General features: G+C 37.3%; 5 protein-coding genes across 5 annotated transcripts; 2 read left to right on the plus strand and 3 right to left on the minus strand.

The window, feature by feature from the left end:
• Positions 1–3,706: 3,706 nt before the first annotated feature.
• Positions 3,707–15,842, minus strand: LOC100891091. Its single transcript, XM_011678628.2, has 5 exons — positions 15,684–15,842; positions 7,520–7,763; positions 7,000–7,184; positions 6,207–6,306; positions 3,707–4,153 (listed from the first exon to the last, which is right to left on the minus strand). The coding sequence occupies exons 1-5, from the start codon at positions 15,783–15,785 to the stop codon at positions 3,855–3,857; spliced, it is 930 nt and encodes a 309-aa protein (XP_011676930.2). The 5' UTR covers positions 15,786–15,842; the 3' UTR covers positions 3,707–3,854.
• Positions 15,843–16,069: 227 nt separating this feature from the next.
• On the plus strand, positions 16,070–29,377 carry LOC584629 (centromere protein N). Its single transcript, XM_030975441.1, has 9 exons — positions 16,070–16,395; positions 17,053–17,098; positions 22,560–22,622; positions 23,855–23,931; positions 25,487–25,663; positions 27,185–27,362; positions 28,244–28,374; positions 28,798–29,003; positions 29,187–29,377. The coding sequence occupies exons 1-9, from the start codon at positions 16,201–16,203 to the stop codon at positions 29,212–29,214; spliced, it is 1,101 nt and encodes a 366-aa protein (XP_030831301.1). The 5' UTR covers positions 16,070–16,200; the 3' UTR covers positions 29,215–29,377.
• A 3,571-nt stretch (positions 29,378–32,948) lies between these two features.
• On the minus strand, positions 32,949–36,027 carry LOC579849. Its single transcript, XM_030975962.1, has 2 exons — positions 35,049–36,027; positions 32,949–34,172 (listed from the first exon to the last, which is right to left on the minus strand). The coding sequence occupies exons 1-2, from the start codon at positions 36,023–36,025 to the stop codon at positions 34,106–34,108; spliced, it is 1,044 nt and encodes a 347-aa protein (XP_030831822.1). The 5' UTR covers positions 36,026–36,027; the 3' UTR covers positions 32,949–34,105.
• Positions 36,028–41,015: 4,988 nt separating this feature from the next.
• On the plus strand, positions 41,016–50,250 carry LOC579965 (RING finger protein 166). Its single transcript, XM_030976021.1, has 5 exons — positions 41,016–41,241; positions 44,917–45,073; positions 46,370–46,482; positions 47,798–48,020; positions 49,493–50,250. Exons 1-5 carry the CDS (start codon positions 41,150–41,152, stop codon positions 49,556–49,558), a joined length of 651 nt encoding a protein of 216 aa, XP_030831881.1. The 5' UTR covers positions 41,016–41,149; the 3' UTR covers positions 49,559–50,250.
• Positions 50,251–59,158: 8,908 nt separating this feature from the next.
• LOC576943 (sphingomyelin phosphodiesterase 3) lies at positions 59,159–97,642 on the minus strand. Its single transcript, XM_030975601.1, has 5 exons — positions 97,537–97,642; positions 92,010–92,156; positions 65,019–65,172; positions 60,946–61,117; positions 59,159–59,845 (listed from the first exon to the last, which is right to left on the minus strand). The coding sequence occupies exons 2-5, from the start codon at positions 92,131–92,133 to the stop codon at positions 59,657–59,659; spliced, it is 639 nt and encodes a 212-aa protein (XP_030831461.1). The 5' UTR covers positions 92,134–92,156; positions 97,537–97,642; the 3' UTR covers positions 59,159–59,656.
• Positions 97,643–144,179: the final 46,537 nt, after the last annotated feature.

A 144,179-nucleotide genomic window follows, 5' to 3' on the forward strand; every position in this document is an offset into this window, starting at 1 on the left:
ACTTTTCTGTTTCCAGTGCATGTAAAAGACTGAGTCAATTTCTTATCATTTTGATGGTCCCAAAACCTCAAAATATACACCAATTCTTATGTGCTACACAATCAACTATTTCCCATTGCTTCCAGACTGTTTCGTTCACAAGGCAATCACATCGAATGAACAGAACTCACCTTTATCTTTAAAGATAAGGTTGTGTTCTGGTCATGCGATTGCATTGTGAAAGGAACGGTGTGGAATTGATCAGAAAAGGTTGATCATGTAGCATATACATGTACCGGTAAGTATTGGTGTGTACTGCACAGTTCTGAAGTCATCAAAATGATAAGAAAATTGGCCCAGTCTTAAGTAACAAGGACTACACACAGAAGATGTATGTTGGTAACACAAACACGTGGCATAAAAATCTGGCCTCATTTTAAAGCTGTTGTCATTTTAGAATATGAAGGCATTTGAAGAGTCATGCTTTTCAGGGAACACTTGCATAATAACAATGATGACGCTCACAAATTATTGTTCGCCTCTCCCCAGAACTCGACCTTCTCTTTAAGCAACCATATTCCCCATTGTCTCCTTTGTCAGGAGAGTGATGATGTATTATTTGTAGCCCGATGTCATGTCAGATATCTTTCATTAGAATTCACTCTACATATCACAAAGTTAGTATCCAGTAGCAGTATATATTACATGTTATGTTTTATTTCCTCACTGAAGTAAATAAAGTGAATATATGATTTGTATATATTTGATCATAATATTTGCAAGTTCATAAACTATGATTGCATCAATACTATTGTAATAAAAACAGATTTCTAAGAAATGTCAACCAGTCTACTTTGTACGAATTCATGCAGCATAAAGAATGATACAAAAATAAATAAATGTATAATAATATTATAAGTACAACAAAGTTACATTGTAGGCAAAGAACTGAGCATGGACTTTTTATTATACATTGCTTCTATGCCTCTATTGCCTCTCTCTCTCTCACACACACACATACACTAAATGCCACAGCTAGCCATTACCTTCAATTATGATCACAGGTTTTTTCTTTTTTGGAACATCAACATGTTGAATAAATATAAGTTACATGAATTGAGATGGAACTACATGTACATAAATATGGAACTTTGTCATATGCCCGTCTATTGCAGACATTACACACTACCGGTACCATCAAGTCATCTTGTCTCACCAGATAATATTTTCGATAAAAAAAAAAAATAACAAAAATGATGGATGTTCCTTTCCATTATTGCACTAAAAATCTGGCCAATACTAGCACTCTCCTACATACACACACACACACAGACACACTTGCAAAAGAATACATCAGCAAATTAGAATTTATGAACTCGTGGAATGAGAACAGCTATACTCAAGTAGAAATGGCATCTGAAAGTAATGGGGCGGTATTCTGATACATTCACTTATCTCGTATAAAATAACCTTAACATTTTAAAAAAAATCAGTATTCTGAGAATCATTTTAGTGACAATCTATCTCCTTAAGACAATTGCCCTTTTGTGATACGATATCAAATTAGAAATATGAAATACATTTCATTCTCATTCTCTAGGATTGCAAATGCATAATTTAAAAATTATCATTATGTGTGCCTCAAAAGTGCAACATGTTTGCTGAGATTTTCTTGAAAAATGACAGAGGTCGTTTCAGATGCTTTAAAGCCCTGTTACATGCATCATTGCAAGTATGATATTAGTCTACAAAAATCTAAAAATACAACTCGATAACCCTTCAAGAATGTTCCTTGAGAAATAGTCGATACAGGGCACTTGGTATTTGTTGTTGTTCTCAATCACACAAGTAGCAGCATACTTTTCCCAAAAAATTTACACTTACTGTGTGTCCGAAAGATAAAATAGCCCAATTTTCACATAAAATAAGAGGGCATTAGTGTTAGAGCGTATCACCCATATAACTGTAATGGGCACGCAAGAATTGAGCAAGAGATTTAGGTTTTAAAAAAGATAAAATCAGAGAAAAAAAGATGCCTCAGAATACCAAGCTTTTTTATCAAGACAAAAATAGAATATTTTGGAATTGTCTTGCCTTAGAATACCAGACCAGGTTTGTAAATATTTGTTTTTTGTCACCGACTAGTGGGTTATAAGTAGTGCCTTGCACAGGTGTGAGAAGAGCATTTGGGCGAGAACATGCAATGTATCTCGGACAAAAGTATTTTATCTATGTATGTCATCAAAACTTTATTTGAATGACTTTGACTAACAATAACTTCTGGTATCAGTACCATCTGTCAATGGTCATATCAAGAAACTTATATTTGGGGGGGGGGGGGGGGGAGTGAAAGGGATGAAAAGAAGACTTGTGTTGTACAGAACACATTGCATAGGGATAGCCAAAGTAAGAAGCAATTGGGAGATCAATCACCATTTTCTTCCTAAACAATCTCAATTTACACTACATCTGCTAATATATCACCTCATGAGCCCTTATTTGACATTAAGCAATTTTTCTTTTGTAGGTTTTCCCAACCTAACGTCAACGTGTTTTTAATGTTTGGTCTTTGATCAAGACTTTGGCACTGATTTATTTTTTCTTTGGTGAATCCAGAACCGCACAAATTTATCAAAACAAAATACTGTAGATGGAGGGAACTTGTATGTGAAACCAGCCTCCAAGCGCTAGCTAGGATATGTATGCAGATATACGTGCAGATAGCTAGACTATCTGGCTGGTAAGCATCAAACCATCATTTGTTTATTCCGTCCATCTCCAATCGGGAGAAAACACTTGTATCTTGAGGAATGGTACAGATGATCCCAAATGAGGGATGATATCGACAGCAGCTTTGATGAAGATGGTACAGAAAAAACTGACGCCACAATGAAATGTGATGATTGCACATCGATGCAGATGATAAAACGATGACTTGCAAGTGTTGATAGGAATAGTGAGGGAGGTGGAAAGACATGATATCGTTTGTACAGGCTCGGATAAAAAAGAAGAAAAGCTAATATAAAGTGAGACGTGGGACGATTTGGTGGTGGAGGGAAGCAATGATGATGATGATGACAGTGGAGATGCTAATAATCAAAACGTAAAAGGCCATGATCATGAACATGATGTTCATGCAGTCCTAGGCTTAGAAAGTAATAACTAAAAGCAAAGAAACTGGTTTCAGCCATCAACTACCTAGTTTGCCAAGCACAAACATTTGTCATCCGTTGTGCGTAACAGTGTCTGCACTTTGAGACTGTAGGTCTACTGCACACCATTGGCTCTGTAGTTTAATTGACACAGCCAGAGATTGACAGAGCTACAGTATAGGCTAGACTCAAGTCTTTAGGAATCGTGGTTGAGAATCGGGTAAAAATAACATTTATACCTTGGAAGTAGGCATTTAAAGTTAAAAACATATTTGCCTCTTGTTGACATCAGGATGAAGAATCCATATTGGGACACATGTTTAGTGGCGCTGTACAGCAGTTGATTTCATTAATGTTTAAACTATCCCTCTAAATCCACACAGTGAATCAATATCGTTGTTGTCGTCTTCTTCATGTGTTACTTCTTCCAATAATTCTGAAGGTCAGTGGTAATACCATGCAGAGCTTAACAAACAAAAGATCAATTAAAATAATCAAATCTGATGGCAAGAAGGGTGTTCGTTCTTATACTTATACATAGAGCTAATATCCTTGTGGCTCTCAGTAGACAAAGGAATTCAATTCAATTATGAAATAAAGTTAGATTTGCGAGGAATCACAAAATTTAATAATTTCTCACTCTTCGGGCAAGACTTGACTACTACTTAAACACACACTCATAATGATAATCATAACAAAGTCATAATAATGATAGAAATTCCACTATGGTATTAAACTAGCAGCGCCTGAAGCTGAATCCTCAGTCCTTTTAGAGGTAATCACCACCTCCACCTCCTCCTCCTCCTCGTTCTTTCTAGACTCTAAGATGGGTAATTGCTTAGCATCTGTCAACCTCTGACATGCCTCGATATTGTCCTGTCTTACACACAACGTGATACCAGACTGATACGCCGCAGGGATCGTCACATGGCTGGTGAAAAGACAATCCCTCAGAACATCATAGGCAGCGGTCTTTGGTAGCGGGATGGCCATGTCCTCATCGATGATCTTGTAAACTTGGTCTGAAAGTAAAAAGTGCAGTTTGAGAGGAAGAGGACTTCCGTTATAAATCACAAAATTCAATTCCATTCAATTCAAATGAACATTTATTTTCTTCCATTCAATTTGACAACATATTTGACATCTGTTCAAACAATACAATTTATATGTAGGAACATAAATATAATTAAAGAACTTGTATTACAAGGAAGAAGGCGCGAATGCCGATAAGCAAAGCTTGTAATGGGTACGCCCGACTACACAAATACATAATATACATTATAAATAGAAGAAAGGTAGAAAAGAAAAAAGAGATCAGGCAAGGAGAAGAGGATAGAGAGCTTGGAGAAAGAGAAAAGAAGAGGGCTGCAACATAGTAGCATTGGAATGTATGCATACCTGCCAACCTGAGACAAGAGAAATTAGGAGTAAATTTTTCTGGATGGACTACGAGGTCGCGAACCACCGAAGGATTGGGGGAGTAGCCCGTAGATTGGGGGGGGGGGGGGGGTACACAGGACTTTAGGGTCTATTTTTTTTTCTCTCCATTTTAATGGTGCAAATGGGCCTTTTCCTTCAACCTTTTCGCCCCACACATAAACAATTTTTGAAATGTGAACACTCACAAAACTACATGCTTCACTACCCACCTCAGTTAGGAGCCCTATTTTGCAAAGGTATATAGTAGTAGTAATCCAAAATAAATCCGAGGAAGTCCGGTAAATAACAAGCTTCCACGATCGCAGTCATCGCACAAGCATTGAAGAAAACACGCCAATGTATACAGTGTTTATGCACGGCGTATCAACTGCACATGTAATATAAATACACGTGGGCTATACGCAGGTATGAATAAACATCCCCAAATTGCTGATGTGAGATGCTTGTAGGATACTTTACAGGACAGAATGGACATTTTTCCATTGAAAATGGCGGACGCACACACAAAATATTAATTTAAAAAAAAATATTAAAAAAAAAAAAAATGAATAAAAAAATCGGAGTTTTGAGGCATGCACTCGGAATTCGGAGTTGGTATGAAAAATGCGGAGAAACTCCGCCTAAATCGGGGTGGTTGGCAGGTATGTGTATGGCATGCATAAAAAACATAAAGGCAAGATATACCTGAAGGGTATACTGGTAATGTGGAAATATTAGACAGCATTTGAATAGGAATCAGCTCTCAAACTACCGGTATTGGTTCATTTTGAAGGATGTTTCGTGGAATGATAAAGAAAAAGAACATGACAAATGCGTGTCTGAAGATTACTTTTGCAAACATGTACCCCGTAGGCAATTTTTTTTTTATAACGATGCTGCTTTGCTGAATATTTTATTAGTACTAAAAACAAACAAAACACTGAAGTACATGCTTAAAGTAGTGATTGAATGAAACTCAAAAAGTAACTAGAACTCTCAAGCAATCAGAAGCTTAATGTACACCAAGGACTTGTTATCATGACAGTTCATGATCATCTGTACAGGTGAATGATGATACGTATCTTTGAGGTAAAAATCTCTGTACCAATATCAGCAGTTTCACTCTCAAACACATCAAGGACTTGTGTTGATTTATATTTTCTAACAGTTTCCTTTGGCAACAACAGTATATATAAGGCCTTAAAAAAAAGATGTTGCATTGCCCTTGAGGTGCCAAATCATGGGTCGGTCAGTCGGAAATCTCTTTTTTTTAAGCCTCGGTCACAAATGCCATTACGAACTGCTACGAATGCCGTACGAACGATTTTCAAATAATGGATATTCGGGAAGACAATGGAAAAACGGAGATTCGTACAAATAATCATTCGTACAAACCTTTGTGACTGTAGCTTTACTCCCTCTTTGTGCTGATATTTCTCAGTTTTGAATGCTTAAATAGATTTTTTTCTCTAAAAAACAGTAAGAAAAAAGATAATCAAAAGCTGAGCGCAGATTTCAAGATTTTTGGGTCGGTCGCAAATGGCAATACAGCATCATTTTTTTTTAGGCCTAAGGCTATTGATTATCTACTTTTCAATAAAAAGTTTAGAAACATGGAATACATGATTCATATTTAAATCAACACTAGTTTATTACCTGATACTTTCATCTCTCTCCATCTCATATCAGGATGAACTTCTATTTTACGTAAGTCTTCCTCAGCTGAGTATCTCTTCATGATATCTGACCGACGTATCTGCAGGTTTACCGTAATACACAATAAGACAAAACAATATTCTTTCAGCATTTTTGAAGGAGATTTTCTTTCAAAAAATGTTGGTCATCAGATGGCACTTTGAAATGAGCATATAATTTTTTTTCAAGGAGTGCCAAATATCTAAAAAAAACAATTTGTGTATAGCCAGAATGTACAAGATCAACTTTGTGATTTTATCTGGCGCTCTATGGGTTCACAGTTCAGGAGCATGAATAACATTTTGAGTGACTCAAGGCCATAGCCTGATATTGTCTTGCCCACATTTTACTAAATTATATAAATGTTGCCCTGATCCAGGTTTGGTTACATTCGGAGCAATGTACGTGTATGCAAAATTACTAGTCATAAGAGAGTCTTGTGGGTAAAAACTAGTGATCTTTGACCTTAGAACATAACTTTCAAAATCACAAGAACATGAAAGAATGACACAGCTCTAAGAAAAAACCAAATGACAATTTTATACTTTCAGGAAACTTATAATTTTACAAGGCCTTTTGGCCTTATTTTAGTTCCCCTTTTCTCATTTTCGACTTGTAAATTTGGTCTCTTTGATACTGTTAACATGTATGATTGCATGTATTTTTTTTAATATGTATAATATTGTAATGATCTATTGTTTTTTATATGAAGATGAAAATAAATGAACAAATGAAATGAAACCTAACAACTTACCAAGAGCACTGATTCACTACATAGTTGCTCCATAACATCTGCATGAGACTCGGCCACCACAGGATTGCACATGTAAATCTTGTTGTCTTCTACACCATAGATCATCTGATGGTGCCATGCATCTGGTACTTGGTACCCTTGGGGTACCGCTCGTTGAAGGTTGAGGGTAGCCAGTCCAACAACTCCTATGCACATAGAGAAGGACAAACGAAAAAAAATTGAAAGTCGGCGTTCATCTTATACACAGAAACAAGATTTTTTTTTTTTTTTTTTTACTCGGCCCCCCAAAATAAGGGTGTGTCTTATATACAGGTGCATCTTAAACACTGAGATTTACGGTAACGTGTTTTATTAATTCTATTCTTACTCATAAAGCGTGACTCAAAATATTACTCAAAAATCATAACTATAACATCAGTATCATGAAATAATGATTGATGTCTGATAAAACAGTGAAAATACAACATCAACATTGCCCTAGCTGTTCTATCGTATTCTATGAGACTTGAGTTAACCTCACCTTGCCTCATCCATCCTTTGAGCCAATCAGAAAGGTTCACATCTCTCCTCGGATGGAAGGGGAAGAATCGAGCGAAGACCTTTGATTGTGAGCTCTTCTCCAACCCTGCAATCAGTTCTTCATGGGTCGTCCCTGCCACACTCCTGGAGTGGAGATACTCGATGACGGGGGCATCCTCGGCCCGTAGTCGGGTGTTGATGTGCGGTGCCACCTCCTCTACTGAGCTGGGAAGGTCTAATACTCTCTGGAGGAGTTGTAAAATAGGCAATAACATAAGAAAATGTCTGTATAGCAATATTCTGAAGAATTTCTATGTCAATATAAATGATATATTGTGTATGTAAACTTATTTTGATTCTCTTTACGTTTGTAAAATGTGAGCAAAACAAATTTTCAATATTGGACAATAAATTGAAATTGAATTAAAATTGAAATTGAAATGCATGACCATACAACGCACACATGTATGACCCTATTCTTGATATATCTCAAAAGTTACTATGCAAGAAGAAAATTAGACCACGAAGAACAGGTTTGGCCAAGTATCTTACCTAATGAATACACATTGTTGAATCTCTCATAGTACATGATTAAAGAATTAAAGCACTTTTAGGAAGTTTGATTGGTGGGAAGCAGGTGAGGGATATGAGGAAATTTGACATGATAATCAACAAATTTGCATGACTCTTGCTCTTGCGAAAATTGATCAGTGGTAATTTCCTACACCAACCAGATTCCTAACTTCTATCGGAAAAAAAACAAATGAGAAAGTTATAACTTCTCTAAATTTGTAATCAATATCACTGTGATGAAGTGCCGGTAACTTAAATGTTAATTTTTCAAAATGTATGCCTCGGACCTTCATAATATTGACATGCTACCCATATAACATATTTAGAGTTGTACTGTCCCAAGGGAGAGGGCACTTAGGAGAAAAAGATTAAATAATAATATATGAAGATAACAAGCAGGAAAGTTGTCCCATGACTTGTCACAATCCACTGAATCCATTGCCCTAAACGTCAATTTGCGATTGGCATACCCATAGACATAGGCATGGATCTCATATTTCAAACACTTGTGAATTTCTTATTATTGGTCTGATGTATTTCAAACTTTCGCCATTCTGCTCCTCTTGCTATTCCGCATTCAATTTCATACAAATGAAACTACAGTCAAACCTGGTTTAGCGACCCCCTGTCTAAAAAGACAACATTATTGATTCCCTTGAAAATGGTTTCTCATTGAAATATGTTCTAAATCCTCTTTAATAGACTGAATATATATATGTGACGTCTATGACCTCGTTCTCACTCACTTCCTAGACTGATTCAGGCTAGATCGATCTAGGCTAGATTGGTCTTACTGTGAGTGTGAACAGACAAGCGGTCCAGGAAGTGATCTTCTGGACCGGTTCTCTTCCTAGATTGCCCCAGACAGATCTAGCGTGCAGTGTAAACATAAACCGTGCCAGAAAGCGATCTTCAACCGGAAGTGAGTGTGTTTTTGGCGGGAATGTTAAAAAAAAGAGGACGAGAGTAGGCCTACAGTACACGAATAAACAGAGAATAATGTAAGGAAAGATAAAGAGAAAATGATAGAATGATAAAAACAAAGTATAACATATAGTCCGGCAGCCAAATCCAGATTATTGGCCTAACCTTGTTTTAGGGTCTATAGTTTTTTTTTCAATGGATTTTGATTGCCTAGACCTTCTATTTCAAGAATCCGATTGCTGACACTCTGTCAGCCTTGAGCAATTTAAGATATATGGCGTCATACAAAATGGCCGCCAAATTACATGATTTTCCTTTAAAAATGAATAATAAATATATAATAAGGATTTTTTTCTACAAATTTTGGCAGCCAAATGTCTGTATCTCTTTAGGACCATCACTAACAAAATATTTTGTGATGTTGCATGGCCATAGATGACCAGCTTATTTGCATATTTTGAAAAAGCGCCCTCTATAAACATATTAATTTGAATAAAATATGTGTGCCAGCCAAATGCCAATTTCTTAAATCTATGTCACGTTGAAATCATATTAAATGCTTTTTGGGGGTAACAATTGCAGTTGTGCTGCATTAATCTTTCATCGTGTTTGGTACAAATTTAGATAGGGTAGGTGTGGGGAATGGAAGACCCTTAAAGCACATTTGCATAATTTACATAAACATGATCAATGTTACACATACAGACATTTTTGTATTCTCTTTAGTATTTTTTCTCTTTATTTAGTAACGAAATTGTGGTCATGATGTAACTGATTAATAAGATAACAATGATTAATGACGTCATCACCAAAGGTCTCTCATTACGTACATGTGTAGGTTATAAGGGACAGTTACAAATCAAGACATTTTAAATACAATTTGAATGAAAATGGGATTGTTATAGTTAGTTCAAACACTTTTTGAAAGAGATACATGGAGCCAATGAACTTACTGTAATTTTGAAACGATTTTAAAACAATGTGGCCCAAAATATTTCTGTAGTTTTTTGTTTACAGTAATAAAGGTGCTCTCAATTATGTTAAAATACTTTCAGAATAATGTTCTGGCAATATGACTTTTACATTGATCAAACTCACAGCATAGAAACAACTTCTTAAAATTAAATGCATTCAAATTAGAATGGTGACCTGTACAACCAAATATGTTTCATGATAGTGCCTTTCAACATGAAATGGACAACTCGGGAGAAGTAGGCCCCAATCTTAGAACTGGTGTCCCCAATTACCTACACACATTTCTGATCAGATACCATTCATAATGTGAATTGCAACACCCATTCACAACACACAATGGCCATAAGCTTTCTGTGATGGTTGGCACATTTCATAAACTTCCTTTTAAAACTAATTTTTAAGAGCCACCCCTAAATATCTGCATACACCACAACATTCAGTGAAAATTGTGTTTTTATATCAGAGCAAAATTTTACGATCAAAATTGCTTATCTTGGTCAATTTTGCCAATTTTCTCGGAGAGAGAACGCATTGTAGTCTTCGAAATGAATTGGATATATGCAGTAGTGTTTTTGAAGACCACAAATGTCGCTATATCAATATTGGAGCCAACACGGACAGACAGTGATGGGTTCAAGCTTGGTAGTCTCCAATTCCCTACACCTACCCTACATATGTCAAGTAAAAAATGGCTATGAAGGAATTAATTTTTCATCAAATCGGTGAGAAGTGGTTTTACGGCACACATTATTATTCAATTGATAGGCTTTATTTAGACCAGCATTGCTCCAACGTCAGTGAATGTGGATAAAGCAGTTGACATCTATACTACACAGATGCATGATTTTCAAAAGAAATTACCTGGTGGATTCTATGACACAATTTCCAAGAAAGTTCAAACCGTGGCAGCCATGAAGAAGTCAATGTTGGGGTACGAAAGTCTATGAAAAGTTGATCTACTCCAGAGTAATAGGACTGCAGACAAGTTCAAGAGAGGTCAATGTCAAGGACATTTTGTCATAAGAGCTTTCAGCAGTCCCAACAGCACTTGTTGATGATTCTGGAAACGAGCACTCCCATGTCAAAGACGGACTTATAGAATTTGACAAAAGTTGAGATGTCAGCCAGGCATGAGACACTGGAACAACCTTGTACAGTCATTGATGGTTGTGCTCTGCTGTAGATGAAAATCTGGTGATGTTTGCTTGGTGTTTGACAGATCCGAGAGTATCTAGAGGTCATAACGGGTCGAGAGTCTTCCAACTGAGTCCCGCGTCACTGCTGCCCTCCAAGAAACTATCTCTTACTGTTCGTCGTCGTCGTTGTCATATAGATCATGGCTCACCCTTGTGACCCGTTTGATGAGACCTTTTGATCGGCATCTGCCTCCTGCAATCCGGTAGAGTGTCTTTAGTATTTAGAGGGTGGCTAGTGATTTCCCGAAGGTCGTCAGTCCATCTGAGCTTGACTCTTCCTTTGTTACGTGTTCCTTCAAAGGTACCTTGAATGATAATTTGTCAAGGTTGTCTCCTGATCTTCTGCTAACGTGACCAAACTATTGTAGCTTGTACCGTCAATCCTGGTAGCAAGTGGCGGTTGATCTCCGATGATGGACATTAATTGTGTCCGTTGGTGTTGTAATCTCTTCATGATATCCCAAGTATCTTCCTCCAACACCACATTTCAAAGGCAGATATTGCCGAACTTCCACCCTCCTTGACAATCATTGACCCAAGAACATTATATAAACTTGTCCACTTGATCAACTTCTTCTCCATCAACCACCATGCTCTGTTGCATATAGTTAATTTCCACCAATCATGATCTTGTTTTTTTTTCACATTGAGGTAGGGTCCAAATTATTCACTTGCATCCTTCACTCTTTTTTAAGGAGTTCTAGTAGTTCTTCTGATGTTCTTGTTATAAGTGTTGTCAGTGGCATATTGAGCAAAAACACTTAGAGGGGCAGAAAAACAATCTGCATCACCACCACTCATATAATTAATACATGCAGGCCCCGCAGAACTTTTTTAAAAGCGGGGTGGGGGGGGGGGGTGAAGTATTTACGATCAGGAAGAGTGGAGCGCAAATTGGCGTGGTGTTCAAGGGGCACAGCCCCCGGAAGCTCAAGGGTTTCAGGCATTTATTAACTGTAAGATGAACATACTTTAATACCTCATTTCACCTCGGGTCACTTTCTTTCTTTCTAGTTCTCTTTAACATACTTTATACAAAAAGTGAGGGGGCTCGAGTCCCCTGACCCCCGCTGTTCTGCGGACCCTGACATGTAGGCTTTTAAATAAGCATATTTTTGCTTGACTGTGAATTTAGGATTTGACATTTTCCAACATACGCTTAACAAATAATAATTTACTAAAAAGTGAGAAAAAAACCAGGAAAATCATGTCATTTCAGCAACATTTTTAAATCACTGGTATCGAATATATAGAAAAAACAGTTTGAATTTTGTTTGGGGGTTTAACTGTCCCCAACCCCCCCCCCCAACCCTTCCCCATCAATACGCCAGAGAGTGTTGTATTGTCGGTGTATCTTAGGTTGGTGATCGTTCGTCCACCAACAGAAACTTGACCATAGGATGCAGCCTTGACGGACAACTTGACCAATAGTGAACCTTTCGGTGTAGCCATTCTCTGTTCTTACTGTTGCTTCTTGGTGTTGGTAGAGCGACTGAATGAGTTGAATTATATGTGCTGGAAAGCCCATCTAGCTAATAATCTTCCATAGGCGTTTATGTTGTACGCAGCCAAAAGCTTTGGAAAGATCAATAAAGCTAGGAGAGAAGTTGTTGAAACGTGTCTCTAGTGTTGCTAACTTCACTATCTTTTCATGACAACAAACTACAGTTGATCGACATCATAATTATCTGCGCGAGTCTGCAGGATGATTGGGTGCTCAGAAATAGGCAAAAGCACAAGCAGGCCTTTACCGTCAAGATGAGGTTCCTGTTGAAGTGATTCCAGGCAGTGATGTCATGCCAAGGAAAGGTCTGTCCACAACATAGTTATGATGAAGCAGGCAACATCAAAATACAGCAAGCGATTTGAATTGATGCTAATGAGAAGATGTATGTTAGGGTCCTAGTGGATGACACAGACGTCTACGTACTAAGCTCCAAATACCCCCAAACCTTGCCTCACTACCTCAAACTACTGAAGCGTTTGTAGAAAATGTTAAGAGAGCTCATTTGCAAACATGTGTGTGGGAGCACGCATTACAGTCACGACCTCACTTTGCAGAATTAAGTGTTAAATGACACCCTCTTCCGCATGGAATATTTTAGGGTTCCCAACAATTTAGAGGGCTTTTAAACAAATTTCAAGATTTTGAAGCAAACTTATAAACGGATATAGTCCTGTATCGTATTGGTAGTTCGTAATTTTTAGGTTAATTTAAAAGAATCTAGAATACAAATCTAGTTTCTTAACGCTGTCACTGGAAATGGGCATTTATCACCATATGCCACCTCATATCTATTGGACAGAGAGCATAAAATTCAACCGTGTTTTCTTCGAGTATCAAATTACAAAATAAAAATAAATGTGCAGCACAATTTTTACTCACTGTATCCAGTGCATCTGACTCATTACATATGATAATCTCATGTTAGAAATTGGTATTTGGCCATCATTTTGAACTATTCAAGTTAATGTGTCTATAGAGGGCGCCATTCCGAATTATGCAAATTTGCATATCATTTGTGATCATACAACATCGCGATTTTTATTTAGTGATGATTCTAGAAAAAAAATCAAGATATTTGATTGCCATTTAAAGTAGTAAAATGCTGTTAAACTTTTTATATCATTAATTTTGGTTAAAAAGGGGATTTTGGCGGCCATTTTGTATGACGTCACATATCTCAAATTGCTCAATGCTGACAGAGTGTCAGCAATCGGATTCTTCAAATTGATGGTCTAAGGAACTATAATCCGAAGAAAAAAAAACTATAGACCCTAAAACAAGGTATATCGAGATGGCTGCCGGACTAATAAGAGAAGGTGCATAGAAGGAAGAAACAAATAATTACATAATGAAAGACAGAAAAAGAAAGTGTGATACTCACATATTAGGACATACAGGGGTGTGCCGCTGTACCATTAAAAATGGGTCTTTCTTTCTTCAAAATTTTCAATATTTGCAACGTTTTTCATTAAAAGTGGAAATACACCCGAAAAATGTGGAAAATGGGTCTTTTTTTCGAGAAAAATGCCCCCTAATAATGGGTAGGGGTTTCGAGGCTTGAGCGGCACACCCCTGTCCAAACCAAATCTGAGTGATAGAAGGAAAAACAAAGAAGATAAGGAATAGTAGGAAGAAAATGATAGAACGTTTGGTAAAAAAAAGAATAACATAATCGAAGGTGATAGTAGGAAGAAACAAAGAATAACATGAGGAATGATAGAAAGAAGAATGATAAATAACAAATAATAATAGTGAACATTTATAATGTGCCATATGTCTGTCAAAAATAGATAATGGAAAGATAGATGAGAAGATGATGTAATACACCAGTTTACGGTTACATCACTGCGCATGCGCAGACATGTAATTGGCTTTGAAACAAAGCCAATGACCTGAGGTCAGCGGTATTTATGCGTAAATTAAGATTGCGCCCATGCAAATTATGATGTAAGCGCACAATGCAGCGCGCAGGCAGTAATATCATCATAATGCATGGGCGCAATCTTAATTTACGCATAAGCCACTGACCTCTAGAGATTATTGGCTTTGTTTAAATGGCGTCCGTAACCGTAAACTGGTGTATTAAGACAAATAGAAAGAGAAAATGATAGAAGGAAAACAAAGAATAACATGACAAAAGAAGTAAAGAAGAAAATAATAGAATAATAAACAAAGAATAACATAAGAAGTGAAAGACAGAAAAACAAAGACTAACATAAGGAAAGTGGGAGAGAGAAAATGATAAATAGTCTATAAATAGAAAGTTTATAGATAGAAAAGAAGATGAATTATGGAAGAACAAAGAATAACATAAGAAAAACAGAAAAAGAAATTGATAAAATGTTTACAAATATAGCAGAAGATGAGGCACTCTATTGACTATTCGTTTTTAAATTCTGTGCGAAACATTTGTCCCGCTGACCTTTACCCCAGCAACAGGAGCGGTCTAGCTTTTTCGCGCTTAGACCAAACTTTCTGTCTCTTTCGTTCGCCTCTGATTTGGGTATATAGGGTCAACTCCTCTAGAGAGGAGACGACCCTACCCAAATCAGAGGGTAACGAACGAAAGAGACAGAAATGTTGGTCTAGTTCGCGCTATATATACTATCCTGGCTGTGTATTAAAACTAAGCTGTGCTATTGATTTTCAACATTTCAAACACCACTGTACAAAACTCAACTGATTTCACTCAAAATCGGTACTTTAGTGACGATTGGTGACACCTAAATAGCAGTAAAATACAATTTTTTAACTTTCCGATGTTAGAAAGAATAATTTAAAAATTTAAATTGTGAGTCCAATGTCAAACTTTCCGATCAGCCGCATCGCTATGATTGTGTGCATCTGTGTGTTATGAGTGTTCTGACTATTCAGGTATTCAAATGCTACATATTAACACGTAAAGCAGCCCTAGTGGTCAATACGCATTGTAATTAGCATTGACTCTCTTTGCTTTGCTGGAGTGCATCAGTTGATGATATAAAACTTACCAAAACATTAATGACACCGGTAGCACCACATGCTGAGGCACCAATCTGCAAGACTTGTTTCTCTGCTGCCTCTTCTGGACTCCAAAAGAAAAATTGTGACATTCTGCCCGTCCAAATAGTAAACACCGGTTCGGTTAACCCGGAAGAAATTAATGGATGGATTAATATTGAGACTATTCCAATTTTATACAGGGATATATGGATTGTCTCTGATATAACAAAATTCACAATAAATCGTACTGATAACCATAAATTTGCTATCATAAATCATTAAATTTTCACTGTTTCTCATATGAGTTCAAAGTTTGTTAATGAATATTTATTATATTTGCCGATATATCAGATTTTGTCGAAAGATTGTCATTGATCATTTGATGTCAATAGATTCCCCCTAGACAGTAATGAAATAGCCCATTCCAGCGGTATTTACAAATTTACGAAATAGTGAACGTGAGCATAATTTTCGAAAATAACATTCCTCAAGTTACTTTTAATCTAGTAATAGTATGTGGCAACAATGGTTTCCTCGGACATCAAAGGCATACTAAGAAAGGTCTTGTGTGTCTTGAAACGCGAAGAACTCGGAGAAGTCGTTAAGAAATGGGGGGTCTTCGGCGAGGAAAGCATCCGAGAAGTTACCCATCTGGCCAACTCTGTCGGGCGGACTGTGCCCCGTAAATCCATCACTGAGAAGATCGTACAGGAGTGCGTGGTAGGTGTACAAATAATGTCCAGCTGTGTAAATTGTCAGTTCACCCTACAATCTCTTATTTATAATTTAGCCATTATTACTGCCACTAGTTTAAACCTAGGGTAGGCCTCTAGTATATCGAGTAAATTTACTGCTAGACTAAGAGACAAGGCCTAGATTTGCTTTACTTTTGACATTAGATCTAAGTTAAGTAAAAATGAGAAAGCTGAATCACACTTCAATATTTAGGCGTGTTTGACGTTTGACCCTAACCCTACGTAACGTACGTGACAACGTCACGGACGGATACAGATACAGACATAATTAAGCTAAGTAAGACTAAAAGTTGCAGTCTCAGATATCAACAGTTGTTCTGCTGAGACTATGTCTGGCTCCAAGTCCAATGACCACCTAGAGGAATTCGGAAAGGTTGACAAATGTCAGTTTTATTGAAGAAAGTTAGGGTAATAGTCAAAGAAAAACAACTTAACAATTTTAGATATTACCGTAATACTCTAAAATTGTTAAGTTGTTTTTCTTTGAGTCTTGTATCGTTTTGCTTCATGTAATATTGCTCTCAATTATGTAGTTATGTTACACATTTTAAAGTGTTTTTTTTTTTTTAGCTGCAACTACAAATTGATATTACAGTATGCTTAAATTCCCTGTCTCTTGCAGAAACAAAAGATCAGCAACAAGCAAATTTCAGAGCTTGATCTCTTATGTAAGTATCTGCTTTCACTTTTTGTCTGATACCATGCCAAAGCTGTGAAACATGATTTCTTTTTCTTCTTCTTTGGGTTACGTCCTTCACAATTAAAGATTCTTGCAGACTGATGGAGTGTGTGTGTGTGTGCTTACAAGAGCCATATGCATGGTGCAAGTAAAAAGTTCCCGGACTTAGTTGCGGCCTCCCGTCAGGCATTGACGGAAAGGTATTCACGGATACCTGATCTGTTTAAAATGAATTGTCCAAATTCATGTAATTTTCCTTATCAAGCATAATCAGTACTCGATTGACCACTTCTCTTCATGTTATTCATGTAAGTTGTTTTGCTCACTTAAACAATGGTATAACCACTTGCGCTACATACTGTACATGTATGTACGGGTATGTAGGTTTAATATTTGGGACTATTAGAATACATACTACACTGCTACACAAAAATCTACATCAAAAGGATATCAAAATATGGAAAGTAGAAACATTTACTGGCAGACAATCTTATCACATTGTCTGGAAAGGTCCCTCTTCTGTGATAACCAGCTATTCCATTAAAGATACAATGTCCCTTTTGCAGCCAACCTCAAATTATGTAGAACTTTGCAGGAATTATGAATATGTCATGTATGTCCTGTGAAATTTGAACGTTAGCAATGTCCTAATATTCAAATTATGCAAGGAAACCTGTTTACTTGCTAGACTTCACTGTCAGACACTATTGAGTGACTGACTGTTTTTTTGTGTTTTTTTCTTCTTTGGTAATGACATACATGAAATGAGCTCTAAAGGGCATTTGTCTACATCAATAACCCACTTCTTGTGATGGCCAAAATTAAACTGATTGAATCTTTGCGCAGCATATTACGTACAATCATTCGGTACAATGGTGTGAAAATCAAGACTATTACTTATTGGCTCTATAGCTCCTAAGTCGATTTGACAACTAATACCCGGTAGTTGTTATTTTCCCACTTGAAGACATTTTCAAGCCCCACCTTTTTTAGGGAAGTTCTAAATTAGTATTATCTTTCAAATGCCGTTGGAATTTAACCTTTTCATTTTTTTGGCCTGCGAATGGGACATAGTACCTTTAATTCATGAAATTTAGCATTTTGACTTTGAGGCATGAAATCACATTTATGTCCCTGTAATGTTTTACTTTGTACTGAGAAATAAGGTTAAAGATGCATATTGCATACCGGTAAGAGTGGGCTCTCATAGGGAATTACATAGACACTGTTCAGGTGTTTACCCAATATCAGGTGTTGTCAATCATCAGTGTTATGACCAACAGGCCTGATGTAATGTTTTGGATTTTCCATCCATTTCCCCATTATATAAATAAGTCATTATCTCACTTTTCCCTCATTGGGAGAATCTCTTAGAGACTAGGGGGTGTTTCTTGATAGGCCTACTGGTCTACTGTGTGTAGGCTACACTTATTAATGGTATTTCCACCAAGTCTGGCGTCAGCGAATTATGACCTTCTGCACATGGAAACTGACAACCCCTCTCCTTTAATACCTGGCACTGAGAGAGCATTTAGAATTGCATTCACCTGAAAGTTATCCTAGTACATGTATGTATGTATGTAGTAGTAGTAGTAGTAGTAGTAGTAGTAGTTGTAGTAGTACTGTAGAGGACAGCATTATTTTTAGTGGTGACTTTATTGATGATATAAGGAGAGTACAAGGTTATATCATAAACTTTTACTTTTGATGAGTGGATATATATATATATATATATATATATATATATATATATATATATTATTATGTTCTGTCAATGTTCAAGGTTGATGTTCAGCCAAATAAAGATGACAAATAAAGACGTATTCGTAACTTTAAAACTACATGGTGGTAGCATGGACTTTATTCGATGAAGGCATCGATGGAAACTGCGCGCGGTACATTGGGCAATGCGTATACATAAAATGACAAGTCAAGACATGAATAGTCTTAATTTCAGACGTCATACATAACATTCCTCCCCCTTTTAGTGAATTACATGGGTACATCAAAATGAAATACATGTATCAAACTGGCATGCAGACTAGGGCAGAACTATATAACAATATGGTCTTATTTTCTCAAAAAATGTTTGTATAGAGATGTGACACTGGCAAGATAGGAATGTACTCACACAACTTGATTCTATTAAAAAAATCCTATTCCATGTATAACATAAACTAGCAACATTGCTTGTATGCATGTAAATACAACAACACAAAATGTTCACTGTTATAACAACCTATTTTTACTGATCTAAGTTTTACTTGAAGGTTGTTTGACACCCAAGGAACAACACTTTTCCTCCGTGAAAATAGTCAACATATGCATTATTTGATGCATTACTCTATGCAGTACTTTATGCATTACTTTATGCATGAAAACTTTACATGGCAAGAAAATAAAACAAAATCCTTGTACTTTGATACAAAACTGATTGGATCCAAACTTTATCAACTAACTTATCTCCTGGCATAATAAAGAACAGACCAAAATAAGTGACATTTTCTCCATGAAAATCGTGTAGTATTTTTGATAAAATGTGGAACAATTTACACTGTTACTTTTAAAACATCAACACTTGTGATGAATGCACCAAATTAGCTTTCATCGCTAAAGAAAATAAATGTTTACCTTTTAATCATTGCCTTATAATTATGTAACACATATAAACAACATCTGTTGAACTTTTGCAGACTTATACAATACAAGATTAAAAATGTTTAACCCCATAACAAATAGAGTTTGATCTACAATAGTTTCACTTGGCATAAATATAATTATCTTGCAAAATAGTTCTTTACTGCTTTGCATTGGCTTTTAGTATGTCCAATTTCCTGGCATTGATAGCATTGCTCTTTCTGAAACGGACAGGATTGATGAACATGTCTTGTCGATCCACAACGCCAACACCTTAACTTCTGGTCAGTCCACTGACCTGTGGGCTTTTCCTTCTCAGTAAGCTTGGAATTCCACTTGCTTGAAGACCTTTCTTTCATCTGCGTGGTTCTTAACTGGTGAACCTCTTTGTCTTCACTACCATTGTCACTGGAGTGCAATTGTTCAACATCTCTATTAGCTATCTCCATGGCCATGGCTACTTTCAACGCTTTATCAAATGTAAGCTCTGATTCACTAAGAAGCTTTCTTTGTGTAGCTTTGTCCTTACAACCAACTACAAGGCGATCTCGAAGCATGCTATTCAATTCTTTAAACTTGCATCCTTCACTCAACTGGCGTAAACGAGCAACAAATTGCGGGATTGTTTCACGTGATTCTTGAACACAAGTATAAAACTTATACCTTTGGACTATTTCAGTTGGTTGGGGGGCAAAATGTTCAGACAGGGTATCCTTACATACTTGGTAAGTTTTATCAATTGGTTTGTTGGGCTGCAACAATGCACGTAATGTGGCATAGGATTTACTTCCTAATCCTGATAAGAATATACCCTTCTTCTTTGCATCTGCTGTAATATCATTAGCTATAAACCATGACTCAAGAACCTCAATCCAATCTTCAAATTTATACCCTGAGTCCAACTGAGGGACATTACCAAACATTTGTGCTGCCATGTTTATGTAAGGCGCATTAAACTTGTAATGAACAACTTTATACCATAACAAATACTTGCATAAATATTTGACTTGAAATACCAATACCAAACAACAACAACATTTGGGCTCTTTCCACTTCCACACATGTATCTAACACATACACATTTCTTTGACAAGCAATTTACAACTGAAGAACAAAATTCTTGACTTAGACCTGGACTAGACTGCAAAGACTAGACGTAATTATTGTCTGATTGTTAATAGGTTCTACTGTTATTTACACTGTAAAAACCCGAGACTAATGTCTAACTCTAAACTTGTAGACCTACTTAGATCCACATCTTCACACTTGAATTAAACTTCAACTTGTAATGGTACTAGTCCTGGTCTGGGACTGGTCCTTACACTCAGTTACAAAACAGATTCATCATAACAATCGACAATATTATCAAATGAGTTCTAAATGTTTATTTGCTTGCATCAACATCACCATCACTTCATGATGAGTGGTCTGGCTTTCACTTGGGTGGGTTGCTACTAGTCCGAAACTATGAACTGAGTCAACTGACACTGTCACTGAACTGGATCCTGGTCCTAAATTGAAGGCAATCACGAAGTAACAACTTCCTGTATTTCAATTTTAAGGCTAAAACAAAACACTTCCTCCTCTAGTCTACGCTGCAGTAGATCTAGACACAGGAACCTGGATTCTGAAACAATGTATGCCGGGCGGGGCTGGCTGGGCGGGGCTGGCTGGGCTGGGCTGGCTGGGCTGGGCTGGCTGGCGGGCTGGGCTGGGCTGGCTGGGCTGGGCTGGCTGGCGGGCTGGGCTGGCTGGCTGGCGGGCTGGCTGGCTGGCCATGGGCTGGGCTGAATTGGCTTGCTGGCTGGCTGGGCAGGGCTGGGCTGGCTGGGCTGGGCTGGCTGGCTGGCTTGGCTGGCTGGCTGGGCGGGGCTGGCTGGGCTGGGCTGGGCTGGGCTGGGCTGGCTGGGCTGGCTGGCGGGCTGGGCTGGCTGGGCTGGCTGGCGGGCTGGGCTGGCTGGCTGGCGGGCTGGCTGGCTGACCATGGGCTGGGCCTTGAACTTGGTTGGAGCTTTCATGGGCTTGGCTACTGCCACTGAGTTGCATGGCCTACTGTAGTACTACTGCAGCACTGCCACTGGTTGATCGTTAAGTTGAAAGTTAGGTTGGGGGCATCCATTCACTATTCATCCAACTGCGGCTAATAAAGTTAAACTGATGAGGCAACATCAGCAAAAACAAATACTCGCTCACCTACGATCAACTGCTGGATCTCCTGGCTAAAGAGTTTTTCATCCAAATTAGGCAAACTCAGCTCCATTAGTTCGGTTCATTTGCTGAATACATGCTGATGCACTATTCTCCATAGCTGTACGTGCTGTACGGCAAAGCGTTCATAAAAAACTGCACGTGTACAGGCATAATTCCAAACCATGTCGGATCTCTGCTGGAGAAACTTTTTCAAGTCTACTTTATTTCAGCAAACTGCGGCAAAACCAAACTAATCATCTCGACCTCGTCGCCAATATTATGTTCTGTCAATGTTCAAGGTTGATGTTCAGCCAAATAAAGATGACAAATAAAGACGTATTCGTAACTTTAAAACTACATGGTGGTAGCATGGACTTTATTCGATGAAGGCATCGATGGAAACTGCGCGCGGTACATTGGGCAATGCGTATACATAAAATGACAAGTCAAGACATGAATAGTCTTAATTTCAGACGTCATACATAACATATATATACCTTGTAAGTAATGAAAGGTTGTCTGGGAAACAAGATTATTTTAGCATGCTGATTAACCTGATGTCTACTTTCTAACCATTCAGAAGAAAGTTTACACTGTCAATGTTTTTGTCTAACTCCATGCAGGTAGCATCAGGCATCCAGAGAAGAAGAAATGGTGTGTGTATGAACTCAAGGGACTTAGTGAAGGTAAGTACCTACAACCAATTTTCTCCCATTGGTCACATCCCGCCACAGTATCAGAAAAAAAGAATAACAAACAGGCAGTCAGGCATAAATAACGACAATTTTCTATGATGATGCTTTGTAACGGGTGCAGGGCGCTTGGGAAGAACAGTATCAATAATAATGAGGCTGTCCAGAGTAATAATGACCATACAGTTATGATTATTATGATGTTAAGTGAAGATTAGTTCACAGAGTTGTACAAGTTGAGGGGCATTCTTTGCATGTTTGCAGTAAAGGAGATAAATAATGGCTCTCGACCTCATCATAATTTTCAACCCCAGAAGCATAAATGTCTATTATTATCATTAGTAGTAGTAGTAGTAATAGTTGTAGTAGAAGAAGTAGTAGATGTACTACTACTAGTAGTAGTAGTAGTAGTAGTAGTAGTAGTAATAGTTGTAGTAGAAGAAGTAGTAGATGTAGTAGTAGTAGTAGTAGTAGTAGTAGTAGTAGTAGTAGTAGTAGTGGTAGTAGTAGTAGTAGTAGTAGTAGTGGTAGTAGATGTAGTAGTAGATGTAGTAGTAGTAGTAGTAGTAGTAGTAGTAGTAGTAGTAATAGTTGTAGTAGAAGAAGTAGTAGATGTAGTAGTAGTAGTAGTAGTAGTAGTAGTAGTGGTAGTGGTAGTAGTAGTAGTAGTAGTAGTAGTGTTATTGTTGTTTTTATTATTATTATTAATACTACTACTACTACTCCTACTATTACTATTAATTATCATTATTAATGCTGTTACTTGCCAATTGAATATGAATTAATGTAAGTGATGATTGATTTGATTTGTAACTACTGGTATACATTATACAATGCTATTGCATACATGCCAACTGTTCAGATTAAAGAGGAACATTTCTCTTTTTGGGAGAAGATAATTATCATTTTAATGCAGGTGTTCCTCTTCCTGTACAAATTTGTCTGTAGTATATTGAATAGGAGAGTTAGGATTGTTCCTCTTTTTTTTTAAATAGCATAATTTGTACAGATTTCTGATTTTCAAATGTTGGCATGTATGCTATTGCCGTTAGAAGTAAACCCTACCTGCATGTATTGAGGATGTTTGATTAATATCTCAAATTCTCAAACAAATTAACAAAGATGTTTGCGTCGTTTTATTTATGCTGTACATTCTGCATTGTTTATAGTTAGTTTTTTGCATTTTGTTTCCTTGTTGACTTTCATCCATTCCTGTTATTTTGCAGATCATAGCAAGAAGGCTTTTGACCCTCAAGTGTATTTTGACAAATTTACAAAGCACATTTCTGTCTACTTTAAGCATGTAAGTAAACGATGAAGAAAAACTGTGAAAGCCCCTCTAAAGTTTTGTGAGCCCCAAACATTTGATGGGAAAATTTCACTGAAATTGTATCATAATGTGAAAGGGGATGTCATTTAAAGACATATTTCTTCAAGGATTTCCAAAACAAATGTGTTTGAAGTCAAATATTGATGAAAGAATATAACATTTAGGTTTTCTGTGTATAACAAGAAACCCAAATTATGTATTCTTTTATCAATATTTGTCTTCAAACATATTTTTTGGAGGGAGATCTTTGCAGAAGTGTGTCTTAAATGTCATCCTTTTTCACATTATGATACAATTTAAGTTAAATTTTGCAATCAAATTTTTGTCGAATTTGTTGGGGCTCCCAACACTTGAGAGAGGCTTTAGAGCAGGCCTTCTCAACTAGTTTATTAGAAGCGCCAAAATAAACATTTATTGAGGTTGAAGTGCCAACCCTGTATGTTTGGTGACTGTGTTGCGAGGGAGCGTAGCGACCGAGCCGATACCGGGTGGGGTCCAGGGGCGACGCCCCCGGAACCTAGTGGATTTTAGGGCTTTTTTAAGGCCCAGATGTGGCATTTTAACACCTTTTTGTTCCATAAAACATCAATCATAATTTCATATTGATGTGAAATAATTAGTACAATTCCTGGCTAAAATCTACACTGGAAGTTAATTTACATGTAGTTATTTTGGTGCAATAAACACGGAAAATGTCAAAATGAAGTGAAAATCAAACAAACAAAATGGCTTGCTTACATTTTGGGCTCAACTTCGACTGCGACTTTTTGATTTTGCTGAGTTTTTTTATTTTAAAATATAATTTTTTGATTTTTTTTCTTTCTTAAATTTTATTTTTAAATTTTTATTTATTTTTTATTATTTTTTTGGAACAGCCGCGCGCCACTCTGACTAACCGCAAGCGCCACGAGTGGCGCGCGCGCCGCCAGTTGAGAAGGCCTGCTTTAGAGGTTGTTTTTGAAATTCAGAAAATGAAAATGTGAAAACAGTTTGTCACAAATCAGGAGAGCATAAGAGTATTGTAAAATGTGACATTAATCATCTTTTTTTTATACACAATCTCTGTCTCTCTCTCTTTCTCTAACTTTTTCTCTCTCTCTTTCTCCCTCCCTCTCTCTCTCTCTCTTTCTCCCTCCCTCTCTCTCTGTATGTGAGATTCAATCTGTTTTCATGTGTGAACCAATGATATCGCATTCTAGGACACTTTACCCTGGAAAATCTCCCCTGGCCAATTAGCAGCTGGATAATTACCTCCTGTAAAATTGACCCCCCCCCCCCCCCCCAACAAGGATCTTATAAATCTTTAAGGTTTCTCAATAAGCGTTCTGTGACACATCCAAATTTAATTACATGTGTGACAGTTTTAGTGTCTACAAGTTCAGAAACTCCCTCACTTGTACTGGCTGAACTTAGATCCTAGTTTTCCGATCACCAACGAACGCCGTTTTGGTGATTGCAAATTAAGGTATCTTTATTTTTAAAGAAATAAACTAATTCATGTATGCTTAAATCTACTATCTCACACCAGGATCTATGCATGGACAAGCGTGGGGAGGCCATTTGGCTTCGCATCGGAATCTACGATAGCGGAAAAGATAGTGCATACTTTTTCAGCAGCAACACCATTTATGTGGTCTACTATCCTCACTCCCGTCATCTTATTGTGTCCGTCAGGAAGAAGGGACTCATGCAGTTTGTGATGCAGGTAACTTTGGCTGAAAGGTTGCAGAATTTTTTGTCAAATAATTGCTGGCCTCTGCAGGTGATATAAGGATGCCACCATGGACTTGGGAATTGTGTCCTGGGCCCTGTTTTATAAAACTTGATATCAATAACAAGTTGCAAGCTACTGTTATAAGCTACTGAATCATGGCATCTGATTGGCTGAGAACAAATTTGTCATTGAAAATTTAGAATTTGTTATAGATAACAAGTTTTATGAAACAGGCCCCTGGTGTTTACATCTGTAGAACAGGCATTTAATGTAGTTGTATGTACTTATCAAGGTGTAATGAATGGGTAAATATTGATATATTTATAGAAAATCATTGCATGATTGAGAGCCCTATAGGGCCTTTAAAAAAGAGATGTTGTATTGCCCTTTGCGACCCACCCAAAAATCTTGAAATGTAGGGTCAGCTTTTTTGATTTATTATTATCTTTTTTTACTGTTTTTTAGAAGCAAAAAAGTATTACCGTACTATAGCATTAGAAGCTGAGAAATATCAGCCCACAGAGAAAATTAAAAAAGAAAAAGAAAAGTAAAACAAACAAAAAAGATTTCCGACAGACCAAACCATGTTTTGGCACCTAAATGGCAATACAACATCTGTTTTTTTTGGCCTAATGGCAGCTGTGCTAAAGCCAATGTACAAGTACCGGTAACAATAATATGTCTTTAAAACACCATTTGCTGATGGGCATGTATCCATTCAGAGGGATGCTCCAAAGGCCTTCAAACTATTTTCATGGCTTATATTACACCTTAGCTGCTAAGCATTCAAGCATTGGTTGAATCAATTTCTTCCTACCAGGTACACCTCAGTGCAGAATGGCAGAGTAAGATTAATAACGGGACATTTGTATCTTAGCTGGGATTTGAACTGGTACACGCACTAGAGCTTCACTCTCCTAAATAAGACTTGGAAGTGTAGTTATCATTATATGGAGTATCAAATGCAGATCACAATTACATATAGACGCTGCTTTGATTTGGGGAATATTAGCAATTTATTGCAAATTTATAAATAAATAGTTTATTGGAAATAACTTTCTGCTTGCACAAGCTTATATCTTATTTACCTTGTGAAAAAGTTGCATTAGCAGGCTTCTTCAGACAATATTAAACAAGCTAATAATTAACGATGGTCGACTTTATATCTAGCTGTAGATGTAATGGTGTTCTAATAGATGGACCAGAAAATTGTAAGAGAGTCTTTGGAGACAAAATGTATTTGACTGCCATTTCCTTAAAGCTTCAATTGGTCAAGTAGTTCAGAAAAATCAATGAAAATTATTTTCATCCAAGATTTCTCCTAATCATACTGTATTCATTCTAACATCCTCGAAGATTTAATTGAAATTGAAATTGAAATTGAAATTTATTTCCATCATCATGACAATATGTACAAAGATAAAATATGCAATTTCATAACATGTAACAATATCAAAATAACATATAAATTTAGGCAGCTTATGTTACACGATCGTCTCCCTGATCTTGCAGGCTTTGATTTTATCACTTGGCTGCACCAGTTGTAAAGAAACCAAGCTGACCGGATACCATCTAGATTCCCTGGCTGACCTCACTCTCAACCCTGCCTCTCAGGGATGGTTCTCAAAGTTTAGACACAACCAAGTCGATACCAACCCTTTGGTCAAGACACAGACAAGGAAGAGAAGAGGTAAGACTGGTAATTCTGTTCAAATTTGATTCATGTTCACATTTCCTATTGACTCATGGTAAATTTAAAAATCTTTTCTCTTTTCTCTTGTTTGTTTTCAAGTTGCAAGATGCTTTGATATTTCATCCATAATTTTTGGTGAATTTTTGTGTAAATATTGAAAAGGAATGTAGATCATCATGGCTATAGACTACCCTACGCTAGGACCCTTTCAACCCAATGGTTCCACCACAATCTCGCTGCTTCATTTAGAGATTGCGTGTTGCATCCAGACAACCCTTGTAGTTTTTACATGTGAATAGTATACGTCCCATCGGAGTGTTTGACAAAGACTAAGATCGGGTTTAAGTTGGACTAAACTATGGCAGGCCGTTCATGCCACTGTTTTCTCTCACCATTTACTTGCATTGGTCTCTCAAGGGATGTGCAAATTGTGGTCACAAATCTACAGAATTTACATTTTTTGATAGTTCATTATTGAAGGAAAAATATTATCTAAAGATCATAATGGTGAGAGCAACCAGTGTCATGAATGGCCTGCCATAGTTAAGTCCAACTTAAAGTCGATCTTATACTTTGTGAAACACTCCCCAGGCAAGTCTTTTGTGCATTGGTTCAAGTGCAAAATTCAGATAGGTATACAGTATGTCAGAACATCGGAGTATTTAAACAATGACCATCCCTTTCCAAGAATTTACTTCAGCAATGTACTTCCGCAAAGCAGATTTTATATTACAAGACGATATGTAGCAAGTAAAGGCTTGAAAAAAGGTAATGGGCCGTTGAGTGGTTAAAATCAGTGATCTACTCGCTTTACTACTGTTGCAGCAAGCCACGACACCTCCACTAGTAAAGCAATTATCTTATCTTTATACTTTCAGGAGATTCTCTTGATTTGGAAGACAAATCCCTCATCTCAGAGAATGTGGAGGATGAAGAAAAGTGCCAGAAAGACCTGGACAGCTCGTTTGGAACAAACAAGCAGCCCAAATTGGAAAGGATTGTCTATGAGGTAGGTACCATAGTGTACTATATTGATTATAGGTTAAAAAGAGCTTTGCCGACATAATTATCAGGAGAATTTCTTCATTCGTTTCTTTATTAATCTTTGAATATATGAATAAAGATGATAATTATAATAGTGAAAATGGTAGTAATAATAATGATGATGATGATGATAATGATAATGATAATAATAATGATAATAATAATGATAATAATAAAAATAATGGTAATAATATGTCTTGTTTACTCAGGGTAGTCTCATCAGGATTAATACTTAATCCCTGTATGCTTGAGCACTATATGGCATTTCGGCTTATCCAGAATGATTAGAATCTGCACACCTTCGCACTATTCGAGAAATCAATAGTAGTGTGTTCTTTTTGTAGTTACTAGCAAGATGGTTGCATCGATTGTTTCCTTTTTCTCGTAGATGGAGAACAAATTCAGAGGTACTCGTGCTGCTCCGAGGATGGCAACCCGTCAGGAGCCGTTCCGCTGCGTCGTCAAGTTTGAAGGACCCAATGTCCTGGAAGGCCTCAGACAGCTCCATCCATCAGGGATCAGTTCTACCGCCCTACCATACCTCTTTGAACAGGTCCTTTCCACGGGCAAGAACCACTTCCGCATCTACGATAAGTCTTCCAGAGACCGGACAGGGTCGTGAGTACTAGCGACTCTAGACGTACGTGGAGCAGTTTTACTCTCATATTGTTTGTCCTAGATTTTTAAAGACACACCATATAGATATGAGCAGATGAATGACATTACAATAGATAACAGTGAAACTTGCTTTAAGATCCACTTCCACACCTACGATAAGTCTTCCAGAGACCGAACAGGGTCGTGAGTACTAGCCAGGGCCTCTAGACGTGGAGCGGTTTTACTCTCATATTGTTTGTCCTAGATTTTTAAAGACACACCATATAGATATGAGCAGATTAATGACATTACAATAGATAACAGTGAAACTTGCTTTGAGACCCACTTCCGCACCTACATGTACGATAAGTCTTCCAGAGACTGAACAGGGTCGCGAGTACTAGCCAGGGCCTCTAGACGTGGAGCGGTTTTACTCTCATATTGTTTGTCCTAGATTTTTAAAGACACACCATAGATATGAGTAGATTAATGACATTACAATAGATAACAGTGAAACTTGCTTTAGCAATCACCCGTTTACAAAGCCTGTAATGTTAAGTACTCTTGAATAGTGTTTAGCATTTTTAAACCTGTACTCCTGTACATAGAATCAGAGACCATTTTGTCATATTATTTTGTTTATTTTGTGAGTATATAGTTCCCACCTCCAACGACTTAGAGGAATCATTTTAACACTCCTCTGCAAACCTTCAAGAGAATCTTCAGCTTCCTTTTGATCCATGAGGTATTAAACCCTGATTTTTAGCCTACCAGGGAGGTGTTTCACAAAGATCCTAAGTCGAACTTAACTCTAAGTTGGACTTAAAAATTATGGAGAGCCATTTGAAGCCTTAAAATAAAATATATTAAAAAACGAAAAATTAAGTATTTTAGACTTTTTATAAATTCCACATCAAGAACATGAAATCTCCTTGATAAATAAAAATATAAATGATTTGAATAAACATTTTATGCCTTTTAAAATAACTTTTACAAAATATTTGCATAGATGCTAACGGCTTTCCATAAATGTTAAGTCCAACTGATAGATAAGTTCAACTTAGGATCTTTGTGAAACACCCCCCAGTACATGTAACAGAAATTGTCATTATTGACTAGTCAAGGGAGATGGTAGTCGATTTTCATATGCAGTAGGTCATATATGTATTTTGTGGACACTGCCAGACTTGGTGGAAATGCCATTAATGGGTGTAAATATCTCACACACAACAAACCTGTGGTCCCATCAAGAAATACTTGGTCTCTTGGAGAGTCTTCGGGCGAGTGAAATGTGAGATAATGACTTTTCTGTCTAGAGTGATTGGTGGAAAAATGCAGAGCATTACATAAGGCCTGTTGGGATCAAGTTATGATCAAACATTGATAATTTTCGGTTTCTTTTTTTCTGAGACGCACTGTATAGCTAAGATGATGAGCATTGTTTAATTAATGCAAAGTCATATTGAATTTGTGTACCGTACTCCACATAAGATGATGTCATCAAGTCGAAAGCAAGTTTTTAGGTTGACAACTTCTGATTTTTCAAAGTTTTAGATTTCAAGTTTTCAGAGAGCTGATACTCCTTTGACAGACACTAAAATAGCATATAATTGATATTATTGTAATCTATGGCTTATAAGCTTCCCATGGATATTTTTGTGATATTTTTCAGTTTGGATGTGGTCTTTAATGACACTATTGGTGAGCCATACCATGTCTAGCTTTATTGTCTTCTAAAAAAAGACAAAAAAGTTGAAATTATTCTTCTCTGAAAAATTAATTCTAATGCCAAAAGAATGGGAATATCTGAACACAGTGAAAGGTTACATGTTGTTTTGTTAGTTCAAACCATATCATGAGTGCAATTTCTGAACAATCCACAAATAAAGATAGACCCTTCTCGTTAAAGCCCATCTGCACATGTTTGGCCCGGAGGGATTAGACCTCCCTGCATGGTCACTGACAGGTGGCTATCTCATCAAATCAGCTCTCAATTAACATAAGAAAAAGGGGACCATGGGGGATCAACGGGTACCGCTTAGGCATTGTTGGCTGTATAGAGGATGCAAGTAGTCACAGGTAGTGCAGTCCTGCTTTAAATACATACATTTATATGTACTGCGTTTTGTTTACCAGGTATTTTTTAGTTTCTATGAATTTTGAATGAAATATAGGTTGTTAGGACTCGAGGGATGTTTATCAGTACGGTATACTTTTTTTTTTATCTATTATTACTCATTTCACTACATGTATACTATTTTAATTAAAGTAATCCTTGGCAGAAGATTTGAAATGTTTATATATGTAAATATTATGTTTGTTTTATAAAAGACTTTGTAAATAAAACCAAACAAGTGACTATTATAAGTGTTTGTTCAATTGTTGTAGTTCATTGAATAATTATATCGTTATACCCTTATTTTTAACTATATAGTGGACATTAGTTTAGCATGTATGACATTTGTTTCATGAAAAGGCAAACTTGTACATGAACTTGTACATGAACTTGTACATGTGCAGATGTACAGATTATACCCACCATCGAGAATTCAAGCTCAATGAAACGCCCTTGAAATTAAAGTTAAAGCTTTGCAACTCTAGTTGCTGTACTCTTTAATGTACAGATATTGTATTCACCATTTGAGCCCAATTGTGAGATAGCTTGATTAGCTTTCTTTGGGTTAACTGTATTAATTACATGAATAGTCAAGCCTCACTCCCGAAGGGTCGGATGAGTATGTTTTCTAAATACACCCTGCCAGGCGCGTACACAGGGGGTTGGGTTCCCCCCTCAAATTTGTTAATTGTAGAAAAAAGAAAAAAAGTGCTCTTACCCCCCCCCCCCCCCCCCCCCCCCCCCCCGCTCTGCAGAAGGGCGTGCCACAAACCGTTGTCAAACTTCTGTTTAGTTTTGATTTATGAAGAATTGACATCACTGTTGAAAGATTAAAATCTTTTGTAGACAAAGTCAAAGAAGGATCGGAACATTGGAATTGTGTTTGCATTATCCATAATTGGCACTCTTCTGCCATTCATACACAATCTGCAGTCACCCGGGTCTCTCTGGTTCGTTTACTTTTACCTATTTCCCGCTCCATCCTAATGTCCTTCCTCTCTATCTCTCTCCCCATTATCAAAACCTTCGTTACTCCTTTTCTTCACCATCTTCACCTTCCCCCATTATGCAAATCTTTCTTTTTATCCCTTTTCCCCACTCTCTCTATTACTGATCAGATGGTTTCACTTGATCATCCTTTTTAATTTTCCCCTTTATTCTTTCTTTGTCCACCTATCTCTTTCTTTCCCATCATACAAACCCTTCACACTTTCAGGTTTGTCTATTTTTCTGTTGTATTTTCTCTTTCTCTCTCCCCTAACATGGAATCTTTCTCCTGCTCTTTCTTGTCCATTCCACTCCCATCATAAATATCTTTTTGTTGAGCTTCTCTAGTATACATCATCTTCCTCTTGTCTCATGTCGCACAAATCCTTTTATTGCTCTTTCTCCTTTATTCGTCCGTCTCGTTCTCTCTCTCTCCTTTATTCGTCCGTCTTGTTTTCTCTCTTTTTCCTTAATTCGTCCATCTCGTTCTCTCTCTCCTTCATTCGTCTGTCTCGTTCTCTCTCTCTCTCTTTCCTTTATTCATCTGTCTCATTCTTTCTCCCTCTCCTTTTTATTTGTCTGTCTCGTTCTCTCTCTCTCTCCTTTATTCGTATGTCTCGTTCTCTCTCTCCCTCTCTCCTTTATTCGTATGTCTCGTTCTCTCTCTCCCTCTCTCCTTTATTCGTCTGTCTCGTTCTTTCTCTCTCTCCTTTATTTGTCTGTCTCGTTCTCTCTCTCAAACCAAGTGAAAATGTTACTTGCACTAGTCTGAAAAATACAAAAGTGGAAAAAAGATAAATTTATAAGACATGTCTAGTCAATGATATATTGCACCTTTGGAATGCTTAGTCCAGATCCTGGCTGTAGCAGAATCATATACAAATAGTTACATGTAAAAAAAAAAAGGGACTTTTAAGAGCATATACCTAGAAATAAAAGTAAATTTTAAGAAAAGGTCACACGACTCTTAAGAAATCAAGCATTTATGTATCGAGTCTTAAAATTCTAAAATCACACATATCCTAGATTAAAATGTGTTTCAAAGCAAATTTGCTAGCTACCATCTTTAAAATATAATATTGAATCGACTAGAGTGGGATACAACTTTTTTGTGCATAAAAAGTTACAAATTTCCCAAGAGATTTTCTTTTCTGGAAGTGGTTTGATCTTTAACTAGGACTACATTTCATGAATGTTTCCATTGCCACAGCAAGACACAGTCATGACATTTAGTTCTGGTAAAATCCAATCACTTTTTGAAATGGGAATTACTGGAATGTTAAATGTGTTTTAAGTTTTCATGCCTACTAAAGTTTGGGGACTTACCACCTTAATGTACCTGGCAAATGGACACTTCAGTCACCTTTCAAGGAAATCCTAGCAAAAGCATGTTTTTGCGCTTTTAAGTGGCATGTGCAGGGAAAATTGTAAAAATAACGCATTCAAGCTCTCTTGTCAAAGAGTCTGACAGAGAGTGATCTTATTGGCTGAACATGATGAGAGTGAAATCTATAAAAATAAAAAAAATGGTTATTGCATATTTGCATAACAAATGGGCATATATTGAATGAGATAAAATCTTGCTAAAAAAATAAAATGATTCTCAGAATGCTGACACATGTATTTTAAAATTTTAAGAATATTTCATCTCCAGGAAATCCCCAGAAAACCATCCCAGTTATTATACACAGTACTGTGAGTGTTCATTTATTCATCTCATGTTTCAAATTGTGTTTCATCATATTAAAATAATTCTGTAATGATATTTGGAATACTTTTCCCTCAATTGTTACACTTTGAGATAAAAATCTTGAGTTGTATTTAAATTGGAATTAAAAGAGTCGTGTAATAGTCTAATACAAGAGGTTTCCTCGCTTATGTCTTGAGCAGTAGCAGCTTGATTTCAAGGCATCTTCAAACACTGGTGTGACCCTTGACCTCCAGTCCTCTCTCACAATGCATTGGTTGTAGATTGCTAGGCTTGGGGCACCAGTCTTTAAATGTTGTAGAGGCAAGGCACACTCAAGGCATCTCTAGACAACAGTGGACCAGTCCAACGGTTCCTGTAAGCGAAAGAAGAAAAAGCTGTAAACTTATAAATGCATACACTGTATATGATGATTACTTCATGATGATGATGTTTATAAGTGTATGATCCAACCCTTTTGAATATGTTAATAGTAATGCACAATGGCTCAGTGGTAAAGCAGTGGTCTCATTGCCTGGAGGTCCCAGATTCAAAACTTATTTGATGCCCTAGTGCCCTTTGGTAAGGCGCTAATCCTCATTATCAAGACCCTCTATCCCCTGGTTGCTTACAAGCAAACACACGCTTTTTCAGCAGTCAGGTAAAACAAACAAAGCAACCAACCCTCAAACATTTCAATTATTTATGATTATGTCTAAATGATTCTTTAAACAGTTCTAAGCTGCTAGTTTTAAATATTACATGTATTTGGATATTCCCAATAATGAGCATCCTTTGTCCTCTTGTAAAGGGATAAGAAACAGTTTCTGGAATGAAATTGATAAAAATGAACATAAATAACACTACATGTACATCTATCTATAAATCTGTTTTTCAAAACGATGGGATTGTGCATGCATAGATGTATATTCTGGACTTTGATTGACAAGATCATACATACCTTTTAATACCTTACCAGTAAAGTTACCACTCACTCATTTTGGGGTGGGGCCAATTAAAATCGAGACCAACATTTTTCTTCAAGACTTTGTGTTTTACGTACAACAATTAAACTCTCTTCTGAAAACTACACCTGATTGCAAAAAAGATCAAGACCTTATTAATCAAGAAATCATTGATCTTAAAAACTTTGTTGTCTTTCTTTGTAATGTACTTGCTATGGTATTAAAACAATACCTGTTGAGAGTCAGAATGGCACTATAACTTAAGTATCAATAGAGGCGAAGCATACCTTGCCGTGGCAATCGAAGTTAGCGCTGGTAGATGCACACTCCTGAGGAAGAAACATGTACTGTTGGAGATGTCCAGCACCTCCAGAGATTCTGAACTCATGATGTACTGTGGGAAGGACAACATTCCGATTAAAGGCACACTCACACTGAGCTTAAACCTCTTCAGGCGTGGCAAGCTCTCCAGCAAATAATTCAAGTTCTCTTCCCGTAGCACAGCAAATACCCAGTACTTATCAAGCTCCAGTGTGTGTAACTGTTTGAATGTTGAGAGTGCTTTGACAGAAGAAAATGACCAGTCAAAAGGAGTGTGGATTTCTTCAATGGCAGGGCACATCTCGCTCAGAGTGGTCAGCAGGCACAGAAATGACTTGACCCTGTCCGACTTCCAGGTCATCTCCTCTGCTTGAAATGGCATGAATTCTGGAGAGGTTGTCCATTCTGCATGAACAACCTTGAGCTCATGCGAGTTGGTCATTTTGAGGAGGTAGATCAAAAATTTGAGCCATATTTCCTCGCCTTCGATGATATCCAGCTCAAAGAAAAGGCAACGAAGCAGGGCTCCCCTTGAAACAAAGTGGTATATATAGCTGGTAGCCCTCTCCTTTATACATCTGATAGCTTCACATTTGTCCTTGGGTAGATCACTTCGTGCCAAAGCATAGGTAAAATCAGCAACTTGCCACAGACGTGGTGTTCTTATTACCCTAGCCCAATCCGAACATACTGTGGCTATCTCACATTTTTCAGTATCACTTAAAAAGGAAAATATTCTTACTTTGCATTCCAAAGGCAATCTAGAGAAGGCTGTTTCCAATTTGTTGTTTGATATATTGCAAGATATTCTACACTGCTCCTCCCGTTTTAAATTAGCTTGCTCAGTTCTTGCTTTTCTGCGTCTGGAACGACTGATGACATAAGGCTGCCCACAGTTCAATTTTCTTCTCTTTCTCCTGGTACAATAACTTGATTCAGACATGTCTGATTGCACTCTGCCATTTGTATCTTTCTTATGATATATCCTTGAGCATTCAATTGAAGCTTGCAGTGCTTGCAGTGCTTGCTGTCATTGATGACTTCATCTGGTTTGGTCACCTATAGACAGAAATAAAAGTAGGAATCTTCAATTTTTATTAATATCACTCACATCACTGTGTAGTCTGGTTTTTCCAAGGCATTTTAAAGCCCCACTGTCCTACTTGTAGCTACTTGCTCCCTCTATATATAGAAAAATTCCCCTATCGGTGCCTGTTGGTCCCCCATGATCCTCTTTTTCTTATGTTAGTTGAGAGTTGAGTTAATGAGACCACTGTGTGGTCTAATCCCTTCTGGCCCATTAGTATTGATGGTCTTTAAATAAATATGTAGGCACCACTCACAATGATGATCTACGGTATAAATAATTATGAATGAATCTATACTGGTAAATAGATCTTTGCACAGAATAATTTTCTACCATGTAAAACTATTGGAAAATCATAAACATAAAAATTTACAGTAAAACTATTAAAACAAAAATCATTAAATAACCCATATAATGTACACAATACACTTAGATTAGGTTTGGACGTGAGTGTGCCGCTCAAGCCTCGAAACCCCTACCGGTACTCATTATTAGGGGTCATTTTTCTAGAAAAAAGACCAATTTTGCACAATTTTCTGTTGTTCTTTGGGTGTTTTTTCTGGCTTTATATAGCCATGCAAACACCCAAAAAATTTGCAAATTTTGAAAAAACAGACCCATTTTTAATGCGATTTTTATTAAAAGTGGGACCCATGCATGTTTAGGGATTTTTTGTGAAAAAGTGACCCATTAGAGTGGCACACCCAGGTAGTCCTAATATGTGAGTACCCCCCCCCCCCCCCCCCCCCCCTTTGCATTGGATTGGCCGGGAAGGCAGGGACTCCATTGTGTTGAGGGTCTACATACAAATTAAAATTATGTAAAAATGCTTTTTTTAAATTTACTTTGCCTCAGCACCTGACGCACAGCATATCACCAACAGTCACAACATTTTTGGAGGTAAATTATTTATATATTCGTGAAATAAACCCATAATCTGACGAATGGTTGGGTCCAATTTAGTCTAGTGTGAAAAACCTACGCCCTACGGCTACGTGAAAATGACGAAAGGCTACGTTGTCTTCTGCTTTTAATTCAAGAAAGGTCGTATAATCGCGACCACTTGGACTTGAACCGGGTAGACTCACACTCACACCAGTAATTTACACATGACATAGGCATAGGCATTGTGCCATTTGTGGTCAATCCTTTCTGTCAACACTCCTCATTGAATTAATTGGGTATGCCGTAGGGTCGGTCCAGGGTAGCCTTAAGGGCTCCCTCGAAATATTTGTTATGATATCATAAAAGACATTTCGAGGGAGCCCCTTAAGGCTAGTCCAGGGTTAGACCGAATTTTCCGTCTCTTTCGTTCGTTAGCCTCTTATTGGGGTAGGGTCGGCTCTCTCTTTAGAGACGGAAGCCGTTTATACACATGTCCTTGCTAACGCCACGGCCAGTCCTGGTCGTAGCGTTTTGCCCCCAAAATCCCCCAAAATGTCATTTTACCTCGAGCATGTTATATTGTAAATTAGGCCTAGGCTATAATAAATCAGTTCCACTTACCAACTTGACTGAAATAATCAGTTTAATAGTCCCTTTTTAGGAAATTATGGGTCAAAATCGGAATCCATGTTGAAAAAGATTTTCAAAATGGATTTCGATTTTGACCCATAATTTCCTAAAAAGGGACTATTAAACTGATTATTTCAGTCAAGATTTTGGGGGCAAAACGCTACGACCAGGACTGGCCGTGGCGTTAGCAAGGACATGTGTATAAACGGCTTCCGTCTCTAAAGAGAGAGCCGACCCTACCCCAATAAGAGGCTAACGAACGAAAGAGACGGAAAATTCGGTCTAGTCCAGGGTTAGACCGAAAGCTTCAGTCTCTACTATAATAGTACTATACCGTCGGTTGTTCCACTGAGACTACGTCTGGCTCCACTAGACCTCCGATTACAGAATGACAACAAATGTCAGTTTTATTAAAGAAATGACCCAAATCAGATGGTTATTGCTGTCTAGTCCAGGGTATGTGAGTTAACACCTCCCTGGTCGGTCGTCGGATCGGCTCTAGTCTACGTCTAGGGCCTCTTTATACACAAAACAGCACTGAGCTAGAATGGTTAATTAATTAGGTAGCAAGCCCAACACTAACGACAAATTCCATGTGATAGGATGTAACACTAACAGTTAGGTTTGCATTTTGGACATTAAAAGTTGGGTTCACTCACCTTAACCCACACAGTGTCAGTTGTCACACAAAGTTGCATTAAATGTCGTAGATCTAGACCGAAAGTTTCAGTCTCTGATGACGGGTGGCAGCGTTGTGTTCCGCCGAGACTACGTGTGGGAAGCTAGCTCTTGCGCCGTTCGTTGAACTGGCGACCATTAAGCCTCCGACCAATAAGAAGGAGGCTAGCCACCAATAATGGGGCCTATAGTGTCTCTAAATCGTACAATCAAAAAGGAAACAAAACAATGACTCACACCATTTGAAAGGCGAGATCTTACTCTTTACTCTGATAATTTGTCACATGCCAAAGCAATTTGTCTGAGTCTTACTGTTTTAGATTTAACCTAGGGCTCAAACCGGCGTATACGGGTTTACAGGGTTTATCCGGGCATTTCGAGTATATAATAATTGGACAAAATGCGCTTTATACTTTGTAGGCTTTTAAAACTATCGTATGACATTTTAACTAACAAAGATAATAACTGACACCATTTGAAAGGTGAGATCCTATTCTTTACTCTCATAATATTGTCTGAGTCTTACTGTTTTAGATTTAAACCGGCATAATATACTGGTTTACAGGGTTTATCCGGGCATTTCAAGTATATTATTGGACAAAATGCGGCTTTTAAAACTATCGTATAACATTTTAACTAAATCCTCTGAAATCTGGTGATTCTAAAAGACCAGCAAATTATGTACCTCGACCAGTAAATCAATATCGAGAAGAAGAACAAGACCAAAGATGTTGCAGGGGCGGATCTAGGCGGGGGTGGGGGTTAACCCTCAGCCTACCCCCCCCCCTCCCCCTTGGGCTGCCAAGTGAAAATGGGATGTGCATAGAAAAATGCAATCATGTGTCCAGACCTATACACAGTATAGATGTCAGTAGATGCCAGGAAAGCATCACTTACGGGGGTTCAAAATAGCAACAACAAAAATCGCCTCGCCGCTACGCGGCTCGTGGACGATAAATGATAATGATAAAAAACAAGGAATCGAGCTTCATGGGTACCAATTCAATGGAAATTTGTATTAAAATAAGAGCCCCCGTCAGCACTAAAAGAGCCCCCGTGTGAAGGCTCACGGGGGCTCTTTTTGGGGGAAGAGCCCCCGTGGACAAAAAGTTAATTTGAGCATACATAAGTACTGGGTAGATAACAAATCAGTACTCTTATTCTAGTCCTCATACTCATTGTTCGATTTGTCAACATTTTGCCTAACTTTAAAAATGCAGATTATAGCAGCGAGAGCTATTATATCCTTCTCTTGATCTCTGTCTAACATCTGGCATCCTCGGAGATCATGCTGCCGAGGTAGTTAAATGAGGAGACTCGTTTAATAATACATTTTGGACTGCTCTTCTTGGACACTTTTTTTTTTTTTGGTCTCGAAATTTGAAAATTTGACATTTTTTTTTCGTTAGGGGGGGGGGGTAAAGTCACTTTACGTTAGCCGTGGGCATAATTTTTTTTTTTTTTTTTTTTTTTTTTTTTTTTAAATTTAAAAAAAAGAAAAGAAAAAAAAAAGGGGGTTTTTAGTTTTTTTAGGGGGGTTTACACACATAAAAATACCAAAGGGGGGGGGTTTGAACCCCCAACCCCCCCCCCCCCCCCCCCCCCCCTGCGTACGCCCATGGTTGTGATATACAATTTCCAAACGGAATAGCTAATCGGTCGATTTTAGTCAAGAAATATTGTTTATAGTGTGTGTGTGTGTATTGGGTTTTAACAGACGTGTATCAATCAGATATGATTATTTACGTCCTGGGACCGACCTTTAAACGTCACCATCCGAAAGACGTGATTCAGCTTCGAACCTGCGTCCTCGGCTGAATACTTCCACTTATAGCTGGATTACAGGCGCACGCCACAACGCCTAGTTGTTATATGTGTGTGTGTGTGTGTATTGGTTTTTACAGACGTGTATCAATCAGATCTGATTATTTACGTCTGGGGACCGACTTTTAACGTCACCATCCGAAAGACGTGACTCAGTTTCGAACCTGTGTCCTCGGCTGAATCAGTTTGTAACTTCCACTTTTAGCTGGATTACAGGCGCACGCCACAACGCCTAGTTATAGCTTTAATTAATGTCTTGACCTTGAGAGGGAGCTATACATTATAAAGAGTTTATTGTTTACAATTTCATAACTTTAGACTCGAGGCAACCGCGACAATGATCACTGAATATTGTAGGACCACATATGCTTCCAATATGTTAATTCGAACCAAAGTCATTACCCCATACCAAAACTTTGTATATTATAATCTCAACTTGAAACAGAAATTATATGTTTGCAACACATGAAATGTGCCAGTTTATAAGGTACCGGGTATTTGCTCTGCTATATAGACTATGCCACGTTTTATTTTAATTCAAGACTCCAGTAAAAAAAGCTTGGATCTAATTCATTGGAATGCTAGAGCGCCATAATGGCAGCACAGCTAAAGCCAGGGTAATAATCTCCAATTTTGGAAGCGCTTAGTGATTGTAATAAGCGCTTTATTAAACTGAGTGTTATTATTATCATTATTATCTTCCATTTATCACCCATGTTACACATTCATTTTTCGTTTTCCTTTTTGAAGACACCACAGCGGGATTTCTATTGTTTAACGGGCTAACTTCGCCCGAATCGTTTAGGTCGCGGTTATTGGTCGCCAAATATAGCCCACTCTCTAGATCTTTGTATTTCAAAACAAAGGACTATTGCGGTAAAGGGCTTCGGCAATGAGACGAGAGAATAGCTGTAAATAAGAAGAAGTCCTTGCTGATGAGTCTACTATAGCAGTGTATCAATCATGGCATCTTCTTCAAGTCCCAATGAAGCATGCAAGTGCTCTATTTGCCTGGAATTGTTCCTGAAACCAACAAAGATACCCTGCAATCATGTGTGAGTAAAATAACAACAACTCGTGAACTGCGAACAGACGAAAGTCAAAACAACACACAGTGACTAGCTAGACTTGACTAGTCTAGGCCTATGCATATCGCATCGACACACACAAAATGACGAATAAAAGTCAGAACAGACCAACGTATGGGGATTTTATTAATAAAACTGGCATTTGTCAACTATAACTTGCTTTAAAATTACGGCTAGGAAATAATTGGGGATAATGGTAATTGATCCAGCCATCTGGTCTGGCCATGGGTGCATCCAGGCGCGGATCCAGGGGGGGGGGGGGGGGGGGGGCACCCGCCAAAAAAGAGAGAGCGAGAGAGAGAGAGAGAGAAGGAAAAGAATGGAAAGGGAAAGAGGAGAGAAAGGGAAGGAAAGAAGAGGAAGCAGAAAAGAAAAGGGGGAAGAATGAGGGGGGGGGGGTAAAAGAGTGTTGCCTCCCCCCCCCCCCCCCAGCAAAAAAAAATAGAGAGAAGGAAGGAAAGGAAACAAAAAAAGGAAAAGAGGAGATAAAGGGAAGGAAATAAAGAGGTAGAAGAAAAGAATAGAAGGGGGATATCAGTTGTGAAAAGAAGGGGAGATCAGTTGCGATTAATTCCGCCACCAACATGTGGATCGGGGGGGGGGGGGGGGGGGGCGGGACCGAAAGGCCCTTACCCTCCCCCTCCCCAGCAAACTTATAAGAGACAGAAGGAAGCTAGGAATGGAAAGGGAAAGGAGTGTCATGGTCGAGTGGTTTAAGGCGCTTGACTGGAGTTGTGAAGGTAGAGGGTTCGAATCCCGACACAGCACTATATCCTTTGGCAAGATATTAACCTGCACTTGCTACTCTCCACCCAGGTGTTAAATGGGTACCCGGTAGGATGCGACCGTCATTGTTGGTCAAACAGTTTTTGAGCGTCATGTAACGCCTGGCTGGAATGCTCCCCAGGGAGTGGAGATTTGTGCACACAGTGTGTGCGGGCAAGCACTGAATCCAATGACAGGGGTAATATGTATTTGTAAAGTGCTTAGAGACATTTGTAATAAGTGCTATATAAATATTAAATATTATTATTATTATTATTATTATTATTAAAAAGAGGAAGAAGAAAGGTGGGGGAGATCAGTTGCGATGGGCCCCCAATCACCCATATATGAATATGTATCCCGGGGCGCCTACCCTACCATCATTCGGCAGGTCCTAATGAAGCCCTGTACCAAAAATGGCGTTTGTACAACAACAAATCAATGTTTTATTACATTACAAATTATTTGTGGACTACGAGGCGACGCACCTGTCCCACACCCTTATATGATATTCTTGCCGGGGGCTCCTACCCTAATATCGTTCAGTAGGTCATAAGGAAGCTCTGTACCAAAAATGGCATTTGTACGACAACATATAAATGTTATATTACCTTCTAAATTATTTGGGGGCTACGAGGCTACGCCCCCGCCCCACGCCCATATATGATATTTTTGTCGGTGGCTCCTACCCTAATATCGTTCAGTAGGTCCTAAGGAAGCCCTGTACCAAAAATGGCATTTGTACAACAACAAATCAATGTTATACAATTATTTGGGGGCTCCAAAAGACGCCCCCGCTCCCACAACCGTAATTTGAAATTTTTGCCGGAGGCTCCTAGCCTAATATCGTTTAGTAGGTCCTAAGGGAGCCTTGTACCAAAAATGGTGCTTTTATCCGGCAAGTAACGAAAATTTCACTAAGCCACCTGACTAATGATGGAATTTCAGGTGCAATTTACTGCAATTGTAACCAAATAGAATTTAAGCATGGTTTATTTCTAATTCGATACTAGTGATTTACAAATTGTGCTGAAAATGACATGATTTTCTTGGATTTTTCCTCACTTTTTAGTGAATTATATTTTTTATGCATTTGTTGGAAAATGACAAATTCCCAAATTAACAGTCAGGCAAGAAATATGTTTATTTAGAGGCCTACATGTCTGGGCACGCGGAACGAAGGGTTCGGGGGGGCTTGAGCTCCCCCCTCCTTTTTTGAAAAAGTATATTAAAGAGAAAAAGAAAGAAAGAGAGAAAAAAAAGAACAGCGACCTGCCAGTGTCACAAAAAAATGAGGTATCAAAATATGCTCATCTGACCTTAATTTAATACCTAAAACCACTGAGCTTGTGGGGGCTCTGCCCCCTGGATTCCACCTAGGGCCCTTGGATGCTTATCTGACGATAATTTAATACATAAAATCCCTGAGCTTCCAGGGCTCCGCCCCCTGGACCCCACGTCAATTAGTGACCTGCCAGTGTCACAAATAAGTTATTGAAATATGCTCATCTGACCGTAATTAAATGACTAAAATCCCTGAGTTTCCGGGGCTCTGCCCACTGGACCCCACCTAGGGCCCTAAGGCGGGCCCCTGGATGCTCATCTGACGGTAATGTGATGCCTAAAACCCCTGAACTTCCGGGAGCTCTGGACCCCACCTAGGGCTCTAAGGCGGGCCACTGGATGCTCATCTGACTGTAATGTGATTCCTAAAACCCAAACCTTCTGAGGGCTCCGCCCCCTGGACCCCACGCCAATTAGTGTCCTGCCAGTGTCACGAATAAGGTATAAAAATATGCTCATCTGACCGTAATTAAATGCCCATACGCCCTGAGCTTTCGACTTGACCCCCGCCGGTGCTTTGCCCCTAGACCCCACACCAATTAATGCTACGCTCTACTTGATTGTAAATACTCTAGCCTCCCCCTCCCCCCACCCACTTTGAAAAACGTTCAGCAGGGCCTCCATGTAAGAGCGGTGGTGATGCAGAATTTGTTCTGCCCCCCCCCAAAAAAAAAAAAAGATTTTGCTCATTATGCCACTGCTTTAGTAGCCACTATTACGTACCAATATTTGGCTAGCAAAATTTCAAATTTGGGCCGCCCCCTAAGAAATCCTGGATCTGCGCCTGCGTGCATCAACTTATCAAGTCTTTCGATTGTCTTCTTTGTGCACGCAGGGGCAAGAGTTCCATAGTGTACCCCCCACTAAAATTGAAAACAAAATATAGATATGTTTCAGAGTTATATACCTAATAATAAAATAATATAATAATATATAATGCATGGGAAACTAGGGTTAGGGTTAGGGTAAGGGTTAGACAATGAGAGATAGAAAGAAAGATAAAAAGAATTTGTTTTCGTTTTTATTTAGCGGGGGTATATATGGAACTCTTTCTGCAGGGAGCCAGTGAAAGCGATTTCGTTTAATCAAATTATAGAAATGCAAGCATCACACTTTAAGCTCACACAACTTTGTTATTCCTGGCTTATTTTTCCTGATTGAGGTGTCATATAAAAAGGCAGAAATTGAACTTTCTAGAAATGTGATTTTTCTCTTTGAAATTCAGATACCACCCGCCACATGACTTTTTGGTTTTCTCTCTTCAAATTGTTTTAATTACTCGTGCATGAAATATGCATCATATGAAAGAGGAGGATCTAAGCTTTACAAATATGTGTAATTTATGAATTATAATTGTGATTAAGTTATGATGAAACATCAATAATTCTCAGTTTTGTTTTTTCTGGGACGCACTGTATAGAGGTGATCAGTGGAACAAGTAGAACACCGCCGATATCAGAGACTGAACTTCTGAAGCTTTTGGTCTAATATACATGCGGCTTTTGCTACTTCAATTTCCTGTCTTTTTTGCAGGTTCTGTGAAGAGTGTCTTGCTCCCTTCATCACCGTGGTTTCACCGAGCTGCCCTCTATGTCGAGTGACCTTTAAACCCAAGGAGAGAAGTAGAGCAAAAGATGTGGAGAAACAGATGACATCCATCAAAGACACTTGTATAGGTTGCAAAAAGAAGGTACACAGAGGGGCAGGTTTCACAACACTGTCAAAGCACAAGTTCATCGACATCCCATTGAAACGCATGTCAATTACAATGCACGCATTTCAATGGGGTGTCAGACTGTCAGTGAACTTGTAGTCGTGACGATTTTATGGAATGATGCCCAGATTTCTAATGACAGTTACATTAATGCTGCCTAATTCATCAATGTTACAGTACATGTCTATAGTCATCTTGTGTCATAATGGGACCAGTTATTAGTATTGAGAAGGGCTAGTTTCACCAAAACAGCCAGCCCCACATTAGTTCTACCGGTAGTCTGCCTGTATTGCATTTTTTATCTACTTAAACCCAATTAAATTTTACTTGAAATACACTGGCGTTAGCGTTAAACTTGCTTGTATGATGCGTAGGCCTATGACTAATGAGTAAGCAAGAAGTAAGAGATTGAAATTTATAAATGAAAGGTGAAATCTGAGATAAAAAGCAGTCTCCTATTATCAATTTTGTTTTAGAGAAACACTGTAAAATAATATGTTTAAGAGATAAAATTGTGCTCAGAATACATGTTTCATTGATGGTTTATTAAAGAGTTGCGTTGGTTCTAATTGGAATACATTTAAAGGAGCTACACAAAGAAAATTCACTAACAACTGATAATTAGAACAAATTACATATGGATGGAAAGATTTTCTCTTGAAAAACACTAATAATTTGCTGAGAAATCATATAGATATCATGGAAAGGCGTAAAGTGCAATTTTTCAAGACCTTCTTAGACCCCCAAGCGCCCCCGAACGTAAGCCAAACACATGAGCGTAGCGAGCTCTGAATAGTGACGTCACACACTGGACAAACAGCTCAGTGCCGTGTAGCAGTCTGCAGCTAGCCAGCCGTGTCCCGTATATGATGTCACAAATATTGACGCTCTGATTAAGGCAAAAATCCTGGATCTCAAAACTAACATTTTTGAGAGTTGATTACTGCGGTCCCCAAACATATTTTGAAGAAAAGAGTTGTAATTTGATCAGCAAGGCTTCCCCTTCGCAATGATATGAGTTTTGCATCAATTCAAAACTCTTTTGATTCTTCGTGTGGCTACTTTAAAGTTTTTTTTTCAAAGGTGAAGTTCTAAAACACTCCTTAATACAGTCAAACCTGCTTTAGTGACCTCCTGTTTACAACATGGTTTCTCATTGAAACATGTACTAAAGGAACCTGTCTACAAAGACCACTTTTTGTGTTTCCCTTGGGGGGTCGCTGTAGACAGGTTTGACTGTATCTTGATTGTCTTTCTTTTGTGTATATTTAGATGACATTGTCCAAGCTGAGACAGCATACCATGTCCTGTAGACTCGTGGATGATGGTAGCCAATCTAAAGCAGCCTTTAAGCCTGTAGGCAATACTTCTCAGAGTCCTTCAAGGTAAATTACCTATTAAAGGCAACCCATATTCTGTAAGGTTGTATATTAGGGTAGTCATTTTAGTCAATGTAAATCAGAGTTGAAGCTTGTAGGTCCTATTGCTCAGAAACCTATAAGGTAAGTCACATAAGACAAGTTAGACAACCCACATTTTGTAAGGTTGTATGTTAGGGTAGTCATTCTAGTCAATCTTAACCAGAGTTTTGGCCAGTAGGCAATACTTTCCAGAATCATTCAAGGTAAGTTGCCTAAGACAACCCATGTTCTTTAAGGTTCTATATTAGGGTATATAGTCATTCTAGTCAATCTAAACCAGAGTTTTGGCCTGTAGGTCCTACTGCTCAGAAACCTCCAAGGTAATTTACTGTAGACATCCCAATCTTTTATTAGTTTCCTGAATGTTCATGATCATGTAGGGTAGCAAGGTGAGGGTAGTCAATTTATACTCGAGTTGAAACCTCATAGTCCCACTTCTTATAAAACTCCTAGGTGAGTTACCTTTAACATAAATATTGTCAGAGCGCTTGTTTTTCATTCAATATGCTTTAGAGTGAGGCAGCTTTCTCAGTGCTTGTCCTTAGGTACTTGTATGATAATTGCCATTCAACTAGCATGGCGTCAAGGTTCTGTAAATGGCTTTAACCACATGTCCTGTAGTCTGATTCTGATTCTGTTCTGATCCTGGTCCTGATCCTCAAGAGGGATATATAGGTGACCAATAAGAACGTTATCGTTCAAGAGAGAGTGTTTGTTGCGACAAGAACATTTTGGAATTTAGACCCATCACATTGCAGTTGTGGGGAGGGACTATACTTATATTACCCCTTTGGATTGATTCCCAGAGTCTGGTTTTGAAGGTATCAACCAAGTTGCAGGCAACGATGCTGGAGGGGGGAGGGGGGGGGGGGTGGGTTAAATTCCAGGCCTGAATGGTTCTTGGAAAGTTAGTGAGCCAATAAATATCCATGTTACATCTTATGTTAGAGAAGGAGAGACTATGGTGTCCCTTGAGTATCTTCTAGGGTTGTGTGATGTATTCAGGTATGGATATGGCGGCTTGGTCTTTGATGGATTTGTAGAAGAGCGAGTATCTAGCCACAAAATGTCGACTCTGTAGTGGTTGCCATTTTAGATCACTGTTCAGGTCTGATACATGGACATCTATTCCATATTTATCTATTCCATGTCTTTTCCCCTTGCTGTAAAGTTCACACAACATCTACCGGTAAGTGAAATATGTTCCAATTGATATTCGATACAGCGTGCTTTGAAATTCAGCAGTTCTGCATGTTCTCAATCTCCTTCTCCTTTTCAGCAACCTTCCAAACCGATCCACCTTCCAGTGCCCAGTCTGTGGAGCCAAGAACCTCGACTGTGACAGCCTGAGAAGACATTGCAACAAGGAACACAAGTCCAACGACACGCCCGTTGTATGCCCCATATGTGCCTCTATGCCCTGGGGAGACCCCACCTATGAGAGCAGTAACTTTCTACATCATATGAACCTGAGGCATCAATTTGAGTACGATACTTATGTGGTAAGTGCCTCTCTTGTTTCGTACATGTAGAGGTGACATGGTCGAGTGGATACCTCACCGGACTGTCGATCACAAGGTCCGCGGTTCGAGTCCCGCCGCGGCACTAATGTCCTTTGGCAAGACATTGCTCTACATTTGCCACACTCAACCCAGGTGATGTAAATGGCTACCTGGCAGGAATTTAATTCCTTGAAATGCTTTCTGCCTTATCATGGCAGCTCAGCTACAGCCGGGGTAATAATATGATACCTTGTATTAAGTGCAGGAGAGTATATTCATATAGTAGCTGCGCTATATAAATTGACCTATTATTATTATTATTACATTGATGCCTGCTATAGCCCTTGCAGGTATTATCTTGATACATGTTAGGTGTCTGCTATCTCTACTGCTGTATTAGGAAGTTTGAGTTGCATAGTTAAAAATTCAAGATGAAATGGTGATATTACAGATTTACTTTTATTCTTTATATTACTTTACCAGGTAAATGTTCTATGTATATATCCTAAATTGTTGCATGTCAAGGGTTAAAAGGGTTAAACAAATTTTCATGACAAAACTAGCTATCTCACTGTTATATTGTGATAATTCAAGGACCAATTTTGTGGTTGACGTCAAACCCCCAAAATGCCAGTATGTATTACTACAAGGACTTAAAATAGGTTGATTTTACATGTTGTTGCCAGAGGTCAATCTTTTTTCCAATCCAATCTTGAACAGTTTTGATTTATCTGTCACTAATACTGACATTTTTCTATTTATCAGGGTGATCATATACCGTAACATGTAATTTATGCTTCTGCCAACCTTAACATTAAGCAGGCAGGCTTTCATCCACTCCTGTGGACTTTCTCAAGCCAAGTCATTCTTCACATACCGTAATTTCTTGCCGTCTGCTGTCTTGAGATGACTGGATGACTCGAGGATCAATATGATCGGGCTATACACTATCACCTGTCTTCCTCACAGTGATCTCAAGGCAGCAGACAGCAAGAAACTGCATGAAGAATCACTTGGCTTAAGAAAGTCCACAGGAGTGGATGAAAACTTTCTACTAAATCCAACATTGGTATGAGCCTTAATTACATGTTATGCTGTCACTGTTTATTTTTTATTATTATTAATAGCAAATTTTTTTTTAATCACTTTCAAATTAATTTTTCATATTTTTTTTTACTCATATAATTTCACTTGACATATATTTACACCGTTCATAGTAATTGTATGATAATAGCATATAGGTTCATATCCTGATTCAATTTTAGGACTGTTGAATTTACAGCCATTAGTATCGTTAAAATTTTGATTAAAAATAGAAGCAGATTGACCAAAAAGATGATATTTTCTCGTGATTTTAATGCTCTCGTAAATAAAGATATGTATTTTTTGCGCATACACGTATCTATGCACCAATAGTATGTATTGCCTTCAAGTCTACATGTTACTATTTTTGTTCTGCTTTTCTCCTGTAGGATTATAATAAAGAAGAAGATGATGTTCTAAAGCAAGTGCTTGCAACATCGATGGAGGACAAATGAAGGAGAGAGAGAGCCAGAGAGAGAGAGATGCACTCATTTGCAGGTCAGATGAGAAGAAGGACAGGATGTCTTTGAGCAGGGTCTTGTTTCATTGTTCAAAGCATCATGGAGTCCATGCGCTGGACTTTACACCTCTGACGTACAGGAGTGACGTGATTGGATGATTCACCAGGCATGTTGTGGCTACCGTTTAAGAGTGATCAGTTATTTAATCCATTGACAAGGAAGTGGAATTCCTCAAATTGAGCCGGTAAAAAGTGCGTAATGGTACATCAAATCTGATCTCCTTGGCAATGTAGAAGGCTTGTAAGTAAGCCCTCTACGGTTTAATTTGAAAATGGGTTTTTAAGGATCATGGATATTTGTGGAAAAGTGGTTTGGCAGTCATCTCGTTAATAACTGAGCTTTTTAGGTGCTCCAAAATGAAAAGAGCACTGCACAGGATATGAGAGTTTAAAAGCTAATGTTTGTTGATCTTTGACACACTGCTATCGAATTAAAAAGTATTTATTTGTTGAGAAACTGAATCATGAACGCCTCCCTAAAATGGATATATTCCTGTATATTGATTAATTGTTGTTAATTTGTATAAGGTGACATTATTAGGAATGTGTGTTATGATACTTGAACATCATTTGTGAGCTAACAAGAGACAGTGGTATGTAACTTCCCCCAGCTCGGCACATGCTCCTAAAATAATTGCATTCTTTCATACAATACCTACACATTACCTTTCTTTTCCTGGCGATGCTACTGCACATGTGACATAGCAACTCCTATGTTGGTATTGCATGGTCTATTGAAAAACAGGTGATCAGCTCTGTCTTTTGTTAGCTCACTAATGATTGACAGATGATGTCATTAGGGAAATGAGATCTGGAGCATTTTTTTTAGGGTGGAGCTTAGCAGGTCTGAGAAAATTATTTAAAACAATATTTAAAAATCTATAAAATATATTTAGATGTTTGAATAACAATATATGAGCTGTATACAGCCCTGCACATTAACTTATATTTGGACCTTTAATGGCATATTCTGCTACTGCTGAATGAGATGGATTGCTCAATCGTATGGCTATTTTGTGTTTTTCAATCAATCCTTCAGTATTCTCCCTGTTTCTCCAACATAGGAATTATTAATTGTCACTATCAGTGCATGTTATTTCATAGACGATGCCTGTCCTTTCTTCTACAGTTGATTTATCTTTAGGATGAATAAGCCTGCTCCTTAGGGTGTTTGGGCTTCTGAACGCAAAACTAGCGCCCATTTTAGACGTGATGATATCGTTCTGACAAAAGGCAGAACTACTTCATCATTCCATCTCTGTTTTCAGTGTTATATTATGACAAATATCAAAATTGGCTAAATCATGACGCAAATTATTTCATTATTTCTAGTGAAGAAGTGCATTTACATACATATATTACCCCCCGCCCCCCCCTTCCCCAAACGTCTGCAAAATAATTGTTTATTTTTTAAACACAGTACAAATATTCAATCAATAACAGTAAACATTTGGTATATTAAATTATATACCTCTCTTTAGAAATCTAGCCATCTGATTTGTCGAAATTGCAGTCGTGATTTGAGATATTCCCGCCTACCAGTCAAAAGTCTTTTGAAAAGTGAGGGAGATAGTCTGTAGGAGATACAATGAATAGGCTTTACTTATTTAAATTAGTCATCATTTTGTCCCATCCTTATCGAAGCTCAGAAATAGCCTCTGCCCAATATTGGCAGGGACAGACAACAGTTGTGAATTGATAAACTCGTACTAGAGAAAGAGTAATAAGTGCAATCTATAAGTTATCATATATCGAGGGTTCAGTGACTCAAAGACGTAACTCCATATTTTGCCAAAATGAGTATTTGATATCAAAATGTTCAGAAAAATGTAGGCTTTCAAGGAAACACAAATACATACACTGTAACTCCACCCAACACCCCATTGAAGTCAATGGCTAGTGAAACATGGACTTAACTCCTGAAGGCCCAAGTGCCCAGTGACACATAAACCACTTTTTCTCAAAATGGCAAAAATGGAGTTACGTCTTTGTGTCACTGACCCCTCTCCTGTAATCAGTGTTGGAGATATCTGTATCAATCTCTTGTTCCCTGGATAGTAGAACACATCTAGTACAAGATTTTCTTTTTCTATGACAAGAAAAAAGAAATGGGCATTTTTGTGTTGTACAACATTCTTAGAGGATACTAAAGATGAGAGATTGTTTTATTGTGTTAGCATTTGTAAAAAGCAATATGTATTAAACTACACATAGTCCATAGTGGTCTTGCCAGTCAGTGTGATATTTCATTTATAAATTATGTTTATTTATCAATGTTTCCTTCTAAGATTATTGAGATAGTTACTATGTCATCTGTATGACACAGAACCATTGTTTTATTTGTGTATTTTTAAGGTAATACGCAGCATCGGACAGTGTTATTGAAATGTGTGATTTGTATGGTGCATTTCAGTTCACTGATCAAACCCACAATGGTATCGTATGTTTGGAGTCAGAAGGGCGTTAACCAGTGGTGGATCCAGGGGAGGGCCAAAAAAAACAACACCCCATTGAGCGAAGTATCGGCCTGCTGTTTCACCGCTAAATATTTTCTCACGAATTGGGCCCCCTCCCCTGCCGCCGGCTGGATCCACCCCTGGTGTTAACTCATATACTTTCACATAAAGCTAATGTGCTTAACTCAACAGACGAAATTGTTTATATAATGCTAAATGTTCAGGAAACAATTCTACAATATCTTCAAAAATAGAAAGAGTATATAGTATAAGGCTAGATAAAATTTTAGAAATTCTATCTGCTTTCATTTTTCTTTGTTTTTGTGAATATGTGTGTAGATAAAACCATCTTAAATACTTTCATGCATGAGATTGTTCAGGATGTGCTGCCACCAGAGTGACGTCACTCAGGACGACCCAAGAAACCACCAAAAGTAATGAGATTTAACATTATTATAGATGGCATAACAAGAATACCTCTATGAATTTTACAATTATTGAAAAGTAAATAATTGGCAGTGCTTGTGGCTTTACGTAAATCTTAAAGCTTGTGAATTTGACTCCCTTGACTCGCAAAAATATCTTTATGCCAAAATGTTGAAACAAGATTCGGGAATGTTATGTTGAGCTACTAACATCCTGACATTTGATTGGCTATGTGCAGATACATGTATGTACATGTATGTAATAGTTCTGTGGCAGTAGTTTTGATGAAGAAAGTTTGATGAAACAAGGCCCTTGTCACTGGATTTCAGTCCCTCATAATGTCCAACATCTCCACTCCTTGGGGAGTATTCAAATGACAAAATATGTGTTTTCTCAGAAATACAGGTTTTCATACTGTTATGTGGGTATAATGTTCTACTATATTTGAGCATATTTTGTTCCCTCATGACCTGAACGAACTCCAATCTCTGGTATAAGCATTTCTACATTGTACTTTATTACACCCTCAACTGATACAGTAGTATTTGTATATATATATTTTATATATAACAGTATTATTATTTTCAATAAACTCACATAGCACTATATTCAGTTTAGTTTCCATATATGATGTATTAACAAGTGTGACATTTTAAATATTTATCTACCTGTGAAATATATATTTTTAAACTATTCCCTATACTAAACTGTATTTTATGTTCTTATTTGAACATTTTGTGGTAGTTGCACCACATGCACCTCTTACTTGAGATGATGAAATTTAAATACTACACACAACAAAAACATTTGTAAATGTTAGTAATGGCTAAAGGCTCGGGTCAAAAGGATGAATCGTGTATGATGTAATTGTGAGTAGATAGATATAATGTATCTATAAAAGGAATCCCCTCCCCCCTCCCCCATAAACAAAGGGGGGGGGGGGGGACATGGATAAATACATTTTATTTGAGTAGGCCTATGATCATTTATCTAGAACACCATTTTTATTCTAAAAGAGTAGGAAAGTTATTATATTTTTGTAAAGAATACTTTGTAGCTGGAGGCATTATGTTTTCTGGTCGTCTGTCCGTCCGTCCGTACGTCCCGTTCTCGTGATCACGTTATCTCAAGAACCAATTGATGTATTACCGCCAAACTTAGGTCATGTATGTATCTTGCAGAGCTGATGAATTGATCAGATGTTGGGGTCACAAGGTCAAAGGTCACAGAGCTCATTATGTATGCAAAATAGCTTGTGATCACGTTATCTAAAGAATCGATTGATGTATTACCGCCAAACTTAGGTCATGTATGTATCTTGCAGAGCTGATGAATTGATCAGATGTTGGGGTCACGAGGTCAAAGGTGAAAGGTCACAGAGCTCATTATGTATGCAAAATAGCTCGTGATCACGTTATCAAGAACCTATTGATGGATTACCACCAATCTTAGGTCATGTATGTATCTTGCAGAGCTGATAAATTGATTAGATTTTGGGGTCCTCAGGTCAAAGTTCAAAGGTCACATGGCTCATTATGTATGCAAAAATAGCTTGCGATCGCATTGTCAATACTATCGGATGGATTACTATCAAACTCGGGACATATATGTATCTTGCAGAGCCAATGAACCGAGTACATTTTAGGGTCATGAGGTCAAAGTTCAAAGGGTCATACATGTAAAATGATAAATAGCTTGCAATCATCATATTCTGAGAACCTGTTAATTGATTACAATTAAACTTTAATTTGAAAATTTGCCTCTGTTTTGGTTTGTAAAATCGCTCTATGGCGGAGGCATCATGAGTTCCATCTAGTTTCCTCCACTGTTACTGTCGTCAGCATCCTTTTACCGTATATAGTTTATTTCATTCATATTTGTAATAAAAACAAATTATTCCCTTGATTTCGTGTCATGAACTCTTTGAGAACTTGTACTGCATTGTCGGAAAGCTGTAACTTTGACCGTTCCAAAATATACAAAAAAATGTGTAAAATACAAGGATCGAGACTGAACCAGAATAGAAATGAGAGACGGCGACAGAGACAGATAAAGAAAGAGAGAGAGAGAGAGGGGGGGGGGGGGAGGGGGGGAGGGGGGGGGGGGACAAACATACACATATACAGATTGAAAGCGAGAAAGAAACAGAGAGACCTATATCAACACGTGGGTATGAAAAACGCAAACATCATTTATAGGATTTTTTTGTTTCATACTGATGATGAAAGTCTTTAATATTCGATACCATGATGCATACATTTCAATCATCATCCTCCCACCCCCTTCTCCCTCCTCCCCTCTCTCTCTCTCTCTCTCTCCCTCTCTCTCTCTCTCTCTCTCTCTCTCTCTTTCTCTCTCTCTCTCTCTTTCTCCCTCCCCCTACCTCCTACCTTTTCATACCCTCTATCTTGATGCAAAACTTATAACCAGCTCCTATTATATACCGTGTGAGTCAAAAAGAATCTCCACCTAGAAAATTGCTAATTATTTAAAAAATCATCTATGAACATTAAATTATTATACATCTTATGAAAGAGTGTTTTATCCCAAATCATTTGGTATAATTTTTGTGTGGTATGTGATAACGCTTGGATGAACAGGAGGCATTGTTTGCGAGAATGCAAAATCGACTTGCGCCAAAGTGATGTCTACAGTATGTGTAATATTGGGATTAGCGGAGTGAGAGAATGAATTGAATGATTCAAATGGGCCTCCACGGAAGACAGTATTTAACTACTGATGGAGCCACCCTACTAAAAAAAAGACTAACAAAATAAAAGAAATAAATAAATAAAAGAAATATATTGCAAATATGCTTTTTGTAGAAGCAAAGTCACACACACACACACACACACACGCGCGCACCCAATCATGTTTGTTGATATTCAACTAAAATTCAAACTAAATTCAGCTAAAATACAAAAAATACATATAGACCCGTCACAAGTGGTGTGATTTTTTTCCTTAGGTTTTAAAAAGTGTGTTAGCATGACAAGGTTCAATTGTGAAAGGGGGGGGGGGGGGGAGGAACAGGCTTCGCTGTTTGCTGGATACGTCAGCCAAAATGTCATACAAACGTTAGTATAAATCATTACCTCCCTCTGTCCTAGGTGCTTCATGACATGTCATTACTGAATATCCCACATTGGAAATTTGTGTGATAAATTTTCTTTAAAAAACAAGATTCGTCGCGTTGTCTCGATCCCGTCTCGAGCCATTCTCAATTTAGTTTTGGAAATTGTCGTAGCCCAGTGATAACGCGATTTTCTTTCTTTTTTCTCGATTTTTCGGGTCTGCAGCTATAAACTACGGTGGTATTGCTCAATTAAGTTGCTCCAATTAATGGCAGATGTTCAGAGACGGACAGAGACAGAAAGCGGTCGCAGATATCTTGATTGATTGTCTTGGCATTTCGGGGAGTTTCTTACGCTCTGGCAGAGAAAATGTCTAATTATACATTCTGCCAAGGAAAGGTGACTTGCTCATTATAGGAATACCGAGACTCTGCGCGTTTTACTCCAGGCGTTTTAATTGCTAAGTATAGAATCAATTACATTTGGGCATCGTTTGACATTATGCCACACTTATACTATGATTTGTGTTTTAAAGACATCAATTATCTTAATGATCTTCGTTTATTACGTTGAATACGTTGGCATGACGATCATCATCAATTATCTTCTTCATCATCATCGTCATCATCGTCACCATCGTCACCATCACTATTGTCGTCATCTGCATCATCTTCTTCATCATCATCATTATCACCATCACTATTGTCCTCATCATCATCGTCACCATCACTATTATCATCATCATCGTCATCCTTATCATCATCCTTATCCATATCAATATATCCTTAGCCTTATCATACACGACTCCTCTGTCGGGTATTTTCCTTCATTATCTGACAGTTTTAATTCACATACCACAGTTGTAGCACTGTGAAGGCTCTTGATGACTCTCATTCAAAAGGTCGTGGGTTCGATCCTTGCTCGATGCTTACATCCTTGCACAAGGTATTTTATCAAATGTTGTCTCTTTCGACACAGGAGCTAGTATGTAAATGGGTACCTTGCAATGCCGAGGTAAGAAGTGGTCCTAAAACAGAACAGTTTCAATTTTGATGTGGCTACCCTAGGTAAACACGATTATCATTTATTATGATGCCATCTTTGGTAATTGCTCCACACGCACGCACACACGCGCGCACGCACACAGGATACACCCGGTAGATACATGTATACTTAGTTTTTTCTTACATGTTGTTATATTCATTAGCCTCATGATCAGTGTTAAATAACTTTTTAAATCATATTCTCTTCCATTCCGATGGACAGAGTAAATGTCAGGCTATCATAGATTTGTCGTACTGCTCTAGCATCATTTCCAGTCAATGTGTTAATACGATTAATAAATGGTTAAATCAAATTTATATTTTCATCACACAGTCATAACAAAATGTACATAACCCTCCTTAGTGATCGACGCATAAGACCATGATCATCATGATAAATTATAGAAATGCGTGAACAAAGTTTGGTTGCACAAACACGAAATGAAAAGTTACACAAATATTGTTTTTCGTAATTCAATTTAATGTACCGAAATTGTGTACATGCATGATACAGAATAATTATCATAGTAGTGAACTATACATTGGTTATACACTGCAGTCTATTACACTAACTATCATACATGTTTCAAATTATACAGTTAGCTAAAACGTAATACCTTTCAAGGGTAAAAATAACAAACAAACAAACAATCAAACAATCAAACAAATGGATATTGCAGAAAAACGGTATGTATATAAAAGGCTGTTGAGTCATCATGCACCTAAGTGTCAAATTCATACGAAGGTAAGTGCATAGCTCAAATGAAAGAATAATCATTTTATCAATAGTTCAATAGCTTGAATGATATTTCACATAATTACATATCTTGAGAACAGCAAGTACTTTTCAATAGTTATTGTCTTACAATTAAAATAATGAATGATTATATTATCTTCCACGAGACAATGGGCCCAAAATAATACATGGTGTTTTGGTAAACATATCTTGAAAACAGCAAGCACTTTTTCAATAGTTTAATATTTTCTTACATTTAAAAGAATGGACGATTATAATAACTTCCACGAGACAATGAGCCTCAAATAGTACGTGGCGTTTTGGTTTCTTTGAGGAAAGTGGGGCTCAAAGTTTCAAGAAGTAGTCGTTACAACAAACATACAATTAGTGATCCTTTAATTCCCCCCCCCCCCTCCACCCAAAGGGGAAAATAGAGACAATCACAATTTTAAATCTGATAACGAATGCACGTTTGTTCAAATCAAATGCATAGGATTATGGGGTGGTCAGACGAGAAAAAACTACGAATTTAAAAAAAAACACCCGAAAAACATGAATGAAACAGCTACCTAAGACATGCTAATATACACATTATCTATGACTATAGTCCCAATCTGCATAGTATCATTTCTCATAATTGTAGTTATCTAATACGTGTTACTAAAAGAAAATATTTCGTATGATAGACTTTGTTGTGATATCCTTAATTTTCAGGAATAAAAAATGGTGTGAATCATAATCATATGGTGGATTCACAATATTCAACATAATTATAAAGAAGACTTCCAAAATGAATCATGAAAATGCAATTTTATACTTACATACTTATATAAGAGGTATATTGGTTTAGAATAACTATTACAGAAACTATAATCCAATATGTGACGGTTCATGGAGTATAAACGATCATTGAGTTTACGCTTTTCTTTCCACAACATAATATCCATATACATGTAGATACATGTTTCCCTTTCTTTTTGCATCCATCCTTAAACTCCTTTTATATTTTCTGTCGATGTCTGTAGCATTTTAAAAGTGATTATACTCAAGATTTGTATTCATTACATTGAAGTATGTTGTAAACATTTAAATAAGTCGGAAAACCTTAAAATTGCAACAACAAAATTTCTTTCAAATTTCTACATAATCATCATTATATCTACATTTTTGTTTTCAATGAATATTGATTAAATAGAAGTGTAATGCCAGGTCGGTGTTCCTTTCCAGTGGACTAGTACCAGAGAGAGCTGTTGAAAGATGTTTTTTTCTCCTCTCTATATAGGCACGCACGCCATGCACAATTTGTCAATATTTCATACATGGAACAGGGCCTTTAACCTCAATCTCTTCAAAAAATTCAATTAAAAAACAAAATAGAATTGTATATAAGACAATATTCAAGCAAATTTGTATCTTTATCACATTTTCCCTACCACGTTTCTCATCATATATCAAGAACCACTCTGTTCTATCCCTCTTTATATCTGTCTACCTGTTTGCAAATCTTCTTCTACATTGTCAATACGTTCATTGGCAACATCATCATCATCATCATCTTCTTCTTCTTCTACTCTTCTTCTTCTTCTTCTTCTTCTTCTTCTTCTCCTTCTCCTTCTCCTCCTTCTCCTTCATCTTCTTTTTCTTCTCCTTCATCTTCTTTTTCTTCTTCTCCTCATTCAATGTTTTTTATACTGTCATCGTCATCATCATTATCATCTTCATCATGATCATTAACATCTTCATCATCATCATTTTCATCGTCATCACGTATCGTCATCACACTATAACTTTACGTTAATTTTTTTTTTCTTCATCTTCTCCTTCTTTAATATTTATTTTTCGGCATCATCTTTTATCTCCTTTCTCTTCATCAAATTCCTCTCCTCTTAACTCCGCTTTACATTCTTGATATCTTGATATTCATGTATACTAAAAGTATCTTCGAAGTCATTATTGTGCTATTTAGCTCAATAAGGTAGTAGTAAAATTACATTAAAAAATCATCGTTTTAAAAGGGAATGTGTCACTTTTATGCCCTTTCTCCTTGGTACAACTTTTTTGAAAAACAATTCTTCTTCTTACAATAAACTTCAAAACTTCTGATAAGATTGTTAACACAAACAATCTTGAGGAATTGTTTAACCGAAAAAAGTACATCAGATGTTCTTGGTTAGAGTGGTTAGAGTAAGTTCATAAATACATCATAATCTACCGTATAAAACACAATCATCTTTACAGTAGGAAAAACAAAGATATCGTCTATGAATGCACCATCGATGTCGTTAATGATGCCCGTCGTCATACGGTGGTCTCGTACTGAAGTTTACATCGCTTTGCACGATCTGTCTCATCATGGCCAGAGTGGTTAGCACCAGAAGGCCAACCCTTGACGCAGGCGGGGCCTAGCGAGGTGGATAGGGTCATACTGATCGGGATGTGATCGGTCAAGGTGGCCAGCTGGGTCACAAAGGCGTAGTCCTCACACTCCTGAGAGAGAGGGAGAGAGAGAGAGAGAGAGAGAGAGAGAGAGAGAGAAAGAAAGAAGAGAGAGAGAGAGAGAGAGAGAGAGGGGAGAGAGGGAAGGAGAAAGAGAGAGAGAGAGAGAGAAAAGAGAGGGTTTCACATTTAAGTTGTTGTTACCTAAATCGAGTATGTTCACACCATTATCAAAGCCTCGACCTTTCGACACTATAGGTGTCTTTAATGGATCGGTAAAAACAGGAAGAGGTCCCACTTTGTACATTTTGAAATAATCACTCCTACAGCGATGGAGGTGCTACTTAAATAGCCTTTGTTTCCCCTTTTCAAAGGATACTTCCACCTGTGTAGTGTGCAATATTGCAATACCCTTTGGGCTAAGAACGTTTAGTGTCGTCTATGTATATAAAACTAAAACTACCAAAGGCTTAATTGGGGTGTCGTGAGACCAGTCACATTGCCTATAGAGCAGTGACACGCTATACCGTGCGAGTCAAAAAAAAGTTTACACCTAGAAAATTGCTAATTATTTTTAAAATCATCTATGAACAGTAAATTATTATACATCTTATAAAAGAATGTCTTATCCCAAATCATTTGGTTCCATTTTTGTGTGATATGTGTTCACGCTTGGATGAACAGGTGGCATTGTTTGTGAGAGTGCAAAAATCGACTTGCGCCAAAAATTAATTTTGTTAGGGAATAGGGATGTTATTTGGATCTGCAAAGACAGAATTAATACCCAAATCCCAATTGCTTTATTCAAACATCACCCAAGCAACTTTGGCGCAAGTCGATTTTTGCACTCTCGAAACAATGTCTCCTGTTCATCCAAGCGTGAACACATACCACACAAAAATGGTACCAAACGATTTGGGATAAAACACTCTTCGATTATTTTTTTTTAAATAATTAGCAATTTTCTAGGTGTAAACTTTTTTTTGACTCACACTGTTTTGGAACGACCGCCCCCCCCCCCCACCCCCGAAAAATATTTTAGTGCTTATCACTTTACTTCTCGTCACCATTATTGATACTTCCGTATTAAAATAATTTACACACTTTGTAAAAATAAAAACAAATCAAAACAAATCAAATTGTTTTCAAACCTGCATCATGTGTGTATTGTAATTGCTGCATAGCACGTAATCAACCCTCCTCTTTCCGTTGCCTTGGTAATTCCTCAAATCGAATGTGCTCCATGGATGTTGGCCTTCTGTTCCTTCCCATACCTTCACATCTTCCACGTACGTACTCCGCTTCTGACTGTTTTCTAACACCCTGTCCACAAAAAGAGAAGAATAAAGGGATACTTAAAGCCCATCTGTACTAGTTTGGCCAGGGGGGATTAGATCTCCTTCCAAGGTCACTGGCAGGTGGTTATCTCATCAAATCAGCTCTCAATTTTACATAAGAAAAAGAGGATCATGGGGGGGGAACCATCAGGCACCGATTAGGTATTGTTTGCTATATAGAGGGCGCAAGTAGCTATAAGTAGTGCAGTGGGGATTTAAAGAATGAATTTATTAAACATCGTAGCATTGCTCCCTATTAGTCAGGTATACAGACAATACAAGTGCGAGCGGATGACGTATCTCGACATAAAGTTTTGTGCATCGTTTGATTCCGGGCACACACAAAAATCCTCATTCCAGAAAAATATACCATAGGGCAACTTTCCTCAGGACACACACCAAATTAAACCGACAATCTAAGAGACCGACAAAACAAAGAAAAATATAAGAAAGAATACGCCAATATTGCGGGCTGTTTTTTAATATTTTTTTTAGTGAATCCCTGACAAATTAATAAAAAGGCCCAACAGACCAACATTCTTCAAACCAGTGAAGACATATAATAGGCCTGGCGAGTATAAAACCGAATATCGCACGATTAAAAAAAAAGAATGATTTCCGATTCGGAAATTCTGTACGAAGAGACTGTCAAAAACATTTCCATATTACGGGGGGGGGGGGGGGGGGTCATTGTTGCATTTTCTTCTCCATAATTGGTACGTATAGTCGTGTTTTTGTCTATGTTTGTTCTTCCTGTAATACAAGAAGGCAAAATAGACATACCGTTCGAGACCATGATTCTGGTAGACAAATGTCTGCAGAAGATCGATTCTAAGTGGCCCACATCTCCGTGAACAAATTTATTTTGTATTAAATCAAGCTACTTGGTGGAACCATGCATGTAGAAGGTATTGAATTCCTATTTATCAAAGTATATAACCCCGTGTCCAAACAAACTAAATTCATCGAATAGCTATCCCGAAACGGTACCGTTTCGGGATAGCCATACGAATAAATTGTGTGTGTGAACGCTTACTAACGATACATCGTATAGAAACGTCGTATAACGAAAGGCGGATCTGGTCATCGTTTCGAACTAAAACTCGATAAAGAATCACGGAATGTTTTGTGTGTGGACGTATGGTCGAACTAGAACGGTATAACTGGGCGGGGCTTAACGTGACCGCACAATCATGATTGGCCGGCTGTCATGTCAATCGATCTCGTCAAAATCAGTTTCTGTATACAATTCTTTATGCGAAGTTTCTTATCTTGTGTGTGTCGACGCCCTGTTCGCTATACGATGATTCTATACGACGTTTCATGTGTGTGGACGCCCTGTATGTTCGCTATACGATGATTCTTAATACGACGTCACTTTATAGAGTTTTGGGATAGTTGTGTTTGTGTGTAAGATAGATGCAATCAAAAAGTTCCTACGGTTCAATAATGAAATCTACAAGATATTGTGACATCTCTAGATTGAAATGCATTTCTTGAGATACAGTTTTGCATGCAGATTTCAAAGGGGTACTACTCTGTGAAATGCACCTTGCATAGAAATTAATACACGGAAATGAGTTAAAATAAGAAATGGGTAAAACAGGACAATCCATTTAATATCAACGCATTTCTGCATATTACCCAAAATGGAGAAAAAAGAAATGATGGCAGATCATTCAATCAAAGCATTTCTTCCCAATTTGAAACTCAATCACCTCGGGCACGTCATCAACTGGATGATTTTTCTTCTGTAAAAAGTATACAGATCAATACAGATCATGAAGAGGAAAAGTACAGTAACAGTGTGAGCCCCCGAAAGGACATGGGTCTAATTTCACCCATTGATGACTCATAAGCGAGCAGCCCCCTAGCAAAATCACTCTCCAAGAGATAAATCTATCTGTTTGGTTTTCCAGTCAATTGGTTCATAATCATACATTCCTAAATTGTGCCCACAGACAGCTCTATTCATGCGTGTCTAAATGAGAAAAAAATATGATGAGACTGTCAGTCAAAAACTGACATCCTCCCTTCCCTTTTCATCAAAATAAAGAACACCTGAGTTTTCGTTAGAATCTAAACATTATTCTAACCCGCACCTGCGCGCAATTGTCTACATCCCCACTCCAGATTCAAGGCCAAGCAAAATTGTTTTCTTGTTTCCCGTCCGGATTTTATATTTTTTGTAAATGAGGATTAGGAGGTTTTATTTGATTACTTATATATTTGATATTTTTTGTACATACTATACAAATGCAATCGGGCCAATTTCAACATCTGTTTTGTTATTTCAATTCCGCAGTACAGAGCCTCTTCATGTTGAAATTGAAATAGACATGATAGATATCTATACAAATTATTTCTGCTAGCCCCGCTGTCTATAGATATCGTTATATTCTTATTCATTTCATTATGATGCAAAACAAATTGAGTTGGGCTGAAAAGAGGAAGGGGGAGGGGTCGAGAAACTAGAAATCGATTGCATTTGGCCGAATCGTCTGTACATAGTCATAATATTTGGAAAATCGAGCTGGAAAAAAGAGGAGGAAGGGGGAGTTAAAATTTGCGGTAAAAATGCTTGAGGCTATAAATGAAAAATTGACGAGATGTATAGATGGAATTTTTGGAGGGAAATGAAGTTAATGAAGTGTGGGGAGTGTGTTTAGGAAGTGTGGAGGATAATATTCTCTGTTACGATGCGATATTGTTCAGGAATATTGACACTATTCGGGGCAATAAAGCTGAGAGAAAATCATTTTCTATACTCATTGATCCTTGGATGCGTAATGGAGAAAACTACAATGTGAATAGCTGACGATGAATTATTACTTTTAATTTCTGGAATACTACCGTATTGTAGCTATAATAATTACAATAATTTGATTCATCAAGCGTCTTCTATTGGAATATCACGTACTCATTAAGTGGTTATTTTCTTCTAACATGTATCCATTTTATAGTGGCGTATTCAGAAATTGATAACGGGGGGGAGGGGGATTTTACTTGTAGGGTTAGCGGTTCGAGTTCAGCCACGGCACTAATCTCATTTGGCATGACATTAAAAATCCACATTTGACACTCTCCACCAAGGTGAATGAAAATGTACCTATACGGAATTTCTTCATTGAATGATTTTAGCGCCTTATGGCAACTTGGTTAAAAAACCAGTACGCCCATTTACACATCCCAAACACATTTTTTTTAATCGTCGATTTTCAGACTGCATTTACACTGTCTACTGGAAAAACACATTAAACGACGATTTTTACTTGAAAGTGTAAATGCAGCTCATGTAATAAAACTATAGTACAGGTGCTTTGAGGAACCCCTAGGATGCATACGCGTGCGTAATACGAAAGTAGCTATTATTTATATTATTATATTCCTCACTTTAGAAATCCAGCCATCTGATTGGTCGAAATTGGAGTCGTGATTTTAGCCATTCCCGTAAAGAAACGAAAAATGCCAAAACCGTTTTGTAGTCCAAGAGTAAAATTCCGGTTACCAGGAAAATAATACAATTTTGCTGCGATACCCATTTGTTTACGTGTTAACATTTTCTTTGAGCGAGCGCGGACACCATACAGTGCTTTTTGTCTGCGATTCCCAACTGATCGAAAATTTCAGTAATTTTTCCGGCAAAGACAGTTTCTCAGATTTTCCGTGATGTTTTAACCAATCTTTACTCAATAAAAGAATAAGGTCAGAATTCTTGATAGATTTTTGTTTGGATTCGGCATAAAAAAGACATATCGACTGCTTTAATATTCGAGGTCTAGCTGTTTTTATATGCTCTCGGGAAGTTCCCTTGAGCAAATAAAAACAGCCAGGCCTCTCAAAGCAGTCGATATCTCTATAGTATTACTTATTTGATTTCTACGTACCTCTGGAGGTTTTCAGGTGTGGACACCTCTTGATCGTGCAGCCGTTGAGATCGCATCAATGTACCCACTGTCCAGTGCTTATCAAGACCAGGTTTCAATCGACAAGGGTCGTGGTAGATGAGAAATAATGGATGACTCCAGTCTGTCATATCACCTGGAATATAGCAAAGAAATGACAGGTTTAGACATTGATAGTACTAGTAATGATTATAATGATGATAATAATAATGACAATATTAATGATGATAATGATAATTAAAATAATAATAACAATGATAGAATAATATTTGGAGGGGTAAATGCTCCTTACCCAAACCAAAATGGCAATGAAAATGAAAGCAAGAGAAGGGGAGAGAGGGGAGAGAAAAAGAAAGGTACAGAGAGAGAGAGAGAGAGAGAGACTGGATCGTATAAAGGGAAGTAGAAAGAGGGTGAAAGAGAGAGAGAGAGAGAGAGAGAGAAAAAGAGAGAGAGAGAGAGAGAGAGAGAAAGGGAAAGAGAGAGAAACGATAGAAAAGAAAAAAATGATTTCGCCACCTTAGCAGAAGTTGGAAAATTATTAAACGAATTCATGTAGGCCTACCTTCAAAACATTACATTTCCGGTTTAAAAAATGAGTGTGGAAATTGGGCACAGGAAGGTTGCAACTTTTTTCTCCTTTCATGAAAATGTACTGAGAAGACGATCGATCGTTAGTAATAAATTTCGGGTGCAAAATAACATTATTTTAGAACCGCCATCTAAAACTGGCATCACATACCCTTGGCTTGTCTAAACAAGGAATGTCCGGGGCTATTTCTTTAACCAAATTTGATCGATATTTTCAAGCTGCATTTCCTATACCTTGTCCGTGACTTGCTTCTGCTTAGAGTTTCTAAGACGCATATTTTTGGGGCAAGCAGTTCATTATGAAAAACACAATTTGATCTTACTGCCGTGCGAGAGGGATTGTTAAGTTACTTCGCTTTACAAAATACAGGTGAATATATTCAACGATGATCTATACTGTCCCGTAGACAGGATCACAAAGGCTTTTAAGATATCTACTCAATGCTAAGCCGTATACCCTATTGTATTACCATTTACCTGTAGAAATCCAATTGAATTATGTAACATAGCATTGTAAAGTTCGCGCATTTCAACGTATGGTGCAAAGGCTATTGAAATGGTCTTAATTCATTTCTCGAAAGTCATTGCTATCGTATTTGAATGAATTTTTATATTGGGACGGCTAATAGTATAGCAAATTCCACAACATATAGTATACTTTACATGCAGTGTTTCGAATTTACCCATTGTTCATAACCATTAGTATTCTATTTTCCAACGTGACAGTTGCTTGAATCTCTTTAGAATAATAAATGCACCCTTTGGACTCAAGCATTGGGGTGACATTGATATAAAGTAAAGTATTGTTATTATCATTATTAGTTGTACTATTATTGATATTATTGTTATTGTTATTATTATTTCTATTGTTATTGTTGTTATTATCGTTATTATTATTATTATTATTATTATCATTATTATTATTATTATCATTACTAACATTATCATCATTATCACTACCATCATCATCATCATTATTGTTAATATTATTATACGTATTATTATTATTGTTGTAGTATTATCATCATTATCATTATTTGTTAAAAAGCTATGCTGCCCTTGAATGTCATTGAGAAGTAAAATGGAACAAAAGGGCAACCGGGGTACATTTTAAGCCGGCCGCAACGAAAACAAACGGCTCATTTTCATGAATAAATCGTACTGCGGGACGAGGCGGATAGGACAAACACACTGTCAATTATCCCTTGCATTCGGCATGACAGCAATAACAGAGTGTCGTGACTAGCCTCGAGTAAGGTATAGTACCAGCTTCCCTGACCGTACCGTACCAGAGAAAGAGACGCCTCGGAGAAACACGAGCACGGTCGAACCTCTGCATCGTATCTCACACGCTGGAATCCATTGGCCTAGCTTTTACTTTTATACACTCTCACAGCTAACAGAGGAGGCAGAATACGCTGTTTCTTGAATTCTTAAAGGCTGAGCTAAATAACATTGGTCGACTGCTTGTGATTTTTCTTGTTTATTTGATGGTTACTCTTATACTAACTCTGCTCCAAACTTTTAATTGTAATATATACTAGTAATCACTGCCTTGATATTTTGATAAGTGAATCAAATTCATTTCTTTGCTCTCATCTCGCAAACAGGTAGTTGTTCTTATATTCGGTTAAGAAGATAATATTGGTAGAAGATCATGTAATTTCCACAACTCTGCCACGTCAAGTAATGCGAGTAGTTAGGAGACTTTTCTCGGAAACCCAAAACGTGTTTTGGAATAAAATAATGCTTAAGAAAGAGAGATAAAGATTTCTAGAAAATAATTAACACGTTTTCCGGTGCTAACAAGTGCTAACAGGTTTCCTCAATCAATCGTCCACATGCCAAGTGGGATCAGCGTTCCAGCTGCACATGATTTCTCTCGTCAAATACCTTGACTGCTTCTTGGGAGACTTACGATTGATCGTGGTAAGCCAGCGCCCAGACGCCAAAGGGTTCCTTGTGAGACTTACGATGGATCGTAAGCCACAATCAAAAGGCCAAAAGCTTTCCTGTGCAATTTATCTTTGATCGTAAGCGTTGGGAGACTTACGATTGATCGTGGTAAGCCAGCGCCCAGACGCCAAAGGGTTCCTTGTGAGACTTACGATGGATCGTAAGCCACAATCAAAAGGCCAAAAGCTTTCCTGTGCAATTTATCTTTGATCGTAAGCCACCATCCAGAGGCCTTGAGATTATGTAAAATTGATGTCTTTGAAATGTCTGCAGATGTTAAACGGCCACGCACAAGGCCGCATTATAGAATGACTTTTTGAAATTCTTTGCAATGGTGTTACTTGTAATGACGGGGTAAAGAAGGAAGTGGAGTGAAGGGAGGAAAGGAGAAAAGGGGACAAGGTGAAAGGGGAGGAAAAAATATAATACAGAGAAACGCAGATTTGATTTGTAAAACTTTTTTAAATAATACAGATGCATACTTTTATTGGGAATAAATACCAAAATACGTCTCTTTGCCTATCTGCCCCATGTCTCTATTTGTTTGTTCTTTTGTGTTTTTTCTTTTAAAACCCACGGGAAGACTTCAGTATAGAGATCTCGAAGACAAACTTTGACCAACAGCATCCCCAACTAAATCCCAATTGGCGTACCATTATCCCTGATGGTCACATTTTGAAAGAGCACCTGATCTCTCGTGTAGCCAATGATGTTTGCAAAGTCATTTGATTGAATGTTATTCAAATGCTTTATCAACTTGTATGGCGTTTGAGTATTGAACAAAAACAAAATATTGGTCAGGATTCCGCTTCGTGTCGCTTGTCGATACCAATATTTTTCGGAATTTATAAAGAACACGCTTACAACTTTTGTGGTGGTTGGGATGACCTAAAAAAGATGTGGGAAAATTACAACTCACACATGTTTAACAATTTGGCAATCTTTTTTCTTGAATTTGTTTATTTCTGCGAAATCATGTGTACTTCTTCCACTTTTAAAATATTAATCTTTCTTTCAGGATTGGGCAATAATCGGAATTTTATAGTTGATCTTGTCGATGTTATTTAGGTATTTCCTTTTGTTTGGATTTTACTTTTAAACTTTGCTCGCTATGAAGTCAACCACGCTCTTCTTACCATAGCCATTAATAGTCACACCTGCTTTAGTGACCACCTGTCTACGAAGACCACCTGTCAACAAAGACCACGTCTTTTATTTCCCTTGAAAATGGTTTCTCATTGAAACATGTACGGAACCGGTCTACAAAGACCACTTTTTGTGTTTCCCTTGGGCGGTCGCTATAGACAGGTTTGACTGTATTGGGTACATTCTTTATTATTTGTGATAGGGTATTCATCCTGACAATTATGAAACTTTAAAAATGGTACATGTATATTCCAGGTTCGCATCACTATTATCTCAAATCGTCATACTAAGTCCACATCTTCTAAAGATCACCCGAAGTAACGACCTGACGAGGTTTGCTTGTTCAGACTTCACACACACATACACACACGCACACACGCATATACATATAAACATATTGAGTATGCAATATATATCCTCTTGTTTTTCACTACTAATGTCGGTATGCCTACCGATGAGAAATTCGATGATTATCGGGAAACTCCTATAGAAGCTGGGTCCTCAGTTTCATCATGGATTGGGCATGTGAGGACTACCAACTACCATTTCCATCAAAAACGCATGGGGAAGTTACTAATGTAAATACTCATTACATTATCATCAATTATGTAACAGTTAATCTACCCAACAGCTACCTGACTAATGATTAATTTGGTAAAGGAAGAGTGCGTTAACATCATCTCATGCAGTTATATCACAATACTCGTTCGGCCTCGTAGGTGTGAGTAGAACCCTGTGAAATTTTGCATTTTTTCCCCCACCGGCAAGACACCTTCATGGATCCACTTAACTACTTTGATGGCCTCTGATCGAGTGTGAACCAGATTTAAACTGTGTAATGCAATTGACAGACTTTGCTTTGATTGTGGCCACAATCATGCTATGAATACTTTATAATAATTATTCAAGATAATAATGTACACAATATTTTTGTTTAAATATTATTTTTTCATTTTGTTGAGGGGGGGAGTTAAAGTTTAATATGTATTGAAATAATTATATTTTTTACGTTTTAAGCAAATTTGTTTAACACAACAAGGCAATTAAGATCGTAATGCATAATTGCAGAACTATTATAGAGATAAAAAGAGAAATATGTCCATTGCATTAGAGTCTGTTTTGCCCTAGTCATTAATTTTGGATGATGATTATGCACCACTATTCGTGTCATGTTGGGTCACTGTACTATATTCATTTATAGAAAATACGATGCATGTAAAATGTAACACTCAAGCTGTAACTTCTTTCTTCTTATCTTCTCTCTCTTCTTGTCTTCCTGTCACTATCTTTACCTTGTTATCTTTATCTTTCCTCTGTCCTCTGTTGTTGTAAATGTATGTGTTTTTTATATAAAATAAGTTTGCATCTTGTTTATGCTTAGTATTTATTTGGGGATCATTCTCATCAAGCCAATTTTGGCTTTCATGATTCCCCACTCCCTTTTATCTTATGTTGATAATGAACGAACATGTATATACTTTTGATGTTTTTTAAAAAAGAGTGAAATAAATAAATGAAATGAAATAAATGAAATGAAATAACTTTGTGGATGCAACTCAATTAACCCATTCATCGGAGTTTATCGCTGAATCAAATTAGACAAAATAACGGAAAACAAGTCTAGACACATCTCCATAGAAAAGGTTACTCTTGTGAAGCGTTACCAAAGTGACGGGGGAGTTTGGCGTCAGACAGCTGTCTACTGATAAAATTAATATATTTAACGATCTGATTTAAGAAATATATTTGTACAGACAATTGTTTCCCGGTTGATATGTTTCATACAATCAACCTACTTCTTGTACTCTATATTTATTCCAATTACTTTTTAAATGGGCCATTAAACACACTTTCTGCAAGAGATTCACCTTTACCACTAAAATATACACAATTCAGAAGTCTGGCCTTACATCTTCTCGTCATAAACAAAGCACCATAACGTAAATTCAATTGTATATTTGTCAACTTCATACAGCGCAGCTTGGTCTCCCCCTTTACACAAACCACTTATCAATATTTACCGCCATATTTTGACGGACCGATTACGATAATGAACACCAGAAATATCTGTGATAAATTTGATTTGGGCGTTCAAATTAATGACTCATTCCCTTAACTCCATCATAAGCGGCGCAGTAAAAAAAAAGAGGCTGGAAGAGCAGTTACAATTGCGACGCAGTGGAGGTGAAAATTGCTTTAATTGGGAGTTAATGAAACGTGTGCGAGGGGGCACTCCTTCCGAGTTAGCAGCGGTGTTGGAAAATTGCTATTATATATACGCGAGATAGGAAGTCGTATCTACATTATCAAATATTTAAGGTTTCATTATTTGGAAATGGACTGCCTTCCGACGATCTCACTCCGTACAAAAAAAGACACAGACACTTTTATCCATCATGCAGTTTTATCGAATTACAGAAATAATGTTTCCCTGCAAATGTTCTTCTTTCGAAGACATTTCCCTCTCGACATGCCCTCTTCGTGTATTCTCTTAACAAAGTGTTCATGTGTTTCTTGGAAGACAGTTAATCTAGTTTGTTCGCCATTGATATCAAGCAATAAACAAAGGGATGCAGATCGAGTTGAAGATAAAACGATGAGGAGGAAATAATAACGAGAGGGGCATACCACGAAGGGTCTTGACAGTTGATTGCGCGGCTTGTTGTTTTGATATGTGGTGCTTTTGACTATACGGACTTTATCCACGGTTGTTAGACTCAACCACATCTAACAAGGTTTATCAAAATCATAAATCAAAGCTTCATTTCATGGGATGTCTTGAAACATGCTCTTGATTCAGGTAGGCCTATCATCTTTCATTCAAGATGGAACATAAGCTGAGGAAAAACAGACACCATACAATATTGTTCATATTCACCTGTGATATTCAATCGAGATTTCTTTTTAATTGGGATCGTTTTATAGAAATGTTCATGATTTTTACAAGCTATTGTCTTCTCTTCAAATGAAAGATCGAAAAATTATGATTTTAACATATTTTCTAGAAAAAAAAGTCAGTGAAACAGGGAGAGACGCTAAAATGACAACAAATGAACATTCATTTGTATATCACAGAGTACAGTCTATAAACATACTCTGCATTCTACATATACAAAATGCAATTGGTATAATAATACTAATCCGCTTTAAAATTTATATAGCGCTTAATTCATCTGCGATGTCTCTAGGCGCTTTACAGATATACTATTACCCGGTCATTAGATTCAATACTTGCCCGCACGCACTGTGTGCACAATCTCCACTCCCTGGGGAGTAGTCCAGCCAGACGTTACTAGACGCTCAAAAACTGTTTGACCAACAATGACGGTCGCATACTATACCGGGTACCCATTTAACACCTGGGTGGAGAGTAGCAAGTGCAGGTTAATATCTTGCCAAGGGTATTAGTGCTGTGTCGGGATTCGACCCCTCGACCTTCGCATCTCCAGTCTAGCGCCTTAAACCACTCGGTCACGACACTCCTACTATATATATATATATATATATATATATGGCACTTAAAAACAATACCATCATTCACAAACACCAATCAGCTGGAATAGGAGGCTAGACATAGAGTGTCGACATACCCTGCCATGGGCGCCAGAGATTTGAGATTGCAAGGTGAGGCAAGAGGCGGCCTGGGGTAATTTGTAGTTGGTGATAGGCTCGAAGTTGTCTTCCTCGAAGGTAATCGCTTACAGGGATTTCCAGCGAGTATACTGACCCGTCGCGTCGGATACTTAATTTTAAACGGTAAGTTCAAGACATTTACAAGCACTATTTCGTAAATCAATATTTTGTTGGACAAAATTACACAGGGCGAATATGTATGATTGTTAGTGCTATTTTGTGCATATATTTCGTTAAATCAAAAATTTAAGAATGAATGAATTAATAACACATCACATCAAGTCTATCTGACTAAAAAAACAACTTGAACAAATTTCGGATATCCACACTCACTTTTTTCCTGATTCGTGCGAATCAGAAAATAATTGCACTTTGGATTTTTAAATTGTAAGTTACATACTAATTTTCTGTTCATTAAAGAGAGAAAAGTATGAGAGTGAAGTGGGAATATATACCCATGCCCGAATATTTAATATAGGATTTCTCGGTCACTTTCGTAAGCTTTTCATTCGTTTTGATACAAAGTTCATTCAAATTCGCGACATAAAGCTGCCGGCGTGTAAATTTCATTCAAAATAACACTTTTTTCATTTGATTTACTTATTCGGTCAATGGATTTAGCACTTGTTTCATTCAATTTAACAACCGCTTACAAATGCGCAGTTTGCATTCATTTTCGTCAACAATGGCAAATCGGACATCCGTACCATTCAATTTCACTTTGGGTCATTCTAAATAACAAAGTTTTAATTCATATTCGCCTATCTTTACAAACCTATGGTATACATGGTATATGCACATGTTTCTCATCTAAATTAAACAAATGAGTTATATAACATGCCTAGACGTCTTGCTCGTCAACATGGATTAAACAACTGTAGATATAAGATTGGACATCATCTTACTGATGTTCTCATCACTGACTTTATCGTACTCGGTCGTCTTTTGGAAGTGATATTACGTAGACGAACATGATAATGTCATGCATGATGTAATTATGATCATTTAAATATATATATAACCAAAACAAGATATCAGATTGTATACGTGTATTCTTTAGTTTATGTCCACATGACATGATTTATTGAGATGTGAGCACGGTGAGAAAACAATGTATCAAACTCATTAATGATTGTGTAGCGTGATCGTGATTGTAATTGAGATGGTGATTACGATTGTGACTGAGATGGTATTTGTGACTGTGATCACGATCTTGATTGGGATTCAGTGTGATGGTGATTCAGATTTTGATGTGATTATGATTGAGATTGAACTGATACTCATTGATTGTTCTTAACATGTTCAATACAGACTAAATATAATTTACACAAATATAAATGGCTTCAAAGAGATTACGAACATCGAATAGATTATCAAAAACAAAACAAAACAAAACATTTAAAATTAATCAATGTATAGAGTATTGATACCCCTCCCCTACCATTACGGTACGCCACTCCAATAAATACAACCGTAGTTTGTAAACATACACTTTGCATGCAATTATATCATTGCATATTCATAACAAGACACACTTGCTTAGTTCCATGCTAATTCTATATTGATGTGGCTACTTTACACATGATCGTTCAGTTCCTAAATAGTGATGATTTAGTGGGTATACATATACATGTACACCCATAGTGAGGACAAATAACATGTTTGTTGCTTACAAATCATACAATTTGAGATGGATTTAGCATGGAACTAAGCTTGCGGGGTTCTATATATGAATTTAATTTGTTTAATTTAATGAGTTTAATTTGTCTGCAAAACGTGTGAAACTGTATGCAAAGAAACGAATTTGAATTCACGGAAGACGCTATTACGTAATCGCGAATCGTCTCGCTTTAAATTGAATGAAAATTTTACGAAAAAGAAACACGTTTTAATTCGAATGAAAATAAAATGTTTTTGAATGATCGTTTTAGGAAATTAAATGCTAAAAAACGAATTTGAACGAAAAATAACAGCTGCGGTGACAGAATCGGCGAAATTGAATGAACATAAAATGAATTTGTGTGGCCAACTTACGAAAGTGACCGAGAAATCCTATATTAATCTAGGACGCGAAGCATGATGTCCTATTTTCACATGTTAAACCTCTGCTTTAACCTTTGATATTTTGATGAACCAGCTTCCTATATATTAAAGGCACGCGGACACTTCATTTTCCTCAGTTTTCTCTCTTCCCGATGCCTGGGGAGCATGGGTGTCGATCCCGGGGGGGATGGGGGGGATATATCCCCCCCAATATTTCAGGTGGGGGGGATGGCCTGTACAATCATCCCCCCCAATAATTCACCATAAAATTATTTTTTTAAATGAAGAGAAAAATTAATGATGAGAGTCCGATGAGAGTAGTTAATTGTTATTACTCGCAAGATGACCATCAATATACACATTTTGCTATCTCATTTTCATAATACATACATTATATACGAAGTTAATAAGACAACCGTATATGAGACAAGAATAAATTGAATTCTCGCTCATACGGCTTCATCAGGAATTGATGAATTTATTCAATTTGTTCAATCAACAGCATATCATAGAAATGCAGTGCGCCAAATGCAAAGACGCAGCATCAAAAGCAACGAGCTAAATGTTAAGCGCGAAGCACAAAAGTAGCAATCTGCAATGCACATCAGACAATCCTGGACAGTGTAAACATAGATGAACTCTGTGACGATTTCGTGATGAGATCGGAGACAAAGAGAAAGATTTTCGGACATTAGTATGACTTATAAAATAGTTCACTAGTTGTTATGTTGTTTCCGTTCACCCTTTTTAAAATTCACGTCATTGTATCTTTATTTTTATTTTTTTCACTCATTTTATTTCCTGATATTTCCTAAAACATTTTTCATTTTTGGAGAAAGATTATTATGTCACAACTTATTTTCAGTTGGGAAACTGAATTCAGACAAGGATTAATATAGAGAACAGTACAATGAATCGTCTTCTTTCTCTAATAATTTAGCGAACAGGGCAAAGCTGTTAGGGGGGCAACTGAATTCAGACGTGGATTAAGAGTAATAATCAAATGAAACGTCAAAGTACACGATACAACTAATCGTCTTCTTTTACTAATAATTTAATAAAACGTGAAAGCTTCCGCGCTACGCGCGGAATGGGCGAAAGTGAATACAGACAAGGATAAAGAGTAATAATTTATTGAAACATTAAAGCTTCCGCGCTTCGCGCGGTAGGGGGGAAACTGAATTCATGAAGGACACGATACAACAAATCGTCTTCTTTCTCTAATAATGTAATAAAATGTGAAAGCTTCCGCGCTTCGCGCAGGATTGGGTAAAAATGAATTCAGACAAGGATTAAGAGTCGAGAATGGTACATAGAATCGTCTTCTTTCTTTAATAATCTAATGAAACGTCAGAGCTTCCGCGCTACGCGCGGGGGAAGGGGAACTTGATTCAAACAAGGATTAAGAGTCGAGAATGGTACATCGAATCGTCTTCTTTCTTTAATAATCTAATGAAACGTCAGAGCTTCCGCGCTACGCGCGGGGGAAGGGGAGCTTGATTCAAACAAGGAATAAGAGTCGAGAATGGTACATAGAATCGTCTTCTTTCTTTAATAATCTAATGAAACGTCAGAGCTACCGCGCTACGCGCGGAGGAAGGAGAATTTAATTCAAACAAGGATTAAGAGTCGAGAACGGTCCAACGAATCGTCTTCTTTCTCTAATAATTTAGTGAAACGTCAAAGCTTCCTCGCTTTGCGGGGGGGGGGGGGACTCCCCCTCCCTGCACCCAACCCCCTAGGAACCGCGCTTCGTGTGCTAACTACCGCCCCCCCTTAAATTAAATCCTGGCTACGCGCTTGGGAGGGGTGCAACTTGCCACACGCTTCTACCACTTTGGTTGCTTTGATCCATTGCCGAAAATATTTTGGCACCTATCATCCCCCCCAACCACGGATACAAATCGACACCCTTGCTGGGGAGGGAGGGGGGGGGGAGAGCTTTCACATGAGACTATTGGAATCACGTACGAGCGAATGGATTGGTAAATGGCCCGTTGTATTGAGAGAAGTTGATGATAAGGAAACTCTTGACTTGAATACGAACTCCCCTCCGACCACGAATTTGTTATCAATTACTTGTCGTCGCGACCTTTTGAGGGAAACGGAGACGGAGCTAAGTCAAAACACGTCGATCTAGTCTTTGACTTATGCTCACACTGGTAGAATGGTTACTCATTTTCATTCCCGTCAAGGTCAATGTTATCAATGTGATTCATTATCACTTCGGAGTCGTTAAGCTAAAAGCTAAATCACTCTTTCTCATGCTATTCATTCGTTTTCAGTCCATGACTCTACTCTTGCCCTACCCCCCCTCTCTCTCTCTCTCTCTCTCTCTCTCTCTCCCTCTCTATCTCTTTACCGGGTTTCCAAATACAAATATGTCTCTAATAATGGATTATGTCTTCTAAACATGTAGATAGAAATGACTGGTGCATAGAGGGCAATGCTTGCCAAAAACTAAGGATAACCAAGTTTTTATTACTATGATAAGACATTTTGATCATGAAAAATAATTGCCTTGAAAGTAATTTTAACACAAATATTACACGTCATCAAAATTTCTTTTGGATAAGAGGATACAACTATCAGGTTAAAACATATATAGCTAACGACTGACTATAATGTGATTGAGTCTTTGTTGAGCACTTGAGCCAAGCAAAGATATCTTTCGACCAGGGTGGCGGCCTGTTTGGGTAAGACTAGCACACACGTTTCACTAAGATGGATCATGGATTACGACGAAAGGGCACAAATCACGCTGATCAAGATTTGATTAAATTGTGAATACCAACATGTCAAGTTCCATCTCGGGACCATGCACTGTTGCATGCTCGGCGTCCATTTTTGTCCTCCTCCTGAAAATCCACCTGTGCAGAGGATTATTGCCTGCCCGATGATGTTTTCATCCAAACCATTTTCAAGTTTGCAATCTGGACCGGTAATTTAGAGCTATCTAATGTATCGACAGAGTTCAAGTTCAAGTTAAAGTTTTATCTATCTTTCTTTCATAACACACATGACATGAATATAACAAGTTGACAGAATATGGCGTTACTATAGAAAGATGAGGTAACCTTGGTTGAAAGCAAGGCTTGTGGAATTAAGGTCCCTCTTGAGTGGCTTATGTGTATGTCCTAAATGATCAAACTCGTCAGATATAAGGCTTCTTGGATAATGCCTTCTAATTGGATATGAATAATAATTGCAGGACCCTCAGGAAGAATATTGAATCATTCATTTATTGCAACCATAAGTTGGATTTCATACAGTAAAAAAGGCAGGCATATAAATGGTTCACAATATAGTTATATGTATATATACTTTGTACAATAAAACTGTATAAATTGACACTTTAAATACATAGATAAATAGATATGAAAAGAAGAATATCATTGATGCTAATTAAGCTTCCCTGGGTAAAAGAAACATGACATGTAGTGGTGGTTATTTTACCTGCCTGCTAAGAAAGCATAAATGCTTGTTAGTAAGCGACTAGAGGACCGACGGCTTTAGGTCCTCTCCGAGAGACCTGGTAATGAGGATTAATGCCTTACCAAAGGGCACGAGCGCATCGCCTTGGTTTCGAACCCGGGTCGCCGGATTACGAGACCACTGCTCTACCAACTGCATGAGTTATCGCGCCTCCTTTTTGATGATGATGATTTTTTTTTCTTCTTCTTCTTCTTATTGTTACTTCCATCTTTATTTAAAAAAATCATTAATATCATCATTATTACTACTGCATTATTATTAATATAATTTTTTTCAAATCGGAATCACTGGGACATTCAACACCAGTTCGAGAAAGATAAATACAATATTCCATCACTTCAGCATTGTAGAAAGTATTAACAGGTATATTCTGATGTAGTGATTTGTCCTCATGTGTGTTGGTTCTTGAATTAAGGTCGCTTTGACCCTACATCACCAACAACAAAATGTTGTGTAAAAAGGGTCAACATGGACGGTAAGGTTTTGATAATTGTTTGCTCAATCATAATTACCTTTTACTATAAATTGAGCTAAAAATAGAAATCGCCCCATTGCCCCAAAGTTGGTCGGACATAAATAATTGCGCCCACGTTACTTGTTAGGTAAATATTTACCAAACATTGTGTGCATAATTATATGCATGCATATACGTGACATACCTTTGCATTTTCACAAATAATGACGAGGAGTTCATAGCTGCCATTTTCAGAGACAATGCATCAAACATGTCTCTCTGCACCCGGGAGTATAGAAAAAGGATGTTATGGTATGAAGGCACGGAAACTAAATTATGTTCAAGGGATAGAAAATTGCTTGTTATGGAGTATGTGTAGATGTGTACCTATTGAACACTGGACAGAATACGTTACTTCAACAAGTGAGTCTATATATTCATCATTGTAAAATAAGGCTTAGAAAATAATTGGGCTATAAATTAGTTCACCGGCGAGAATTCCTTTCATATTTTTGTCCTTAATATTGTAAACCTCGAATATGAAGGGTTTTGTCAATGTACGTAAACATTTAAACATAAAATCCAACTTTAGATTTAAAAAAAAAAATTATATTATTGTTTATAATTACCAGTTAAACCAGTACACTTTAAAGTAGGAAGCACATTTGAAGATTATGCAGTCATTTTGTCATTACACTTGAATGCAAAATAACAATTATTCAAAGGAAATTGCTTATTCACGACAGATTTGATGAAAATACGGCAAAGAGATTTCACTAAGACCAAAGTAAATGAGGTAATTTTCTGCTCATAAATTGGTAAATTGCAATTTTCACTCCCATCAACTATTATAACAGATTTATCATGCTTGATATTGAGATTTAGCCAGATTGAATCTAGCCATTTCACGCCCATTTATTGGCAAATTATTTCTAAATTGATAATTTCATCTCACAGAGTCTTTCTCTCCCTCTCTCTCTTTCTCCTCCTCCTCCTCCTCCTCCATCTCTCTTTCTTTCTTTTCTCAATCTGTTTTACAAACAAAGTTGATTGCATTTTTTTTCTATATTATACTCATCCTTACTATCATTTGTATATCATAGTCATAGCGTAATCATGATGATTTTAGAATCAGGGATACTTTTATAGCATGAATATGCTATGATACAAGTAAATATTTTAAAACAGGCCTATACGCAAAATATTATTTCAGGAAATAGGTAAATAAAATAACAACATAATACAACAGTAAAGTAAAGCTATAACATTTCACTTTTTTATTTCTCTTAACAAAGTGTAGATTTGTTGCTATATTTGTGAATGACATTACGAATTCTACGACGAAATAATCCTATACATAGTATTAGAAAGAATAAGTTGACGATATAATTGGGTACGACCGATAACTTTTGTTTAAAAAATCAAGCACAAATTTCAATTAAATATTTAAAAAAAATATATGCTCGCTTAAACCTTCGAAAGTAAGTCTTGTCGTGAGACATGAAATGCTGGAATTATTTTGAATTGCACTCCGGCCGTTGGACAAAGTTCTAGATTTAGACTGATCAATTGAAAAACGATTTGGCATTGGATGGCAAGACAAGACTCGAGTGATATGCATCGATCAAACGCTAATCGATGATACATCATGAGCATCATGAGAGAAAGAGAGAGAGAGAGGGAAAGTGAGAGGGAGGGGACAGGAAAATGTGAAAGAGGGAGACAGAGAGATGAGAGAGACTGAGAGATTACGGTAGAGGGATGGGCGGGAGAAAGGGAGCATAGTGAGATTTGAGAAAGAGGGGAGAGAGAAAGAGAGAAGTGAAGAGAGGGAGACAGGGAGAGAGAGAGAAAGAGAGAGAGAGAGAGAGAGAGAGATAATTAAATCCTTTTGAAGGGACGACATCGGATTTAGATGATACACAAAAACGGACTGGGGTATTGCATTTATGATGGGGATCAGAGTTAAAGATACGCCATTAGATGAAGAGAAAGATACATATATATATATATATGTAGAGAGAGAGAGAGAGAGAGAGAGAGAGAGAGAGAGAGAGAGATCATAGATAAATATACGTACATCTTAGAAATATAATTATAAGGGAGAAATATTACTGATAATTACTGAGAGGGAAATGAGGGTTAAATGGTGAAAAGTGAGGAAGGGGGAAATAGTGAGAGATAGCAAGAACAAAGAGAAAGCGAGGGAGGCAAAGAGAGAGAGAGAGAGAGAGAGAGAGAGAGAGATAGGAAAATGGAAGGGAGAGGGGGAGAAAGATGGGTATTTAGAATAGGAAACTGACTTGGGGATGGGAGTGATTTAAGCAACAGGATTGAGGAGATAAGGACAATCAATATTAAATCAGGTAAGACGAAAGAATTCGATTCAAGTGACCATCTGCCAGAATTGACCCACTACGCCCCTATAAATAGATTACATTATAGTTTCGACCAATGCAAGAAAATGAAACCACCTGCCTTTAACGATACACTTTTAACGTCCATAACATGCCCTTTTATTTTAAAAATACATCTATATGTTAATGAAGACGTGAACATCTCGCTAGAGACAGCAGATATATAGCGGAGGGTTAGACAGACAGACAGGAAGTATATGGGCGTGGTGTGGCGGACAAAATGAGAACAAAATAGAACAATAGAGAGCCAGAATTACCATTAAATTGTTTGTTTTTTCGTGATTCAAGTTTGAACTGGCATAAATAGTGGAATGTTTGAAACTCCATATTTGGTACATGCCTGGAATATTTATAAATTAAATATCGTCTGTTAGTACCAGAGGGCATTTAATCATACACTTTAATACAGAGTTAACGCCGTTATGGCTCCTAAAAGATTTTGTTTGCGGTAGAATCCAGCAACCTAGTTGCACATTCCCTCTGTTTTTTACGTGTCTAATATCATTGTTTTTCAAATCATAGTTCCATGAAAAATTGTCATAGGATTCTCGATTTCATTACAGCTGATCGTTTTAACTTGACAGGAAACCTAATAAACACGTTTGCCTAGTACATGATGTGCCTAAACATTGCTGAAAACAATATTCGGAGCAATATCAAATCACACGCTTAGTCTCGCAACCATCTTCCCTTAAAAAACATCAATCATGATAATGGTCTAAAGTGTATGAAATTATCCCACGTGATTAGATCTGCACGAGGTTATGATTAAGTATGATTATTGTTTTGTGTTTTAATCATGGTCTATTATTACCTTGACGCTATTGATGTGGAGCGTAGGTGAAGTTTTGTATAAAACCCGCGTAGTCATGGAAGCATTGTCGACATTATTTTTTACTAGAAATGCCAGAAAATTCCATAACGGTATTCGAAAACTGAATTGAATTGATCATAATTGTGTTTTAATACCCAGGAAAGCCCAATCAACATCAGTGCTGTTCTTCCTGAGCGCCATGCAATTATTATTTCCCAAGCAATTGCCAAGAACCTATTTACACCTGGGTGGAGAGTGGAAAATATGGACTAATGTCTTGCGGGCCCGGCTGGGATTCGAATCCTCAACCTTCGGAATGAGAGACGAATGAATGAACCACCATACCACGATATGTGTTATTTCATAATCTGTCGGAACTCTGAGAATTGGGGTATCCTGGGGGGTGTTTCACAAAGATTTTAAGTAGAACTTAACTCTAAGTTGGACTTAAAAATTATGGACAGCCATTAGCATCTTTGAAAATATTTGGTAAAAATATTTTTGAAAGGCATAAAATGTTTATTCAAATCATTCATATTTTCTATCATCAAGGAGATTTCATATTCTTGTTGTGGAATTTATAAAATGTCTAAAATACTTGAATTTCTGCTTTTGAGTACATTTCATTTTAAGGCTCCAATGGCTGTCCATAATTTTTAAGTCAAACTTAGTGTTAAGTTCTACTTAGGATCTTTGTGAAACACCCCCCAGGACTATAGCAGCAATATAATCACTGCCAACCAATATGATCAAATTCAATTCTTAGATTCCTAAAATGTTATATTTATCTAATCATGACTTACGATTTTCTGGAATTAAAAATACTTATGATAAGAGTGGTTTTCTCTGTTCTGGGGATCATTTTACTGACTCTTTATTTTAAATACACGTTATCTGAACATTCTGCTGTCGGCCCTCACCAAACCGTTTTCAGTCATAGGAGTCACAGAAACGTGGCTTAATGATACATCTCCATCTACTTTATGTAATATTGACAATTATTCGATTGTACGTTCTGATAGAAAAACCGGAAGGGGTGGTGGAGCTGCTATGTTTATCTCAAACTTGTTAACATACAAAATTAGATCTGACCTTAGTTTGAAGAGTGATGGTACTGACTCGATATGCATTGAAATCAATATGGCTCAAAGGAAAAACATCTTGATATGTACAATATATAGGCCTCCGCATACAAATGTTGAATTATTTTTGGATGAGTTTGATAGGATGCTGCATAAGGTCAATCTAGAAAATAATAATGTTTACTTGATGGGTGATTTTAATATTGATCTTTTGCAGGAAGATAATACTTTTCATAATATGTTACGATCAAATTCATTCAATGCCATGATTGATAAACCAACCAGATTGGCAAATAACTCTTCTACATTGATAGATAACATTTTTACAAAATGTCACCAATAACTATATAGGCTCTGGCCTCTTGTATAGTGAAATCTCTGACCACCTTCCAATTTTCCTGATTTGTAATCATGTTCGCAATTATCCTGTGGACGAAAAGAATCAAGCTATGATACGTAAAATCACAGCTGAAAAAATAGCCATGTTTAATGACGAACTACTCAAAGTAACATGGAATGACGTGGTCGCATGTACTGACACCAATAAGGCATATGCACTTTTTTGGAACTTGTTCTCCTCTCTTTTAAATAAACATATCCCAATGACTAAAAAAAGATCGGCAAGAAATAGAATCAAGCAGCCATGGATAACTAAAGGTATCTTTTGCTCTATTAAAAAACGGAATAGATTATTTAAATATAGTCTTCGACACCCAGGAGAGGAAAGCTTGAATAATTACAAATCATATAGGAACAAACTAACCACCATTATTAGACAGTCTCGACAAATGTATTTTGCCAAGCAGTTTGAAAATGCAAATGGAAATGCATCATCAACGTGGAATGTGATCAATCAAGCCCTCAAAAAACAAATGAGTAAATCAAAGTGTCATATTACCAAAGATAATAATACAATGGTTGATTCAAAAGAAATAGCAAATTGCTTCAATGCTTACTTTGTTGGGGTTGGCCCCAATCAGGCCAATACAATAGCTTCGAACGGAGTCGACTTCTCACAATTTCTTCAAACTCCCTGCAACAAGTCATTATTTCTCAAACCAACAAACTTGATTGAAATCTTGAATATTGCACGTTCTCTTAAAATAAGCTATGCTAACGGTCATGATGGGATAAGCACATATCTTTTGAAACAAGTTATAGGAAATATAATAACCCCACTAGTGCATATTTTTAATCTCTCTCTGACGACAGGTACATTTCCAGAAGCATTTAAGATTGCTAAGGTTGTTCCGATATACAAAAAGGATGACTCTTCCCAAGTCTCAAACTATCGCCCTGTTTCTATTCTCTCGAGTTTGTCCAAAGTATTGGAAAGACTTATATACAATAGGCTATATTGTTTTCTAACAGAAAATGACTTACTGAATCAGGATCAATATGGTTTCAGGAAATACCACTCAACCGATTTAGCCCTTGCACAATTATATGATAAGGTTTCGAATGCTTTGGCGTCTCGAAAGCATGTTATTGGTGTATTTATGGACTTAAGCAAAGCATTTGACACTCTTGATCACAAGGTACTATCAAGCAAACTTCATTATTACGGAGTAAGAGGAGTTGCTCTTGACTGGTTTAATGATTATTTGTCAGGTAGAAAGCAATATGTAAGCTACGAATCTGTAGATTCATCATTATTGCCTATGAAATGTGGTGTCCCACAAGGATCGATACTCGGTCCTTTATTGTTTCTACTGTATGTTAATGATATCTCGAACTCAACTACATCATTACAATATATTATATTTGCTGATGATACTAATGTGTTTTGCTCCAATTCCGATTTTCGATCACTTCAGAGAATTCTGAACACCGAGCTACCTAAGCTGTCTTTGTGGTTTAGGAGCAACAAATTGTCTCTGAATCTGAAAAAAACTAATTATATTCATTTTCAAAGCAGGAAAAATGCAACTGATAAACCTATACCTGAAATAGTCTTGGATGGTGAATATTTGGAGAAAAAACAAAATACTAAATTTCTTGGAACTATCATCAATGAAAATCTGAAATGGAGTGATCATGTACATTACGTTTCAAAGAGAGTGTCACGCACTGTTGGTTTACTGTATAAGTTAAAACATTATGTGCCTTTGAATATTCTATATATGCTATACAATTCCTTGATTCTTCCTTACATGTCTTATTGCAATATACTGTGGGCAGACTCAAAAGTATATACTGATAAAATGCTACTTTTACAAAAGAAAGCGATTCGTGTGTGTACCAATGCTGGATATCGCGATCACACTGATCCCCTATTCGCGAGGTTAAAAACTCTGAAAGTAACTGATATTAACTTTTTACAAAAAGCACTGTTCATGTTCCGTCTACATAATGATTCCCTACCTTCCCACTTCCCACCAATGTTTTGTTTGAATAGAAATATTCATACATACCCAACCAGACAATCAAATAAATACCATTTATGTAATCCTAAAACAACAATGGCTATGAAATCTATAAGACATTCTGGTCCGGATATTTGGAACTCACTGTCCGTTGACATCCGTAACTTGAAGTCAGTATATACTTTCAAGAAAAGTGTGAAATCAATTTTATTGAGCAAATATTGACAAATCTCTTAAATTAACACATGATATCATATATGTTTGTCAGCATTTCCTTGATATAGCAGGAAAATCCCCCTCCCATGCACCCTCTATCCCATTTTTTTTTTTGGTTGCAAGTCACTGTTTATTTTTTGTTATTATCCCCCAATTATGTTCTGTAATTACCTTTACTTTACAATCGTTATGATTTTAAATGTTTCTGGGCTGCAAGCGTATCAAGCTGTCACGCTTAGGCTGTAGCCCTTCTGTATCATCACCTCTTCGAGCGTATGTATCTATGATATACTGAATGTGGAAATGTAATTTAACTTATGTTTTATACACATGTAAGGACATTGTCACATTATTGTTATAACCTATGATGATTCAGTAACCAATAAATATTTCAACTAAGTCTACTTCATTGCGTAACTAGTCGTTGATTTAATTACTTTCGAGGAGAACATCGATTTTACGTCATCCGAATTAATTAATATTGTTCTTTGCAATTTTCACAAAATGAAACAGTTACGAATCAAAAGGATCGTTTTTGGAGAAAACATTCGTTATACAGTAAGTGAAGGGTGGTCAAAAAATTGAATCATCATATAGATTTTAGAGACCAGGTGGACTCTTTTTTTTTTTTTTTATTTCTCAACAATATATAGTTCAACTTGGAGATCTGCTGCTTCTTAAACAGCAGGGGTTATTCCCTAAAATGCTGTCATTAGCCTTGTGAGCGGATAAATCTTACACGTAGAAAGTAGTGCTTTAGCACCCGGCTTTGATGTAGCTTTCCCAACGATGTTTCACGGTTGAGATGAGTTAATATTTTTCTCCACCGCAGAACATTCGATGCCGATACATCGAGACAACATCTTTCAACATGACAACCACGAAAATATCCCATCACTGCATGGACAGCGATAGGGTTATTACGCCACGAGTTATGTTTATATCTATGCCGATTAAATAATGTGATTTGCACAAATGGAGTTTTCCGCCAGCGGGATATGCAAGGAAAGAATGTTCATTCATCTTCTTCTTTTTCGGGATCTCAGATAAAACTTGGGTAGCATGTTTGAACATGATATCCTCATCCCAAGGCGAATCATACGCTGATTACATGAATCTCTCCTGACATAATTTTTCGATGTAAGCATGAATTTGGAAGTAGCTTGCAGTTTAGAACAAGATTTGTCATTTGCTTTTCAATATCATTATTGAAGGCTGAGCAATCGTTGTAATCAATTACCGTTTAAGAGTGTATTCATCTATTAATAAATCAAGTCGAGCGTATTAATGATGTTGTAAAAGTTTGGTTTTACAGGGGAAGAGAAAGAGAGAGAGAGAGAGAGAGAGAGAGAGAGAGGTTCAGGGGAGATGTAGGTTTCGCCAAAATAATACTGTACGAATTCAGAGAAATTATTTTTCTTCTTTTTATTTCTGAAAATTTTGTTTTAATGAGATGAACTAAAAAAATACAACAAAGTAAAATATTCAAAAAAGAATGAAAACCCAAAAGACAATGATGAGAGACTAAAAACACTGTTTTAATCAGCGTTCTTGAACACTATCAGCAATAGACAGCAAATGAAATTTTAAAAAAGTTCCAAAGAGAGAGAGGGGGAGACAGACAGTGAACGTGAGAGGGAGTGACAGGAAGGAGAGAGAGAGAGATGGGGTGGAAAGAGAGAGAAAGAGTGAGAGATAAGGGGATGGGATATATAAAAAAAAAAAGAAAAGAAGTAAGACAGTGAGTGACTTAATTGGCGGTCAAAGGCACAAAGAGAGAATGGCATGGTGGGGGAAAAAGTAGGCTATACTTGTGAAATAGAATTTGTAAACAGAGAATAAATTTATAAAAAAGGAAATAAAGAAAATAGATGTAATGAGGGAAGTTAAGAGAGACAGAAACAGACAGACAGACATATAAAGAGACGGAGACGTAAATAGAGAGATAGAGAGAGAGAGAGAGAGAGAGAGCACTAAGAAACGCAATGTCCTTTTTTTCTCAAGAGACGACTATATCAGCGAATCTAAGCAACGAATCACACGAAAGATATATCCTCAGATAAATTGGACACCACAATCAGGTTCCTCCCAGGCGAATTGATATTAGATTCTTGATAAGAAATAAATTGAAATTGAAGAAATATTGCTTGTCTGCATTACAATACCATTGCAATAACGTCTCCCGTTCGGTGGAACTCCTTCTTTTGCATCCCCCGTATGTGAATAGTATTTTGTCACCATCTTTCGTTCTCCTCCAAATCACGTTACGACATTTGTATTTCTTTGCAAGAGACGACGACTCGAATTCAAGGTTTACCGTCTCCATTGTGCGTCCGTGTAATTTAATTTATTTTTATGTCGCTTAATTATTATGTTCTTCTTAATTAATTCTACTCTTAGAGATTCAATGCATTGTGAACATTTAAACATATTATGGGCTTGAATGATAATGATAATAATAATACTAAACATAATAATAATAACAATAATGATGATGATGATGATGATGATGATGATGATGATGATGATAAGGAGAAGAAAAAGAAGAAGTAGAAAGAGAGGAAGAGCATTAAAGTATTAAGCGCCAGCACCACAACACTCATGTGTTAAAGTCACATAACGATCGAAGGACATACGCATGCTGAAAATACACAAACATTTGCTAATAAAACAATCCACTATAAAGCAAGTTTGAACAGATGAGTTATGAGTGTATTTTAAAATAAATATTGGTCAGAATATATAAGGATAAAAACGATCTAAAAAGAAATGCAGATGAAGGAGATAAAAGAAGGTGGTGGAAGGGGTTGCATCACAGCTGTGACCGGATCATCTAAGTAAACAACATTGCGTCTTCTTTCGCACATTTTCATTAACATTTTGAAACAAATTATTTATTTAAAAAAAACTTTCGAAATACATTTAATGTTTTATGGACCTCCTGCGGAAGATAAGTAAAACATGGTTGTTTGATTTTGGGGGGTATAACGGGTATTGGAACTATTCTTATTGTCAGTGGCATTATTACACAGTTCTACTTTTATACTACATTTTTTTCCTTTTCTTGGCCTCTCTTTGTCTTCCATTATGATTATTCCTGGCTCTCTCGCTGACAGTCCCTACACCGACCTTACATTGATTCAATACCACTTAACTCGTTTGTACTTCCAAAAATTTTGAACCGTGGTGCTTTCTGGTTAAGTAATCAACGAGTCTGAACTTTTCTTCATGAAATATGCAGGTTAATGATGATGCTGCCACTTCAAACCATAAATTAGTTATTTGCTATCACTCCTCTGCCGTAAGAGAATGATGGGCCTTACTAGCCATCATGGTAACACCTTTTCAAACGCTGGTAGACGACAAATCCATCAACTATACCCCACTAATGAAAACTCGTATAGCAAAGCGCAAAGTCTGGTCCTCTTGAAGCGGAATAAAGCCACAAGATGAATATTTTAGACCTCAAACGCCAAGCAGAAGCCACCTTAAATCAGCAGTTTGCTATAAACTGACACTAGCCACGCTTATCATGCAGACATTGCCTCTTGTCAGAGGTCGCTTGAAAGTGTTATTGCGAGGGGAGAACATTAGGACATTACTCTCTTGTATCCGCGGATGTCATTTAATAAGCAAAGCAAGGTCACTCAAAAGCTGCATGTCATTCTCAATGCATACGCATGCTTATTTGTTAATATGAAAATTTATAAAGACAAAAAAATAGGTGCATTAACGTCTGAAAGGGACTGTATGAAAAGGAAGGAAGAGAAAGCGTGAAGTACGTACATAAATAGATGTGTGAAAGGATGTCTTTTCTGAATAGAAACGTGAGTACTTTCTATGTGCGATTAATGTCCTGTTTTTGGCGCCGCAGATCTATCAAGGCCCGTGCATGCATTACGGAGGTGGCGCCGAATAGGTGAGAAATCGACTGCATTTAAGCCGTGTTTTCGAATGATTTCATCGCCGTTCACATTTCCACAATCCTGCACTCATTGATATGGAGAGACAAAAACAGAAATCCTCGTGGAAAATACAATCTGCAAGAGGCTCCATCGAATTATCTTCCTCTCTCTCTCTTTCTCTCTCTCCCTCTCTCTCTCTCTCTCCCAGGGAGGGAGCAAGAGAAAAAGAGAGTGATTAATAAATAAATAGATCTATTAATCACTCTCCTTTTCCCCTGCTCCATCCCTCTCCTTCTCTCTCTCTCTCTCTCTCTCTTTCACTCATCTCTTCCCCCTTTTTATCTTTCCTCTCTTTCTCTTTCCTTTTCCCTGTCCCTCGCTCCCTATCCATCACTCCCCTTCTCTGTTAATATACTGTATATATTATTTGTGTCCCTCTTCATCCCCATTCTTTCCTCTTGCGCCTCTGTCTCTTTCTTTCTCCCTCGCCTTCCTAACCTATCCACCACTCTCCCTTTCTCTACACCCTCTTTTCTCCCCCCCTCTCTCTCTCTCTCATGTATCCACAGGAAAATTTATCAAGAGAAAACAAAAAGACGCCCCCCCCCCCCACAAAAGGAACACACAAAAAAAGGAAAAAAAGAAGAGGGAAAGTATATGGATTGGGGGAAAAAAAGGTATAACTATTTTAAATTCACTGTTAACAAGTCAATTATTTAAACCCTTACCAAGTTTTGAATTTGTTTAACTAAGCGAACACTTGATTTGTCCTGCTAAATTTTTCTTGAGAATGTGACATATTAAATCTTTCATCTAAATTATTCAACCAGTCCTCCTTTCATCCTTGAGTTATGAATTCACTTGGTTTGTATGTATTAGCCTAATTTAGCCAAGAGTTAGCCAAAAGACGATTGTGTTTGTGATCAGATCTTTCTCCTATATTTACATAACCTAACAAGATCTTCTCCGAGATATTGCAAAATAGATAGAAGTGATAGAAGTGAAAGAACAGAGCGACTGGCAATCAAAAACTCTCCTCAAATATTAGTTTGTCCAACTTCATGATGAATATTTGTGCAATGTGTCTATGGAGTGTTTCTAGGTAATCAACATGAGGCCGTAAAGCAATGATCATGTTGTCGCTAAGAGACTCTGTCTCTGACTCTATTACCTATAGAATAATGACAATGAAACAACACGCTCTCCAAACCAACGCACATAACCACAAGACAAGAAGCGGAGAAAATCATCCAAATCATTTGAGAAGACGAATATGACTAAATACATGGGAATGACTATAATCAAATCGAACTAATTCGACGGAGTGAATTCAACATTTTGTGATAGGAATTGAATATCGATCAAGTGGTTGGTTCATCAATCAATCTCAGTTCTCCAATTTCACCAGTGTATGCGTTGTGCTCAACTGAATGTGCGTCTATTCACTTGGGAGTCGGGCGAAATATTGTCAGTCTGGAGAAATAATGTCCTCTTATAAGATTAAAGGATTCGATGTATGCAAAGAATGGACGCCATATTACAATATAAATGTACAGAAATTCATCTTTTGTTTTGATTTGAAGACGGTAATATTAATATCACTTTTGGGACTGAATCAAAGTAGGTTTTTAAAGTCCACGAAATAATTATGACGAGGAGGCCCGCGAGGAGGGCTGCGAGATATTCCGTAGACCTTTGAATCAAAGCCGGACGGTATTTTCTCTTACATCATCGTATTGCATTGTGGACTTCCATTTTCACGGCGGACGCTGAAATGCATGTGTACCCAATGTGACCAAAACCCTGAAATGACGTCTTTTTTGCTAGACCAGGGGTATATAGGGTTACGTCTTAGCGACGATGGAAAAGGAAGATCTTATTGAGCTGAACATCATGAAGAAATGCGGGCAAAGTAGGCTTACGAGAAGAAGACAAGCAAACAAGACTTGGTGATCGCTGGGCAAGACTGGCAGCTGGATGGAGAGACTCAGACACCTCCGTGAAACCTGACAACGGCTCTCCTGGTCTCCCGTCTACTTGGAAAGTAAAGGGCAAAACGTCCCCACGGCACAACGGCAAGCAGATCGCATCGAATATTAATGTATACAATTTTGTATGACAATTTGGAGGTAAAAAGTAATGTACGGTGCTCCCCGTTTTTGAATTTGTATCCACCTTTTGGCTTTTACAACACCTAACGACTGTGTAGAGTTCCATTGTGGAGAAAAATATCACAAGCTTCTTCAATAATTATTATCCGCAAGTGAAACACTGAGAATGTTCTCGTGATTACTCTTCTGGTTTTGTGCACTAATTATTTTCATACTGTTAGTGATACTAGCAAGCAGACTCTGAATGACTGACGTTGTATGTGTCTGGTAGTATATTATTGATGTCTATTGGAAGTACAGGTTAAGTTTATTCAAATCAAACTCACGAAGGAATATTTCCTCAGTGACAGGAATCAAAAGCCAACAAAAATACGATACACAAAACCGAGACAGTAAAGATACATTGTGTACTTTATAGTACATTTAGACCGTCTTCTCCTTTGGAGCATTTCATTAATAGCACAGTAACATGCACATAATTATGTTGATATGGTTATCACGATCCTACCATTCGTGCTCCGGAGACGTCTGATCAACGTTCAATTTCTTACACCAACCATGGACCCACCATTTCCCTCAACTTTTAACCTTTAACTTCAACATACTGTCCGAATACCCAACTGAAACCTAAACCTATAATTATCATTGATGAAATAAGAAGGTGAATATCAACGGAGTCGGATCGCCGTTACAATTTGTTTACATTTCTAATGAATCTCTTATTTTCAATCGAGATAGACTTACTTGGAGACATGTTGTCGAAGTTGAAGTTTCCACAGAGGACGTCAAAGGCCACTACTTCCTGTAGTCCTTCAAGACGATGACTGTACACATGGAAGTTGTTAAGCCACTTCAAAATGGCGTCCATCTGTGCCGAGCGCAAATCGTCTTCTGTCAAAAATTGAAGCAGAACAGAAATTTGTTTACAAATTAGTTTGCCTTGCACATCTATTTAATATAAAGTCTGCAAAACAAAATCTTTATGATGAGTCACAAACATAAACGTTTGTTTCTGAGCTTCAAGATGTGAAAGCCTTTTTTTAGAGCCTTATTTGTGTGGGATTACACAAAAGAATCATCAGCTTAAAAAAATGTACAAGTGGCCAGTGAAAGAAAAAAGAAATCGGTGGAAGAAACTCTATTTGATTACTTAAACTATTTCTGCATTCGGTCAGTCCTTTTCTTCGGTTATATTAGTATGGCCTTACATACTGGAGTAGAATAGAATGTTTTAACATATTATACACAAATTAGGATGTTGAGCTTGATGCGAATAAACCATCAAAAGTAGGGCTTAACCTTGGGACAGTAAGAGGCGTAATTTGAGGTGCCTTATGGGTCGAAGATCTGGAAGGTGTTTGTTATAAGTGCCCCCTAAATCCGCCATAGGTAATCGTGTTTTTAATATTCATTTAATTGTTCGGGTAGTAAGGACGTTTAAAAGCAATTGAAGACGGTACCAATATTGCTTTAATATCAATGAATTCTTGCATTACTTTTCAATACATCCAGCGTTTTTTATTTGTAAATTAATCGATCACATATTTTGCTTCAAAGCCACATCTAAAATATAATCTAAAATGCAAAAAGTATAGTTATAGCTGTATTTCCCAAGAAGACAAACCATATGCACTACAGCATCGTCAGGTAATTATAACAAAGTGATGCCCTTTCTCACAGCAACGTTGTTTGTTTCCTTTTCGGAGAATCGGTTATCCGTGCTAGGGAAAAAATGGATTCCCTTCGGTAGCCTAATACGAAGGATTACATTCCATACTTCATCTTACAGTATTCATGAATACAACACGCAAGATTTAAAGCAGATGATCTTCATAACCAGCCCAGGTACTTTCTGAATATTTGTCTGAGCCCTATGGTAAGCAATTCTTGTAATAGGAGCTCCATAGCCTCTCAGTTTAACACTCGAAAGCAATCACCTAAACGCAAGTACCCAACTGCAGTCGACATGAGTTAGTTCCTTCTCATCTAAAAAGAGAAGCTACGGTATCTCTTGAAAACTATACGAGGCAAGAAACTAAAGGCATATAGTGTATCTATGAATACGATTATTGAAGATGGCGGTGCTTATGCCTAAGCCTCCCACACCCCTTAACCTCCTCTGCTCTTGTATATGGTGTAAATATGATTTACAAAGTTCATCTTTTCTGTCTCGTTATGGCATGGCTTGCTTTTTGGTTTTGACGGGGTAAAAGGGTACAAAAATAACTATCCGTGGTTTATCTTTGCAAGCAGAATACACCCACCCCTCCTACTCAGTGCTCGGAGTGGCGGAATGCTCGGTGACCCCGATGAGATTGGGGTGGAGCTTGTATTCTGGGTCAAAAGAGTAGATGGCAAGACACCTGATAAATGTTTAATGACCTGAAAAGGGCAATCCTCAAGGGTTTCTAAGAGGAGAAGCTGGGTCAGACTGTTCGATGGGTGCTAGTTATACTTTATGAATGAAAATCATCATAGTACTACATCAAAGTTTTTTTTGTAGTCTCGTATAGTTAATCGAAAAGACTTTTTTTCCTGAGATGGCCAAATATTACATTCGTATCGTGAGTGAACTTGTCACCATACTTGGTCATTCTCATTTATCTCTCTTTTCAGACATGGTTAACACCATTTTACGGTCATCCATTATGCGGGATCGCTGTGGAATATTGGAGAAGGCTTTTGACTCTCATACGAGAGGTTCTGGGTTCCATCGGTGCTTACAACAACGGGCAATGTGTTTTGCTCACATTATTTTGTCCCTCATCTCTTCCCAGGTGTAAATGAGTACATCTCAATGCTAGAGTAATAACAATCACCGGGCCAGTGGGAAGAGCAGAATTAAAACCGTTTTTGTTTACCCGGGGTAAAAACAAACCAATGGTTATTCATTTATCCGTTTTTTGTTAATGGCAGTTCAAGTTGTTTATGAGTCAGTCAAGACGTACCAATACTTGCCAAGTGACAAATTGATCGTAGGGATGTGGAAATCCACAAGTTTTAGTAGTAATATTACTTTTTTGGAGTTGAATCTACTCCCGATCATAGTGGAATCCACTCCAAAGCAGTGGCTGAATTACTCTTTGAGAGTAAATTCCACGACTTTGAGCATGGATTCCACTCTAAACCAAGTGAAGGGGGATATCCACTCCCCTATCATTCACGCATTTGATGCTCATATCTATGGAAATGGTTGATTGAGAGTAAATTATATAGCTTACGTAAGACCGGGGGCTTCAAATTACAACTTAATGTTCTTAAACCCTCTAAGTAAACTCCTCCCATTGTAATAGCACATATTATGGGCCTACAAGGAGTTCTAAAATCACTTCACGCTTCTCTTTTTAATCCAGTATTAGTTAAGTGACTGACCAAAAATAAGGAGTCCATATTCCATTCTTGCATTATTATAACATCTGTATGCGCTTCCAAATGACTCTGGATATTTCTGCCCCTGCAGCCTCAGCAAACGTAGAGTTCAATGCATTCATTGAATAAAAGGAATAAATCCTACGAGGTACCTACTTACCACACCAGGGGAGTGTTTCACAAAGACTAAGATCGACTTTACGTTGGACTTAACTATGACAGGCCTTTCATGCCACTAGTTCCTCCAACCATTCCTGGCATTGGTTTCTCAATTAAGGGACATACAAATCATAGTCATAAATTTACATAATTTACCTGAATCTATAGTTCATGATTGAAGGAAAAAATAATATCAAAAGATCATAAATAATGGTGAGAGTAACCAGTGGCATGAATGGCCTGCCATATTTAAGTCCAACTTAAAGTCAATATTAATCTTTGTGAAACACCCCCTTGGTTGGAACGTAGCAAAGGAATACCGATGCCATATCATTCCTCAACCATTTTGTTTTCTTCTCAGCAATGCGCTTTGTGGATTTTCCGATTGAAGTGTACCTTTTCAGATTGCCTTACTATCTGTAGTAGATGTGAAGCTATCATAATTTTAATTTAATTACTTTTTGAAATGTAATGTTTTCCTATGATATCATACCAATTAGATATTATCAATGTTGTTCTGAATGTAGCATCAGAGACCTTGTATTGGTTGAGTTACGGGTGGGACACAAGGGCCAAGGGAACCGATGTTTCTAGATAAATAACATGCTAGAAAATAGTGCCCTCGTTTGCCTAGTTTTGGAGTGTGGGGGTAGCCGTATCATCTTATCGTCATGTTGCTTACATCACACCCTCCCCCTCTCTCTCTGTCTCTCTGTCTCTCTTTCTCTCTTTCTCTCTTTCTTTTTATGTTTTCTTTCTATCTTTCTTCCTATCTTTCTTTTTATCTTTCTTTCTATCTTTCTTTCAGCCTCTATTTTCATGGTTCCATCTCCTTTTCTTTCTTTCCATCATTCTTTTTTTCTTCCAGTATATTATCAAAAGAGAATAGAGGTTAAGGGTGGAGCGGTGAGACAACGATTGATTGCGTTGAGATCGATCAACACGTCGTTAATGATATTCTTCTGTGTACTCCTAGTTATACATCATAATTATGTCCATGTTTAGAAAACACATTACAAGAGGCCAAACAACGCATGGAGTATAAAGGCGCCATAACTGAATAGGCCTAAGTAATTAACTTAAATCAAGTGACTACATAATGTGCTAGCGACTGAGTGAGGGGTAAGATGTTTTTTAATAAGTACTAGAACTCATCAAAACAGAGAGGGAAAAACGACCATGAACTTTTGAATGCACTATCCAGTACCTTTTTTCTGGGGGCTTCCTGCCGACCAGTTTCCTAGGCAACGGCCGGGAGGAAACCCAATCCTGCGACATTAGGTATAAAAAGCGGCTACTCTCAATTTTCTTTCGCCGTAAAGCGTAACGTGTCACCCCTCTGGTCGGACTAACAGCGGAAGCGATCGCATTTCTCGCGGGCCAGCCAATATAAGAGTGAACCCCTAGAGAATACACGTACAAGAGGCGACCAGGACACTTTGAGGGAGATGAAAACAGACCGCGCGAAATGGCGCAATAAAAGACCTAAATCTATCTGCGGTGAAAAGCGCCCGCCAATCTTCATTCCCGTACCCACCATCTTCGAGCTTGAATATCACTTTCACTTTGTAATCAACGTTTTGAACCCTTCAGCTAAAGAAAAGAAGTAAACGACCTCCTTTTATTTATTACCAGTGATTCGTGCTGCTGAATGGGAGCCGGGTTTATGGGGCGCCAATGTTTGACTTGGCCTGGCTCTTTGATATCATCACCCACACTCGACCTACATAGATACGGATAGGTGGGACAGTTATTTCAGAGTTTGCTTGTTGTGTGCATACACAACCATGTGTGAATCTCAGCTTGCCTATAGGTGTGAGCTACCCTCATGAGATTTGCAGCATCTACTGGTGGTGTATTGGAGCTGTTTGATTTGCTTCTCGTATCTCTGGTGGGATTGACAGCTACGTAGGGGCCACCTGCCCTTCGCTCTGATTGCGATTGTTCTGAGACGCATGAACTTTGATTAAACCAATCTATAGTATTACAAATACCCCAACACTCATCTACATGGTACACCATTTTAATCTTATCAACCAGAGAAGGGCCTGCCGAGTCGCTAAACAAGAACGATTGATTGCCAATTTTGTCTCCCCTGTCTGAACGATAACCTTTAGTTTCTATTCCCACTCGTGTATGCTTATACAGCATGAAATGCAATTAAATGGATAGAGAAATAACATGTCTGAATTTACCAAATTCATTTATCTTATTATAGTATCTGAAAAAGGACCATGATGATCATTTCCCCTTTTAAATCAACACAGTATAATTGTATAAACACTACATATTATTGGGTAAGTTGTTTACCCATGCTTAGGTCGTAGGACACCAAATAAATAATCATGCATAACTAAACTTCAAATAACAAACAGAAAAGAATTGTTAAGCTTCTGGTGATATAAGAAATATACTGATAGTCTCTGGTTAACAGTGGTGTGGGTACTGAGGGGGTGGCACTCGTTACGAAGGGGTTGGGGTCTTCCTAGTTTGATAAAATGTAAGGATTTAAACAATCGAGGAGACTATGGGACGGATCCGTTTCATTTTCCTACTCTCACTCTTAATTTCTCTCTTTCTTCTTTATTGAGGTTTTTTTAAATTTAGTTGTTATTGTTTTTGTTTAGGGTGTAAGGGGAGCATGGGGCATTGTATCACATGCCACTTCCATAGAAACGCCAATGTTCAATCATACAATATTACACAGTGAGATATATTTTTTTTAAAAGTTGGATTTTCTTACTCTGAGCAGCTTGTAACTGTGTAATGGCCACGTAGCCGACAACAGGATGACCATCATCACTACGACCTAGATGAACCTGGAAAAAGAAATAAAGAATAATTTATGTACATTAATCAAGTCGAAGCACGTGTATCATTTTTTTTCGTATATAGGGTAAACATGAATTTAAACATGATTTATAGAGAATAAATTACATTCGTTTGGTTGAATCAATACGACACAACCATTCAAGGCATTACGTACTATGTGATCTGAACATTGATAGTAAACAAACGGAAACAACACAACGAAATATTATATACCGGCAAAGATGAAGAAGGAGGAAGAGGTAATATAGGTCAAAACAAATGGTAAATAGATCATTTACCGGTTCGTTTTATACCTGTAACATGAGGGTACGGGTATCTGAGCATGAAAGCTTTTATGTCATTAAGTACAGAAGTCACTACGTAACATTGATTAGTCCGAGCGAGGTACGGTGAAGGTAAAGAGAGTTAACCTCTTTTTTCCCAAACCCACTTGGCGACATTCAATCCCATATTGTGTAGGTGGTTGTACAGCCTGAGATACTTCTTTAATCAAATAATGGTGTAGACATACACATACAAAAATTAGCTACTGGACGACTTCTGGACCTGTGACTTCTAGACCTGTAGTTTAGAAAATGCATTCAGTGGACGAAAATAAAGTGCCAAGTAGTAACAGTTAACAATCTAAACATCTTTACGTATAAATTATGTGACTTTAGCAATTTCTTTGTATTTACAGAAATATCTTTTCTACTATAAGATTTTTTAAAGGGAGTCAGACATGTCGTTGATCCGTATGTAGAATTATGAGAACATAAAGACTGAACTGAGGAAAATGCCTTAAACTTGGCGCTCCAGATATATGTAGTTAAAATCAATGATTAATACATACATATATATATATATATATATATATGTTTAAAGACAATAAAAAAGAGATTGTACAGATATAATGTGCACTCATCTAAATGTAATTTTTTCCTGTCAGGCATGAACCGACATTACACGGACGAAGTAGTATACATTAAATCCGTCTGAAATATTGAAATCACAATACAGTAACGCAGTACACGTTGAACACATTACCCTTTCCCCATACAACAGAATACTACCAGAGGGAGAACCGCAGATGGTGGGGGGAAAAAAGAAGAAAAGGAGACGAATCTAAAATTAGGATTCGCGTGGGACCCTATGAAATATGACTACAAATGACGTCATTACTGGGTGCTCAATAACAGATGGAATTGTTGCTTACTATGTGCTTCAATAGCAGATGAATAGTGGCCTAGACTATGTGCTATTTGACCTAGATTTAGGTTTCAGACAGGATGTTTCAATTGAGAATGAGAAAAGTTTTGTATCCCGAAATAAATTACATCTTACAAGCAAGTATTAAAAGCGATCTGTGTTTGATGACCCACCACACATAGGTTTAGCCACTTGCTGATTTAGGGGCGTAACCGTCTGTGCTCCACCCCCTAAAAGGACACAACCACCCCTTCCAAATATTTAAGCAAAGGCATCTAATAATATAAAAATCGTTTTGTTAATTTTTCTGCTTTTCAATGATTTATGGAGCAAAATAAGCACCAAATTATGATTCCAACTTTTTTGTCCTGTTCGAAATGTTAAAAATTGGTTTATCTGTATCCGTCCCTGAATTCAGCTAAACTCTACATGGGTGACAGATGAAACAGGTTTTGTATTGGTACAAGAAATAATAAATGCCATATCACAGCATATATACACCATGTCAAAACCGCACTTTTAAAACTATGAACATATCATCAAAGTATTTCCTGTTAAAATGAAGAATTTCGTACCTGTTGAATGTAACCACTCAGAACTAAATAAAACTATTTTGTCTATTTAAAAAATGTCTCATTCTTTCTATTTGAAACAATTTAACACCACAACGGTAAACTCTATCATGAAATAGCTATTAATAAAATGAATTTATCTGATGTATCACAGTGCTATGGCATGTCAGGTGAAGGCTAATATTGAGCTTTCAAGAAAACCCTCCAATATTTTCACGTCAATCAAGGGCCAGACTATTATTCGTCCAGGTCTGAAACATCGATTTATTTCAAGTTTTATACAAAGAACAACTAGGATATGTTAGGAATGAAACAAAAAACAGGAAAAGGCGCCATTGCTGTTTCCCTAAGAAAGCCATCCATCTCTACAACTTGTAGTAGCTGAAGTAGCTTGGTCACGTCTGCATGCTTGAAAGGCGTTTAGAGCTGGTTAATTGTGAGTATTCGGTCGTTGAGATTGGCTCTATCCGACCGAATAAAACAATTACATCGCAGAAATTAATCGAATCAGGAATTCTTCTAAAGCAGCCATGTTTTTCCCGGTTGCATGAATCCCAAGAGCAATGACCAGACCAGGCCACCTACCTAGCCTTGTTTCAAGAAGTTCGTAGATATATGATTGGACGTACACTATTATGATTATGGAATTGAAAGGCGTTGAACAAAGCTCACAGTTCATATATAAATTGGCAAGATCAAATAAGTAACGTAAAATATAATGTAATTAATGTTACCAATAAAGATATCTTTAACAATTAAATAGACTCATCTCGCTCATGCGCCGAATGATGAGCTACAGTTGTAATATAAAAGTTCATGGTATTATTTATTTGCGCGTGTTTGATCATTTGAGGTAGAAAACACCCCCAAAATGTCACTTTATGCATGTAGCAGCAAGAGAGAAGAAGAAAAATGGAAAACAATTCATCTCCTTTATCCCCGGGCTAGGCTAGAAGAATCTATTAAATGCTAATTGATTCCACGGTTTTTGTATTATGAATGCCAAGGTGCCCACATGAGATTTAAAACGGAATATTGAAGATGGATGTAGTGTGCTTGACATTCTCAGAACTAGCTTACATAGTCACCCTCCCATATCTGTATCGAACTGACAGTCCTCACAAGCAAAACCGAGAACATAATTGAACAATTTCTGCGCCCATTCATATTCTGGACGACTGCACCTGGTTAGATCTTTTGTTAATCATCGTATGAAATTTACGCTCACTAAATCCCTTTTTTTTAATGGTACCAGGAAGCTGTAATGAATGGAGATCCCGTCCAAGAGGCCCCTTTGAAGTCATCCGTGGCACCGCGCGTCTTTTGTTTCCCCTACCGTAATCCCCTTAATCCCCCTCCGAAATCGTACAGCTCCCTAGTAGCACTAAGTCCTCCCTTTCCACGCACAGCCCAGCCCAGCGAGCACGGCGGCTTTTGCTTTGCCGGCCCGTACTTTGGGTGAATAGTGGTGCTAACTTGACAACTTCTAGCCCTAAATCAATAAATGCGCAAACATATAACACAATTTCATTTAGTTCTTTAGGAAGATAAACCTTTGCACTACCTTCCTAGCTATGTACAAATTTCGGAAATTTTCCGGAAAATGTCAATAATTAGATGAGAAAAGCATGATGATGAAAATCTTTCATTCGTTCTAACTCATGATTTCCTTGGTCGATTTCGCTGGTTAAAATGGCCATGTCTTCAGTAGAGCTATCCGAGAACGGAAAACGCATTTGATGACTACTAGAAAGTTGCATTGGTCATATGTTGTGAATTCTGCATTTTATATGTTATAGCTAAATACATCTTCCCTGAACATGACTTAATTTGTCGGTGCCACGCATGGCTTCAAAGCCCGATGCTTGCATATTTTTGCAAAAGAGTGAATAGAGAACTTAGGGAAGCAGATGGCGTTGCGTAACATTTCGTACTGTTTGGAATGCCAGAGAGGGACTGTGCATTGATATGGACAGCTGTTGATGGAAATGATGGCTGGAGAGGGTTACATTTCTTTTTGTTAAGCCAGGTTAATCTTGAATAATTTTCCCTCGGTAAATTCTTTCGAGACGGTATCTCCATTCATTACAGCTTCCTGATGGTACACAAAATAATGTGAGATGGATATTAATCTAAGTTGATTCAGGGATTCAGGAAAACTCTCCATTACTTGACCAATCAAACGAATTGTACAGAACGCACTGGCACATAAAGTCTAGGTAAAAGTTGTTATAAAAATGATGCAAGTAATCGACAGTGGATGAGAAAGAGAGAGATGGAGAGAGAGAGGATGATACACAAACAGATAATGAGAGAGGAAGAAAGAAAAAGTGCTACAGAAGACGCACATAATGCCTACACACAAACTGATGTTAGCAAATGCTCTAAATATTTCTGAAGAATCAACGTGAATCAAAATCTTAAAATGAAGACAAAGGACAGATTAAGAGAGGGAGAGAGAGAGAGAAAATGAGAGAGAGAGAGGGGGAGAGGGAGAGAGAGAATGAAAGAGAGAGAGAGAGAGAGAGAGAGATGTGTAGGTGTAGGTGCGTAAAAGAGTGTGCGTCGGTGGGTCCACGTGTTTCTGCGTGCTAGAACAAGATGAAAGTGGCAATAGAGACGCAAAGTGTATTTGTGTATACGCTGAGAGGGAGAGAAAGTGGGGAGACAGTGAGAACAAAAAATAGATGAAAGAAAGAAAAAAGAGAGAGAGAGACACACACACACATCCAAAGAGAGGTGGGCAATTATTTTTGTTACAGAAGGCTGCAACGGAAATTAATGGCAGCATAGATATGTTCCATCAATTCACCTCGCTGTATTTCAATTTGAAAATTTCATTCATAATATATAGACCCATGGAAATGCTATTTGAACTGGTTGATTGGAATTTCGTCTGCAGGAAGACATCCTTTAATCAAATAAAAAGACACAATGAACCCAGCATTCCATATTACCCTTTAGATTGAATTTCAAGTAGGAAATGTACAGGGTCTTATTTAAATAAAGGAAAATACAACCAATGAAATAACGTCGTTGGTGAAATCTTGGGCACTTCTCCTGCTATGATAATTGTCTTGCAATAAGTAATAAAAGCTTGAGAAAAATGGAAAAAGTACTTTAAATGAAACTAATACAATAAAATAAATAAGACTTGTTTAGGGCACACGCCCCCGTATCCCCCCCCCTATTTTCTTCTTCTTCATTTTATCTCAGAGTATATTAAAGGTAATACAAAGTTTCGGGAAATTTCGAAATTGAGTGGATAATGATTCTTTACAAATTTAATATGATTGGATACCCCTGTGGATGTATTATAAGCACTAGAAAATTTAGCCCCTAAAACACTTCTGCTTTCGAGAAAATTGAATATAAAAATTTACCGGTGCTCCCGGTAAATTTTGATAAATTTCAAACAGCGCCTACGGCTGTACAATGGTAGCTGCGACCATGACAATCTCAGAATATGTAGTTGTGATGTATAATTCCCAAACGGAAATGGCTAATCGGTCGATTTAAGTCAAGAAACATTATTTTGTAGCTTAATTAATATATTGACCTTGAGAGGGAGCTATACAACATAAAGAGTTTATTATTTACAATTTCATAACTTTAGACTCGATTTCAACCGCGACAACGATCACCGAATATTATAGGATCGCATATGCTTCCAAAGTTCCAATATGTTCATTTGAACCAAATTCATGACCCCATACCAAAACTTTGTATTACCTTTAATGTGAGGGGGAAAATGTGCCATCAGTTTAGTCCTTAGCTCTAAAAGCACGCCGTGTTTCGTTAAGGTTTCATTAATTATAATCATATCCCAATTCCCGTTTCTATCGATGAAATCATTACATGCTACCAGGAATGATCGCAAACGACAGGACTGGTATGATCATAACAATAACCTTCCATCTATAATGCATAATACAATCATGCTGATTTCATTTTCTGAATGCCACGTGTTTGCACTGGAATTAATATTCTTATATACTGGTTACCTCGCCCGTTCTATTTACGCCACAATGGTTCAATCACTGCCTTGATTAAATTGCTCGCATTAAACCTCGTTTTGGCACGTCAGTCACTCACTTTTAATCTAACATTGACTTTGTGAGACGTTAACTTCCCGGCTCAATATTTGAGAGAACGCTATTGTTCTCACCACGGACGGAGTAGTGCGGGTCGATCGTGGGGGGGGGGGGGGGGGGGGGGGCGCTGGTCTTACAACGCAGATTGAATGTGTGTAATCAGGGAAGATCAGACAGCGAGGTTGTGTCATATTTTTCATGTAATTAGTTTTTCTCTTTCCCCTTATTTGTCATTTGTTCCAGAGGAGTCAATATGCGATTGGGATCATACTTTCATAGCTACATCATTGCTGCTTAATACCGTATAGCCTATACAATTTGGTAATACATTGTTTCTCTAAGATTTCTTTTTTACAAGCTTCACTATAACAAGCGCATTTCATATATCAGTCACACCTACAAAACTAATACCAGAACGCACAAACTTTACATTACCTGCTATGATCAAAAGTCGATGAGATTAAAGTCGGTGGGGAGTGGGTTAGGTGGTGTGACTTAGGTATCAGTCAGCTTATACAAACAAAATTACATTATTTACTGTAACTTTTCGCTGGATTCCACGTGAAAGTGGCGGACTGCATCCTCACACTCTTTTTAATTTTGCAACGTTCAAGGGACGTGAGTTCGTGACGGGGTCAAATATTATTAAGGTTAGGCAAACCATGGAAATTCACACGAAGTGTGTGGGAAAAGTATGGCTGGATCAATTCCGCCTTCTTCTCTGATAATATGCATGAAGCTTTGGAAACCAATAAGGTCATTAAAATCCACTTAATCTAGGGAGATTTTGTGCCCGTACACACTCTATATACTACATAAGGACCATGCATTATAGATGGAAATGGGATGCATTGCGATTATACGGTAAGAAAAGTAGCGAAAATATTAGTTATGCATTACGCTTTTAATATGCTGATTTCACCTTGGGATCATGAAATCATCTTGATTGGCTTGGGCTTTATTCGAATAGTGTGCAGTATAATCATGAAGCTGCAGCATTTGGTCACTTAACTAATTACTTCACATCTGTTTATTCATTGCATTATATTGAGCTTGACTAGCTGTTGAATTTAAATGAACATACACGAAAGCATGGACGCAAACCGAAGTCACATATTTTATGAACAATGGGATAGAAACAGTTTCTAAATAAATTCTGCTGGCCATAGCTAAAAGTTTATTTAAAAGAATATTATCAAACCTAATTACAAGGTTTGTAATCTCACATTCATGTTAGAACAGCAAATATTGTAGAAAATATAAACAACTTTCCTTTAATTCGTCATCGCCAGTTATGAATCTCAATAGCACAAGCGGAAAATCATTTTCAAAAAATTATTTCATTCAAGAAAGAGGCAAACATCTAACACATATTCCATGTTGACATAGTACATTGGAAAAATAAAGGGCAAAATAGTGCATCAAAGTTTAAAAAACCGGGGTAATTTTTTGTTTTAAAGCTTTGAATTTCATAGTGTAAATTCAAACACAACCCTTCAAAACAGATAAGAAAAAGTGATTAAAAATATCACTGCAATATTAATTTAACAATGTGCATACTACGACTGTAATCACTAAAGCCCGCTGTTCAGGTACATGAGTGTCATTACTTACGAAGAAAGATGTGTTTAATCACTCATCCATCTATTCAAAACTTCTCACTTGAAAGAAATATGACATACCTCAGACACATTATAACTGACTCCATCAGACAGTTATGTCTTCCCCAGTCAGTGATGCACCATGTAGTGTAACAATTAAGCTACCTAGAGGCATACGGACACATAGGGGTGGGGCTGCAGACACTTAAATTTTAAATTGTATGTAGGACTGAACCGAGGGGAATATATCTGACACTATAATTTGGTGGACATTTAAGTGTAATAACAAAATATAAAAGATGAGATTTAAAAACCCCATAAAACAGACCACCTCACTAACCAAATATGAGGTGGTTTATTCCCGAGTATTGGCCTTTCAAAATTCTCACGGGGGGGGGGGGGGGGGGGGGGCTGCAGATTTCCCATCCTACCCCCCCCCCCCCCCCCCCCAAAAAAAAAAAAACATGACCCCTAAAATACATCTTCATGATAACACCCCAAAGAAAATCGAACAGTTTAATAAAGTTTGCATTAACATAAATTCGCGGATTGGGCTCTTTTAAAGCAATCGGCTTTGCTGCATAATTCGATTTCTAAATTCCTGTTTTTATTTTACATGCCTTCTTAAAAGGCAGTGGTATAATATTCAATTTCGTTTTTTCTTTATACGTGCACTACTGACGTCAACAATATGATTATGATCAATGAAATATATTCTTTAATATAAGGGTTTTGTTGTCTACTGAAACGAAGAAAAATTGACCCTGTGACTAGCAACGCTACAGTTTTATCAACAAAATCATGCGGTCACAAACTTTGTTTTAATTTTTAAGATGTATTAATCCGCTTGGTATAGCGACATATTTTAAGAACAGTTAGAAGAAATAGAAAAAACCTAATTCTCGGGGGTACCCTCACCCCTCCCTTGCCTTTTATGGATATAACAAACGACAACAATAATTTGATAATGGCAAGGCCTATGCTACCAAACTGGATGTGCAAAAATACAAGAGAGACAAGCATTAATATACAAAGAACATTTAACTTTCCTGAAATGTTAAGCTACACGTACAGTTGTACATTTTAATGAGACGGTCGTGTAATTCTTCTCCCCATACGATTCGTTCTAGGACGCTTGATTAAAAGGAAATGAGATAAAGGTCTACCGACATCGCAAGCAATAATTACGACGAGCCTTTCCCGTGATTCGCTCATGTCTTAGGGGTGCCAACATTTCTCTTAAGGAGACACGACGTACCCATTCAAATCTCCCATCAATCTCATTTGAAAAGATTCATCCTCAGGCAAATTTAACCTCCTTCCCAGTCGTGGAAATAATAATCCCTTTAAACGCCGTCCTCTTTATTTTCCATTCACCCTGGTTCAGTGACTGCTCGTGTAAGCTCTTGTAAGACATTTAAACGACATGTTTTTTTTCTTCTACTTGTTTTCGACAAAACGACGGAGACGCCTTGGCCTTATAAACATGAATCATCGTTAACTAGATTAGTTTGAAAATGTCAAATAACTTAAAGGATTCCTCACCCCAAGAATTAACTTAACTTATTCTGACAAATTTGTATTATGTTCTTGCCCATTAACCTACAAGATTAACAACTAAAGTGTATGAGAGAGGCATAAATCAAGAATAATGTACAGTTTCTCAGCACGACATGGGCATCGCCATTTTCTTGATATTATGACGTACTATGTGAAGTCGTTTACCAATTAAATGTATTCAAATTTATGGATGCTTCCTTCCCAGGTGTGTATGGTGATGAAACGTTTCATTTACCTGCTATTATCCTTTGTATTGCAATTGCCAGAACGCAAATTGCATAAAGAAGTTGGTGCTCTTCCGGGGCGAAGGTTTCTCATAAATTAAATAGATTTGTCAACTGCTATTTTTCAGTATTTTTAAATGAATTAGTTATCATTGTTCCCCTGCTATATGTTTTCCACCAAATATAATTTCTATAAAGTAAAGTACTTTTTATTGATTTTTAAAGTGTTTCCAACTCGAGCTTATTGCATGATACATGTACAACTTCAACTGGTACGTCATATGTCGAGAAAATGGCTGCGCCCATGTCATGCTAAAAGGCATCACATCATGACAAGAATATCTTAATTTATATATCTCTTGTTCATTTTCGTAAGGAATTTTGTACTAAGGGCAGGAATACATCTCATTTTAAGAACACCTACACTTATTCTTCGGGGTGAGGTTTCCTTTAAAGTAAAAGGTCACCATGGCCGAATTTAGATTTCAATTAAAACCAAACCAAAGCAGCTCATTATTAGGTAGGCCTCTCTCCGCGATTCAGATTAATTATTTTGACATTTTCTGTTTCAAGTCGCTCCATTGTTTTAATGTCTCTTCTAAATGGTGTGTATGCTAATTCTGTACGCATGGTCGACATGGTCGGCATAATTATGTGTGATGGTATTCAGGTATTTTTGTTGTTTTTCAAAGAAAATGATTAGATCTTTATCAATTCTTCACTTGAAAGTATTGATTTTTAAAAACTAATTTAGATACTAATTTGACGACCCAACCATGCTTTAAGAAGGCATTAAGGTAGCGGTCTTTTCTGAGTCCATTTTGTAATAATTAAAAATTTGTTTAAAAGGCGTTTTCATTTAAATTCGAAATTACATTAAAATGATGTCATTGGTAATATACGCTTACCTCGAAGCTGAGCTAATTTAAAATATTTCGAGAAAATTTAAATCTCCACAGTCAGCTCTTACGGGAGGTCCGCTTCCCTCGAAGGATATTAAAAATGACTAACTTCCATAAACATGAGCAAAATCAATATCTCTTACGCCTACTGTATACTGACGAATCGTCTGGCATGGGTGGATAGTTAACATTGGTTGTTTGGAATATAAACACAAACTACGCGAAACACGTTCGTTAGATTGTCATTGCCATCGATTTACGGCTCAACAGCTTGCGTTATGCACTGCCAAGAAGGGAAGTGGGGTTATGAAACAACCCCCCCCCCCCACACACACACGCACATAATTTATACAGGATCATCATTCTTGTCATCTTATACGGAGTGTGGTTCAGATTATTTTCCTCTTTATAAGTCCTCAATCCAACGTGGATAGATATGACATACATTATATTTCCCTAGGAGTCCTGGGAAGCGTAAGACTTCACAGGAGAATCGTTGAATACGAGACTGCATTCATGTGGTTTTCCGTTTTACGATGTGAAGAGGGTATAGTATTTAAAAATATATAGAATTTTCAGAATTCATGTTTAACAAAAAAAAGATGAATCATTTTGAGAACAATTGACTCACACTGATGCATTTAGTAACATGAGTTACATGATGGTGTACCTTTCCATAAATCAGTATAAAGTGTAGCTATAGTGGGCACGAGTTCAATAACCGCAAGCCCATATCACTTTCGCTGCACCCGATCTAAAATGTTTCAAGTGAATTCTTTCATGATTCCTAAGCTACAAGTACCAATCATAATCATTTAAATACAATAAAACCAAGATGGATTCCGAAGGGTTCTTAATGAATTGATCGCTCAAACCACATTAGGTTTCCGCTGAGGCATATCGGAACGAAAGCAGGGGAACATTATAGCCTCGCATCTATGAAGCTGTCTCCGGAGTTTGACCAACGGATTCCCCTTTAAAGTCGAATTCGATACCTCATGTCTGTGGGTAGCGACACTATTAGGTTAACTTTTCATAGCCTACCTGTCCATGGCGGGCGACGGGTGTCTAGCCACAAGAGGGGGGCGTCTAGGGGTTAGTGTGCCATGTAGCATTTCTGACGCGGCACCTGTCGCGTTCACACACACCGGCGGCTATCAGAAGACCACGTGATCATTATCTAAGGAACTATCGATGGCGCCATCTTACTCTCTAACATGTTATCCTTGGAATATAATCTTAGTCGAGCTAAAAGTGTCTAAAGATTCGATCTAACCAAAATGTGTAGAATTAATTAGAATTGCAAAAAATCTTCAAACAAATTGCGATAGAGAATCTAATACCCATATTGCATTTATCTTGGGGCATAACATTATATCAAAATATACCTGACATAATTATAATTAGAATTTAAATTAACCTCCCTGCGCTTTCGGGTTCATCTTCGGAGAATGCAGTGGTCCCCAAAATATACAGTGACTTGATATCCCCATTGAGTCACTCGAGTCGAATACAGGCACTTTAGCTCGTATTCTACTAAAGATTAAGCCCGACGCTGGCGTAATATTTTGTTCAAAGTCGAGTTTAACAAAGGAGGTTAATCTGAGGTCTAAATGTTTTCATTTGCCAAACGTGAATTAAAAGATTTGGTAAAATACTGACTTTAACGTTTGGATAGTTCCTATTTTTTTATTAGAGGAAACCTGCTTTCGGAACTTTTGTTGACAGATTCGTGGCATAATGTTATCCGGAGGGAGGAAGGCTTCCCTTCTTTATTTTAAATCCCATGAGTACAAACAAAAAGCTAACTAAAGGGCAACGCCTCCTTGGGCTCAAAATCTGAGATCTGGGATTTTTATATTTTAAGCGTTAAAAAATTCAATTACGACGTAAAACGTAGGCAGGTGTTTCGAATGTGTTTGATGAAGTGTAGGCGCCGTGGTATAGTGGCTCATTCACTCGACTCTAAATTAATAAAACATTTCTCCTTTATAAGTAAAATGCACTGAGGGCATTTCATTACCTGTCATTTTATACCCCAGTTACACCACCAAAACGACGCAAGACCGGTAGGTTTATTGTGTTCATCTTGGTTTTTCTTATAGGACAAACTATTCCTTTAATAGCTTGGATCAATAGGTCTAGCAGATTTTAAGTTAGATCATATATTTCAATCTATCATGGGCGGGAGGAGTGTGTATTGCTGTAATCGAATAAATAAGATTTGTATTGCTTAAGGGCCGATGCGACAACGAGAATATCGACCCGAGAAAACCAGTAAACATTGATGATATCACAAAGAAGATGGTCTTAAAAGCAGAACTTGAGGAATTAGGATAATAATAAATCTATAAATTCCTGTTCGACACAGAACGTTTAACACGAGCCCTGTTCTGGTTTGGTTTAGCACCTTGTTTCTTTTTTCGATGCGACCCCTCCCCCTCCTCTCTCTCTCTCTCTTTCTGAGTTACGTTTATCCCTGTCGAAAAATCTCATATTTGTATATGTGTGTTGGGGGGGGGGGCGGGGCGGGGTCGTCTTAATTTCTTTCTCTCTATCTCTCTCTCTTCAACTCTGTCTCTCTCTCTCTATCTCTCTAACTTTTCTCTCCTTTCCGAAGATCTCGCTGCCTTTCTATTTCTCTTCAAATTCGAAATATATTGCACTTCTGTTAAAATGATGTCGACCTTTAACCTTTCTTACACATTTACTTTCTTTTCAATTGTCTCAAGTCCTCCTCTATGTTTCTTCATCACTGATATTCTAGTTAGATCAAGATTAATTTGTGATGTGAACGCGACTCGAGACCCAATCCTCTCACTGCTTGTCATCCATAATGTATGAAGAATCTTGTCTGCAATGGATCGGGCTGATTGCATATGGTGCACCGGGAGGATGAGAGTTGGGGGTGTTTTCGAGCTAAGGAATCCAGGATTCTTAACATTGAGTTTTAAAGGTGTGCAGGGTTATGTTTATAAGTGCCGCCACAGTCAAGAATAAAGTAAGATGCGTGTACTTGTGTGGGCGTATGAAAGTGCGTGCGTGTGTGGTGTTGGAGTGTGAACGTCCGCGGTTTCAAAACGCATTTGTGTACATTAATGTCGCTGTCCATACGTGAATGTTCTCATTACGTTGCTTATCAGGCTGAGAGACCTCACAGTGTATGGACAGCGATTTATGGAATGAAATTTCGCTAGCCCTATAGTATGAGAAATATCGGCCTAAAACAATCCAAATGTTAGATCTTACACCGTACGGCAAGTGAAAAAGTTGTCTTATTAGAATGAACTTGATTAAAATCAAGTTTTGAAGGTTGGTACAAAATAATGTAGCATATTTCTCATGACTTTGCCCAATAATAACCCTGCAGGTCAAATTGTGGAAAGTGGGAGGAGGGTGTGATGTGCTTCATCACACTCTTGGGCGATGATGGTCCAAATATGATCGACCCCTCCCCCCCCCCCCCAACACCCTTATGTGGTGGAATGTGGGACATTATTAACACTCAATGAATAGGGGAAAAATCAATTGAACTAGATAATAAAATATTATTGAGACAGTATAATCTGTACTTAACTACTATCAGAGAATATTTTACAGAATTGTCCTCTATAGATAGATAGACAGTACATTAACCCCGTGTCATTGACTGTCTGTCGACCCCACCCCCTTTACCCCTTCGCCCATGCCTGCCTCAACCATTCGAAGTTGTCTACATCTGATCTGATTAGCAACCTATTCATTCCCACTTAGTGCTTTACTGATACGACGGATTAACATCATTCGGACATTGCACAGTTACTTCTTCGCCTGGACATGTGGGAATAATGTATATCTCAACATATTTTTATTTTGTGAACAGCAATATAGTTAAGCGCCAATAAATTATTAAAGATTGATTTTTGTTGACGTAACACTTATAATTTGCTGTTTATAGCACATGCTTAAAATAAACTTTGTGTGGATTCGGTGTGAATATTTAATCGACCCTTGAACAAAGTGGCGTTACGGCTCAAATGTGTCGTGTGAGAAAATACGACATAAAGCACATATACGAAACATGATTGAGTGTGTGATCCGTTAGGCAACATTAAACCACTCTCTTACTTGAATAATGTATCCAGGCGCGGATCCAGGATTTCTTAGGGGAGGGGGCCCAACTTTTTTTTTTTTTTGCTCCCGAAAATTTGAAAATCGCGCCGGCCGAAAAGTCGCTCAGTGGGGGGGGGGGGGGGGGGGGGGGGGTACCGAGCACAACTTTTTTTTTTTTTTTTTTTTTTTTTTTTGCTCCCGAAAATTTGAAAAACGCGCCGGCCAAAAACTCGCTCAGTGGGGGGGGGGGGGGGGGGGGGGGGGGGGGGTAGTGAGCACATTTTTTTTTTTGATCCTCAAAAAAATTTCAATATGCACCCCCCCTTGAGCGCCAGGGGGGGGGCCCAACCTCCAAAAAAGGTAAAAATCACGTGATTTTACATGATTTTTTTCTCAAGGGGGGGGGGGGCCCGGGCCCCCCGGGCCCCCCCCCTGGATCCGCCACTGAATGTATCGCTCCAGCTGCAAAGTTCTACAAATTTGTGAAGGAATATATTATTCAAGCATTTTGATTCCCAGAAATCAATGAAATCATTCACCAAGAACATGAAGAAATGTATGCTAACTACCGTCTCATATTGGCGTTAGATTGCCATGATAATGTGAAGGGGTGAAAAAGAACTCGTATAATTCATATATCTGATATGTCTACTCCTGCTACGTAGACAAAAATATGTACTTCCTACGTGTATGACACCCCATATTCTAATAAGTCGAGTCGACTGCAAGGCCCTGATTAATGATTAGATTCAAGTCGACTGCACGGCCCTGATGATAAAAATGATGTTTCATATCTCTTTTTCGTTATGACGTAACACATAATAGCACAACTAAATCAGTTTACATTACGGTTCCCCTACCACACACAATCAAAGAATTCTCTACTGTTCTCATGATAACTTCTCTTCCTTGCTCATCCAAATATGATCAAACAAGACGGGTTGACTGCCCGACACTACCCCCATAATAATTTCTAAGCCACCTATAATAAACTGCCGACATCGCATGAAGCCGCTTGACTGGCTTTTGTCGGTGGGATTCCTTCTTAGAGGTTTATACCACGGATTATGAGAAAAACATTTTACGCGCCCGTAGCCTTTTCTCAGGCATCCAGCATAAGAAATGAAGATTATTCAAACATAATCCATATCCTCAATGGTTTGATTTGAACCCGAGTGACATTTTCCAAAGAAGCTTGTAGACGAATCCCACAAGGAGATGTAAAATATGTATTAAGGAATATTATGAATTTGGATGGACGGAGCTTGCATGGGAAATGTGAGACGGAGGGGATAAACGGGGGAAGAGTCAGAAATATATTTGCAACTGGCATCCCAATTCATTGATAATTATGACAGTTTTTAGTGTGTTTGAGTGATTAGTCATCTCAGACTCAGAGTAGCTCTTAAAAGTACGGCATTGAGAAAGTCATTCATGATGGATTATTTCAAAAAAATCATGCTGCTCTTATTGCTGGGAACTTTGATATCTTTAAATCTTTCGCCGGTGAATGTTTCTCATCACAAGGTTGTTATACAATGCCGGAAGGTTTTTATTCTAGCTGTCAAAATAATACTTTATTGATGAAGAATAATACATGTGGCAGTGTTACATTGTCTTTCTTCATTTCATACAGTTAAGTCTTGGTTTCAATTGACGTTGGATTAAAAATTATTATTACATCCTTCGCCATAACATACTTTACAATGCGATTCAGTTTTTGTATAGTGGACATCTCATTATCATTATAATGTCCCTTTGTGCTTCCTTAGCGTGTGTGATTATTCCGCTAGCAGTCTTAGTTTTTGTTGTTTGCTGATTTATTTAATCATTCTCAACACAACAGAAGATGACAATAAATCTGAATAATAGACTAGGCTTGTAGTTTTACCCAGCCATGCATTACTTATGAGCAATCTCCTAATTGAAGGTAGAGTGAGAAAGAGAAATTCCCTTACATAAAAATTGAATGGATTTTACAAAGTATACTTCGGCACTATGAGCCACCTATCGCGTTATATAGCGCATTGCAAACTGATCACACACACACACACACACACACACACACGCGCACACACACATACACACTTCTGCCAATTCTATAAACTGAAGTTCATTCCCGTAGCATTTCTTTTTATTACAAAATGCCGCACACGTTCAATTCCACCAAGAGTTATAAATAAAACAAAAGAGAAAAAGGATAATGGGTCTGGTTATAGACAAGATGGAGTGAGGATAATAACGATGTATCCGTCTTGAAGTGTATTATTACCGTTATCTTATAAGGCTACTAATCGCTGTAATAGTGCGAAGCCAATATGGCCCCAAGGGGAATCCCGATTGTTGAACATGTTCACACTCAGATTTATGCTTCTGTGAATTCATCTGAATATTTCCAACACGCACATCTTCTCTCCTTTCATATTACACACTCTGTTTTCGTCTTATGCTTTGGCCAAGTAAGTCCGCACCGTCTCATGCTAATACGTTCGACTCGGTATATATTCAAGTGCATTTATCAAAAACTATTTAACTCAATTCAAATGACCCGTTCCAGAATAGAAACAAATTTGTTATGAGAGATCAAAAAATGTATGCATGAATCAGAATACATCACCGTCAGTCCCATAAATTATTTTCATTATTTTACCAATGGAACAAAGATTTTTTCTTCATTTGCGTGTATCTAAATACTTCGGTACTTGATACATGAGATAGCAAAGACTTGCGAAAGAACAACTCGAGGGCATTTGTATTACCTTAGTAAATGATGGACATGGTTGTTAAAATTGCATTGGGTTTAATCTTCGAAAGTCGCTGTGACCGTGAATTATTTCTGATTTATCAGTCAAGATTATGGCGATAGGTTCACTTTACTACCAGAATTAAGACATTGCTATGATCATGATCATTTTTTTAAGTGTCAACTGTCTCTCTAACTTTTAATATGAACATGACCACAGCCAGCCGTAGATATGGATCTTCAGTGTCAAACGCGACAACAAACCATCATCTTTAAAAGAATGATTTTATCAATATTCATGAGCTTCTGATCGAACGGCTTTCAAGCTCGCGAGACTGCCTGGAGCCGAACAAAAGTTACTTGTAATTAATCAGCTAATGGTATTCATGAAAATCGACTGCCCCACTCCCCCCTCCCATTTTTCCTTAATAGCAGGAAATTGAACTTTCACTGAGAAATATAATTTTAGCTCTTATTCAAGTCTAACTCCTTTTTATTAAGCGGTCTATTAAGGTTGTGTCATGGTACAACGGTTCATTCATTTGACATTCAATCCAATAGTTGCGGGTTGGAATCTCAGCCCAGCACTAAAACCCTTCGGCAAGACATTATTCAAAATTGCCACTCTCTACCCTGGTGAAGATGGGTATATGGCCATTTTTGGGGGTAAAGATAAATGCAGGAAGCAGTATTGATACCGATTTTGCTCCCCTTTGGTCAAAAAGACCTAGTTATTATTACTAAGGATTATTATTTTACATGAAGTGCTATTGCATATATAGGAGCAATGAGTAAAGACAGCCCATGTCTTAATTTCAGTTTTTTTCAGATCTCATGTTTTTTTTTTGCACTAAACGACGCCGATGACGATGAATCCGCAATATTGGTCAAGACATTGATTGACAGTGATGTCACTAAATTGACCATGAACTAAAGAAATTGAGAAATCGTATTTTTTAATAATGTCAGTAATTAATTGGACGGAGTCCTCTCTAATTATATAGAAGCATAATTGAATATAATTGCTTTTTAATATCTATAGAGTAATGGAAAATAATAATGAAATACAGTCTCTACTCTGTTGTCTGATTTTATTTCATTTCCGTCAGACCATTAATGATATAATTATTGTAGAATCGTTTATGTCAGGTCCATTTAGAGGTTAAAGATGAGAATATCCGTTCGGATGTACTGGGCAATTAAGTAATTATTTACACATTCAGTTCAATTCCAATGTATTTGTGTTTCCAACAACACAACGAATGTAGAAATACATATTGGAAACAGAGGGGTCCACCAAAAAGCAATGATTGTACAAGTGGACTCCTCAAATAATAATATCCCCTATATACATTGAATATCAAATATGATACTCTTTTGATGCTGTGTTTATAGTTTACATTCTGTAAAGTAAAGTTGTCTGGACCAACTCAAATCGGCTAATGGAAATGAGGAATAGAGGAAATAAATCATTTTTTTCCTGTAAAGGCCCGGTCACACAGGGAGAACGCATGGGGAACGCACGGCCAGCGCATTGGAAATTTGCAATTTGGGCCAGTGCGTTGTCGTTCGCTAGGCGTGCGTCATCATTCGTTACTCGTTCGTCGAGCGCGCTGGACCAACGCTGGACCAGCGCTATGCATGCGTCGTCATTCGCTGTGTGCGTCGGGATTTTTTGAGCATGCTCAAAAACGTGCGCCGAGCTCGACGCATGAATATACACGCCAAAGGCACGCCAGACATGCGCCGGAGCGCGCTAGACCAGCGCCAGACATGCGTGGAGCGCACTAGACCAGCGCCAGACAAACGCGGAGCACATGCCCTGTATACGCACAGCGCGCTAGCTACACGCCGTGCATTTTGTGTCAGCTCGCTAGCTTTTCCAAAATTATGACAAAAGTTAGGCACACGTTCTTTTCCGATTTCCAATGCGCTGGCCGTGCGTCGTAGAACGCGGTGCATGCGTGGACCATTCGTCCAGCGCGCTAGCAACACGCTGTGCATTCGTGGAAGTTGTTTTCATGTGCGCTCTGTGTGCGCCCTGTGTGCGCCCTGTGTGTGCCCTGTGTGCGCCCTGTATACGCCCTGTATGCGTCCAGCGCGCTATGCATTTGGTGTTAGCTAGCTGTATAGCTTCGACAAAAGTTGGGCGCACGACAACGCACTGGCCAAAATTGCAAATTTTCCATGCGCCGGCCGTGCGTCCCCCATGCGTCCCCTCTGTGTGACCGGGCCTTTAAAGGTACTATGTCCCTTTTGTAGCCAACCTCAAATTCTGTAGAACTTTGCAGGAATTATGAATATGTCATGTATGTCCTATCTGTGAAATTTAAACGTTAGCAGTGTCCTCATATTCAAATTATGCAAGGAAACATGTTTACTTGCTAGACTTCACTGTCAGACACTATTGAGTGACTGACTGGCTTTTTCTTCTTTGGTAATAACATACATCAAAAGAGTTGTAAAGGGTACATGAGCATTTGTCTACATCAATAACCCACTTCTTGTGATGGCCAAGATTAAACTGATTGAATCTTTGTGCAGCATAAAACGTATGACCATTCGTTACAATTGTCTGAAAATCAAGACTATTACTTCTGGGCTCTATAGCCCTAAAGTCGATTTGACAAATAATAGTCGTTATTTTCTCACTTGAAGACATTTTCAAGCCCCAACTTTTTTAGGGAAGTTCTAAATTAGTATTATCTTTCAAATGCAGTTGGAATTTAACTTTTTCATTTTTTTGGCCTGCAAATGGGACATAGTACCTTTAAACGCACAGATCATTCGTTTAACGACGAAGAACAAAAACAAAATAAATCAATATGTTGATCAGTTTGGATACAATATAAATCGGTATACTTTAGGTACCTTTTCCCCCCTTCAAGTTATGTTCTATTCATGAGTACAATCTCATGGGGAAATGGGCAACGTACATGTTCTGACATCACGATATACAATACAATATTTATATCTGCTGACTGATATAAGTGTAGACGAAAATTCCTAAAGATCCATTGTGGGTTGGGCAAAGTTGAGGTATCAATCGAAGTATAGGATATATTATGCTAATATACAAATATACACTGTCTTGAAAGGTTCTGGTTAAAACTATGCGCAAGAGGTGACTCCAATAGTACTATTTGCTTAGGGGCGCAGCCCCAAAGCAAATGGTACTCTTGGAGTCACCAAGACCCATAGTTTTAACCAGTACCTCGAATAGAAGGCATGGTATATTTGTTTTATATCCTGCATCAAAAATTTATTTTATACAAAAATTCCTAAAGATCCATTGTGGGTTGGGCAAAGTTGAGGTATCAATCGAAGTATAGGATATATTATGCTAATATACAAATATACACTGTCTTGAAAGGTTCTGGTTAAAACTATGCGCAAGAGGTGACTCCAATAGTACTATTTGCTTAGGGGCGCAGCCCCAAAGCAAATGGTACTCTTGGAGTCACCAAGACCCATAGTTTTAACCAGTACCTCGAATAGAAGGCATGGTATATTTGTTTTATATCCTGCATCAAAAATTTATTTTATACAAAAAAAAAAAACATTTTTGGAAAGAAAAAAATTTTAGAACAAAAAAAATGTCAATTTTGATCTAAAAAGATTTAAAATATTTTATTTCATTAAATTAAGATTTGAAACAAAAAAAAAAAAGAAAAAAAAAAAAAAAAAAAAAAAAAAATCACATTTTTTTCAACTCCTAAATAGTACTCCCAAATAGTACTCTCAAATAGTTCTCCCAAATAGTACTCTCAAATAGTACTTTCTAAAAATATTGTTCAAATATTTCTGGTCATGTGACGAGCTCTCAACCAATCAAAAGCCAACAAATTTTTGATGCAGGATATAATAATAACTTTTTTCGTATAACTGAAATATACCTTTATTCGAACAGTCACTGGTTGATACAAATGTTGAGTATAAAAGCACGTTTGTGAACGGTAGTTTAAATTTCAAGATTCCCTGGAACGACCAATACACTTCTATCCCGGATCACATCAGTAAAGTCTGGTAACATATAACCACACATGCATACAATAAAAACAGATCCGTTCTTATTATCATTCTCTTTATGTCATACCATGGCCCAAATTGGCCATGTTGAGAGCACAAAAAGGGGGTAAAGGCGGGAAAGAGAGAAAGGTAAGAGGCGTAGAAACAACAAACAGCACGTAAATAAGTGCGCCTGTATAGAATATATTTGTTCAGGTCATTATGCATGCAGGTCTTGTCTGCTTTAAAACCGAAGCGAACTCGGAAAGATCAGTCTCGGAAAGGTTGATGTCTGTTGTTTATAGGACACCGATTTTTAAAGTTCACCCCGGTTCGGTCTTTGACGGCGCCATCGTACATAGCATATTAGAGCCAATCTATACACAAAATTTGGCCAGTTTGAATTCACTTGAACACAACATAACGTACATGTATATGTTCTTTTGCTTCGTGCTTGCCCAACAAAGCAGTATTCGACTTATTTTGCTTAACTTGAAACTGGTTGGTTCTAATTAATGGCTCTATTGTATATCACTCATTCTTTGGTAATTTTTTTTAATTTTTTTTTTAAATTAAACTGGGTTCATCTCAATAACTCCCATAGACTGTACAGGTACAACAACCATACCATCACGATCACTTTATTACCCAGGTTTTTGATAAGGGTGTCTGAAAATTATTCCGTCTTAGGAACATACTTGGATATTGTGTCGTTATGACGATTTAGATATCCAGTGTCTAAAAAGGGCGCAATATGACAATTTTGAGCCATGTATCCCCTCATGGATGATTTTGATTTATGATTTTTTTTTTTTTTTTTTTTTTTTTTTTTTTAAGAACTAGGTAAAATTCTTTCTAGCTAGGGGAAACAAATGTTTCACTTTGATTTGCCAGTCAACGAGGGCATAAATGTTATCTTTCAAAGTATTTATTATAGTGTAGAAAAGTGTAAGAGTGCCCCCTAAGTGTAAAAAAGAACACGTTAAGACTTTCTCTTGGTCGGAATTGGTACAAGCCTCTCCGCCCTGGAAACTATACAAGTTATACAATGTTAATTTGAGTCGTTTTCATGATTGAGTTGAATTATTCATATGAGTAAGTTCATGCAGAAATGTTGTGGTTTTCATTTTTGCTTCACATGACCCTCGCGATGCTTGAGATGTACACTGAACAAAATTATTCATGTCATCATCTTTTATATCAATCACTGACCATCGATAATAGCATTTTAATCAAAAAAAAGCAAGACTCATTCTTTCTGTTTTTCATCTTTTTTTGTATTCTATAGGGACTTCAGGGGGATACTCACATTTGATATATCGGCAAAGCAATGAAGCATGTTTGTGATGTGATATAAAATAGGAAAATGCTCCCTAGGGATTTTAACGGCGCCCGCCTCAAATAAATCATTAAGGCTTGCTTGTATATCTCCATGTTGGTGAAAAGTAGATGCATGGTATACTAAAATTAGATAGAGTGGCCTCTTCGTGGTCCTTCATTTTCTAATCCTCCCACGCGTTTAGAGGATAACTGATGCCTCTTAAAATCAGTAGGAGCTGTAAAACAAAATAGGTAAGGGGGCCAAGGAAGCAGGGATATGTAACGAGTTTAACTTGTGGGAAAGAAAACTAATATCAAGTATAGGAAAGACATGCATATTTTAGCGAGTAGAACACACCAGATTCCAGACATTTAGACTATCAAAACCAGACTTTTACCTCCGGACAACAAAAATCCATGGAAAAAATTTCCTCCTATGATTAGTTCGTACAGTCCTTCACAAGGAGTTGATTTTGGTTAGTTGTCTAAAATAGGGGGTACACACGTGGTATTCTAGGGGTACTTGTCCTAGATTTAAAGAGTACGGATGAGATGCCAAGACCAGGCGTGGTTCTAAAAAATTGGAGGAGGGATGGGGTGACCCGGTGGGGGCTTTAAAGGTGACTGAGGGGCTTCGATTTTCTTACATTAATTTTCTACAATTTGCCTAGCTTGAAGTCATTCTTTGTTAAGAAAATTATGGGGGGGGGGCTTGACGATTCTTGGGGGGGGGGGACTGGGCTTGAGCCTCTAGAACCGCTACTGACCAGATCTAGATCTTGAACATTATAAGAGGACAAAACAAAAGAATAAGAGTGAAAACATAAAAGAAATCTAAGTGAATAATACTTGTTTGCGAGAAAGTATGTAGTAGAGAGTTGAAATATGAAACAAAATGAAATAGATCAAGAGCAATTGAGATAGGAAATGCACAGGAAGAAGGAAAATTTGATGACCGTTGAGTATTGAATGAATTCGACCGCACAAAATCTTATCCTATTTCTACAGGATGTAAAGCGGAAATGTCCGCCATCCAAAGACATCGCGACAAACCATTTAAGTGTCATCCACTCCATCAATAGCATTAGGAGGAGATGTATTTGAAAGAATTAGAACATGGTTTACTCGTGATTTATAGAAATGCATCTTCAATTGGATTACAGGCGTGGGAGTCGAGCTGTCTTTGGAGGAGGAGGTAGTCGCCATAAAGTCCAAAATAGAAGTATCATTGCAATGCGTAGAGCCGAAAATGAGAAAAACATGGGAATAACCTAGAATAAATATAAGTTCACAAGACATGTTCGTATGATTGAATATACTGCTGATTGTGTATGTAAGTGATTACATATTTAGATTTAAAGAAGTATAATAATCGTCACTTCGCAAGTTTAGCTCTTTCAGTTGCTTACTATTTGTTCAGTTATATCATTATACTGAAAACGATATATACGTGGACATTTAAAATATTTTAACATTCACATTGATCCAAAATTTAAACGTAGGATTTCGAATTTTAAATTTTCTTTTAAGATTGATATTGTAGAGAAAAAAGGAAAATTGTTAAAAATATTTCAAGACATTCGAAGATTTATTCAACTATTTTCATGCAGTCATAATGTCTCGATATCCGTGTTCAAAAATCGAACATAGAACTAACTAACCAACGTTTTCGGATCAAGAAAGAGGAATACAAAATACCTATTATTTTCTAGAAACGTGTCATTGCTATGATGAAGTTAGGTTTTGATTATTGGTCGAGGAAGTAGTACACAAATTCCGGCACTCTGTCTTGAGTTGCACGACCAAAATTAAATGCATGTCCTATAAATCAGGTTCAAAACTTTTCTTAACAATCTTTCATGTCTATTAATGCTTTGAAGAAGAACAAGCTACGTACGCCTTTCGCCGCCACAGCATGATACGTCACAGTAGCATAGACATGCCGAAGCCACAAATTCATTATCGATTATAAAAAGGCGGTGTGAAGGGTGCAATCTAAAAATAGCGGCATTTCCTCTTCCTTTTGGCTCAAGTAAAGGTCATGTGTTGTCAAATATATGATTTTCAAAACCTCTTCTTACTTCAGGCGAAAATCACTGATGTTATACAGATGCTATAATAGTTCAACCATCTAGATTTAATCTGCATAGTTTTCTAGAGAGTATTGATTCAACGTTTAGATTAGGCGTAGTCATTTCATTCCCAGCAACTAATACAACTTTTGATAAAGTCACACTTTCTGCATTTTTGTTTCTGATTTTTCAATTTCTTTGCTTCAATTGGATATACAGTTCATTTTTTAAGTTTTAAGTAAGGACTGGTCCTAAAATAATAAGCTTTCATTTTAAAATCAAAACGACTATAAGAATATTTCTCTGTTTTCATACGATTCATTTGAACAATATTCATAATCCAGCCTATATAATATGTTTTCATGCCTTAACATCATTCCTTCAAAAAGATGTGGATTGAACTACAGTATGTTATCCAGTTTGAGCTTGGAGTTCGTGTGCTGGATACCAACATCATAACTCTGAGTCCACAATCAAGCAAATGGATCAAGGAATGACATCTGTTTTTTGCGCGGAAAATTGGTAAATAAATCAAGCAAGATGGAAAATTTGATTCATATGAGCTAGCAGCTCTGCTAGTGATGTTACCACGGGGAGAAATTCATTTCGTCACGGTTCATTGCACTCCGGGGAAAAAAATTGGCGGGAAGAGATTGCAGAATGGTAGAAAGGAGAAGATACTACTTTACGTTGTGTGTTTCAAGTAGTATTTTATCTGTTTTGTATACTATAAGTGTAGAATTTATCGGTTTCTCTCTTTTACTAGAAATGTTTTGCGTTTTGGAACACATAAAAGAAGGTTTAAATATTCAAAAACATATTTTTCAAACCTTAAAGGATCCAAAATGGAATTCATCCACCACATTAACTAATGTTCCAAAATTCATTCGTGGATACCAAAAATCTTTTTCAAAATAAGTCATAAAAGTGTTTTTATTTTATTTCTTCAATATGTTGATTCAATCCAAAATCCGAATCAATTTTAAAATATAGAATTTAAAAAAAAAATCGAATCCCACAAGCTCATTTCCCATACTTTCTCTCGCATTATATACTACCATGAACTTGACTTCATATACAAAGTCAACCATTCCATTCGAAAGGAGCGACCCTTTTAGTGAAATCAGATAATTGGTTTTCTTTCCAGTCACACACATTGCTACAATTCTATTAGTGAAGTCACAGGAGCGTGCAAAGGCCGACCGACGAACCGGGACGTCCATTAACAATAAATCTTATCGGAAAAGCATATGTTCCATCCTCTGATTAATAACGGAGATATATTAACCGGAGAAGACTAGGAGGAGCGCGTAAATAGGTAGATAGTTGTAAGAACGATATTTATAACTATCACATCTCCTATCTTGCGATTAATAACTCCAAAATATCAACTGGAGAAGACAAGGACGAGGAGGACGAGAAATATCGGTATATTTTAGATATAAAAACAATAGTTATAAAAACCATGTGTCCTATCTTCCTATTAACCACTCCGAAATATTTGACGGAGGAGACAAGGAGGGGGGGGGGCGGGCACAAAAATATCGGTAGATCTCAGTTATATGACCAAAAGTTATAACCAGCACATGTCTTATCCTCTGGTTAATAAACTCCAAAATATTTACTGGAGAAGATGGTAATCGGTGTTTGACAATTCATAGTCAAATGGTTAGCACTGCAATGCTCAGGTAGGAGATAATAAACGGGTCTGTGTCTTTTGTCTTCTCAAGAGAACTTGAGATGTGTAGCAATCATAAAAAGTGTCCAAATTCTTACATCCTGTATGAGATAAGTTCATAATCCCGTCGTGCAATTGCATTTCAACGTGAGGACTTTCGAAATAATTATCCCTGAAAGCATGTACTCTTCCCCCGTCTCTCATCATTAAAAGCCCATCCTCCCTCTACCCGTCCCATGTCTTTCATATGCCTCTTAATGTCTCATTTCTTGTCGATTACGGCACGTTTTATTTCTTTAGTAAATCCTGGTGTGTTTTTTCTCAGGGCTGATTTATCATTCATAGCACGAAATCTTGATGCGAATATAAACAGTGGCTCATGCCGAGAGGCGAAGATTGCATACGCTCGAGATATGTGGAGGACTAATGCTTTCTGAAACGAGGACTCGGTGGCCTACTTCTAAAGCCTTTTCTGACATATTTCCATCTCTTCTGGAGTATGTAAGAGAAAATATTAACGATGATAGCTTATTGATCTTAACTACGAACATGCTTGTAAAATGCACGTGCTGTGTACGACTATATACTCTGTCCACTGCTATAACAAGTTTTTAATCTTATATATTAGAACTTTTTATTCTATTTGAGTGTACCATTTCCTTACAAATTACAATTCTAGGCAAGTGAATTTTCTTTCAATTAGCGATATAAATGCATGAACACAATTTGGTGACTACTAACTTTTTTGTTCATAAAAGTGTACTGAACAGAGTTTTTAAAACAATTTCTTTAATTTCTACTTTTTCTTGAATAGTCCTTTTTCTTCTCTTTTTCTTGTCCTCTTTCTAAGTAATTATTAGCAATAACATATTTTATATACAATGAAATAAAAGTTTTACAGCAACCATTGATAGAATTCTTTGAACATCACCTTCCTTTCCAAATGTATAGTTACTTACACTTTCCAGATATGATTTCACCATAAACTTAAAATCAGCCCATAAATGATTTGCGTTGTTGTACGTTATACCTTTGGATGTACATTTTATTGATTTCGATAAATTGTATACTGTGCTATGTTGCAAATAGGATTCAACATATCGTAAATTACATCGTCAACTTTATAGCCTATATTAAAGATCAGAATATCATTGCCTTGAAATGTTTGAATCGTATGGATAGGTCTTAGGAATAAAAGAAATTTGTATGAAATGACAACTCAATTGTAACTGCTGTATAAAAGTATAATTATGAAGTAAGAGATCAGAATAAGTGGAAGATACTATTAAAATGTTCAGATTGACTTCAGCCACCAGAAACTGTAAACAAAAATACAGGTAAATTATTTCAGAGCCTAAAAGGGTGCTTTATATAAAATTTGCGTTAAAAAAAATCATGAGTCATTCTGATTAGCTCGGTTTCAAAATGCGACATTGAAAAAAATCTCAAAAAGAAAAAGCTCTCGGTTTTAATTAATGGTCTTTTCATCAACAATACAATGGAGCTCTAACACTGTAGACTCACCGAGTGGATGCTTTGACTAAAAATCGATTCAATAAACAATGGTGATTGATCCATGGTCGAGGATATTATTGAGCAATGAAAAGAACACTGACTAAGAACTCAATATGCATGGATTCATCAAGTCAGGGACAGAAAGTACAGTGCATTTAATTTATTTGCGGTTTTGATAATGGAGTAATTTCTACGAAGCCAGCAATGATCAATTAAGTATTCGTTTGGATAGCTAAGTAAAATGATTGCATTTGGGTTACAAAGGCGTCTTCAAATATGGCTGTTTTTCATGGATATTAAGTGAAGAGTGATTCAATGTCTTGTTTTATTGGTCTTAATTGTTACAAATTTTTGAGAGCTGGTATCGTAAAATTTGTATACAAAACAATACGCTACTAACCAATACGCTGCTGTAAAAAGTACCTAAGACTATTATGGCTTTCCGTATCAGTTCATTCACAACATTTATTATTGAAAATGTTATGGATATGAATCTCTATAGTTGTCTCATACTATGTAGAAAGTTGGTCTTTTTCATTTCTGCATAACTGAAATCCTACTTATTTTAAACTTAAATGATCACTTTCGTCGATTCTACTGTACCTATCTTCTTACCATGATGCAATATGATACGCTGTTGTCACAAACCATTCGAAAGAGTATTTTTTTTAAGCCACAATAAAACAAAATCATAAACAATTTAATATTTCGTATTCCAAATTGAACAACAATAATTATGTAGCATAAAATGACAGCACAAGGTGTGTCAAATAAATCAACAAGATGAATTCGTTCATCATTAACTTGACATGTATGAAGGGAATCGCTTGTACTACATCAAACATCCTTTTATATATTTGCCACATTGGAGGTACATGTTACCTTCTGCTTTTGGCTTATACAATAATTGCGCAATTTAGATCTTCGATTAACGTACATTTCACTTTCTGCGGTTGGTAAATACCTCTTAAGGAGCCTGAAATGGGGGACTTCTATACCCTATCACCTCCAGAAACTAGTAGGCCCATCACCCTGCCATCTATTTTAATCTATATTGATTCACATCAGACTCAATGGAGTGATTCATTCATTATGATCGAGGTATGATTGACCCGCGTGTCATATTAGTTACCTAAATTACTCACTCAGAACTAATTAGTTTTTATGGCAATGAAACTCATCAATGGCGAAGGGCAAATAAACGAAGAAAAAGTGTGCGTGTGTGTGAGCGTTTGGCTGTGCATACGTGTGCGTGGCGAAATTATTGTGTGGGGGTGCGCGATACGTGTGGGTGCATTGGTGTGTATGTATACAATGCTTAATGGGTGTGTACCAAAGCGTATGATTAGATGGAGGTTGGACTCCTGCTTTTGAAACAGTAAATTAATGTTTCGAGCTGTTTGTTTTAATAAAGGAGAAAGCGCGTCATCTGGATGTTAGACAGACAGACATGCTGGCGAGAGACTGTTAAAACATCCCTGAAAACTAATTGGTTTTAAGATTCCTTGGGAGATCGCGTCACGTGGGTCGATAGTTTGGATTTATCTTTATCTTGCTGTAAAGACATGAAATGTGAAAAAAACATCAAGACCAAGTGATGTTTTTAAGAAATGAAACAGGAAAACATTTATGGTTGCTATGATACACATAACGTTAGAGGACACTATGTTTCATTTCATTTTCTGTTACACCTTTTTACTTTCTATTCTGTTACACCAGGGACATGCTACAGTAGGTCCATGGTTACACTGTTCACTTTCTAACGCAATGATCTTTATTTTTTTTTATTCAGTGCGTGTCAGTTTTTTAAATCCATGTCTTCCCTGTGTGTATGTTTCTTTGTGTCTCTATCGGCCTGAGCCCCCCCCCCTTTTTTTAAATATAATTCTCTCTTTCACTATCTCTCTTTCTATCTGTCTCTCTGTATCTGCCTTTTTTTCTCTCTCTCTCTGTTTCTCTCTCCATCTCTCTGCTTCTACGTCATCCATCTCTTGTATGATTTATGTATTCACGCCGCAAGATGGATGCGGCTTAGACAAGCGAGAAAATTAGAAATGCTGAATAGGAAAATGGGCTCTAAGACTAACCCTTGCTTTCCCCCTGATTATTTCAAGAAACTGTCACCCTGGATGTGCTTCGCTTTAGAAAAGTCAAAATCTTGTTTAAAGGCATGAATTCCAATTCAACGACACAACTGTTCTTGGTGTTCATTGACAAATGTTGCTGAATAATAATTGTAATCATTAATCTGTTATAAATATATATTTCTAGTAATTGGCGGTGGTTTCTTTCTGTGACGTTGCTAACAGATGAACTAAATTTGATGTGTTGCATCCTAGTTCATATAGTTCAATGTGAAATGCAGATCAACCATTCGATAACATAAAGCATTACAATGCATAAGCTATTGCTCCCCTGTAAATCACAACGGTCATCCAAATGGATTCTAAAATTACACATTTTTAATTACCATCCCACTTTTACATAAATCAATTGGACCTTTCGTTTCTCATAAAGGAAACTTGATTAAAGGTACGAGAGCAATAAATTTGCTCAAGAATTACCCTTCCCAGTAATAGTTTCATTACGCTTCTCCGAGTCTACAGCAGCGGGAATGGAATCGAAGAAGTTGACTACGGATTTACAAGACAAACTGCGGATGTTTATACTGGTAGAGCTCCCTTCTTTTATCAACACCCATTATCCTAATGGGTTCCCGCAAGCCTTCCCCTCCAGTTTCTTTCTTTATCAATTATTTACATTCCCTTTTCTCAGTGATGAATTAGGGATGACGTCTTCCTCCTACAGTTTGACATTTTGTGATCGATGTTTCGGTTCTAGACTTGGAACCAAACGACTTATCAACGTGAATTATTAAAGACACCGTCTTCGTGAGAAATTCCGGCATATTGATATTAAGGTCATAATTAGACTCATAGCATAAAGGTTAATAGCAATCACACTCCATCATCTACGAATGCCTTGAGCAAGAAGTTCAGAGCGACAAATTTCCATATCCACAATAAGACAGTAGCGTTTTAGTATAATTTACAATATTGTTTCCTCTTCAAAAAGCTAATTGTTCTTTTAGATGAGAACAAATATTCCAAAATAAAAAAGTAAAAACCATTCGGTTCATCATTTCATGCATGGTCGGCCACATTAAGGTCTTTTGGTTACTCATTTCAATTTACCTTCCTTATTTCCGTTTCCAATTTCTACAGGGTACTTTAAACATGAAGCAAATGCAGGTCGATTTAAATATGATTTTAAGAATAAATGAAATGAAAATGATGACGCATTGTTACATTTTATCATTCACTTCCTTTTAGAATTACATATTCTGTTGTTTTTCGGTACTTGTATTCAAATTCTTATTCTTTCCCCGATCTATAGTCGTTTAAGGGTTAACCTCGCTCTGTCTATAGATTTTCTTAATACATGCAAAGTACCCTTCCACGGTCGTTCAGATCGAATTCGCCCTGGTCGAAGATGAGTATACGGGAAAATCTGTATTGATCATTTACAGTCGTATCGTATTCCAGCTACCTCAAATGGTCAATTGAAGACCAATTTGGGAGCTGGACACTCTATCTTTCAATGACCGTTTACACAGAACTTTTGATTAAAGATAATGTATTTCGACATCGTTCGGATGTAATATTCTGTACATGTGACACTTTCGTTGATGAAATTTCCTGGGCCATTGCGTTTTTACACTATACTACATGTAATAGGGAAGTAGAGACTTTCTATGAAGTCTATTAAGCTTCCATTATTCGTCACTGGATGGACCGTTTCGTCAAAGAAATTGTTTTGAAATCATCTCATACGTTAATAACTAAAGAAGAAATGACATCGTTCAAGGAAATGGGGAGGGACAGTATACAGATAAAATTGATAATTAAGGGACTCTACAGATCAAACTGCGTAAAATGAATCATCCCCCATGTTACAGTATTATTTATAGATCGAAGGTCAACGGGAATAACAGCTCAGGTTAGTCATTTTAGTAATTTCATCTACTAAGTACAAGGCGAGAAGTTTCTCGGTCTCTAAGGAATGGCCCGTTGGATGCTGCCATGACCCTTTCAATTTGAAAAGTAATAGCAGTTTGCCCTTGAGCAAATTTGGTCATATTTGTATGTTTTGTTCAAATGAAATAGATGGAGAGAGGTTACATGTGGAAATGCATCTCAACAACCATTACCACCAAATAAGATTTCAATATGTGACACATCTATAAATCATGAAACTTTCCTTATAGAATGTAACTCTCTTAAGATATAAAACTTTATAAAAGACCAGAACACACTTGACGTTTATGAACTATCAGGTGTTATATTATTATTTTATGATCAATCGTTTCAAGATGATATACCCATCCAACAGCCAGCGAAGGAAGAAAAGCAAGTCCTCTTCAATATTTATAGCAAATTAGAATACGCCCTTGTCCTTATCATACCAACGAAAACTATACAGTATCAAATAGACAGTATTAATTATTTTGACCATGTCGAATCAGAATCAAACAATGGCAAGAGCATCAAATTATTAGATTCGCACACATATATTTCTGCTTTTGGCTACTTTTGAAGGAAATATATATATATATATATATATATATAAGAATAAAAACTACTCACTAAACTTTCAAAAGAGGCAACAATGCCAGTACATTTTAAATTCGATATTTATCGATGGGATGAATCATTTCTTGGTCAAGTTGTGACATAAAAAGTGTCGTATAAAAACCATCATGCGAATTATTGTAAGAATTACTCCAACATGCTTCATCTAAACGTTTTGTTACATCATTTTGTCGGACACAGCTTGAGTTGGCTTTAAAATTTAGTTGTGAACGGGACCATCATGTCCTCGTCATTATTGCATTTTGTGAGGATGGGAGGGAAATCCTCTCTAAACGAGCCACTTGAGTCTGACCTAATCTTGTTTGTCATTATCTTTTCTTCTCCTAGCTCTCAAAAGGGAGCTCTACGGCCAATGAGATGTTACGTCACCCTGTAAGGCCATCCAAGTCTTCTATTCCAAAATAATCAACGCTTGGTGAGCAATAACTTGATACTATGTCTGCGTCATGTTGTCTTTCTGGACAACTAGAAACCAAGAGCTTGGAAATAATTAATATTCAATACACTGTTTATTGATTCCCCTAATCGAATAGGAAGATCCTTCTATATCAGTACATTTCTCTAGTCCATTATACTAATTTCATTTCTACCCGAAGATTTGCAATCTTGTTGTTGGATTCCTCATTAAAATGCGAGCTTCGTAGCTCATACAAAATCATTGCTTTAAATAGGACAAGGATTCGAATCTTGAGTAAAAACCTTGGTCACGCTTTGCACAGTATAAAAACTCTTCGTTTTAAAGGTTATTAACACACCAAATGTTATTGGAAAGAGAACTAGATTGCATATTTCCTTCATAAACATTAGGAATTATTCATATTTTGGTAAAGGAATTTTGGCTTGCACCCATGCAGTCAAAAAAGACCGCTGGTTCCAAGATTTGTCTGGCTTTGTTGTAAATGTGGGCAAGGCAAAATTTCTTTAGAAAAATGAAATCCCTCCCAGGAAGCCTCACATTCAAAGCTAGGAGGAATTATATGGAATTTAGTGGAATATTCAGCAACCATCGCCCGTAGCTCTGTCTTTATCCGGACTGATCATGCTGAATGTCACATCTATTACCATGATTAAATTCTCATGAATATCATGTTTTAACATGTTGGATGGGGGAATACAGTATACATTAGCTAGGCATCACCGAAAAACCTTAACCTTAAAAGATATGCCTCCATTCTTTTTATAGAAGATGTGGGCCGATCGCATTACGCTTTCAGTCATTTTTTCCTACATCTTCACAAGACTGCTTATGATACCATAAAATGCTTCAAAGCTTCTTCTAGTAAGGGGCACAAGTTAATAGGCTGTTTTGTTTGTACACATGAGAGGAAACAAAACACGCTAATTTCCAGGATGTAGATTGTGCTTTACTCCCTATTTTCTTACGTTGCCCATGTACATTGATATAGTTTCTTAATTTCCTGGTTGAAACAGAGAGTTCAGAACATCTCAAGAATAGTTCCATATCTACCGAAGATAGCAACTTCTGAAAATGTCATAACTTGGAAGATTGGAGGATTAAAAGGGTCCAAAATACATCTATCTTCACGATAACAATTACATATTACTTACGCTGCATTTGTACTTACACATTATGCTCAGATATTTATAATTTGGGGGTTTCCTGGTTGAATCAGGGAGTTCAGAACATCTCAAGAATAGTTCCATATCTACAGAAGATAGCAACTTCTTAAAATATCATAACTTGGAAGATTGTAGGATCAAAAGGGACAAAAATACATCTATATTCATGATAAGAGTTACATATTACTTACACTGCGTTCGTAGTTGCTCATTGTGCTAAGATTTATATAGTTGTTTGGGTTTCCTGGTCGAAATTAAGAGTATCCCGAGAATAATTCTAAATTTTCGTAGGATAAATGTTTAACTTGGACGGTACAACCTGATAAGTTGTAAACATAATCATAAAGGGTTCATATAAACATATAAAGTGTATCCAAGAGAGGGATCACATGGCGATTTTGTCTCTCCATTCAAATAAAAAAGATATCAAGATACAAACCTATAAGTACTATAAACATGATATTAAAGGCACACTGTCCTACTTGTAGCTACTTGCTCCCTCTATATAGAAAACTTCCCCAATCGGTGCCTGTTGGTCCCATATGATCCTCTTTTTCTTATGTTTAAAAGAGAGCTGAGTTAATGAGATAGCCACCTGTCACAGTGACCTCGCTGGCTCTCTGGGTGGTCTCATTCCTTCTAGCTGAAGTAGTAAAGCCTGCCTTTAAGGTGCATAATTTGCACATATATTTTAGTAAAACATGAACGTAGGAGAAATTTGGTAGAAGATTATGATGTACCACGTATAGTCCTAGTCATTTGATGTTGTGTTAGTGAAGGGGGTACATGATATTCTAACGTTAATTGAGGTCGAATCCCACAGGGTTTGATAAAATTGATCTGCCCTGCATTCCTACAACAGGCGATAGTTATACTAAAAAATTCAGTCCGAGGAAGTAATATTATATGAAGATGTTATATAGTGCGTCATATCATCCTAACACTATCATGTCTTAAGATGTGTGTTGGTTAGTATGCACAGAATGATAATCTCGAGTTAGACGTGTAGTATTATACTCGGGAGAGTTTAGGCAGGAGTCGATGTAAGGTGTTCGGTAGACCAGCTGTAATAGCAGGGATTGGCGCCGCTAATTCGACCATGCCAGCGGCGTGAGACCGATCTAACGCAAAGACGCCACTCATCAGATTAGCCTACATCAAGACGTTTAGCGACCTGACGACTGTCGTAAAGTGTGTTTTCCGCTCCTTTTTTTTTAGACTCCAAGACTATTATTAAAAAAAATAAATGCTCGCCCTTCTCGTGAATAAAGTTCAACTTCTTAACCATTAAGGAGAGACATGATTGCAAACTCAATGCTGGGCTTTTGTGAAACACCTATGATTTTCTTTATATTCCAAGCTGAGCTTTTTGAAGAATGCATATTAAAGAAGGGAAGTAACAAAGGTTTTGGATGAGAAATACGTAACGACGATAGATCAATCCGAAATGTTATGGACAAAAGAATAACCCATACTTACCAAAAGAATCCTTAACAATTAGACTTGCAGAAGATCTGTTTTTACACTTGTTTGCCGGGCGGAAGTAGAAAATAATTGTGCATTTTTGTTGAGCAAAATGTTTAAACTTCCAATGCTACCAATACTTCGTTGAGGTATCTAAATAAAGACTACTGTCCACTTCAATCATTCTCATTTTTTCTTCTTAAAATGTCCAAACATAGCAAATGTGAAACATTTAATTACGAAGGGGTCAATTAAAGTCATTCATTTACAAGCCCAGGTACGGACTAGTTAGAGTATAAAACCATTTGTAAGCACCGTGTGTTATATCTGTTATGGATTTTAATGTTCCGCATGTATAATACACTAATTAATTTTTTTCTAAAGGGGGATAGCAAATATTTAAAAAACCTCGCTCCAAATGGTCATATCGATTGGTACAAAATATGAACATGACCTCAAATCAATATATTTTTTATCAATTATTTACTCGTAAATTATATTATAATGATCCTTTTACATTTGTAGCATTGTGACATTAGCAGTCAATATTGCTTTCAGTTGGCTTGCTATACGCCAACCTCTTTCTTTTCCCACCCCATGTATTTCCCTCTTGCCCAAGTGTGTTATCCATTGAAAAAGAAAAAAAAAAGTATTCATCCGTTTTTCAGTGCAGCAGGTTCGCGATGTGACCTGAATCGCAAATAATCGCTCGCATTCGAACATCAAACGCTGGTCACATGAAAACAACATTTTGCGCACAATTTGATTTGATGCGACAACCCAACGAAAAAAGAAATGCACGGTGTAAAATTAGATCCCCATCCTGATTGGTAGGCTCTTGGAGGAACCCTCCTGGGAATGTAACCGAAGAGCATCATGCAGAATAGCGTCTACTAAATCCTCATGGTCATGACTGTACCAAGTTTAATGGAGGGGGTAAAGAAAGGGCGATAATTTGGTAGAAGGAGGAAATACAGTTAGCTATTTACTTGTCCATAATTCATTGTGGAGTGCAGCTAAACGTTCACTTTATCACTTTCATTGTCTACTTGCATAGAGATTGGATGTCAAAGCTACAATATAATAATAACAATAACAATAATTTTGTTAATCCAGAAATGTCTTATCGGTATCTTCCTGAGCCTGAGAGCCAAGCAATTATTATTCCCATTTATACCTGGGTGGAGAATGGCAATTTCTTTTTATCAATGTCTTGCCAAAAGATGTTAGTGCTGGGCTGGGATTTAAACCCTCAACCATTAGATTGAGAGTCAAGTGAACGAACCACTATAATAATAAAAATAATAATACATAACATTTATTAGGCGCTTAATACTGATGTTTCTAAGCGCACAGTGTTCTGATTAAGAGAAGACTATAACCCGTAGAATTAAATTAGAAGAAAAAGCAAAAATACAAAAGTAACTATACCACAATAACCCCTACATTGAGAAAAGTGATGAAGGGAGTGCAAACCCCACCCCCCCCCCCCCAATGTTTATGTGACTCTCTCTCTCTCTTCTTTACTTCTTCCTATTCTGTTTGAAACAAATTATTTGTGATGCAACATGATCAGTTATGTATAGATATAGTCACACCATTCTAATGTCACACTATTATATTGTCAATATTCTTCGACAAGGTACACATGTATGTATGTTATGACAATAAATCACTCGGCCTCCCCAAACCAACGTAATACATAAAAGCATGGGCTGTGAAAGTGAATAGCAGGAATTTACACACATATTATTGCCCCTTTTTTAAATAAACATAAAAAAAAATCAAACAAAATCAAACAAAACAAATAATTAAGATAAAAGCATCGTCGCAATGTGCGAGTAAAAATATAATCCCCTCTGTTATGATTTATCAGGAATTTCAATGCGTTTCATTTTGAGATTTTATGAAATTTTACCTTCTCCACAACCAAACAATCACAAAATCAATTCACAATGCCGGAGCTAAAATTCAAGAAAAACACATCGAACATTATACTACATTATGTTCATATCATTCCACATCCCACAATGCACCATGACTTCATCTCAATAATTCAAATTGACTTGAAAGGGGAAGGGGGAGGGGTGACTGACATGAGAAGCAGGAGAATGGTTTCACTTAGCATGACGAATTGTAATTAAGTATACGGTTACGTATTGGATTACACTCCATTCAGTTTTAATGGTCGTATTCTTTCTATATGTTCCGTTGTGTCTGTTTGCTTCTATGCTCTTCACTTTGAAGTAGATGGCAGAGTTGCTCTTATACATTGAGGTAAATCATTGCTTCTTCTGTTACATCTATCCACATAGTTTAAGATTGTTAGAATGAATATCCTCTACTCGTGTCCATTTACAAACACTTAAAAACAAGCGTGGACGATCAATAAAGCTCAATACTTTCGGTAAGTGTCATTTGATAAATAATTTCATTACAATTAGGTATCTACTGTTTGTGCAATTATAGTACATATTTTAATCGCAATATATATATTTATTATAACGAATATAAGCCGATCAAATTATTCCGATGCTGCCTATGTGATACTAAATAATCTTTTCATATTGAGAAAAAAAAACCCTAAGGTTACACATAATTTTATAACAACAAAAACGAAAGTCATTCTAAATGGTAGGATAAAAAAGAAGAAGAAGGGAGGGTAATTGCATAAAGCTACACGACAATGGCCCGAATTCACAAAGCAAGGTTTGAGCTCAAACCTCCTTTTGTTTCGCCAAACCTCCTTTTGTTCTTTACAAACCAGGTTTGTAAAAAAACGCGTAAAACGCATCATATGACGTACGAAAACCAAGGTTTGTCGACAAACCTCCTTTGTGAATTCGGGCCATTATGTTTATCCTTCCTGAACATCATCCACTGGTTAGCTCATTATGATTTCTCTATAGTCACATACTATATCTGTGATTCAACACATTCCATCGACATCACGTCATTTCCCGTGTCCAAAATCCGGGTTTAAGCTCCGTGAAAACTACACCTGAGTTCAGATTCTGATACCTCAAATTAGAATGGAATCCGTCTCTACACGCATCGATGACACCATTACCGGATTAGGATGCTAGTAATACACCGAGGAGGAATTAGTGGGATGATGGTGATACGGTAACTATGCACCGGAACTCGTGTATCTATGCTAATGACCACCACGCTTGTACAAGTCAGGCATGCATGGCTGATGAATGCATGTCAAGGAGCTAGCCTCCATGTACCCTGGTCTCTGGCCTTATCAATACTGCATGGTGCCTCTCAGAGCATAATTACCCCATGATTGCATCCCCAATTTACTTGATTGCTGCGTCGCATTACATCGAGTGGGCTAATTCTAAAATAACAACCTGTTTGAATATTCGCCCACCCCGTCTCTCTCTCTCTCTTTCTCTATCTGTCCATTTCCATCTCGTTTTTGCTGGCCGTCCTATGTCTGTCGTGCTTCGATCCATTTCACCTGGCTAGAGAGATGTTCGCTCGTTACCTTTTTACTCTTCTTGACTCTGTAAACCACCAAGGTGTGGTTTTCCCTGAAGCAAATGCAACGTTTAATATATCAATTACACATCCTTTGCTAAACCCGATGAACATGATGCGCATGAAATGTTTTAAACTTCACAAATCGGATGTAGAAGATATTTAAACAAATTCAACCAAATGTACCTTTGTCACGATATCCGTCAATTGTTTAACCCGGCGATTTCAATTTAGGCCTAATTAATTAAAATAAAAATGAAAGGTAAAAATATGAAAAACTAGAAATTATAGTAACAGTTATTTATATTAAGTCGTGTGTGATTTTATTCAGCTTACAAATACAAGCACCAAATGCAAAGAAGGTGCACGTTATGTTGTGTCTTTTTGTAACTAAACGTTCAGAGTAAACAATATGAAATTAAACGAAATGAATAACCGCAACAGCACAAAACGGAAGCAATACACACATGGAAATGGTATCTTTAAATTGTCAAAAAATGCACAATTAATTTAAAGATACCATCGAACTTTGGTGGTTATGTTTAACATTAATCTTAATTGTTTGTATAACTAACCAAAATAGGAAAAGGGCAGAGTAAATATTACTGAAAATTGCAATCCCAAGAAATAGTGGCATTTTACCACCCATATCAGCTTACAAGCAGGTTTTCAAGCAGGTAACGAAATATTACAAGTAAAAACGTAAAATCCTACGTTAAAATCGGTAAGTCACTACATACATACAAATATCAGCGATAAGGACTGTCAAAGAATCGACGACAGGACAAAAACAAAATCGATGTTTATTGCGAAAGATGGTAGGGAGACAAACGAGAAGGCGAAGAAAAACTTGCAAGTAAAAGCGTAAAATCCTACGTTAAAATCGGTAAGTCACTACATACATACAAATATCAGCGATAAGGACTGTCAAAGAATCGACGACAGGACCAAAAAAAAAATCGATGTTTATTGCGAAAGATGGTAGGGAGACAACGAGAAGGCGAAGAAAAACTTGCATTCTGACGACATTTTGGCTCTTGTTTTCTTCCACGTGTTAACCCGGTAACCCAGATTTTGAAGGACGAATATAGAACAGGGAACAAGGAATTGTAAAAGTGCATACCATTGTATACACGACCTTTCAATATATAAATGCATATGTGTGCATGATTATGTACAAGAGAAAAAAGTACTGAGAGGGTGATAGGTAGAAGCGTGTAAACACAGAGATAGAGAAGGAAAAAAGAGAGAAAATAATCCACTTTCAAAAGAATTATTCAACCACTTCTTTGGAGTGGATCCCACCATAATATGGAGTGGATTCCACCATAATTTGGAGTGTATTCCACCATATTTTGGAGTGGGCTCATTTCCAGGTAAAGGGATCGCTCGTAATGATGTCTATAAAAGAAGATAGCCCTTCCTCTGCATTAAAGCGAATAAAGCGTATAGCAGAGTCAACATAGCACATTCAAAGGAATACAGTTCTGCTTACTACGGTATGTATACCACGGGTGGCCAACCGCGGCCCGCGAAGCATTAAAGAAGTATTAATAAAAATATCTCATAAATGAAATGCGGCCCGCATAGCAGCGATGAAGAAGGGTAAAACATTTTAAAACAGCTCTATTTCCATAATTTGTTCCCATCATTCAGAACCTATTTAATCGTTACGTGGTTGATACAAAACTCCTCAAATATCCTCTCATTACATAATATTAACACCCGGGCGAGGGGGTACTCACATAATTAGGACATACGGGGGTGTACCGCTCTAATTGGTGACTTTGTCACTAAATATACCTAAACATGGTTCCCACTTCTAACAAAACTACTATTGAAAATGGGTCCGTTTCTTCGAAATTTCCAAATTTTTTGAACGTTTACCATGCAAGCACCCTAAAAATCACCCGGAAAACACCCGGAAATTGTGGGGGTCTTTTTTCGAGAAATACATGTAACCCCTAATAATGGGTAGCGGTTTTGAGGCTTGAGCGGCCCACCCACGTCCAAACCAAATCTGAGTAAACTCCCCCCCCCCCTTCCCGGGGCACTAACATCACCCGCCGTGTTGATTTTAATTTGTACACATACAATTTAATGTTGTGAATCGAGAAATATGTTTGAAATGCCATACTTTTTCTCCCGCCGTTGAAATTCCTTATGAACCTTAATTGTAAATTAGATAGTCCCCTTCCATTTACATGCACCGCGTTCAATGAGATTTTTTTTTCTTCATTGATGGGGGGGGGGGGGGGGGGGGTGGGAGAAAACCACCTTTGGCCCGCCAAGTTATGCCAATCGCTAGCTGTGGCCCGCGAGCTTTAAAAGGTTGGCCACCCGTGATGTACACTATAGACTGGCTAGCTGAATCATTACATAAAATACTTACATAATTGTACATGGTGCGTTAACCCGCATTCGACATATGTTTTGTAATCATCATATTTTTTTCTAAGTGCACTTTGCACATTGGTTTCACAGCCGGTGCCAGATTAAAACATCAAACATCTATATCAGTATCGCATCCCATCATGAAATCAAAGTCTGTTCCTCCAAAGTTACCATTTTTTAGATAGTTTAGTTTAGTTTAATGTGGTTTCTTTTTAATAAATTGTATGCTGCTTATAAATTTTTAATTAAATTTGATGCCCAGCAACACAGAGTCTTAAAGCCCTCGATCTCGAAATGTCAATCCAAAGTATTCAATCCTTAAAATTTGCGTACTCGTTTTTCCCTTCTCGATCAAAATCAAACAACATTTAGAAACAACTATTTCAAAGATTTTCTTTTTTTTGGTTTACCACTACAATTTCGAAACCAATACAAAAAGATAATCTCAAATTTGTCTTCGTCATTTCCTCTGATTGAAATATAAAATGTGGGAATGACAACGGTGGTCTAGGCAAATTTTGGATCATTCTAAAGTCGTAACCAAAGTCATTCTGATGGGTAATATACTAGATATCTCTTTGAATATCCGTAAAACTATAGTCAAATAGAAAGTATGTCTTTTGAAACGATCTGTATGGCTCCGAAAGATAAATATCATTTAAATTCAATAACCTATAAAAGCTAGCCAGTGAAAAAACTAATTGAGCATAGTCTCTATGCTGGTGCCTAGGTCCATGACGTTTAATTTGGTTTCAAATAGATACTATCATGATAAACGTCGAGATAGACAATCTATTTTTCACTTCTCATCCGATCATCTAGCCCCTAACTTGCTCTGGTTACAAATATCGGCGCCAGATAGCAATAGTATAATTTAAATTGTCGGTCCATTACATTCACTTCGATTGGAAACAGCTGATGCTCATTTCTATCTGTGAACGAATTGCAGGAAAATTCGTTGTTTCTATGAAAACGGGCACTGAAATCCCACGTCAATTCTTCCTGTTGTTATTTGCAATGTCATTCGTATTTTTTTTCCATCAAAATTTCAACTTTAATATTTAATTTTAAATAATTATTCCTAAAAACTCGAGTGACATGGAAATATAAAATCAAATTAACGACGATTTGCTAAAACACGAACAATTCGCTGAATATCGAAAATATGTTACGTGGAAAAAATACTTTAGTTTTTAACGTTATATTTACAGGTGTAAGAGCTAGAAAATAAAATGCATGTTCCCTCCTTAATAACACGATAATGCATATTATAAGTTGTTTTGATGAATCGTCTTTTAGTAATTAAAAAAACTAAGTGGTTTCGTGTAGGGGATGATTTTCAAAGTTTAATAATATATCCCTGAAATCCGATAGCGAGGGAGGCCCATTTGACAAAGCAATTCAGCATACTCAAAGTCAGATGCATATTGAATACTCATTACCAATAGTGTCATTGTTAAGTGACACATGTCACCGTTGAGTCGTTGTTAAGTACGGCGTTTAAATACACAAGGACAATTTTGGTGTCCGAGAAATGGTTTTGGGCGCCTAGCTGTCTACTGTTTGTAATGGCGTACAAGCTTTAACGCCAATTTGCCTGTTCAAATTTTACTTTAGACGTCGACCCATTTATAATCGTGTGTGCGTTGATCAAACGGAATAACGTTCTCAGTCTATAAAACACATTTCGTCATGATTAAAATGTCCGTATTACGTTTATTTGATTATCAATAGCGGAACATTTACTGGCGGTTAAATCTCCCCATGGTTTACTGGCCAGTGCCTCTGGGTACATCTTATAAATACTATCTGGACAACTTTCAAGGTCTTAAGATCATTTATTCTACTTAGATGCATATTGCCACAACAAGGCCCAGTTTCTACTGCCCATAATTATTGTCTTGAGGGGAAGCCCGTGGGTATGGTTGCTTGCCATTGGTCGCAGCGAATATTTTCATGGTTGTAAACCATGTTTGTCTCAATCATGGGGCTATAAATCTTAATGTGCAAGTGGCTTTAATAAACCAACACGTGTACAATACAACTATGCGACTCATCTTTCAGCTGCAGTGTGAACGGCTCTTTAAGTGTGAAGAAAAATGCACTCGAGATGTAAGGCATGGAGGAAGAAATTTGATTAGGACTGCAAACGTATTGGTCAAAAAAGGAGGAGTAGAAAAAAGGACTGCTGATCTGAATGGACGTAGTAGGTTCTTAAATGAAGTGCTTTTAATTTGCTAACTGAATATAAATCTTTGTGCACGATTTACGGCCGTTGTGCGCATTGGAACGACGGCCTTACAGTCTTCGTCCAGAAAAAGAAGCGGATGGGGGTTTAGGGGGTAATGGTATTGGATTCGGGAATAATGTATTTATGTAAATGTGTACCTTAAACGGTTGCAAACCCATGTAAAGAGATGAATAGTAACAGTTATCAAGCAATACAATGCCACCCTGTTTTCATTTTATTATAGACCTCTTCTAAAAGGCAAGTCAACTGAAATCCAATATAGAAGACTTAACAGCTATAGACTAGGGTAGCAAAAACTAGAAAAGCAAATTCTTATGCGGCTTGATTTTATGGATAAGTTTCCGCCTCGCCTATATTATATAATTGCTTCTATAATACATAGCTCCAGAAAAATGAAATCTTTTTATAAATGTGGGGATCTTGGTTGTCATTAACTGAATGAGCTCAAAATCTTTGACCCCCCCCCCTAAAATACAAAAATCATTAAGTTCACGCAGAGGATTTGAGGTTTACTCGGTGTGTATGGACTTTAATCTCTTGTACTCCAACCATAGATTCACTTCATCGTTATTGATGTTGGCATTTCTAATTGACGAATTGAACCAAGTGGGATTGATGGCTACTCTATGAAATATCTTTTGCTACCCTCATTGCTTCCAACCCCTCCCTCTCTCTATTATCTTCCTCCTGCCCCTTTCATTGTATCTTGCCTTCTACCTTGCCTCGCCTTTCCCTCTCTTTATAATATACATTCATTTTCTATATATTTGTCTCCATCTCTTCCCTTTTGAAAAAATGAATGCCTTGTCTCTGTCACAGTCTTCCACACCCACAAATAATGATAACTTCAATGTACAACTATGTTCCTGAAATACTAATTAGGATCTGAGTGTTCCTTCTCCCCGCCATTTTTTGCTAAATTTTCTTTTAATAATTCATCTCACACAAACACCTTCTGCGTCAGGCCACGGTAAAGCACTTGTTTTGTTCGTTTGTTTCTTTTATTTGTTTTTGGTTATTAAAATTATCTGCTGCTGTGATCGTGGTATGCCTTGAATTGACAAACGCTACCACTGACAAGCAAAGGTGATGGTTGATCCAGCCCGTAATTGTGTTAATAATTTCAGATAATAACTATCTTTGAATACACGCTTGTATGCACTATCATCCCCACCCCTCAATATAATCCTCACACCAATAAACATACGTCACAACCCCCTCCCCTCCAATTTATCCCAGTCGTTGATTGAGTGTCTCCAATCAAGAGGCCCTCAGAGATGACACTGAGAAGGAAGACAAGTCTTGATTATCTATCCTGTATGTTTATACATTCTTCGCGAGAGATCCCCATAGATTTTTCAATCCAGATGCCCTTTCGCCTTTATAAACATCCTTTCCTTATCACTTTCTCTCACTCTCTCTCCTCTCTCTCCTCTCTCTCCCTCTCTCTCTCTATCTATCTCTCTTTTTCTTCTTCGTTGTATCTTGTTCCTCGTGTTCTTCTATTCAATCTACTCTTCATTATATCTATGGTATTCTCTCTCTCTCGATATCTCCTCAGCCCATTTCTTTGTTTCCATCTCCTATTCTCTCTCTCTCTCTCTCTCTCCCTCTCTCTCCCTATCCTCTCTGCATATAATTAGTCCCTACATACTACATGTATGTTAAATTAGATGAAATTCACTTCTCAAATTTGTTCGTACTTAATCTTGCATCTCTTTTTATTTTTGTTCTTTCTTTCACTTTCTCTGTATCTCCCTCTAATTTTGTTTATTAATCTTACTTTTCTTCCTTACTTTTAACTTAAATTTCATTCCCACTCTCATCTACCCTCCGCTTCCTTTTGTTCATCTCACTTCTCCCAGCCACCTGTAGTCATGGTTGTACTGCTACTTTAACCCACACAATAAAACACCGTCATCTTACGGTAATGCAAATAATACTAAATAGCTGAACCTACTGTGTGCCTTCTAATTATAAAAGTCTAACATACTATTCAATGTCTAACTACAATGTATTTTGTATCTTGTCCCTTTTCCAATGGTCTTGATTTTATTCCCTTTTTTATAATGATTTGTAAACTTTGAATTTCCATCGTATGTTCTCTCTTCTCTATCCATCTACATAAATATCCACCCCACCCCCTCCTCTCTCTCTCTCTCTCTCTCTCTCTCGATCTCTCCCATAACTTTCTTTTCTCCTCTCTCTCTCTATCTCTTTTTTCTCCCCCTCTATATATCCCCTCTTTCTTCTTTTTTTTCTTTTCCAATATCCCTTTATTTATTTTCAAACCTTGATGTCACTTACATTCTATGACTATACCTCAACTCTTACCCCACATCTTCGCCATGAACTCTTCCAAATTAATACGCCAGGGAGGGACTTAACGTAACGGGAGGAGTTCAATATCAACACAGATCAAACTTTCAATTTACAGCGATTTCCCTTGATATCCAGGGCAACATTACTCGTTTCAATATATGTAATGACACAATCGACTAAAATGAGTACATTATACAAACATGTCCCACTTGCTTGAGGTGGCTTAGGTCGAGGATTAGGATGTAATCAAGCTAGAGAATAATCCTCGATTATTAATCTTTCCAATCTCTTGTCCTTCTACTATAAAGTGATCAGGGAGCGTAACGGCGTTGACACTTGAAGGTAAATCGAAATTAATTAAATGTGGGGGATATTATGGATAATCATCAGTCGCGAAAGGAAAATAAGGAAATATTTTTATTGTAAACATTAATAATTGCGGGCTTGATTGTCACTTCATCTTTTGCGCAGCTAAGAACACAGTTATGCAAGATGGGAATGTCAATGAACGGAATAGTAGGTTCATTTGTAGTCAACATAAAAATGTATTGATATTTCTGAACTTACATCATGTGATGTATGAACAGACTCCGCAATAAACTTAATTTTGATCAATTTTTTCAAACCACAAGTAACTTTGTTCAAGTTACAGATGTACATAACAAGTATTTACTCTAACTTTTCGACGATATTTGACAATAAATATTATTTTTCTTTATTTTCCTTTCATTTAAAGGAAAATGTTGATATGCCTTATAGATATTTTATGTTGTGCATAATCATACTACAGGCCCCATCTTTTGATCCAACAAAATTATGTATCTTTCACTGC

The sequence above is a fragment of the Strongylocentrotus purpuratus genome, unplaced genomic scaffold, assembly GCF_000002235.5.
Source record: "Strongylocentrotus purpuratus isolate Spur 01 unplaced genomic scaffold, Spur_5.0 spur5_scaffold_8, whole genome shotgun sequence".
Lineage (NCBI taxonomy): Eukaryota > Metazoa > Echinodermata > Echinoidea > Camarodonta > Strongylocentrotidae > Strongylocentrotus > Strongylocentrotus purpuratus.

Coding starts and splice junctions, on each gene's coding strand:
- LOC579965 (XM_030976021.1), top strand. CDS start 41,150: ATGGCATCTTCTTCAAGTCCCAATGAAGCATGCAAGTGCTCTATTTGC. Junction 45,074..46,369: donor GTATAGGTTGCAAAAAGAAG/GTACACAGAGGG, acceptor GTGTATATTTAG/ATGACATTGTCCAAGCTGAG. Junction 48,021..49,492: donor TTGAGTACGATACTTATGTG/GTAAGTGCCTCT, acceptor TTTCTCCTGTAG/GATTATAATAAAGAAGAAGA.
- LOC576943 (XM_030975601.1), bottom strand. CDS start 92,133: ATGGACGCCATTTTGAAGTGGCTTAACAACTTCCATGTGTACAGTCAT. Junction 65,173..92,009: donor CTTCGACAACATGTCTCCAA/GTAAGTCTATCT, acceptor GCTATATTCCAG/GTGATATGACAGACTGGAGT. Junction 59,846..60,945: donor ACAATACACACATGATGCAG/GTTTGAAAACAA, acceptor CCTCTCTCTCAG/GAGTGTGAGGACTACGCCTT.
- LOC584629 (XM_030975441.1), top strand. CDS start 16,201: ATGGTTTCCTCGGACATCAAAGGCATACTAAGAAAGGTCTTGTGTGTC. Junction 17,099..22,559: donor TTCAGAGCTTGATCTCTTAT/GTAAGTATCTGC, acceptor AACTCCATGCAG/GTAGCATCAGGCATCCAGAG. Junction 29,004..29,186: donor CACTTCCGCATCTACGATAA/GTCTTCCAGAGA, acceptor CACCTACGATAA/GTCTTCCAGAGACCGAACAG.
- LOC100891091 (XM_011678628.2), bottom strand. CDS start 15,785: ATGTCACAATTTTTCTTTTGGAGTCCAGAAGAGGCAGCAGAGAAACAA. Junction 7,185..7,519: donor CAAAGGATGGATGAGGCAAG/GTGAGGTTAACT, acceptor CTATGTGCATAG/GAGTTGTTGGACTGGCTACC. Junction 6,307..6,999: donor GTAGTGAATCAGTGCTCTTG/GTAAGTTGTTAG, acceptor GTAAACCTGCAG/ATACGTCGGTCAGATATCAT.
- LOC579849 (XM_030975962.1), bottom strand. CDS start 36,025: ATGTCTGAATCAAGTTATTGTACCAGGAGAAAGAGAAGAAAATTGAAC. Junction 34,173..35,048: donor ACTTCGATTGCCACGGCAAG/GTATGCTTCGCC, acceptor TTTCGCTTACAG/GAACCGTTGGACTGGTCCAC.